This window comes from Lissotriton helveticus, chromosome 4_1 (assembly GCF_964261635.1).
Source record: "Lissotriton helveticus chromosome 4_1, aLisHel1.1, whole genome shotgun sequence".
NCBI classification, from domain to species: Eukaryota; Metazoa; Chordata; class Amphibia; order Caudata; family Salamandridae; genus Lissotriton; species Lissotriton helveticus.
Window position 1 is genome coordinate 86,158,852 of NC_136063.1, and position 144,179 is coordinate 86,303,030.

The 144,179-nt window shown below is 46.1% G+C and overlaps 1 protein-coding gene and 1 long non-coding RNA gene across 2 annotated transcripts; both read left to right on the plus strand.

The window, feature by feature from the left end:
• Nucleotides 1-1,752: 1,752 nt before the first annotated feature.
• Nucleotides 1,753-117,036, plus strand: LOC144827026 (E3 ubiquitin-protein ligase TRIM39-like). The gene is made up of 6 exons (XM_078685493.1): nucleotides 1,753-2,186; nucleotides 52,971-53,066; nucleotides 105,603-105,833; nucleotides 109,950-109,972; nucleotides 113,977-114,026; nucleotides 116,398-117,036. Exons 1-6 carry the CDS (start codon nucleotides 1,773-1,775, stop codon nucleotides 116,919-116,921), a joined length of 1,338 nt encoding a protein of 445 aa, XP_078541619.1. The 5' UTR covers nucleotides 1,753-1,772; the 3' UTR covers nucleotides 116,922-117,036.
• LOC144827027 (uncharacterized) lies at nucleotides 68,737-70,953 on the plus strand. Its single transcript, XR_013609983.1, has 4 exons — nucleotides 68,737-68,805; nucleotides 69,796-69,917; nucleotides 69,998-70,092; nucleotides 70,844-70,953. It is a non-coding gene; the product is annotated as an uncharacterized LOC144827027 (long non-coding RNA).
• Nucleotides 117,037-144,179: the final 27,143 nt, after the last annotated feature.

Here is a 144,179-nt window from a genome sequence, read left to right on the forward strand (position 1 = left end):
CTGTTACTGTCTGTGCTGTACCCACTGGTGTGAGTGAGGGAACCTTGTATGCCTGATGTGGAAGAGGTGTGGCGCAGCGGTCAGGGCGATTGAGTCCTGAACCCAGGGGCTCAAGGTTTGACCCCCGGTGCCGGTGGCAGATCAGTCCAGCACCATGTGACTCTGGGCAATACCTCGATTAATCTTCCCGACGGCCCCAGCGCCTTGACACCTTCAGGTAATTGTTTGCACTTTACAAATACTGGACATTTGCATCTGATGTCCATACCGCACCTGCACCTGCCAGGGGCCTGTGCCATGTGTGACACTTCAAAGCAGACACAAGGAGATGGGAGTAATGCCTGTAACTTGTCTAACCACTGACAATCGCTCTGGTCGCAGCCCCAACCCATCCTTCTTTTGCTTGCTGTGTCACTGGAGCCAAGCTTGATACGGCTGAAGAACCTACATCAGTGTGAAACCGGCGCTGGATTACTTGTGTTTCAGTCCATGGAGGACCTGGCCGGGCAGTTCGGGCTGGACTCTTCCTATCGGAGCAGGGTCAAGGCTGATTTGCATATGGACTCTTCCTATCGGAGCAGGGTCAAGGCTGATTTGCATATGGACTCTTCCTATTGGAGCAGGATCAAGGCTGATTTGCATATGGATTCTTCCTATTGGAGCAGGGACATGGCTAATTTGCATATGGGATCTTCCAATTGGAACAGGGTCATGGCTGATTTGCATATGGCTGGGCCACACTGAGGTGGGTGGAGAACAAAGGAACAGTGGATAAGGATTGGGTTAGACAGATGGAAGCATTCCTGCATCACCTTCTGTGTGTTTGACACATCCGAGCAGTCCTGGCCTTTTAGCTCACAGCTCTCGCTTGCCTTGAGTTTTGAGACAATACTTACAATGTAAAAAAGACAAACTACAAGTCCCAGAATGCACTAACCGTTAAAAAAAGACCAGATACAGGCGTGCCTGTTGTGTGCATTAAAGGAAGCTTTCATTGTAGCAGACCCTGCTGTATCTGTCTATGATCAGTTAATGAGGCTTTGTAAAACTTTAAATTATGAAAAACCAAAGCGTTTTCTATTCCCTCCTACTTTTCATTCCTCCACCTCTTGTTGCTGCCTTTTCTCTTCATACATTCTTTTCCTCCCCTCTCTACCTTCTTCTCCTTCTCTTCCCCTTTGATTCTCTCACACATTGTTTTACACCCCAGTATTCCTTCTTCCACCCGCTGCTTTCCCTTGTTTTCTCAGACAGAAAGTCTTGGGGTCACTTTTAATGTCCTGTATTTCACTCATCCCTCTGCCGCCCTCTTCTGCCCAGAAATAAAGCACCCGTGGCCCAGTCTGGGGTGATTTACCAGCCTCTTCGAGCCGGGCTGCTGCAGTCAGAGCTGAACTTGCACATTGGCGCTGCGATGTCTCGTATGAGCTATATCCATGCAATTACAATACAATTAAAGAGGCTTTATTCAGTGCACCCAGAGGAAAGCGACAGGTGTGTTTGAGGCTGTTGGCCCTTTCAGCAGCGGCCAGGACGCAATTTAGGACAAAAAACTCAGTGCAAAATGCAAGAGAATTCACAGACTCCCCCACTTCAGAAAGAACCGGTTCAAGCACACAAGGGAGCAGGAGACACACAGACACGCCCACTTTTACACAAACAGAGAACCAGGAAGTCCCAGCACACACAGGAGGAGACACACAGACACTCCCACTTCAAACAAATAGAGAAACGAAACTTAACTTTCTTTACCTTCCTGCATTTCTTGGATCATGGCTACCGCAGCTCAGGGCAGGAATCTCAAAGACGAGGCCTCTTGTTCCATCTGTTTGGAATATTTCACTGATCCTGTGTCCACAGACTGTGGACACAACTTCTGCCGCTCCTGCATCACTCAGAGCTGGGCGGGAAGAGATGGAAACTTCCCCTGTCCGCAGTGCAGAGAAATATCAACAGGGAAAAGCCTCCGATCCAACAGGCAACTCGGAAACATTGTGGAAATGTTAAAACAGCTTCACCTGCCCCCCGTGGAGCCCCCACGGGAGAATCTGTGCGAGAAACACGAGGAGAAACTGAGGCTGTTCTGTGACGAGGATCAGAGGGTGATATGTGTGGTCTGCCGGGAGTCCAAGGCCCATAAATCTCACTCAGTGAGTCCTATTGAGGAGGCTGCCGAGGAGTACAAGGTATGTGTGCGGGTCCGTTGGGATCACAACTCTTTGAGGATTATAGAGAAGGGTGCAGAGGAGTATAAAGTGTGTGTGAGCTGTTATGAGATCACAAGTGAAGTCAGTCCTTGAGTATTATAGGGAAGCAGGCCCGGCTCTATAGGTTGGGCCAGGCCCACCCGAGGCCACTCAGATCTGGAAATCCAGGGTTTGTTGTTTTATCCCTAATGCCACCGATTAGAAGACTGCATTGAGAAGGCTGCCCAGGAGTTGCAAGGTTTGTCACAGCCCCACACCGAGCCCCGTACAGGGGGCCGCAGATGTACAAGGGGTGTCTGTATCAATTCAGCCACAACTAACTGCTTACTAAGGGCTCCATGGAGAATTCTGCCCAGGAGCACAGAGCTGGTCTGGAGGAATTCAGAGATCACTCATTGCACTGCAAGGTCTCCGTAGACTATTCTGCACAAGCGCACACAGTGTGAACCCCACAGAAGGGTCTCAGCAAGATAAGGGATGGTTTGTCTGTCCCAGCCCTGTGGTCACATGTCCCACATATTTAGTTTCACAGAAGATTGCGCAGAAGTGTACAAAGTACGTCTGTGGGTGTTCAGACTCCACGAATCTCATGGAGAAGGCTGCAAAAGCTGACAAGTTTTTTGCTAGATGACTGGAAATACGAGGCACTCCTAAGATTCCATAGAGAGGGTGACAAAGATCACAAGGTTTGTGTGTGAGAGTTCAAGATTCATATATGAAGAGACACTTCGTGAGTTCATACAGGAGGCTGCAGAAGAGCATAAGGTGTGTCTGCAGGGGTTCAGGGATCACTCATTGCATTCTTAGGACTACAGAAAAAGGCAGCTCAAGAGCAGAAAGGCGCGCGTGTCGCAGCGTTGAGGGTCGCGAGGTTGGCACCCCGAGTCCCATAGAAGATGCGACAGAAGAACACAAGGTATGATTGTCATAGACCTGGAATCACACATCCCACACCTCAAGCCTCAGAGGCACGTCTGCAGGATGCCCAAGTGTACACAGAATGCCTGTGAGTGTCCCGGGATCCAGAGTGGATTGAGAAGAAGGCCCAAGGCTTGTGTCTCTGAGGGCTTTGGTGTCTCCAGCACTGCTCTGGGATGTATTAAGGAGGCGGCCCAAGCGTGTATGTATGGTTTGTGTGCGTGTGAAAGGATTTTGTTGCTTGAGTTCAAATTCTTAGTAAAAAAAGGAGAAAAGAAGCGTTTGGCAAAACAGAAACAATTCTGTTTATTTAAACAATTCAGCCCGGAGAACAGTTGCAGGCACGAGGTCCAAGTGCCTCAATGTACATTGTGTTGGTTTTAATTTTTTATAATTTTTTTACATCAAGCCATAACGCAACCAGAATCCCATATTCGGGTTGGTTGGTGCCTTAGAGTCCTAAATTAATAGTCAAAAGTTACTCCAGGTGGGTCTCGACCTTGCACGGACACAGTGTGGCCAGTGGTGAATGGGTCTAGATGGCCTGCCTGGGGAGCGCGTGATCACTACTTGTGCTAGATCCTGATTGGCTCTGTGTTGCTAACTCATGTGGCATCTGACTTTATTGTGTTTTTGAACCGCACGTACTCCCTTGGGACCTGTGTGCTTTATTGGTCAAATCTTCCCTGACAATTGTGATGTCGCTGCGCCTATCTCTGGGATCGATCAAGAGTTTCCTGCCCGCGTGTTTGCTTGCCAGCTACGCCTCCTGCCACCTGTGACCCATCATTCAGTGATCCCGGGCCTCGGTTGCAGGGCCTGTCTGACTACATACTTGCGTGTTGAGGTACATGTGGAGTTCGGGACGGGGGATTCTATTAATTAGGACAATAGTTGATTTTTGTCGACAAACGCATCTTCATTCAGAGGTTTAAAGCGGTTCTGTCTGCTCTATAGAGAAAGAGGCCTGAGAGAACACAACATGTCTACCTCAAGCGGTGCTCTGTGCTCCGCAGAGAAGGAGGGCCAAGAGTACACAGCGTGTCTGGGAGTGTTCAGGGATCTCAAGCACCGTGGGCTCTATAGCAAAAGACACCCAAGGGTACACATCATATGTTTCAGAATCTCAGGGAGATCTGTGTCTCTATACAGCGAGAGGGCCAGGAGTACATCTTATGTCTGTGTCTGTGCAGAAAGGCACAAGCCATGGCTGTTGCAGCCCAGGGATCACTAGTCACAAACTGAGAGTCCCTCTCCCACAGAAGAGGCTCCAGAAGAGCAGACGGTGTGTGTGTCACAGCCTTTGAATCACACTTTGGGCAAGTGAGCTCCAAAGAAAAGCCTGCAGAGGAGCGCATGGTTCATCTGCTACAGCCCTGGGATTACAGGTCGCACACTTGTGCCCCTAGGCTAGGGAGTAGAAGACCAGGGATTATTCCTGCCATTGTAGCAGAGCCGCAGAGACCCCTGCCAGGAGTAACTGAGTCTGGACCTCATCAGAGTTTGACAGATTCGGGGATCCACCAAAGAGACACAGATGTCATGTCTGTCAAACTCGTAGGTCATCTGCTCTATTTAGAGTCAAGAGAAGCGCCATATTTCCAACAGCCAGGCACAGGACAGCCACAAACACTAACAGAGTGTGCCGGCTCCAAGCAAGTTCGAACAGTAGAGCTCTCTGCGTCACCTGACGGTAAGATCCAAGCCCCGCAACTCGTCCCTGGGACACAATGTCTTTTCCAACTAATGAGACAATTGACACCCGTCTCCCTCTTTGCTCCGTAGATCCACAAACAAACAGTCTCCAATACCGGCGAGCCTGCCAATGCGTTTTCGCACACAAGTAAGTCCCCCGGCGATATGCTACTTTTGACACGCGGCTCTTTGCCACACTGATTCATTCCATCCCTCCCTTGAATTCTCCAATTTCAGATAAACCACGCTAGCATGGAGACTTAAAAACTCCGTTACCGGCACACCTGCCGAAGGACGGCTTGAATCCAAGGTAATTTTTTGAATTTTCGCAGCTCTCTGTCATTCAACTATTCTTTGTTACACACAATCCTGACACGGTGTGCTCTGTTGCAGCCCAAACCTAACGCGGCATAGACGATCCTTCATTCAAGTAGGAGCCTTCCATGGCACCAAAATACAAGGTAACCCGCACTCCCATGCGTGTCCTTTACTATTTTAAATGGCTAGAGGTCCAAATACTTTAATAAAATCGCCCTTTCCTCTTTTCACAAACAGTTCCCATGGACCACAATTACAGCGCCCTGATGAGAATCCTGTAAACAAGTTCCAGGATTCGAAACGCGTCGGCATTTTCCCTGTCACTAAGGGTTAATACGATTGTTGCACAAATTGGGCTTTCTTTCTTCAATAGCACATATTGATTGTGTCTGATGAGCTAAGAGTAGAATCTTCATAAAAAAACTGCTTACTCTCGCTCTCCTTGTAATTGTGATTTGTTTCTGTGAACTGTTCTTTTCTCTTAATTTTTGTTCATGACATTTCTTGTCCATGTTAAGAGTTTGAATGTTTTTTCCTTAATTGTGTTGGATTATTATCATTTTCTCTGCACTGTATATATGCACAAATCACTTGTTGAATTGCATATGGCCTGATATGAGGTTGACGGTGATCTCATGTCTGTTTGAAAACAATGAAAATAATTGTCGCTAACTAAGATATAACTCAAAGACATAAATCAATGTCGGGGGTAAACTAATAAACTATTGTTTATCCACAATCAAGTGTTGTCTAAATCATAGTTTGGAGGCATAGGTAATCACAATTTTTTGAATATTTCCAACAGCAGCATCCCCCTGGGCTCCACCAGCAACGCCTCCCCGGGCTCCATCAGCAGCACCTCCCCAGGCTCCCTAAGCAGCACCTCCCTGGGCTCCTTCAGCAGCGCCTCCCTGGGCTCCATCAGCAGCGCCTCCCTGGGCTCCACCAGCATTGCATCCCCGGGCTCCACCAGCAGCACCTCCCCCGGCTCCACCAGCAGCGCCTCCCCGGGCTCCACCAGCAGCGCCTCCCCCGGCTCCACCAGCAGCGCCTCCCCGGGCTCCACCAGCAGCGCCTCCCCCGGCTCCACCAGCAGCGCCTCCCCCGGCTCCACCAGCAGCGCCTCCCCGGGCTCCATCAGCAGCGCCTCCCTGGGCTCCATCAGCAGCACCTCCCCAGGCTCCCTAAGCAGCACCTCCCTGGGCTCCTTCAGCAGCGCCTCCCTGGGCTCCATCAGCAGCGCCTCCCTGGGCTCCACCAGCATTGCATCCCCGGGCTCCACCAGCAGCGCCTCCCCGGGCTCCACCAGCAGCGCCTCCCCCGGCTCCACCAGCAGCGCCTCCCCCGGCTCCACCAGCAGCGCCTCCCCGGGCTCCATCAGCAGCGCCTCCCTGAGCTCCATCAGCAGCACCTCCCCAGGCTCCCTCAGCAGCGCCTCCCCGGGCTCCATCAGCAGCGCCTCAATGGGCTCCATCAGCAGCACCTCCCGGGGCTCCATCAGCAGCGCCTCCCCGGGCTCCACCAGCAGCGCCTCCCTGGGCTCCACCAGCAACGCCTCCCCGGGCTCCATCAGCAGCACCTCCCCAGGCTCCCTCAGCAGCACCTCCCTGGGCTCCATCAGCAGCATCCCCCTGGGCTGCAACAGCAGCACCTCCCTGGGCTCCATCAGCAGCACCTCCCTGAGCTCCATCAGCAGCGCCTCCCCAGGCTCCACCAGCAGCACCTCCCTGGGCTCCACCAGCAACGCCTCCCCGGGCTCCATCAGCAGCACCTCCCCAGGCTCCCTAAGCAGCACCTCCCTGGGCTCCTTCAGCAGCGCCTCCCTGGGCTCCATCAGCAGCGCCTCCCTGGGCTCCACCAGCATTGCATCCCCGGGCTCCACCAGCAGCACCTCCCCCGGCTCCACCAGCAGCGCCTCCCCGGGCTCCACCAGCAGCGCCTCCCCCGGCTCCACCAGCAGCGCCTCCCCGGGCTCCACCAGCAGCGCCTCCCCCGGCTCCACCAGCAGCGCCTCCCCCGGCTCCACCAGCAGCGCCTCCCCGGGCTCCATCAGCAGCGCCTCCCTGGGCTCCATCAGCAGCACCTCCCCAGGCTCCCTAAGCAGCACCTCCCTGGGCTCCTTCAGCAGCGCCTCCCTGGGCTCCATCAGCAGCGCCTCCCTGGGCTCCACCAGCATTGCATCCCCGGGCTCCACCAGCAGCGCCTCCCCCGGCTCCACCAGCAGCGCCTCCCCGGGCTCCACCAGCAGCGCCTCCCCCGGCTCCACCAGCAGCGCCTCCCCCGGCTCCACCAGCAGCGCCTCCCCGGGCTCCATCAGCAGCGCCTCCCTGAGCTCCATCAGCAGCACCTCCCCAGGCTCCCTCAGCAGCGCCTCCCCGGGCTCCATCAGCAGCGCCTCCCTGGGCTCCATCAGCAGCACCTCCCGGGGCTCCATCAGCAGCGCCTCCCCGGGCTCCACCAGCAGCGCCTCCCTGGGCTCCACCAGCAACGCCTCCCCGGGCTCCATCAGCAGCACCTCCCCAGGCTCCCTCAGCAGCACCTCCCTGGGCTCCATCAGCAGCATCCCCCTGGGCTGCAACAGCAGCACCTCCCTGGGCTCCATCAGCAGCACCTCCCTGAGCTCCATCAGCAGCGCCTCCCCGGGCTCCACCAGCAGCACCTCCCTGGGCTCCACCAGCAACGCCTCCCCGGGCTCCATCAGCAGCACCTCCCCAGGCTCCCTAAGCAGCACCTCCCTGGGCTCCTTCAGCAGCGCCTCCCTGGGCTCCATCAGCAGCGCCTCCCTGGGCTCCACCAGCATTGCATCCCCGGGCTCCACCAGCAGCGCCTCCCCCGGCTCCCTCAGCAGCGCCTCCCTGAGCTCCATCAGCAGCACCTCCCCAGGCTCCCTCAGCAGCGCCTCCCTGGGCTCCATCAGCAGCACCTCCCGGGGCTCCATCAGCAGCACCACCCAGGGTGGTGTGGAGTGCAAAAAAAGGATGGATTTGGGCCCAGATCTTTGGACTGGGGTGAGTGTGTGACATTGATCCACATTCGGTCCATCACCTGTTGTTTTTGCATATTCCGCCCTAAGTGCGCTGGGGATGCTCAGACGTGGGTCCCAGGCACTCCACACCACTGGAGTCAAGCTAGCCGGGCTGATGAGAGGTGTTACCTCGAAACCGGTCCGGTCCTCGGATGCTTGATTCCGTTCTGGGAAGGACATGGCTTTTGTAGTTCGGACTGGACTGTTCCCATGGGGCATAGGGTCAGAGCTGATTTGCATATCGCCATTGTCTAACCCAGGGTGGTGTGGAGTGAAAAAAAAAAAAAAAAAAAACGATGGATTTGGGCCCAGATCTTTGGACTGGGGTGAGTGTGTGACATTGATCCACATTCGGTCCATCACCTGTTGTTTTTGCATATTCCGCCCTAAGTGCGCTGGGGATGCCCAGACGTGGGTCCCAGGCACTCCACACCACTGGAGTCAAGCTAGCCGGGCTGATGAGAGGTGTTACCTCGAAACCGGTCCGGTCCTCGGATGCTTGATTCCGTTCTGGGAAGGACATGGCTTTTGTAGTTCGGACTGGACTGTTCCCATGGGGCACAGGGTCAGAGCTGATTTGCATATCGCCATTGTCTAACCCAGGGTGATGTGGAGTGCAAAAAAACAATGGATTTGGGCCCAGATCTTTGGACTGGGGTGAGTGTGTGACATTGATCCACATTCGGTCCATCACCTGTTGTTTTTGCATATTTCCAACAGCAGCATCCCCCTGGGCTCCAACAGCAACGCCTCCCTGGGCTCCATCAGCAGCACCTCCCTGGGCTCCACCAGCAGCGCCTCCCTGGGCTCCCTCAGCAGAAACCCTTTTTAAAGGCCCATCTGCTGCTGGTCCTCGGTCATTGTACCAAAGGTGGAAGTTGTTCGAGGGTCCAGTTCTCCTGACTGGGCTCCCTGGAGCGCCTGGTGGTCTCACACAGGAAAGCAAAGCCATTAACCCCCTCGACCTGGGAGAATATAGTCAGTTACTTTTCTTTTTTTGTATTTCCGTTACAAAATGCTGCTCAGCCAAGTTGCCATGTCTTGAGCAGCGCTGCAGCGGCTCATTGGTAACCACAGAGATCTGCCTGGTGGAGCTTGTGCAGTCGGTGTTCGGTCCAGTCAGCGGTGGATCTCTTGCCTTTGACCTGGCTGCGCTGAGCCCTGACTCCACACACAGCTGCCCAACTACTGCACATGATGACTGCTCTGCTGCTGTCTCTACAGCACTGAAATAAGCAAACAGGATGTCTAGGGTTTCTTTTTTTATTAGAGTTGTGATAAACCTTAGACCATTAATTCCAAAGTTTCCAAGCTTTATTTCACTTATTTTTGATATTTTAACAAAGACATTCATAAATCAATAGAGCATGTCTTTTCGTAAATACGACAATTCAAAAACGTTTGAAATAGAACTATATACAACATTGACATAGTGCAAAAAAATTGTGAGAAAAAATAATATATGAAACGTTTTTGCAAACATATAATAACAACAAATCAATAATCACAAGAAAAACATCAATAACTCATGTGTGCCAGCCTGTAATTATACCAGTCCCACATTCAAATTAACACCAGACGGACAGTTACTCATTTTCGAAACACATGTTTCCTGTCCTGCCTGTGAGAGGATGGGGATACCTAGCCTACTGGTGGGTGTTGTCAGAAGCTGCTGAGGGAAATATTATTTAACATTCCTCATGACACACCCCATCAACAGTCCTCCCCCCCATACTCAAAGTCAACACATTTCGAATCCAAAACAAATCCGGGATTCTCTTCACTACTTGGACTGGGTATTTTGGCTCTTAATTGTGGTGTGGACTGAAGTCCAGAAACGTTGCTTCAAATCTTATATTGTGATTGAAGCTGCAAATGAATGTGACGCGTGGGACAACTCAGTGGTGTCAGGCCATTATCTTAAAATAGAAAAAAGCCATAATAGATGTGGACGCTTTTAAACAGCAGCTGCTCCCAAATCGTATCTGTTTCCTGTAATTCTTTTTCTATACTGCGGGAAATAGAAATCCAACATGCCACTCTGCTTCCAAACTGGCAGTAGTCTCTACAGCATGGCATGCGCTCTCTGTCATCAATAGACGTAGGTGAATCAAAGTAAGATGCTGAATTAGAGCTTGGCAGAGTACTTTACTCCGGCCATAGCAAAAGACCTGCGGCTGACACATTTAGAGTTATCCACCAGCCTTACGGGCAACTCTAAACATGGACAGGAACCGCTGTTACGCCGCTTCCTGGCAATGTTGTAAAGATTGACAGACGGTTCCATCAAACAAGAGAACCATCTGGCAAACTTTTACAACATTTTACTATCTCCAAAAACAAATTCCCAAAGCGAGTTTTCAGTTTTTGGAAAAAGTTAAACGAATGGCCCTACTACCCCACGCAAGTTGCCTTCCATGATGTGGGAGGGGGACATTATTTTTCCCTGTCCCTCTAGCGGTGATGAATAGCAAAAAAAAAACCATCAACTCTGAGTGAGGCAGAGGGTGCTATATGGGAACCTCCGACGGCCCGTACTTTATGACGTCAGCGACGGAACGGGGGTCGGCTCTGCAACTGAAATGCTTGAGGTCCGTCTGACTATAAATCCGGCGGGGGACCTTCAGTTGGCAGAGCGGGTACTCTGTTGCCATTGTGATGGCGTACCCACTCTGCTGAACTCTAAATGGGCCCCTAAATGGTCAGTGTGGTTTAAGGAGGGGTCAGCTAAGATAAAACAGGAAATAGAATGTGATGAAAACATCTGGAGATGCCCTGTTTGGGATCCCCCCCTGCCCCTAAACAGGAAGTAAAAAGCCTGGGAGTATGGATAGAAACAGACCTCTCATTCACCACGCAGGCCAAAAAAGTGGCGGGCACCTGCTTCGGGCTGCTCAAATCGATGAGAAAGATCCTGCCCCTTCTTCCACCCACATCGCAAAGATTTCTCATCCAAGGTCTCATACTGTCCAGGCTTGACTATAGCAACGCTATATACCTGGGCGCACCCGAAGCAACCCTAAACAAACTACAGAAAATCCAAAATGCTGCCGCCCGGATCCTCACGCACACCCCTGCCAGAGCTTCAGCCAAACCTGCTCTGAAGCTCCTTCACTGGCTCCCAGTGAGGGAACGAGTAACATTCAAAATCTTAAGCCTGGCCCATAGATTAATGCAGAATCAGGGCCCCCCCATTCTGAGGAAATTTATACAACCGTATAAAGCCCCTAGATCCCTTCGATCGGACAAGGAGTCCCTTATCATCTTGCCTAGATACAAGAAAGCTCGCATGGGTGGAAGACGTTTCTCGATCCACACAGCTCGCCTATGGAACGCTCTCCCCCGAGAACTGAGGAAAGAACCGAACTACCTGCGATTTAGGAAACGACTCAAAACTCACTTGTTCCCTTGATTTTAACCACTTCCGTTTAAAAGAAAATTTCTGTCCCCCCCTTCTTCTCACCCCCGACCCCACAGGTGTAGGGATCTTTAGCGATGGGATACCTCAGGGTGACTACGCGCTCTATAAAATTTTTTAATAATAATAATAATAACTCAAGACTCCAATAAAGAATCGGAGTACAAAATTGTCCTCTTCAAACTCGAATCCCCCCTTAGAGACACTTGGCATCATGATTCTTACTGCTAACAGCAAACAAGATAATGTTTCAATTATCAATGCAATAACTTCTGTTTCTGTTTGGTATATTTTTGTCTCCTAATTAATTTGTGCAGTTGGCTTTTATTTTTAAAAAAAGCAGCACAGTCAGAGAAAAGGTCGCTTGGAATTTTGTCTTATATCCTCTTCTGCCCTCACAGCAGCGCCTGCTGCTTTATGGACTGGCTTTAATTTGATACGCATTGATATTTCGTGTTATTGGACCTCTACGGCAGGTAATCCATTCGACCTGCTTCCATTGAGGTTCCTCCCACTCATGAAAAATATTTAGATGAATCCTCCTACAGACATCTTGAACTCTGTCTGCAGTCAGCATCACAGCTCTTTCTAAGGCTGGTGCAGACCTCCATCTCCAGCAGAAACCTCCAGTGGATCCCGTCCATACTCTCAAGTACCGCCCCACCCCCTCGCCCTCCCCCTCCTGAAGAAGAGACCTGTGGAGTACAGGCCCACCCCCTCGCCCTCCCCCTCCTGAGGAAGAGACCTGTGGAGTACAGGCCCACCTCCCTCATCCTCCCTCTTCTATGGATCCCTCCAATGCTCTACAATAAGTCCCTCGACCTCCCACTACAGAAGAAACCAAAGTCTGCTCCACCTCCTTCAGTCTCGCCCTTCTGAGCATCCCTCCAATGCTCTCAAGTACCACCCGCCCTATTCTACCTCCCACTCCTGGTGATCCCTCTAATACTCCTAAGGACAGCCCCACCTCCCTAATCCTCCTCTCGAAGAAACCGCATGTGGATCCCGCCAATACTCTCAAGTACGGCCCCACCTCCAACGGCATCCTACTCATGTGGATTCGTCCAATACTCCCAAGTACGGCTCCACCTCCCTCGACCTCACTCTCCTGTGGATTCGTCCAATACTCTCAAGTATGGCCCTACCTCCCTCGACCTCCCTCTCCTGTGGATTCGTCCAATACTCCCAAGTACGGCTCCACCTCCCTCGACCTCCCTCTCCTGTGGATCCCTCCAAAACTCTCAAGTACGGCCCTGCTCCCTCGACCTCCCTCTCCTGTGGATTCGTCCAATACTCTCAAGTACGGCTCCACCTCCCTCTCCTGTGGATTCGTCCAATACTCTCAAGTATGGCCCTACCTCCCTCGACCTCCCTCTCCTGTGGATTCCTCCAATACTCTACAATACGTCCCTCGACCTCCCACTACAGAAGAAACCAAAGTCTGCTCCACCTCCTTCAGTCTCGCCCTTCTGAGCATCCCTCCAATGCTCTCAAGTACCACCCGCCCTATTCTACCTCCCACTCCTGGTGATCCCTCTAATACTCCTAAGGACTGCCCCACCTCCCTAATCCTCCTCTCGAAGAAACCGCATGTGGATCTCGCCAATACTCCCAAGTACGGCCCCACCTCCAACGACCTCCTACTCATGTGGATTCGTCCAATACTCCCAAGTACGGCTCCACCTCCCTCGACCTCCCTCTCCTGTGGATTCGTCCAATACTCTCAAGTACGTCCCTACCTCCCTCGACCTCCCTCTCCAGTGGATCCCTCCAATACTCTCAAGTACGGCTCCACCTCCCTCGACCTCCCTCTCCTGTGGATTCGTCCAATACTCTCAAGTACGGCCCTACCTCCCTCGACCTCCCTCTCCAGTGGATCCCTCCAATACTCTCAAGTATGGCCCTACCTCCCTCGACCTCCCTCTCCTGTGGATTCCTCGTATATTCTTAAGGACGGCCCCACTTTCCTCGACCTCGCTCTCTTGAAGAAACCTCCTGTGGATCCCTCCAATAATCGCAAATACTGCCTCGTCTCCCTCTTTCCATTTGCAGATAAGTGTGAGCGAACGCCCTTTTTACAGGATCACCCCCACTCGTTGCTGGAGTCAGTGCTGGTTTAATGACTCTGAAGGGGTCTGAGCCCTGCTGACCAGACCCCAGTGACTGTGATCTGACCCCTAAAGCATATGCGTAATTAGCTTCCACTTGATTGGTATAGTTAACTTATCTATAAGTCCCTAGTATATGGACTCTGTGTATTCCGGACCTGCAAGTTAAACGACACTATTGGACAGCAGCACTGATTGTGCAACCATTAAAGTGACAAAATGAAAACGTGACTCTAGGCCTGCCACAGCAGACTTGTCTGGCAGCTTTAAACTGCTAAGTCGGGTTGGCAAAGTAACCCTTCTGCCAAGCCTAAACCTTCCTTTCTAATATTTACACGTCATCCCTAAAGTAGGCCTTAACCTCCCATAATCGAGGGTGCATGATATTAAAATGAATGACATGTTGATTTTATGTTTTACATGTCCTGCCAATGCACAGTCACAATTGTTCACTGTAACAAGTCAGGCTTTTCCATTGGAAAGCACTGGGTTAGATTATTCCACCTTTTAATGCCGAACTGAAGTTTGAGAATAGCTAGAACAATGGTTCGAATTCGCAAATTAATAGGAATGTTAAATCCAACCCTATGGTGAAGTCTGATTTTAATGACTGTTTTGAAAATGTCCCTTTTAGATTGTTGGGATTTTCTTATCCAAAGTTTCTAGTAGCTGTTTCTGATTAAACCCAGCTACTGTCACCTTAGACAGCCTGTTGCACAGCTACCAGGAGGTGTTAATTCCTCCCACAAGGAGAACAAAGGGCCTGTTGGTGGTAGGAGGTGCCACCTCCTCCTGACAGGATGACCAGGGGAGATTATGCCTGCAGATGTCAAGCTTCAAACAGATGCACGCGCCTGTCACAAGCAAATGCGACTCGCAAGTTAGCCTCTCCTTGTTGAGAAAGTGTAATTATGCACTGCTTTTGCCACAATGCTACTGGGTAAATTGTGTGCTGGTTCGCCAGGCAGTGTGCTCCCTCCCCTCTTTTTGTGATTGACTCCTTGCTGAATTTGTCTGATGAGATCTGAGATGCACCTGTGTTCTGGAAGTGGTAATCGACCCTGAGACAATTGTGGCCAGCATTCCCATTACCCCCCAATTTTAACTTGGTACTCTCGACTGAAGAAGGACAAACATCCCGAAACATGTCGCTAGAGAATCACTATTTACAACAAGGGGTGGTGAGGGACAGAGTCTCTGAATAAAGCAGAAAGCTCTCACCCAGTCAAGAGATCAGGGCTAGATCCAACACCGTTTTTTAGCTCACTGCACCATCCCAGTTTCAGAACCTGGCTGTATGCAAATTAGTCTGTTCCTGTCCCAGTGCATGATGGGAACAGGACAAACCAAACTACAAAAGCCAATTCTTACACTGGGAAGGAAACAAGCTCCCGGGGACCGGTTTCTGGCATTACAGCCGTCTTCGGCCCGGTTTGCTTGAATCCTGATGGTGCAATGAGCAAGGGTCTCACATCTGAGAATACCCTTCCACGCTTAGGGTGGACAAAAATATTTACAACAAGGGGTGGTGAGGGACAGAGTCTCTGAATAAAGCAGAAAGCTCTCACCCAGTCAAGAGATCAGGGCTAGATCCAACACCGTTTTTTAGCTCACTGCAGCATCCCAGTTTCAGAACCTGGCTGTATGCAAATTAGTCTGTTCCTGTCCCAGTGCATGATGGGAACAGGATAAACCAAACTACAAAAGCCAATTCTTACACTGGGAAGGGAACAAGCTCCCGGGGACCGGTTTCTGGCATTACAGCCGTCTTCGGCCGGTTTGCTTGAATCCTGATGGTGCAATGAGCAAGGGTCTCACATCTGAGAATACCCTTCCACGCTTAGGGTGGACAAAAATATTTACAACAAGGGGTGGTGAGGGACAGAGTCTCTGAATAAAGCAGAAAGCTCTCACCCAGTCAAGAGATCAGGGCTAGATCCAACACCGTTTTTTAGCTCACTGCACCATCCCAGTTTCAGAACCTGGCTGTATGCAAATTAGTCTGTTCCTGTCCCAGTGCATGATGGGAACAGGACAAACCAAACTACAAAAGCCAATTCTTACACTGGGAAGGAAACAAGCTCCCGGGGACCGGTTTCTGGCATTACAGCCGTCTTCGACCCGGTTTGCTTGAATCCTGATGGTGCAATGAGCAAGGGTCTCACATCTGAGAATACCCTTCCACGCTTAGGGTGGACAAAAATATTTACAACAAGGGGTGGTGAGGGACAGAGTCTCTGAATAAAGCAGAAAGCTCTCACCCAGTCAAGAGATCAGGGCTAGATCCAACACCGTTTTTTAGCTCACTGCACCATCCCAGTTTCAGAACCTGGCTGTATGCAAATTAGTCTGTTCCTGTCCCAGTGCATGATGGGAACAGGACAAACCAAACTACAAAAGCCAATTCTTACACTGGGAAGGAAACAAGCTCCCGGGGACCGGTTTCTGGCATTACAGCCGTCTTCGGCCCGGTTTGCTTGAATCCTGATGGTGCAATGAGCAAGGGTCTCACATCTGAGAATACCCTTCCACGCTTAGGGTGGACAAAAATATTTACAACAAGGGGTGGTGAGGGACAGAGTCTCTGAATAAAGCAGAACGCTCTCACCCAGTCAAGAGATCAGGGCTAGATCCAACACCGTTTTTTTAGCTCACTGCACCATCCCAGTTTCAGAACCTGGCTGTATGCAAATTAGTCTGTTCCTGTCCCAGTGCATGGTGAAGAATTGGCTTGGTAGTTTGGTCTGCCCTGTTCCCATGATGCACTGGGCCAGGGACAGACTAATTTGCATATAGCCAGGTTCTGAGCTGGGATGGGGCAGTGAGCTAAATAACGGTGATGGATCAAGCCCTGATCTTTGGACTGGGTAAGAGTGGTCTGCTTAATTCAAACACTCTGTTCATCACCACCCCCTTTTCTGAATCGTTTTTGGCCACTATAGGTGTGGCAGGGTATACTCAGACATGAGTCCCTCGCTCACTGCTCCATCAGGATTCAAGCAAGCCGGGCCGACGACGGCTGAAATGCCAGAAACCGGTCCCCGAAAGCTTGTCTCCTTTCTGGTGAAGAATTGGCTTGGTAGTTTGGTCTGCCCTGTTCCCATGATGCACTGGGCCAGGGACAGACTAATTTGCATATAGCCAGGTTCTGAGCTGGGATGGGGCAGTGAGCTAAATAACGGTGATGGATCAAGCCCTGATCTTTGGACTGGGTAAGAGTGGTCTGCTTAATTCAGACACTCTGTTCATCACCACCCCCTTTTCTGAATCGTTTTTGGCCACTATAGGTGTGGCAGGGTATACTCAGACATGAGTCCCTTGCTCACTGCTCCATCAGGATTCAAGCAAGCCGGGCCGACGACGGCTGAAATGCCAGAAACCGGTCCCCGGAAGCTTGTCTCCTTTCTGGTGAAGAATTGGCTTGGTAGTTTGGTCTGCCCTGTTCCCATGATGCACTGGGCCAGGGACAGACTAATTTTCATATAGCCAGGTTCTGAGCTGGGATGGGGCAGTGAGCTAAATAATGGTGATGGATCAAGCCCTGATCTTTGGACTGGGTAAGAGTGGTCTGCTTAATTCAGAAACTCTGTTCATCACCACCCCCTTTTCTGAATCGTCTAGAGAATCACAGCATTGGCTGCACCAACACTGGTGAACACTAAAGAATGTCTGTTAAAGTGAGGGCTGTTATGCACTGCGTTGACCACCATGCAACTGGATGTGTGAATGTGATAGTATAAGAGGCAGTGTGCTCCCTCGCCCTTTATGTGATTGGGTCCTCTCGGTACACATCTACTCATAACCATACTCTTCTTCCTCTGCTCACTTCTCATGGCCTCATCAGTAGATGCCTAGTTATCACCCTACTTTGTTCCCTCTACTCACATCTCATGGCCCCCTCAGTAGATGCCTAGTTATCACCCTACTCTGCTCCCTCTAGTCACCTCTCATTGCCCCCTCAAGAGGTGCCTACTGCAAGAAATTGGTTTGTTAGTTGACTGAGGTGTGAATCCTGGTCAAGCAGCAACCACAGTGCTTGGCAAGCCAACCCTATATTAAACTGTGTTCAACTTGTCATACGGTTGTCACTCATCAGTAAGATTGTGCTTTTGGGCAACATAACGTTTACAGCTTTATAACATTTACAGCTTTATGGTACTATCTCCACATATACCATTAGAATATATAAATATATATATATATATATATATATATATATATATATATATATATATATATATATATATATACTGTCAGCTCTCCTATGTCGGCAGTACTAAACTCCCTGTGTTCAATCGCATTTCGCAGCACTTGCGAGCAATCGTTAATTCGGATCCTTCCTACCCGGTTGCCCGACATTTTAAATTAGTGCATCAAAATAATCTTCAGGATTTGAAATACTATGTTATTGACTCCGTTCCCAAATCCATAAGGAGAGGGAATCGGGAAAAGAAATTGCGTCACGGCCCGTGATGAAGGAGTGACTACAACTCCGAAACGCGTAGGACATTGTGCCTGAATAAACAGCACTACAATACTTGTGGCCGCGGCTCCTTTGTTGTCAACTCGTCGTGAATGGGAGGAGTTTTAACATTGGTGACAGTGTGCAGAATATACAGGGGGTGGCTACCCCTGCCGTGAGCCTGCCGGATTTGTGGCTTGGGACAGCTAAATATTTGTGGTAATATATATATATATATATATTTTTTTTTACCTACTGGCAGTCACCAGTAGGTATTTATAGTTAGGACCGATTTTCCAAAGGAAATTCGCAACATTCTATTTGGAATAACTTTGGCGCCGGTTGACGAATCTTTGCAAAATTTACAAAACTAGTGGGGGGCTCCGGTCCGCTCCTATCTTTAAAGTCTTGGGGTGATTCGTGAAGCGGGGGCTGAGAAAAAAGGGGGGTCCCAAATCGTGTTTTCCCCATGCAATTTTCCATAGGAACTGTTCATCGCGGCTACAGCCCGAACTGCTGAACGGAATTACACAAATTTGGCAAAGATGTAGTCCTTAGTTCAGACTTGTGTCTTTTGCTTAAATGGTGTAAATCCGTTCAGTAGTTCCTGAGAAAATCACAATTAAAAGTACATATATATCTATGGCCTCAGTGTATCCGCGCATCCTGAGTGCACCCTAAGCGCACGCTACCAATCATGTGCTGAATGCTAATTGGCTGTCAAGTGGTTGTCAACATTCGAAACCAGGAAGTGTCGGGAGGCATTTTGTGCCTCGGTTGAAGCGAGGATTTAGAAATTAGTGGAACAAGTGTTCAAAACATATAAAGGAGGCAGGTTCGAAATATCTTGACCCTCTAGACCTGCTTAGGGGGTCCCACAAGGACCCCTAGGGCAAAAAACATAATTTTTTTGTTGTTGAAAAAACTGAGAAATGTGCGCTGGGTACATGGATCCGCCGTAAAAAATAAAAACAAAGCGCAGGATTGATTAAAACTGTGATACCTGGGAGGGCCAAATCATGGGGTCTAAAATATTACATTTGATGGGGGTCCAGAGGGGCCCTGTAGCCCGGGGACCGCCATCCTTCGGTGCTAGAAAGTAAACGGGTGGGGGGGGGCTCAAAGGCTACTGTCCCATTAGGTACTTGGGTCGCGGGGGCTTTATGGTTTCCTACAGCCCTGGGGAGTGCTACTCTCCGGGGCTTTAAAAAAAATGGGTGGGGGGCTCAAAGTTCCGTGTAAGCCCCGGGGATTACCACTCTCCGGGTCTTTTCATATTTTGGGATGGGGGCTGCGTGGCCCCCATTCTAGAGCATTCGGGTGCCCGGGGGAACACTATCCCCCCAGGATCGGCTCCTGTTGTGCCTCGGGGTGCCTACCCCCTGGATATTGCTGTTAGCTATGACAGGGCGGGAGTCGAGGTTCCCGTTCTGTCATAGCAAACTTGAGGGCATATTGAAAACGGCCATTTCGCGGCAGTTAAAAAAAAAAGCGGTAAAAATTATATCGACCTGTTTACTAGGCAACGCTAAGATGTATTAACGCATGTTAGCAGCCTGTTTGTTATCGGCTGGCCTTGCATCTCCAATGAGTTGCAATGTAGGCATTCCCAGAGGCAGGGTAGGTGTTCCTATGCCAATATAACATGGAAGAGGGAGGTAGGACAACAGCATTGTATTTACAAGGCGGCAATCATATTTGAGGACCAATAGCAAAATTCTCGCTAATTGCGGTTTATGCCGGATCCTAACATCTGTTCTGAAGTAGACTTAAGCATGTTTATTATGCGAGGTGAATTGATATGGTAAGTCCAGTCTTATATTTACAAGGTTTTCACTTGCAAACATGAATTTTTGCTGTATTTTTCGTGATATTTGGAGCATATTTACAAGGACAGCGTTAAAATTATCGTTGCTTTAGCGTTAGGAAAGTACAGTTAAAGCGGACATAATAGGCTTTTGAGAATTCCTGAGAATTGTAATAGAAGCCCAGGTTTACACCAGAACATTTTAACGCTGTCCTTGTAAATATGGCCATTACAGACTCCTAATTTTACTGTTAAAAAAAATTATCACATACTACTAATTTTTAGTCTTCCTCGGGATGCCATCCCATGGGCGTATATAGAACGTTGGGGACCGTGGGTGGAGCCGCAATGTCCCTACAGTCCCAGACAGCTCCCTGCATCCTTCGGAAGCCGCCATTAGTTTTGCACACAGGGACCTGCTAATATGCTGTGGGGAAAAGCAATCTGATTTGCATTTTAAAAGAGAGAGCAGGTTTTCGTGTTTTCTCTTTCAAAATGCAAAGCATGTTTGCTATGACATGGCGTGAGCCTCGGCTCCCACCCTGCCATAACAAACAGCAGTGTAGAAAAAATCTTCTGGTAAGACAACAAAGGATTTTGAAGTCTATTATCGCTGTTTTAGCAGCAGTTTGCTGCTGCTAAAGCAGCGATAATTTTAACGCCATCCTTGTAAATATGCCCCTAAGTTTTGGAATGTCGACAATTCCGTCTTCCATTTAAATAGCCACAAAGTATTTAGTGACGTGCACACTGTGAATCGTGAAGCAGCAGTGTCTGATTGGGATCGATAAAGAATTGCCCATTGTTGAGTACAGAGTAGGCAAATTGGACATGAAGTTTTGTAACTTCAGTGGTTATGGCTCGAGCCCTCTCTTGGGGTTAATTCGAAGAGTTGTGTACTTCTTTGGTCCTAATGAACAGAGTGTTCTGTCGTCTCAGTTTGCTTTTCTTTCTGTCATGTAGAGGATCTTGGGTAAATATAAAACTTCCCTACAGCCAGCATTTTTGAACCCTACTTCCAAACTGCTTACTGCATGTTACCATACTAACAGTTCATGGAACACTTAATTGAGTACACAGGTCACAAGTTCAGCACACAATGTTGCTAATCCAAACAGCAAGTGTGCTGGACTTTAAAAAGATTTCCATAGGAACTGTTAATCACAGCAGCAGTCTCTGGTAAAGAGCTGGTAAAGGCTTAGCCTCAGTACCACACTGAATAATAGTCAAATGTTGTCAGAAAAAGAAGAGGTATACACTGAGTTTTAAAAAAAAATGTAATTAACTTTTATTAAAACAGAAAGAAATAAAAACATAACTTTAATAACATTAGAATAAACAAAACGTGAGATGGACTGCTGTGGTAGTAGCGTAGGTAACCTGCAAAACAAAAACAAGCATTGGAAATGCAATAGGTCTCGCATTAGGAAAGTTTGAGCTATTGGTATTGTAAATGACACTTTTTTATTTATGTGTTGGTTTTGAAAGTAGCAAAATTAATAGCTTTGTCAGTTACAATGTCAATAGTTTTAACTTTTGCAAATGTGACACCTATAGCATTTGTAATGCAATGTGTGTTGTATTTACGTGACTTAGATGTATTGATATTACAAATAACAATGGCTTTTAATTTTGTAAATAATTAATACTTAAATAAAAGTTATTGTAATTTATAATGGCAATAGCTTAAATGTTTGTAAATAACTTTTGTGAACATTATGTTCAGTGTATTTTATTGTGACGAAAATCCAAGAACATTGCATTTGCACCTACACACACAAAGAGCCACACACATATAGATGTGGTGGTGGTGGATCTGGGGGATATGGTGGTGGTGGATGTGGTGGTGATGGTGGATGTGGTGGTGATGGTGGTGGATGTGGGGGTGGATGTGGTGGTGGTGGAGGTGGTGGATGTGGTGGTGGTGGATGTGGTGGATGTGGTGGTGGTGGATGTGGTGGTTGTGGATGTGGTGAAAGTGGTGGTGGATGTGGTGGTGGATGAGGTGGTGGATGAGGTGGTGGATGAGGTGGTGGATGAGGTGGTGGATGAGGTGGTGGATGTGGTGGTGGAAGTGGTGGTGGATGTAGTGGTGGATGTGGTGGTGGATGTGGTGGTGGATGTGGTAGTGGATGCGGTGGTGGTGGTGGATGTGGTGGTGGTGGATGCGGTGGTGGATGCGGTGGTGGATGAGGTGGTGGATGAGGTGGTGGATGAGGTGGTGGATGAGGTGGTGGATGAGGTGGTGGAAGTGGTGGTGGATGTGGTAGTGGATGCGGTGGAAGTGGTGGATGCGGTGGATGTGGTGGTGGATGTGGTGATGGATGCGGTGGATGTGGTGGTGGTGGATGCGGTGGTGGTGGTAGTGGTGGATGTGGTGGTGGTGGGTGCGGTGGTGGTGGATGTCATGGTGGATGTGGAGGTGATGGTGGATGTGGTGGTGGTAGTGGTGGTGGAGGTGATGGTGGATGTGGTGGTGGTGGTGGTGGTGGATGTGATGGTGGATGTGGTGGTGATGGTGGATGTGGTGGTGGATGCGGTGGTGGTGGATGTGGTGGTGGATGCGGTGGTGGTGGTGGATGCGGTGGTGGTGGTGGATGGGGTGGTGGATGTGGTGGTGGATGTGGTGGTGGATGTAGTGGTGGTGGTGGTGGTGGATGCGGTGGTGGTGGTGGATGCGGTGGTGGTGGTGGATGTGGCCAGTAGTGGATGTGATGGTGGTGAATGTAGTGGATGTGGTGGTGGATGTGGCGGTGGATGTGGAGGTGATGGTGGATGTGGTGGTGGTGGTGGATGGGGTGGTGGTTGTGGTGGATGTGGTGGTGGATGTCATGGTGGATGTGGAGGTGATGGTGGATGTGGTGGGGGATGTGGTGGTGGTGGTGGATGTGATGGTGGATGTGATGGTGGATGTGGTGGTGATGGTGGATGTGGTGGTGGATGCGGTGGTGGATGCCGTGGTGGATGAGGTGGTGGATGAGGTGGTGGATGAGGTGGTGGATGTGGTGGTGGAAGTGGTGGTGGATGTAGTGGTGGATGTGGTGGTGGATGTGGTAGTGGATGCGGTGGTGGTGGTGGATGTGGTGGTGGTGGATGCAGTGGATGTGCTGGTAGTGGATGCGGTGGAAGTGGTGGATGCGGTGGATGTGGTGGTGGATGTGGTGATGGATGCGGTGGATGTGGTGGATGTGGTGGTGGTGGATGCAGTGGTGGTGGAAGTGGTGGTGGATGTGGTGGTGGTGGATGCGTGTGTGGTGGAAGTGGTGGTGGATGTGGTGGTGGTGGATGTGGCGGTGGTGGATGTGGTGGTGGTGGTGGTGGATGTGGTGGTGGATGTCATGGTGGATGTGGAGGTGATGGTGGATGTGGTGGGGGATGTGGTGGTGGTGGTGGATGTGATGGTGGATGTGATGGTGGATGTGGTGGTGATGGTGGATGTGGTGGTGGATGCGGTGGTGGGTGCGGTGGATGTGGTGGTGGTGGTGGTGGAGGTGGTGGTGGATGCGGTGGTGGTGGTGGTAGTGGTGGATGTGGTGGTGGTGGGTGCGGTGGTGGTGGATGTCATGGTGGATGTGGAGGTGATGGTGGATGTGGTGGTGGTAGTGGTGGTGGAGGTGATGGTGGATGTGGTGGTGGTGGTGGTGGATGTGATGGTGATGGTGGATGTGGTGGTGGATGCGGTGGTGGTGGATGCGGTGGATGTGGTGGTGGATGCGGTGGTGGTGGTGGATGCGGTGGTGGTGGTGGATGGGGTGGTGGATGTGGTGGTGGATGTGGTGGTGGATGTAGTGGTGGTGGTGGTGGTGGATGCGGTGGTGGTGGTGGATGTGGCCAGTAGTGGATGTGATGGTGGTGAATGTGGTGGATGTGGTGGTGGATGTGGCGGTGGATGTGGAGGTGATGGTGGATGTGGTGGTGGTGGTGGATGGGGTGGTGGTTGTGGTGGATGTGGTGGTGGATATAGTGGTGGTGGGTGTGGTGGTGGTGGTGGATGTGGTGGTGGTGGTGGATGTGGTGGTGGTGGATGCGGTGGTGGTGGATGCGGTGGTGGTGGATGCAGTGGTGGTGGTGGATGCGGTGGTGGATGGGGTGGTGGTTGTGGTGGATGTGGTGGTGGATGGAGTGGTGGTGGTGGTGGATGTGGTGGTGGTGGTGGAAGTGGTGGTGGATGTGGTGGTGGAAGTGGTGGTGGATGTGGCAGTGGTAAACGTGATGCTGGTGGATGGCGGTGGATGTCATGGTGGATGTGGAGGTGATGGTGAATGTGGTGGTGGATGTGGTGGTGGTGGTGGATGTGATGGTGGATGTGGTGGTGATGGTGGATGTGGCGGTGGATGCGGTGGATGTTGTGGTGGATGCGGTGGATGTGGTGGATGCGGTGGATGTGGTGGATGCGGTGGTGGTGGTAGTGGTGGATGGGGTGGTGGTTGTAGTGGATGTGGTGGTGGATGTAGTGGTGGTGGGGGTGGTGGTGGTGGTGGTGGTGGATGTGGTGGATGCGGTGGTAGTGGATGTGGTGGATGTGGTGGTGGTGGATGTCATGGTGGATGTGGAGGTGATGGTGGATGTGGTGGTGGTGGATGTGATGGTGGATGCTGTGGTGGTGGATGCGGTGGATGTGGTGATGGTGGATGCAGTGGTGGATGTGGTGGTGGTGGATGGGGTGGTGGTTGTGGTAGTGGTGGTGGATGGGGTGGTGGTGGATGTGGTGGTGGATGTAGTGGTGGTGGGTGTGGTGGTGGTGGTGGATGCGGTGGTGGTGAATGCGGTGGTGGTGGATGTGGTGGATGTGGTGGTGGTGGATGTCATGGTGGATGTGGAGGTGATGGTGGATGTGGTGGTGGTGGTGGTGGAGGTGATGGTGGATGTGGTGGTAGTGGTGGATGTGATGGTGGATGCGGTGGTGGTGGATGCGGTGGATGTGGTGGTGGATGCGGTGGTGGTGGTGGATGCGGTGGTGGTGGATGGGGTGGTGGTGGATGGGGTGGTGGTTGTGGTGGATGTGGTGGTGGATGTAGTGGTGGTGGAAGTGGTGGTGGTGGATGCGGTGGTGGTGGTGGATGCGGTGGTGGTGGTGGTGGAAGTGGTGGTGGATGTGGTGGTGGTGGTGGATGTGGCGGTGGTGGATGTGATGGTGGTGGATGTGGAGGTGATGGTGGATGTGGTGGTGGATGTGGTGGTGGATGGGGTGGTGGTTGTGGTGGATGTGGTGGTGGATGTAGTGGTGGTGGGTGTGGTGGTGGTGGTGGATGCGGTGGTGGTGGTGGATGCGGTGGTGTTGGATGTGGTGGTGGTGGATGTGGCGGTGGATGTCATGGTGGATGTGGATGTGATGGTGGATGTGGTGGTGGATGTGGTGGTGATGGTGGATGTGGTGGTGGATGCAGTGGTGGTGGATGCGGTGGATGTGGTGATGGTGGATACGGTGGTGGTGGTGGATGCGGTGGTGGTGGTGGTGGATGGGGTGGTGGTTGTGGTGGATGTGGTGGTGGATGTAGTCATGGTGGTGGTGGATGTGGTGGTGGTGGATGCGGTGGTGGTGGAAGTGGTGGTGGATGTGGTGGTGGTGGATGCGGTGGAAGTGGTGGTGGATGTGGTGGTGGTGGTGGTGGTGGATGTGGCGGTGGTGGATGTGGTGGTGGATGTGGCAGTGGATGTCATGGTGGATGTGGAGGTGATGGTGGATGTGGTGGTGGATGTGGTGGTGGTGGTGGATGTGATGGTGGATGTGGTGGTGGATGCAGTGGATGTGGTGGATGCGGTGGTGGATGCGGTGGTGGTGGTAGTGGTGGATGGGGTGGTGGTTGTAGTGGATGTGGTGGTGGATGTAGTGGTGGTGGGTGTGGTGGTGGTGGTGGATGCGGTGGTGGTGGATGCGGTGGATGTCATGTTTTTGTAGGCTCACAGCCAATTGATGAATATATCTGCTCGGCAATAACTGCTTTAAATGGGTCTGGCACTCTTTTCTCATTAAAGAGAAAAATGATTCTTCCCATCACACCGCATTAAATAAAAATTAGCAACTGGAAAAATGTGGTATTCTTCAGGATATGAGACACGACCAGAAAGCTTAAAAAAAATACTGGACTCAGGTAAAAAAAAATTAAAATAAACTTCAAAGCAGCAGATGTACTTTATCGAAAGATAATACTAAAAGTTAGTATCTGCTCGGTTCCTGGAACTTATACCCAACTACGGCCTGGAAACGTAAATATAAATAAATATTTCCTAACGGCATAAAAAAAAACACTTGCAGAAATAATGCGAATTCATTTTCAGTGGCTGTGCATACAGTAAAACACTGAATTTAAAAGACCGACAATGAAACGTGTATGCCTAATTTAATGCAAGTAGCCAACCGCTACTACACTAACAATTATTACTAACCTGTAGCTGCGATAATGGTTAGACTTTGATAAAGATGCTGGGACTAAGTGCACAAATGTTTGTAAAATAGTACACTTCCTCTAGAGCTGCCAACAGCCCACACTGGCACAACTCTTTTATATGGTAATAACATCTGCATTTGTAGTACACAGCACAGAAACTGCAACGCTAGAGCACAGCTCTTGGGTATAAATATTGCATAATGTTGATGTCAACGCTCTATAAACAAGAAAAGTAAAAAAAAGGAGAAACACGAGAGATGGCCTGTAGCCGTCAAAGTGAAAGTACGAGGAGAAATGTGACACGGCGGGCAGGGGAGGGGACGGAGCGGGGAGAGCGGCATGAGGGTGTGAAGCAGCAGGGGCCTGAGACGCGGCCGCCTTTGATGTGGTAATGCGAGGCAAGCGGCTGGTACCATTGTGCACGCGCTTTCACATTCACTGCAAGAAATCGCCTGGGAATTGCCTGATCTCGGTAAGCTCTGTTTAAGTCTCTATATATCGAGCTCCCGCTCAATGCATATGTGCATTGAGATAGGTCGCTCGACCTAATGAAGCATAAATCCTTAAAATTAGATAAATGGGATTTAATGAGGTGAGAGATTACATCGTTACGAAAGGCAACATCTTTTTTTTTCACATGTATACTCAGGGTAGTGCACCACACCCCTTCCGTAGAATCACCCTCAACAGGAGTCTGTAGGGCAGTACTGCTTGTAGGCTTAGGCCTATCTTATGGTACATACAGTATTAAAATAAGACAGAGATGTGACTGAATGAGGTCAAAGATCACAAATTAACATAACACTTGGCAATTCTGCTTAGTCGCACGTGTGCAGTGTGCTTGATACATCCCACCCCTCTCGTAGGTCCTCGCTGAAGAGGTGTCTGTAGGGAAGTGCCTGCTGGCTCCGATCTACAGTATGGTCTAGCAGGTCTTTAAAATGATTCAGAGATGAGACAGAATGAGGCGAGAGATCACGTCATTATGCAGGACAATATTGTTTGTTTGCAGTGCGTTTAATTGAACGCATTGTGTATCTAAGCCGCTCTGCTTCCCTTTTGCAAAGACTGCATTTAGCAGAGCTCACAACTTGAATTCTGCTTTGGTTCTATACTGCAGACTGTATTAAATTCAGCCTTGATTTATTTATCTGCAGTGTGGACAGCAGTGTTCAAAACTTGAAAAGAGAAAGAGAAAACAGTGTGTGTGAGAGAGAGAGAGAGAGAGAGAAAGACATTGAAAGTGTGAGAGAGAGAAAGTAATAGATGGAGCAGGAGAGGTAGTGTTGATACTGGAGCAAATTTTCGTAGCTCACCTTTTTGCTTCCGGTGTGTGTCCAAACACGAGTCGGTTCATAGTGCACCCTCAAGTTTAGTGATCTGAAAGATAGTATAAAATGAGTATTTGCAGAGTACATACAACTGCACATGTATATTTCTGCCTTTGCACACCCAAGCTTCTGTATTACACCAACTCCCACTGCAAGGAAGTATCTGTGCGCTCTTTTCCTTCCAGGGTGCTATACCACATGCAGTCCCACTGCTTTGCAGTGCGTTCTCATTACTGCATACCTAGACTTCTGCTCCCCATTGACTCCCAGTGTCCGGAGGTGAGTGCCCTTTCCTGCGCACTCAGACTGTTGTAACCTATCCACTCCCAGTGCCCGGAGATGATTGTATATTTCTACGCACTGAAGTTGCTGCACACTATCCACTCTTTCTGCTCACAGGTGACTTCTGAAACAATCTTCTCTGCGCACCTTGTGCCATTGACGTGATTCAAAGAGGGTCCACCATGTGTCGAAGCATATATATGTATGTGATCATTTGGTATACTGTCGAACTTGGTGCTGGAAATCAGTGTGATCGAGCCTTGGTGTCGCGTCCACATCCTGTTATTGTAGAGAAATGACGTTATCTAGGCGTGCCTGAAAATGTACTGTAAATATGGTGTTCATGTAAATTGCTGATATAATTTTTGGTCGCCTTCGCGCTATATTGGAGCAATAGCACACACTTAGAAATTTACTATACACTTTGCTTGCAGTATTGTAATGATCCAGTTTGTACGCCTGTATTTGTAGACTGAGCGAGAGAAAGTCATATAATCAAAGTTTTTGTTACTGGCAGAGGTAAGATGGTTGCATATGCTGTTCACAGCACAATATATTGTGGTATGGCTCAGGAGTAGCATTTTACAAACATGATAAATACACAGACACAGATTGATGGTAGAAGTAGGTATGAGAACATGCGCTCGACTCCATTTTATTACGTTACTGTTGGTAACAAGTAGAATAGTAATCATGATATCATACACAGATATTCCATCATAAATGGTTTATGAATTCTGCTGTACAAAAGTAGGAGCACTACATGTGAAATAATATACAGAAGATTCTTTTGTAAAGGGTTCATGAGTTGTGGTGCACTGAGGTAGGAGCGGTTTGTGTTGAGCCTGCGATGATGCGTGGTCCAGGCAGACCGCACTGGTAATACTGTCTTTTGACTACTGAATTTTGCCTTAAGAAGGCCATGTGGCGATTATTTATGGTGCACTGAGTTAGTGGTACGTCTGGTGCTCAGCGTGTGCGCACCCTGCGATGATGCGTGGTCCGAGTGCTCTGCACTGGAAGCATTGTCTGTTGCCTACTGGACTGCATCATTTGTAATCACGTTTGAAATAAAAGATGAATTATGTATGGAATACATTGTCAAAATATGTATGTTTCAGGGACATTATAGTTCAAATTGTGACCTATGCTGTCCGCAGTGTAGACTGCCATTGAGTGTGCCTTTGCACTTGCAGCGTGAATTTTATTATTTAACTAAATCTATAACTGATATAAAAGAAGTTGTTGAAGGAAGCATACTATAGGGATATTGTATAGGGTTTGATAGATGTTAAACTTATTTTGGTATTGTACTCTCCAAATGATGAATCAACAGTCTATTTATTTGTGAGCTCTGATGACAGCAGTGTAGGCAGGAGGCAGCGGTTAGCAAGAGCCCACGGCCACGTGGCATTGAGTAGAGCTGCACAGTATTGGTAATTAAGCGTGTGTACAGCCAGCGATGATAAGGGTGCACTGAGTTAGTGGCACATGAAGCAACAAGGTTCTGTGGAGCCTGCGATGATGCGTAGTCTGAGCAGGACGCACTGGCAGCAAAGTCTTTAAAATCAAGTTTCTTATAAATACTGATTGCCCTTTTATGGGAGTAAGTTGCAGTAGATCTCCAAAAACTATGATAGGTTTTCTTCCAAATAAAACATCTGACTCAATACGGTCACGTGGCGATGACTGACTTCTGGTGCACTGAGTTAGTAGTACCTTTGGCACTGAGCATGTACGTAACCTGCGATGATGCGTGGTCCGGGGGGAGCCGCATTGGTAGCAATGTTTTTTGCCTAGTGAATGTTGCCTTAATAAGGCCACGTGTAGATGACTTGTGGTGCAGTGAGTTAGTGGTACCTCAAGAATTCAGCGTCTGTGCATCCTGCGATGATTCGTGGTTTGGGTGGGTCGCAGTGGTGCAGTGTCTCTTGCTTACTGGAATGTGTCATGTGCAATCGTTATTCCACCTGAATAGTGAGCTGTCACAATGTAGATCGAAGGTAGTAGTCAGTACAGATATTGAGGAATTTTTTTTGTCGCATCCTTTAACAAAATCTGAAGACATACAGTACAATTGTCTCTGCCTTAAATAAATCAAGGCTAAATTCAATGCTGTCCGTAATGTAGATCCAAAGCTGAATTCAAGTTGTGAACTCTGCTGCCCTCACTGTTGATCGAAGGCAGTAGTCAGCACAGACATCAAGAAATTCTTTTTGTCGTATCCTTTAACAAAATCTGAGGACATAAAGTACAATTATCTTTGCCTTAAATAAATCAAGGCTGAATTTCATGCTGTCCGTAGTGTAGATCCAAAGCTGAATTCAAGTTGTGAACCCTGCTGTCCGCACTGTAGATCGAAGGCAGTAGTCAGCACAGATATCGACAAATAATTTGTGTTACTTATTTTAACAAAATCTGAACACATAAAGTACAATTGTCTCTGTATTAAATAAATTAAGGGTGAATTCCCTACTGTCCGTAGTGTAGATGCAAAGCTGAATTCAAGTTGTGAACCCTGTTGTCCGCAGTGTAGATCGAAGGCAGTAGTGGACACAAACATCGAGGAATGCTTTTTGCCACATCCTTTAAGAAAATCTGAACACATACAGTACAACTGTCTCTGCCTTACATAAATCAAGGCTAAATTCAATGCTGTCCGTAGTGTAGATTCAAAGCTGAATTCAAGTTGTGAACCCTCCTGTCCGCAGTGTAGATCGAAGGCAGTAGTCAGGACAGACATCGAGGAATCTTTTTTGTCACATCCTTTAAGAAAATCTGAGGACATAGAGTACAATTGTCTCTGCCTTAAATAAATTGAGACTCAATTCAATGCTGTCTGTAGTGTAGATGCAAAACTGGTATCAAGTTGTAAACCTGTTGTCTGCAGTGTAGATCGAAGGCAGTAGTCGATACAGACATTGAGGAATGTTTTTTGTCGCATCCTTTAACAAAATCAGAGGACTTAGAGTACAATTGTCTCTGCCTTAAATAAATCTAAAAACAATGGTCCTAGACCATAAATTTGTGATGTGATAACTCCCTACTGAGTGATGTCATTCCATAGTTGTGAGCTTTTTAAAGAACAATAAGGTAGCTCAGGGTATTCAATGCATTACTTATTCTAAACAAAGGAAATGTGCAACAAAGCATAATCTCAATCACTATGTATTTATTTCATGACAATTAGTACAAATATACAGTTTATGTTGGCTCGTTTTTAGGCAGTTTAAATAAGGGAGGTTGCCCCAGAGGGAAAGTGCATATAGCAAGGATCGCCATGACCAGAAATTACTTTGTTTTCCAAGGCCAATACTATGTACAAACCAAGGGCGTGGCCATGGGGGCAAGTTTCACCGCAAATCTAGCCATTGTTTATATGAATGAATACGAACATCAGTTTGTCCTGAATGAGCACAACCCGAACATGTCCTGCATAACAATGTGGCGACGTTATATCAATGACGTTTTTTTAATCTGGAAAGGTAGTGAGACACAGCTCACAGACTTTCACCGCTGGCTTAATACATGTTCACCTGACATTCAATTCACCATTGACTTTGACAGAGAATCTATTAACTTCCTGGACATCACTATAAAAGCAGATTCTGGTAAATTACACACCACCCTGTACAGGAAGAGTAGTGAGCCCTTCTGAGATACACCAGCCACCATCCCCATAACCTCAGGGATAACTTGCCCTTTGGCCAATTCCTGAGGTTACGAAGAAACTGCTCTAGAAAGGAAGACTATTCTGAAGAGTCAGCGGGCCTCCTAGCCAGACTTATTGAACGTGGCTATCCCATCAGACTTCTGAAAAAAGCAGGAAAGCGAGCGTGGCACAACCACAAAGAGTTCTTACTAGTCCCGAAACCCAGAACCATCCCCAAGGAGGAGCGACTAGTATGCGTGACCACCTTAACACTAAGAGCAACGCCATTAAAAAGACAATTAACCAGCAATGGCATCTTGTGGCTGACGAGCTTGGCAACATGCTGACTCCTCTCCATGCCTTCAAAAAAGGTAAAAATGTGAGAGATCACCTAGTTAAGTCCTTGTTACCCACACCACAGACTACCGGTCAGACCAACCTATGGGGTATCCCACCCATCAAGGGGCACCAAAAATGTGTCTCATGTAAAGCCTGCCCACTAACAGAAGACATTACTGAATTTTCACATAATGACCAGTACACACTAACGGAGCACAGCAACTGTAACACCACTGAGGTTATCTATGCCATCACCTGCCCATGTGGCTTTATGTACGTGGGACAGACGATCTAGAAGGTTAAGTGTCGCATACTACAACATTGCGCCGAATACGCTGCAAAGTGCAGGGTGCACCGTTGGTAGAGCACTTTACAACATTTGAACCCACTGCAGAGAGCCTAAGGTAGTGGGTGATTGAGAAGGTCAAGCCCAACCCAAGAGGGGGTGATTTTTCCAATATCCTAAACAAGCGGGAATGTAGATGGATACATACATTGGATACAATTGCACAGAGCTTGAATAAATTTGAGGAGATTAGCAGACAGGTCTCTGTAATGAATAATGGATGAACCGCTTGGTGAAGTTACCCAGTTTGTAACATGAGTTGGTCCGCACTAGGGCTCTAGTGTACTCCACCGACACAGAGTATCAGGCCTGTTCCATGATGTCATGTACCTCACATGTAGTGTGACCTGTAACTTGTTATATGTACTAATTACATGCCTCAATGTAAATTATGCACACAAAAAGGAGGTAGGCCCTTGGTGGGGCTGAGGGAGGGCTGGGCCCTATATAATTATAACACACAAGAGATTGCCCCCTCTCAAGTTATTTTTAAATTAAGGACCAAATAAACTATTGTATTAAATCCGGTCCGGTATATTTATTTATACCTTTTAATTATATTCTTTCATAAAAAATCATTTCAAATGGCAGAAAGAGAATACACAAAACAAAACAGTTATTAACAAACCTATTAAATGGACAATTGACAAAAAGCATATTACGAAAATATCAAACAGTAAACATCAATATTACATCCAACAGTCAGTATAAATTGCAGTGCAACAGTTTTGCAATATATTGGATCAATTTAATGATCAAAGTTCTTAACATAAAAAAGAAGTTACTACATTACAAGAGTAGATAGAAACATGTATCGCTATTTTCCTGAAACACACTAGTAGTTGCAATTCGCTCTTGCTGGGGTAGCCAACGCATTTCAGTTTCGGACCATGAATGTCCAAACCATCATCAGGGCTGTGTATTATTCTGTTAGGATGCAGAAAAACGTAGTTTTAATACAACCAATTGGCCTCTGTTGTTGAAATTCAAACGTTTGGATAAGGAACAAATGTACCTGTGTGATACTATGCAGTTTAACTTCTATCACTGGACGCAATTCTTTTCTTCTACTGTCAAGCTGGGCAACTTATTCCACAAGAAACAGTCTGTGAAACAAACAACATATTGTCTATTTTTGCTCAACACAATATCAGGGGTTTTCGGACCACCTAATACTGTTTTTTTTGGGGGGGGTTTTCATACCTTGGTCTGCGCGATCTTGCGGTGCACCGGGGGGCGGAGGAATGTCGTTTTCTTGTTCTTGTGAGCCTAATTGAATGACACATAGCCTGCTTTTAGATACCCCTTGTATATGAGTATATGTATATGATTAAGAATATATGGGTACATGTAATTACCAAACCCATCCCGTACCTTCAGATCACGTGATGGTACCGCTCAAGGGTCTTCGTTTTTTCTTTCTCTCTTATTCTTTAAATCTTGCCACGTCTACCTATTTATATAACACACTTGTAAGTGCCCAATAATTACAAAAATTCTCAGATTTTTATAGACCGCCTCGCTGTGAAAGCAGGTTTTCATACCTGTGTCTTTGGTAGAATGAGGCGTCGCCTCTCGCCTCCCGTCTACCGCCCCGTCTGGGGCTGTAGGTATATCGGCCTCGCCTTCTATTTAATGTTCGGCGGGTTCAGATTAGGACAACAAATCTCCCATTCTGCAAAGGGAAAAGTGCATTATTATTTATTAAACGCTTCACATGCAGCGGGGTTTTTTTAACAAAAGATGTAAAAGGAGGCTATGCGCTACCGCGTGTGTTATTAAACGCTTCACGTGCAGCGCGTTTTTTAAAAAAAAGATACATATTTAATAGATGCATATTTAATACACCACATCACGAATATTATTGAATAATATGACTGAATTGTCAAGAATCTGAGACTTTGCATCACACTGCTCGGTTAGTTTGAACCACTTCATCTGCAAATTTTGCAGTAACATTTCTTGATTCGTGATGTGGTGTATTAAATATGCATCTATTAAATATGTATCTTTTGAATACTAATTACAAAACCCTGCGATTTCCATCTTTTAAACATTATGGGTGTTTAAATAAACCCCACTTGCCACCCACGCATTCATGATTCATGCGTTCCAACTTTGAATACACTACAATTCCCATAATGCATCAAGTTCCCTAGTGTGCCTTTTTATAGTTTGACAACATGGCCGCCGGCTTCGTAATCGAGCTAGGAGCGATTGAGAAGCAGAACACAAAACGAGTGGACTGCACATGCAGGTAATGAAACACAAGCGGCAGTGCACAGCCTCCTTTTACATCTTTTTAAAAAAAAGCCCCGCTGCATGTGAAGCGTTTAATAATGCGCTTTTCCCTTTGCAGAACGGGAGATTTGTTGTCCTAATCTGAACCCGCCGAACATTAAATAGAAGGCAAGGCCGATATACCTACAGCCCCGGACGGGGCAGTAGATGGGAGGCGAGAGGCGACGCCTCATTCTACCAAAGACACAGGTATGAAAACCTGCTTTCACAGCGAGGCGGTCTATAAAAATCTGAGAATTTTTGTAATTATTGGGCACTTACAAGTGTGTTATATAAATAGGTAGACGTGGCAAGATTTAAAGAATAAGAGAGAAAGAAAAAACGAAGACCCTTGAGCGGTACCATCACGTGATCTGAAGGTACGGGATGGGTTTGGTAATTACATGTACCCATATATTCTTAATCATATACATATACTCATATACAAGGGATATCTAAAAGCAGGCTATGTGTCATTCAATTAGGCTCACAAGAACAAGAAAACGACATTCCTCCGCCCCCCGGTGCACCGCAAGATAGCGCAGACCAAGGTATGAAAAAAAAACCCAAAAAACAGTATTAGGTGGTTCGAAAACCCCTGATATTGTGTTGAGCAAAAATAGACAATATGTTGTTTGTTTCACAGACTGTTTCTTGTGGAATAAGTTGCCTAGCTTGACAGTTGAAGAAAAGAATTGCGTCCAGTGATAGAAGTTAAACTGCATAGTATCACACAGGTACATTTGTTCCTTATCCAAACGTTTGAATTTCAACAACAGAGGCCAATTGGTTGTATTAAAACTACGTTTTTCTGCATCCTAACAGAATAATACACAGCCCTGATGATGGTTTGGACATTCATGGTCCGAACCTGAAACGCGTCGGCTACCCCAGCAAGAGCGAATTGCAACAACTAGTGTGTTTCAGGAAAATAGCGATACATGTTTCTATCTACTCTTGTAATGTAGTAACTTCTTTTTTATGTTAAGAACTTTGATCATTGAATTGATCCAATATATTGCAAAACTGTTGCACTGCAATTTATACTGGTTGTTGGATGTAATATTGATGTTTACTGTTTGATATTTTCGTAATATGCTTTTTGTCAATTGTCCATTTAATAGGTTTGTTAATAACTGTTTTGTTTTGTGTATTCTCTTTCTGCCATTTGAAATGATTTTTTATGAAAGAATATGATTAAAAGGTATAAATAAATATACCGGACCGGATTTAATACAATAGTTTATTTGGTCCTTAATTTAAAAATAACTTGAGAGGGGGCAATCTCTTGTGTGTTATAGTAATGTAAATTATGTCACATTTTAATTTCTGCACTGTAATTTATGTCACTTCTTGATTACTGCATTTGAATAATTTTAAACCACTGTATCCTGTCTCATTTTATATGCATTATATTATTCAATTGTTTGGTTGAGAGTCCTTATTAACAGCACTATTCTCCAGCCCATCACTCCGACCCCTATGCTATGCCATATAGATTTCTAATTGTCATCCGAGCAAGTGCACTGAATATGTCTTCACCCGTAGATATGTTCCCCGCATAGTCTTTCAACACTGTTTCCAACACGCGTACTGGACCCGTCCCGCTGACGTGGTACTTTGAATATAACGTCCTTGCGGTAGGCGCCTGTCAGCCGCCAGCCTCCTGAGGCGTAACACGAACGCTTTACATGGAGCGAGCCAAGATAATCATCCTTAACGTCGGAGGCCTTGCATCCTTCAGACCTTAGACATGTTAGGTTGATACCTATTCCCCTTATCAATATACAGTACGGGATTCACAACTCGAGCTGACTGGGGCATTAACTCTTCCGTCAGCTACCTTGACCCGCATGGATGCCGAATTCTCCTGAATTAAGGTAAGCAGACAACATAGCGGTACAAGCACTATTGGCCCGTACGATTACAGAAGGCATGTATTACATTGACCCCTTGCCCCTTACCTCATCCCGTAGGTTTTAGCCGCTCCTAAACTAATTCACAGTGGATTAGCCCGCATGGCCACAGGAACAATGTACTTTAGCCGCCCATCTTAGATCCAAGATCTACATCCCGCGATAAAGAGAGGGTAAGCTAATTTGTATGCCCTTCATGAGCTACAGGTTCTTTTCAGTGCAGCATCCTTAGCACCACTTTTTACTTGTTATAGGCACATGAACAGACCCAGATACCCCACAGGTTGCCCCATTCTGTCCTGATAAAGATCTGCACGGCCAAGGATTAAAATACCCTCAAGGCCCTAAGACGGATCAAAACGTTGACGCCCCCCCTATTTCAGCTTGGACCACGAAATCTTTTTCCCCTCACGTGCCATACTAGAATGAATGTCTAGATGATTTTGGAAACTGTATGACTTAGATTGTATATTGAAAAGCGTGGCCAGGTCTTCTAGGACAGTGATTGATAACCAGTCCATGCATTTAAATATGTCTAGCCTCTCTATGTCACTATCTAGAATATCCCCCCTCACCATTCAGCCTTGAGCACCCTTGCTATATGCACGTTCCCTCCTGAGCAACCTCCCTTATTTAAACTGCCTAAAAAACGAGCCAAATAATTGTCATTAAATAAATACCTGGTGATTGAGATTATGGTTTGCTGCACATTTCCTTGGTTTAGAATAAGTAATATATTGAATACCCTGAGCTACCTAATTGTTCTTTAAAAGCGCACAACTATGGAATGACATCACTCAGTAGGGAGTTATCCCATCACAAATTTATGGTCTAGGACCATTGTTTTTTGTATTGCATTGCACCCAGGTCCTTGACTATTTTTTGGTTACCCCATTGTTTGCAATAGCTACCTAAATAAATCAAGGCTGAATTTTATGCTCTCCGTAGTGTAGATCCAAAGCTGAATTCAAGTTGTGAACCCTGCTGCCCGCAGTGTAGATCGAAGGCAGTAGTCGATACAGATATAAGTCTGCGGTGCTGTGGCGCTGAGTTCGCAATGGGCCTGTATTGAAGAGACACGTGGTCATGGCGAGAGCCACGTGGCAGGGTGAGGACCTTCGCTGTGGCAGAGTCTTTTCTCTTTGCACAAGTGAACAATCCCAAGGCGTAGCCTAATGATTTATACTCTTACGCTGGAGTTGCGTACGTTGGATCATCCCACTCCACTTCTGCTTCAAAGGGGGGGAGACAACAATTACATGACCGAGATATTCCCCAGTGTCTGAGATACTATGGTTGCGTCCACTGTGCAGTACACTACACATATCAATAGTATATCTACACACGGAAAAGCTTTTGGTTTCTAAAGTGAGTTGTGTATAGTATATCACAGGTAGTCTTGGCATTGTGTAAATTATTGTTGATGTGCGTGTTCCATCCCTTATACATAGTTGGTTGCCACATCTCTGAATATTCAGCTAGTGTGCTGTTGAGGGGATATATTATTTTGGTAAAGTCTGTTGTCCTGTTTTGCGCTGGCTTTCAGGTAGTAGAGTGGGAGGGGTCAGGAGGGGTGGTTGTATTTGTGGTGGGACTGGGTGTTGTGATTTTGCTAGGTGTCGGAAGTGCATAATTACTACCTGCATTACATATTCGTCTTTAAATATGGGTGTGAGTTGAATGTAATTCACACAATACATAGTCGACGTCATTACACTAGTTAAATGTTCATTTGTTAGTGGTAAATAGAACTAGCACCTGTTTTTTTAGGTAGCATTACAGATTTGCCTTGTTAGTGAAAGTATGGGGAAGTCGTGTTTTTTTGTTTTTTTTTCTACGGGAACGCCTAGTTTGTATATTATTAACGTTAGTTGTGGTTATGGTTTGTAGCGATTTTGTTGGAGGAAGGAATCAATTGAAAAGTGGTAATATTTGCAGTTTTTACTAGGTTGAGAATGGGATGATAATTAAAAAAGATAGAAAAAAACAGATATGGTTAATGAACATTATAATTAGGATTTAGCATTTAAAAAACCTTAGAAATTCACTGAAAAAAACATAAGTTTCAGGGGTGTTACAGTTAGCTGGACATTTCACTCATAGAAAACCATTGAAATTCCTCTGTTATAGTTAGTTGTACTAACTGTAACGCTTGCCCCTGCAATCCACTACTGATGATGTCACATATTACATCATTCATGACGTAGTCAGTGACATCACTGATGACATCTCAAATGACATCACTGATGACATCATCCACGTTGTAATCAGATCCACCTCATCATACACTAGTATAACCTTTCATCAATCACTGACAAATACAGAGTACCATATTTGAATCCATTGTCACACCAATACAAGTTTCTAAAAATACACTCAGTGATTCCTAGATCTACACACACATCTAATCAATTACCTATAGATTCACTCATACATGCTGTGATGATCAATAGAACACTATTAAATATACTTATACACCTATATCGACATTACACACCAGCACACATCCTATTCACTTTTGCAGTCATCCTACTCACTTATGCAAGCAATGGATCATACTTACATTTAGTCAGCTGCACACTTATACAAACACTGCTTCATTTATTTATATAGATAGTAACTCATACTTAGTGTGTTATAAAATCACTATTACAAGTATACAGTTATCCATACAGTCACTCATGCAATCACTGAGCCGTATGCATACTTATTTATATACAACAAATGTCACATACACTGCCTTTTATTGTTCTAGTTTGTTGGACATGTACCATTCAGAGATATATTTGTTCATCATCACACCCATAAACATATTCACTCACTCAAACAACTATTATTACATGTAGTCTTAACGCCATATACCTACTGAATCAACTATTGACACATCTTTGGGCAGTCACACCCCACCACCGAACCACACACACATTCACTCTCCCATACAAATAATCAATTAACTAATCAGTAACTAATATAGACTTTCACATAGCTAGTAACCAAATGGTGCAGCAGTTTACAGAACAACTGAGAAAGTAATACAGATATTCACACAGTTTAGTCACTATCCAATATATTTAGTGAGACACTATAAATTAGTCAAGTAAACAGTCAATCGCACTGCTACTAAATCCTCCATCAAGTTATTTGTATATCCACTCATTCTTCAATGCAGTTTGCTATATATATATAATACATATTTAAATAACAAACCAAACCACATTCACTGGATGATGTCATCAGTGATGTCATCAGTGATGTTATCAGTGATGTCATTTGATATGTCATCACTGATGTCATAAGTGATGTCACTGATCATGTCATGAATGATGTAATACGTGACATCATCAGCAGTGGATTGCGAGAGTTACAGTTAGTACAACTAACTATAACGGAGGAATTTCAATGTTTTGTATGAGTGAAATGTCCAGCTAACTATAACACCCATGAAACCTATGGTTTTTTCAGTGAATTTCTAAGGTTTTTTAAATGCTAATTCCTAACTATAACCTGCCTGAAACCTATGTTTTTTTCAGTGAATATATATATAAACCTGACTAGCTCACAGTGCACTGGGCAGACCATTCACTTTACAATGTATTGGATGGTGTCTGCGACCTTAGAGCACGGCAACCCTAATTTCCCAAGGAAATGGAGGAAACAAATCTTACCCTTTTGCTTGTAACTCAAGGGAGCCCAGAGAGAAACACAAGAAAGACACAGATTGGCACTTCAATACCTTTATTGAGGCAATTGTATTCTTGCGTAACGTGCACTGCAATGATTAATAAAATGAGACAGAATAAAGTCATCAGCATAATTCTGACGGTGAACAGAATGAAGAGTTCAACCATTGTACATTTAGCATATGTGTTGGACTTGGCCCTTCTGGCAGGTTCACCCCTAAACTTTTTGCTTTTGATATATGACTTGGTGTTAGTGATTTTTGGCTTCTGCGCACTTTACCACTGTGTCCTAGGGTAAAGTGCGTGCGTGTAGTGAGGTTGGCCTGACCTCCCATAGGAATGCATGGGGAATGTATGTGTCCCTGGTAGTTCCTGATGCGTGGGGAATGCAAGCTCGAGTTTGGTATGTGCAGACTTGTGTGATTAAATGCTGCGCGATGATGTGTGCGGCAAGATTGTGTCTAGTGTGAAAGTGCAACTTCTAGAAGTTGGCTTGTCTGTGTATACAAGGTAAATTGGCTGTCTGGCTTGTGATTGGCTGGAGCTGGCTGGTGTGCAAGGCTCCAGGAGTCAGGATGGGTCTGCCCCAGTGGTGAATGGGAGATCTGCATGTTGATTGCCTGGGAGGAGTGCACCTGGGACCTGAATAGGGCTGGGCTTTCCCCGCACAATGCTGGCTCCGCCCCCTGTGGTGCGACGGATAACCCTACCCATCCTGTGAATAGGCAGAGGGGCTGAGCAAAACAAAGTGCTCAGGAACCTGTTGTGTCTGGTTCGCCCCTTGCCTGCACCCATGTAGACGAAGGATTTCTTGGTATAAAAAGGGGCTGTGACCCCATACAAACTGTTCTCTTGTTCCTGACCTGAAGAGGGGGGCTGCTGCTGCTGGACACCAGGAGGATACCGCCACTAGGGACTGCCTCCCTACCTGGAGGGCCCTGCGAGCTGGATCCTGGGCCCAGCCATGCACCCCTGCCCACCTTCCTACAGGAATTCCTGGACCTTTTGATTCCTGCCTGCCAGCCCTGGGGAGCACTGGCCTCCCCCTGCTGAAAATAGCGCATTCGCGCCGCTGGAGCGGTGAGCCCTGCCCTAAGGGATCCCCCAGCATGTGGGGGGATTCCCCCTCTTGTGCTAATTTACGCATTGCCTGCCGCTATTGTGCCCATCTCTTCATTGATTCAAGAACAGGTGCCCACCCTGTTTTATTTATTTAATTTACGGGAGCCCACCCCGTATTAAGGAGAGAATTCACCGCCGTGGTCCGGGATCCACAAGAAAAGCCGCCGCAGCCCGAGACCGGAATTCAGGCAGCCCTCCTCGAGACACAGGTGGGGCCTGACCAGAAGCAGGAAGTTGAGAGCGGCCGGAGCTTCCCAGGAGGCGGGAAGCCAAGGAACAGAGTGTCGGTGTCCCTGTGTCCGCTGACGCCGGAGAGAGCAGCACAGAAGCGGGACCTGTCTGGGCACGTTGTCCCCCCGGAGGAGTCCTGCGAAGTAAGAGTCCCACGCCAGGAGTCCCGGTGAGTGGGGCTCCGTGTTTGCGTTTCTGGGGACAGTTTGTATTTAGAGCCTGTCAAGGGCTCCGGGGGCCATGGTCTTTTGAGACACCAGGGAGGGACTCCAACGATAGTGCCGGCATCTTTCAAGAGCCCACGAGGCTCCCCAGGGGCACTGCTTCCATAGAGCCGAAAGGCTCCACTGACACGGAGGCAATTTCTTTAGAGCCCACGAGGCTCAGGGTGCATTGTTTATTCAGAGAGCCTGTTGGGCTCCCCTGAGTGAGGGGGCAGATTGTGTTCAGAGCCCACGAGGCTCCAACATTGTTTTGGCCCCCACTGGTATTTTGTTGAGCCCCACCAGAGAGCCAGGGGGCATGCTGGTGCCAGGCTCGAGTTCCTAGCTGCCCAGCATTTAGTGGGCAGCTGCTTCGTTTAGGCTTTGCGCACCTCCTTGGCTGCCCGCGCAGCCTGCCCTGACATTTGGGACATAGGGCGTTTCAGCCCCTTACAGGCCAGTTGGCCTAGGGGACAGTTCTGGTGTTGTGCCCTTGCTTGGGGTACATGTGTTTATGCCCTATATGATCTTTTGCGCAATTGTGAGTACCTTCCTAATGTCGTTTCTGCATCATGTGTAATGTCTTTTGTGCTATATACCTCTGAATGTATGTGATGCTTAGGAGGTTGTCTTTCCTAGTATAGTTATACTAGTGAGTTCATGGTTCCCTGCGTGATATTTTCCTAAGGTGGTTAGGGTTGCGTAGGTGGTACTTACCTTTTACCAGTGATTACTGGTTGTGTGCTACATTTTGCTATTTGGTGCTACAATTGTTCTATGTGCTAAGCGATATTCCTACAAAGTGCTAATTCTACCAAGTGCTAGTTCTAAAAGTGCTTATTCCTGACAGTGGCCCACGTGGCCCTGTCCCATGTACATAATCCCTAGTAAATTCTGCCCGCGCCTATGGCACATTGTAAAGTGTGTGTTTATTATATAATGTGTTTGGAATAATAGAAAGGCTATTTTTATATATAACCTTGTGTGGAGTTTCCTTTGTGGTGGGCCTTGAGTGTTGTTGCTGGGTGCGCGCGCAAACACTTAACCTACATTGCCTCCGAGATTAGCCTTGCTGCTCGCGTCATGTTGCCTAGAGGGTGAGCAGGGGTTATCTTTGGCGCGTAACTCCCTTGCCCTGACTAGAGTGGTGGTTTCTGCCTGACTTTGGCGCAAGCCTTAGCCAACCGGAAATCCCATTTCTAACAATATGATTATATGAATAGATGTATGCGGAAACCATGTTGCATGTAAGTTGCCTTTGCCCAGCCCTTAACACAGAACGCAGGTCCGGATTAAAATTAGAATGGAATAGGCTGGGGGTTCGGTCCTGCTGGCAAGCCATCATGGCAGCTCTCAACCCGGAAAACACAGTGCTAAACATAAAATTTATAAAATTTATCCAGCGAGCATATCACATCTTTAACTTAAGGAGACCATGCTAAAGTGCTCAATCTTTCTTTTCCCTCCGAAAACAGTATTAACTGGCATTATCCTCAGCAACGTTAGACATAATTTGGTTATATCCAATGCAATCTGGCCCTTTGTTTCAATTTTTGTGATTTTAATATACACTATGAGATAAAATCCCTGTTTTTATAATGTTTGTTAATGGATCGTGCCTTTATATCTACACTCGTGTTGTTATTCCTAGAAGTTTTTATTCTAATATTCGGTCAGGCTGTGAATCTGTAAATTCTTTTAAAGATATGTTTTATATCTAAATAAAGATTATTATTATTATTAATAGATGTATGAATAGATGTAATTGTACTCCTCCTAATTGTACTCCTGCCTACCTACCTCAGCCTATCCTAATCAAGCATAGGTGTGTGCATCTGCCAAGATGCCATGAGTGGTCTGTCCCAAGTTACATGCATGTGTGTGTTTCATCCAGCAGCCGGGGCTGATGTAGAGCGGGCAGCCTTCCTTCTCCGGATAGGGATGGAATTCAGCTGGGCTAGAATTCAGCCGTAGAGAGATTGCGACAATCCTCTTGAAATGCTCCTGTGTATACACAAAGGCCCTCGTATGTCCTGATACCTGAGCTCTTTGTCTGGCGTGTTTGTTCATTCTACCCTCCTGAGGTTTTGCCAAACAGACACAATAAATAGCAATAATTAACGCAGTGCACCGAGCCCCTGAGCAGAATCTCCTCGGAAATTATAAGGTGTCTACGAGAAGTGGATATGTAAGCAAACACATTCCCTGTACCTTATCAGGTGCTGTTGCATAGGCAAGTGTATGTGAAAGGTCTGTGTAAAAGATGTAATTTCTAAACGCGAGCCTGTAACATCGACGTGTATGTGCCCAGAGCCTAACAACCACAGGACAAACCTTGGGTAGCTTTACATCAAGCAGTCCGGCTTAACATTGAGGAAAAGTGTAAAGTGTTTATACAACACTTCAACCAATAATAAAGTGAAAACATCTACCCAGAATTGATCCAACACAAAATTAGATAAATATAACTTTTTTTAACGAATAGCACAATACCAAAATGGCAACGAATTAAACAGTAGAACTAGAGATATTAAAGTTTAAAGATTTTAGTGACAATAGCGCCAAAAAGCACAAAGCGCCAGCCGTGGAAGTTCAGGCAGAACGTGACGGAGCATGGGCCAGCAACAGGGACGCAGTTACTACAGCTGAACAGAGTACCTTAAATACTTGTTTGCGGAGCGTTGCAAGGATCTGCGTCAAAGATGCATCATGCAACCAAAGCGATGCATCGGTTCCTAGATGTGGCGAGGCTGTGATCAGAGGGCCTGTGTCGTCGGCGAGGATCACATCAGTGGGGCTTGCAATGCGAAGTCTGACGTCCAGTATGCGGATGCAGAGCTGGGGTGAGGAATCAGTTCCGAAGAGTTACAAGGGTGCAATGCAGAATCCGGCATTGAGGCTGCTGTCAACAGGAAATGTGAGGGTCTGCGCTTAGGATGTGTTGCACAGTGGCGTCTCTAATGGGGTTGTGGTGGTGATGATGTTCTTTACAATAGATCCAATCCACACAGCAGCTGCGATGGGTCGTTTCTGCTTAGGTTTGCGTTTTGCATCAGAAGAGATGGCTCAGTTCTGCATGGTCCATAGAGGTTGGCATAGCACCTTAAGTCCACTTCTAAGGGTATAGGACTGAGGTGGCACCTCTTAGCAGGGTAGACTCTCTGATGGTAGAGTCCAGGTGCAGGGTCAAGGTTGTTGGAAGCCTGTTGTGTCCTTGAGAGTTCAGACCAGGAGGCCAGGCAACTAGCCCTTGAAGTCAATCTGGGGATCCGGGTTTAAGAGATGCAGGTCCAGTCCTTCTCACCCAGGCAAGAGGGCAGCAGGCAGCCAGTCAATATAGCAGGGCTGCAGTCCTTCAGAGCATCTCTGTCCAGCAGAATGGCAGTCCTTTCAATAGGAAAGAGAGGTCCGCTGAACTCCAAAATGTACTTTCAATCAGTGGGTAACAAGTAAAAATATTCAAACAAAGGGTTAGGGTGCTCAGGGTGATCACCTCCAGTCCAAAGGGCGCGTGGAATGTAATACTGGAAGAACCTTACAAGTGTAAGGTGGAGCTCTTGAGCACTCCTATAAGCAAAACAATTTTGCAAGCAATTAAGCAAAGTAGTCCATTTGAAGAAACGCAAAGTTTTATTCACTTAGTAATCTGTGTCTTTGGAAACGTAGGTTATGATTTTTTTAACATAACATAGTACAATCCAATGGGTTTCTGGATATTCCAAAGGGTTAAATTTACACAACGTGTATGTATCCTATAGACATAGTTTTGTGTTAGCCCCGATGCATTTTGAGCCCAAGGCTCTTCTTCAGGGGGTCCATTATTCTACAGAGAAATATAAACGAAAAATGTTGTTTTAATGCGATACCGAGCCAGAGGTTATGGCTGAAATTAAGAGTGAGCTAAAAACTATGGTGTTGGTGCGTGAAATATCATCAGTGGCTGAAGTGAAGGTGCCCAATGGTGAGCAATATGCGGGTGAAGTATAAAGAAAAAAGTGCTATGGAAAAGGAGTAGTGAGAAAAATATGTTAAGTGAGTAAAAAAACATGCGGAACAAAGTAGTGGCATGCTGGCATTTAAACTGAACATGTTTATCTGGTGCCCCGGCGAAACGCAGCAGGTCTTTGGGATAATCTAAGAAAAACACCTACTGAGGTGAATTAGTGATATACCAGAAGTTGGGAATTAAAGTTATTGGAGCTAGGCTTACCGCTGTGAGTTAATAAAGAATCAATGTGTTCAGTGCTTAGAACGCTGGAATCAGAATCGCCGTGCAGCAACGCGGAAATAAATGTTGTGCAATCTCTTGCATGCGTATGGAGTATGAACACGGGCATGATAGAAACAGGACTGATACAATGTTCAGAAAATGGAGTGAAATGTAAACAATAACCTCTCAGAATGGATAATACACACCCTGAAAAAGATTGTAGACAAAAGTGTCATAGAGAAATTAGATAGGAATCTAGAAAACATTTAAAAGATATGAAAAATGACAAGACATATAGGCACGAATGCAAATGATTAAAGAACTAAGGTAAAAGGAAAAAACAATAATATCCCGGGTATGGATATAGGAATAGAGAGAAATATTAAAGAAAACAATTAAAGAAAAGAAAAAAATGAAGACGTAATAGAATGCTGAACAGAACAAACGGCATACATGTATTGAAAGGTGTAGAACACGCGATGACATATGTAACTCTAAATGTGAGCACAGAAAAATGGGGGTTCAATGGGAAGAAAAAAGGCAAAAAGCAGACAGGAACAGGAAGGAAACACGAACACTAGGGAAATGTGATTGATAGAGTAGAAAAAAGAAGATGCGTTGAATGTATAGAGGCAAAAAAAGAAGATAAATAATCCCAATGGTCGGGTGTGTAAAAGAGATTGAATTTGGGGGTGAAAAATGTGGAATGTGAAAAATTAAGAAAAGTGGAAACATTGGAAAAAAATTGTAAAGTAAAAGAGGGTGAAGTACAACGAGTGGTATGTAGAAGAGGGTGAAATAAATCGAAATGGAGTATTATGAAAGATGCAATGGGGGAATACAGTGAAAAGAAACAAAGTACTTAAAGAGGAATAGTGCCAAGAGAGAAAAAATGGTAATAAAGAAGAGCGACATTATAAGAAACTACTATATTCCAGTAACTCGTTGAGGCCTTTCGGATGAGTCGAACAAAGTTTGTGAATCCAGTATAGTTCTCTTTGTAGTAAATATTTTTTGGGTCAATGCCTGTGGGTATTTTTACTACCTCCAAGATTTGGAAGCAAATTTGGCTTGCATTATGGTTCAGTTGGGTGAAATGAGCTGCCACGCAGGATTTAAGGTTCTTGTTTCTGATGTTACTACGATGTTCTGTGAGTCTGATTTTTATCTTCCGTTCTGTTTTACCCACATAGGGTAAGCCACAGGGGCACTTTAGAAGGTATACCACGTTGGTGGTGTCACAAGTTGTGTTCACCTGAAGGCGAATGGGGGTACCCTGAGTGGGGTGCATCACATTGTTTCCTGGAATGATGTTATGAGTGACAGTTCATGCAATTATGGCACGGAATTGTGTGTTGTACTGGGCGTCCTCGGGATCGGTTTGAAGTTTATGTTCCACCTCTCAATCTATCCAATGACTGGAATTGCCATTACGGCACAGCACATTGAACTGATTAAGCGAGGGATGTTGTGGGGGGATGTTAGGAACCAGGAAGGAAAGGAAGGGGACAGCAGGGAGGGAGATCTGGAAAAGACAAAAAGAGAACAAAAACTCATGAATAACTTTCCTTTTCTGACATGTCTACATACAGTAATACCAAGTACCATCTACCCTTTACTATATACCTGTAAAGAAAAAGAATCCTTCAGGGGAGAGGTAACTGATGGCAGATAATGGGATAGAGGTGTAGCTGTAATAATACAAAAGCAACAGTGACTTGTAACGTCCTGTTATGCACGCATACACAATAATAAACACCACTTGTCTATGGAGGTCATAACATACCCCTAGCTCACTCCTTGAACACTTCACAGGGATCGAGAGTTTAGCATACCACTCCTAATCAATCCCTGTTAATAAAGGAGTAAAAGAAATAGGGATTAAACACCATACATATCATACCCCATCCATCTACAGTGCAAAGAAACAATTTGATGTTGTCCCTGTGTTAACCTCACACAAGGACGTTCTCTGTTACGTTAATGCCCCCTGTTCAGGTATCCAGTATAGGGGCCAACAACTCTCTGTTCCCCTCAATGTTGTAGGAAGAACAAAAACAGAAAAAGTACTTTCAAGGGTTCCGTGGATTAATCCGCATCCACAACCTCCGTCGGCCGACAATACCGACCGGGACAAATCCGCTTGACATTGAAGGGGCTAATACCCCGAAAACAACCAGACACAAGCGGAACCAGCGAAGCCACCAACAATGAACCAAGAACGTTTCCAGAAAGGCGACTGTGAAAATGTCCAGGTGCAAGCACCCTTACCGCACCCAACGATGAACCGCTACTTCAAGGACAGCTCGGACCGGAGGAATTCCTGATGCTGAGCATTGCAAACCTTCCTCCTTATGCTTCCGCGATCAAGTCTCGCGAGAACAGCAAAGGAGCATGGGAGTGGTAGTTTCCCCACCGCATCATCCCGGGAACTGTAGTTCTTAGCGCAGCGCGATCGTGACATTGTGCCCTTGTATATGATGGATTCTGTGGAACGAGGTTTCAGCATGGATTGTAAATTTTTTTGAACGCTGGTAAGCGAAAATGGGAAAATGTTAAAAAATTTGATTAACATCCGGTTCCAGTTGCAGAACTTGCCAGTGTTTGATGATGCTTTGTTTGATAAATTGGCTCTTGATTGAAAATTTGGAAACAAATACGTTCCGTGGTTCTACTGAACTTGAAATGGCTTTGGGTGTCAGTAGTGTAATACGTTCAATTTCTGCTACTCTGTCACTGGCTGCTTTGACAATTTGGTTGGGGTGGCCTCTGTTCAAAAATGTATTCATGATGATGGTACTGTCGTGTTTGTAGGCGTTTTCAGTAGATGCTATTCTTTTGGCCCGAAGCAGTTGTGAATAGGGTAGATGTCTTTTGAGGCTGGGCTAGTGAAAACTTGAATAATGTAAAAAGTTATTCCGGTCAGTTTGTTTGATGTAGATTGATGTGTCTAAGTTGGTATTGTTTATTTTTATGTCCACATCTAAAAAAGATATCCTGGAAGCACTGATGCTGTAAGTGAATTGTTTCCTGTCATTGATGGTATTGAGTTGGCTTATTGCTGAGACTAATTGTTCTTCAGTACCTGTCCATATGAGGAAGATGTCATTGATGTATCAATGGTATGATTTGAGATGATCTTGCCAGTGTGGAACAGTAAGTATATGTTCAGTCTCGTACTCATGCATGAACAGATTGGCATATGATGGAGCCGCACAATTACCCATGGCGATGCCTGACAGTTGAATATAGAATTTTTCCCGATATTTGAAGTAGCTGTGCAATAATGTAAATTGAATAAGTTCCATTAGAAATAGTTGCAAGTCTGGGGGTTTCCGAGTTTTGAGTAGTGCTGCTTCAATGGTTTGGAGGCCAAGTTGTGGGGGATGGATGTATATAAAGAATTTACATCGATCGTACATAATAAAACAGGTGCTGTTGGATCAATGGTGATGTATTTTATTTTGGTCAAGAAGTCTGTAGTATCTTGTAAGTAACTGGGCATTTGTTTGACTGAAAGTTGGAGATGCTTGTCAATGTAAGTACCAATAGGCGTGTGGATTGAGTTGCATGTACTGACAATAGGTCTGAATGGAGGTTTCAACTGGTGTTTATGAATTTTAGGAACCATGTATAGGTACGGAATTTGGGGATGTGATTTGACCAAGTATCTCCTGTCTTTGTCCGTGATGGTCCCATGAATAACTGCTTTGTCAATGAGAGACAGGAGAGTAGAGGAGTATTCAATTGTGGGATCGATGTTTATTTCCATATAAGTGTTAGTGTCTTGTAGGTGAGTATTTACACTGTCCTGGTAAAATTGGGTATCCATTATCACTAGGGCGCCGTCTGCTTTACAGATGGTGATATCACTGTTGGTGGCCAATTGGGTTAAGGCTTGTTTCTCATTCTTAGTAAGATTTGGTTTGGTGTGTACAATTTTCTTGTTGATGGCTTGAAGATCTTTGTGCACAAGTGCCTCTAATAGGTCGAGGGTCTTGTGGATAACTGGAGCCAAAAAGGAACTTGTAGGTTGTAAATCCATGAGGGTGTGTTCATCCTCCGTGAGTGATGGTGCACAGACGTTTGTGAAGAAGTGTTTCAATCTGAGTGTCCGCATGAATTTATAGAAGCTCACTTGTGTTTCAAGTTCATTGGTGGTACACACAGGAACAAAAGACATGCCTTTTTGTAGCACCTTCATCTGTGATATCGATATGTTGGATTGAGAGATATTTATAACTAAGTTCTATGACTCTGTGTTGACTTTGCTACTGAGTGTTGAGAGTCTGTTGAACTGGGTCCGCCTGGATCTCCGGTTGCGTCGGTGCCTGATCCTAAAAAAGGCACCGGGCAAGTGCTGATGGCAGGGGGTTGGTTCGTTGAAGTGCTACTTTGTTGTGTGTTGTCTTGACGTGGCGGTTGACGCAAGTCTTGTCTAGGGAATCTAGTGCGTGAGGAATCATTGGAGCATGAGGTTTCGCCATCTGTGGATTTAATAAAATGGGATCTTTGTTGCCTTCTGGCCGCGTAGATTTCCGTCCAGTTGTACACCTCCCCAAGCTTGTTGTCCACAGTATCCCTTTTGAACTTACGTAGCTTACTTTCGTATTTTTTTTGGTATATTTTTCAAGTTGCACATTCAAGTACTTTCAATAGCACAGTAGCCCTGGCAGAGTATCCACAGACCAGAAGTGAAATGAAGTGGTGCTGTCTGAGGTCCAGTATACATTCCCAGTTGAGACTATGAATTGGGGAGAAGCTTCTAGAGGTAGGCCTTTGACTTGCACAGATGCCCTGCCTTAGCTTTATTCTAACTTCAGGTAGAATGAAGCCCTTTGTGTGGAGACAGGACACAGTCTATTCAAGTGTAAGTGGGACTGAATCCAGTTCCTCTCTCCCACCCGGTTTGTGGTGGTCCAACCAGACACACCTAATCTCCCTATTGTGTGTGGCTGTCTGGGAGGAATACACAACACCCAACTGTCAACCACACCCAGTCATGTGACCCAGAGATAGGCTGCAGTCACCGAATGGCTAAGGCAGGGAAATAGTAACTTTCCAAAAGCAACAGTTTCAAAATTGTAATTTTAAATCTGACTTTACCATAAGTTAGGATTTTTCATTACAATTCTAATGACACCAAACATGGCCTGATGACCTGTTCCCGTTTGGAAGTTACACTTATTAAATGTAATAAAGTAGCTCCAAAGTTGGGTAGGTAGGCCGTGTAGTAATGAAACCCAACTCTAGGGGTTTTTCACTACCAGTACATTTAAAACTTAGAAGTACATTTCCAACTTTTTAAATACACTACACCCTGCCCTTTTGGCTGTCCAGTGCCTACTCTAGAGGTGACTTATATGTATTAAAATAGAAGGGTTGAGCCTATCAAAAGATTTATTTTACCAGGTTAAAATGCCAGTTTAGGACTGTACACAGAGGCTTCAATGGCAGATCTTAGGCATGTTTAAAGTGCTACTTATGTGGATTAAACTTAGATCAGTGACTGGGGGTGTGCGGTTGAAATATAATATTTCAGCACTCCGTCTATCATCTTATTGTGTTTGCTATGTTCGCCCTAAGTGACGAATGGTATGCCCTGATGTGGGTCTCTTGCTCTCAGTGCCCCTGGATTCACGCTAGCCTGACTGATGAGTGGTGAAACCCCAAAAACTGGTCCAGGATGCTTGTTTCCGGTCCAGGGAGGACTTGGCCTGGCAGTTCGGGCTTGACTGTTCGAATGAGGAGCAAGGTCAAGACTGATTTGGATATGGCTGGGTCCAAATTGGAGTGGCATATTGAGCAAAAGAACAAAGGATTGAACCCAGATCTTTGACTGGGGGTGAGTTGTTGAAAGGTTTCAGCACTCTGTCCATCATTTTGTTGTCTTTGCTACTTTTGTGGGTGGCACAATAATTTCTGCGAGTAGTGCTCCTTTACTAGGGAATTGCAAGTAAATTAAGTGTGCCAATTGGGTATAAGCCAACTGTACCATGTTTTAAAAAGAGAGCACTAGCGTTTTAGCACCGCTTAGCAGAGATGAAGTGTGCAGGGTCCTAAAACCAGCAATACAAAATCAGCAAACAGGAGGGTTGAAGGCAAAATGTTAGGGGGAAACAATGCCAAGGATTCCAGGTCTAACACCTAATTTTCACTATACTCCAATCCCTCCATTCACCTCGAATTGGCCACTCTCAGCATATGCCTACTGAAGGCATTACTCCTCTCTTTCTACTAACCTCTCATCTGCCCCTCTTGGTACATTTTGCAAAAATATGGACTGATAAAGGCACCTCTCCAACCCACAGGCTGGGTCCTGTAAACCTTCTATTTAAAAAGCCAATGATGTTGCCCACCTCCCTGAATCAGCCCCTCCCCCCGAATCCAAACTGCTAAATTCATACACCAACTGAGAGGCAACAACCACAAAAATATAAAAGTCTATGACTCCAAATAACCAAAGATGTCCAGAATTCTATTGTAGATGAATTCTTTACTTTTTTCAAGTAAATAGCATAAGATTCAGCAAGAAAGCCAGCACGTTTAGCTGTTGTATCCCAAGCTTCATAAGGGCAGCAATTATCAAAACTGTTTTAAAAATATTATTAAAAGCATAGGATTCATAGTGTATACTCTAAAAACAAGTTGCAAACTTGTTGAGGCAAAATGTATCAAACAAACCACATCAAATATAGGAAAGGGACATACCTTACAGAATCTAAACAATACAGGGCAAATCTATTACATTTGGTCAACAGTTCTATTATAATACAAACAAACTTAACATCTGTACATGTGTGGTGTGGTACTTACATCTCGGGTATGTGTGGCTGATGCTTCTTACTCGGAAAACTGTGGTTAAAAATTACAAATCAAGATGTGTGATTGGTAATTAAAATGTGTATATATCCGGCTGGTAATTACAATCTGCATGTGTGTGGATCATTATGTATTGTTTATGATCAAATTATTGACTTCTCTTTATAGATCACTTTACAGTTGTCACTTGTGTGCTTTCCTCTCTGCAGGTGAAGCTCCAGGACTGGCTGTGTCCCCTGAGGAAAGAGATGGGAAACATTCTGGAGTCTAAACTCCAGGAAGAGAAACAGTATACCACCATGAGGGTGAGTGGCAGCCATGAGCCCTTTGTAGTTAAAGATCTATCCTTGTATATGTGCAGGTCTGTTCATTTGCCTGTCCAGGCTAGAGATTCAGGGAGGCCTATTGTTCGCCCTCTAGCCTGGTTCGTGCCTCCACCAGGTAAATTTACTGGTTGAAGAGACACGGTCCGGGGGTTGAAGCCCACATCTTTCCAAGGGTCTTCCTGAAAGAAGCATACACAAGAAATACTCTCCCAACCTTTAAGTAGTAATCACATGGTTATGTGGCCAGTGCCAGAGTAAGTATGCATGGTTTGTAGGCATCTGGTTGTAAGTGTGTCCATGCAGACATGTATCTATTTATCTGTGTGGATGTGTGTTGGTGTGTTTGTGTGTGCATGGTAACAGTCATTTGTGGGAGGTCATGCATCTGTGTGTGTATGAGTTGGTAGTCATCTCTTTGTGAGCGTGCACTTACCTGTGGCTGTTTGTACATGTCTGTTTATGGGTTTGTGTATGTTTTGGTGTGGAGGAATTTATGAGTATGTGCATCACTGGGTCAATTCATGCTTCTGTATGAGTGTTTGTGTCACTGAGTTTGTGTATAAATGTGTCTGGAATTATCTGTCACTAAGTTTGTGCCGCAACTCAGTATGAATGTGTGTTTGCATTTGTCTGTGTGTCTTTAAACTGTTGTTTTGCTTTCATAATCTGAATTCCAAAATGTCTACTAAAACATTTCTTGATTCCAGGCTCTGGACTACATTATTGACAAAGGGTACTTACTATCTGCTTGTCACGGGCCACAGTAACATGCCATTGGATAAGTGGTGTACTGAGCACGATGAGGGGAATGTGTTATTGTAGTCAGTTTTTTGTTGTTGGCCTTTTGTTGTTGAGATTTGTGCTTGTTGACCTTTGTGGGGTTGAGATTATGTCCTAAAGCGTTGTGAAGGTGCTGGGTCAGTTTTAGGATTTTCTAAGCAATGTCAATTTTATCTTATTGGGTAAGAAATGTACTTCTCAAAATATTTCTAATCAAGAATAGTTATTGATGGGTTTTTGAGAAATATTGGACCAGCTTAGGTCCTGTGTCAGTCATTAGATCATGTTCTTGATGGATTTTGAAGAACTGAGATGCAACATCAGTGATTGTTTCCTCTCCTTGATTGTTTTTTTGTAAAACAGCTGAGATCCACCGTCAGTGATTACTTCCTGCTCTTGATGCGTCTCAATTGATGCTTGGATCAGCTGAGATCCACCATCAGTGATTATTTCATGAGTTGGGCTGTAGTACAATATAGAATGCTCTTAAAACAGTAATTAGGGAGAAAGCCAAAACCTATCTAGCCCATAAAAATGTATTACAAGACAGATGTTAGGAATCGTAAAACAAACATACTCAAAATCCACTATGGAGACCTCACTGCTACGCAAATTAGAGATCTCCTAAGAATCTCTCCTACAAATGACATTAGCCCTAGCTAGATTAACATGGATAGCATCTCTATGGAGAGTATATGAGATGGGGACAAATGGTGTCAACTGATGTACTAGTTGACACCGAGGGACCATCTCTAGACTAGTCCCCTGTATCAAAGACTCTTCCAGAATGTTGAAGACAGACACCTTTGAGATAGCCAAAGTATTCACAGACTAATATCGCTCCTTGTATAACTCCAGGCCAATTCCCAAGATAAAGCATTTGCCTCCCCCGATTGGTGACCTTCCCCTTCAAGGTCAATACAATGACCTTTGGAGCCAACCGGTAAGACGCAAGTGAAAATGGATTCCCTATGGAGTTCTTTCTGCAGATTGCATTGAATACGTCATCTCACCTGCTGTATGTTGGATGAAGCCAGGTTAAGCATATCTCTGCCTGGAGATCTCCATTCAGCTACAATAACAGTTCTTCTTAAACCCTGCAAACCGTCCGGCGTTTGTCAATTTTATAGGCCAATCTCATTAATTAAGTTAAGGTCCTTACTAATGCATTGGCCCACAGGCTAATGGGGTAAATTAACTCCTTGATATAAAAAAACAAAATGTCTTCATGCCAAACAGGGGCACTAGTCATTACATCTGAAGAGTTCAGACTGCACTCACGGGAATGCAGGACTTCTCTGGCCCCTGTGCACTAAGACCCATTGATTTTGGAAAGGACTTTGGTTCTCTGGACTGGCCCCCATGCATCATGTTCTTACTCAATTGAACTTCAGGTTATAATTTCTTTCATATGTAAATGTATTATATGATCATCCCGTGGCCAGAGTTAAAATCAATGGCGTTTTGTCCTCCTCATTTGAAGGTGGTGACATCACTGATGACATCATCCACATGATAATCTGATGAACCTCCTCACACCCTAATATGACCTTTGAGACACCCACTCTAAAATAAAAACTACCATTTTTAAAACCATAGACAAACCAATAGCAGTTACTATATACCCACTGACTAATTCCTAGCTATACACACACATTCATTCATCCACCCATACAGTTATTCATACATGCAGTCACTCATCAATAGAGCACTATTATATGTACTCGTACATCTATACAAACACTCATACTCGTCACTCATCCATAGAGTTATTGACACACCTAGCTAGTCATGTAAAGAATCAATAACAATGCAATTTACTCACCTATACAGTTATACATTCACTATCTAAACTATTCATACAGATACTAACATATGCTTACTCTCTTATACAATCACTGACACAAGCAGACAGTCATTTATACAGCCACTGTCATAATTACTCACGATCCCATGTATATACTCCAACACTCACATATATTGCCTTTCACATATGTAGTTACTCACACATATACCACCACTGAGACATTCATTCACTCACCAACACACTGATACACACACTCACTCCCCTATACTGCTATTTCCACATGCACTATTGAACCCATAGACCCAGTAAATTGTCTTTTCACACATGTAGGCAGAAAGTCACACCCCCCCCACCCACCCACACACGCAAACAAACACAGAGGCACCCATACAGATACTCATACAACCAATAAGTAACCCATATAGACAGTCATGTACCTACTCATCAACCCATGGAGCAGCTTACACAACAACAGAGAGACTGATACAGACATTCATAGTTTAGTCACTAACCCATGCATTCAGTAAGACGCAATGAATCACTCACTTATACAATCAGTCACACACCTATTAACTCCTCTACCCATACACTTATACACCAACTCATTCTTCCATACACCTTTGCATTAACATATATAAAATATATTTAAACTACAACAACACACATTCACTGGATGATGTCATCAGTGATGTCATTAGAGATGTCATCAGTGACGTCATCAGCAGTGCATTGCAGGGGCGCGAGTTATAGTTAGCTCTACTAACTATAACATTCTAATTTCTCTGGTTTTGTACGAGTAAAATGTCCAACTAACTATAATGTCCCTGAAACCTATGTTTTTTTCAGTGAATTTCTATGGTTTTTTAAATGCTAATTTCTAAATATAACATCCCTGAAACCTATGTTTTTTCCAGTGAATATATATATATATATATATATATGTTTAACCAAACGCCTTCGCACTTTGATACGGGCACTCTACCGCGCCCCTCCCATCCAGGCTGTTTCCTCGCGCTGCTACTCATGAAAGATTCCCATTGTTTTAGAAGTAAGCCGACGCGTTTCGAGGCTATAGCACCTCCTCTTCCTGGGCTCTTCTGGAATGGCAAAAGTATACACCACCTGAGCTGTATTTCCACTTCCTTTTATTACGCAGTTGCCATATCCGGGGTACCATTCATTGTGCTGCATTGAGATCTCATGGAAGGTCCCTTCCTGTACGTGATTGTTGGAACATTGGGCAATCTCGGAGCCAATACAGTGTCAGTTTGTAAAATGGGCCAACCTTTCATAACAATGGACCTTATTTTCCTTTCCTGGCGATTGTAAGTAGTTATAAATCTAGGAGCGAAAGAAAGATCGATAGCCTCTGTTTCAGTGTGGATAGAATTTTCATGCTCAAACAATGACTCTTGTGATCGAGCCTGCATTTTATTTACTGCTTGTTTTAAAATCCCTTCTTTATATCCTCTCTGCCTGAATCTTTTTAATGCTTGAGAGGTAAAAAAGGCCAGATCTTCCTCCGTACTACAAATGCGTTTGAGCCTTAACAATTCCCCGAAGGGAATATTGTTGATGACATGCTTGGGGTGAGCACTGCTGGCATGCAGAGTACTGTTTCCAGCAGTGCTCTTTCTATGTAATTTCGTTGCCAAATGCCCCCTATGAATACAACATTTTAAATCTAAAAAGTCCACCTATTGCTTACTTATCATAGACGTAAATTTGAAGTTTTTCTGATTGTTATTAATTGTTTCAACAAAAGCATTGGCATTATTTACATCCCCCTTTCATGAAACAAAAACATCATCAATAAAATGCATCCACTTTAAAACATGGCTATTAAAAACTGCACTGTGTGTGGGCATGAGGACCTGCTCCTCCCACCAGCCTACGTGTAAACACGCATAGCTCGGGGAGAAACAGGCCCCCATCGCCACACCCCCTTTTTGCAGATAAATGTCATTGCCAAACATAAAATAGTTATTATTGAGACACCATGATGTTAATTCCAAGACCATTTTGTTGTGATTGTAACATTGTATTGGTCTTTTTCCTAAGAAATGTTCCAAAGCCCTTAAACCTGTATCGTGTTCAATGCTAGTATAAAGCGATTCGATATCCAACGCTATGAATATCAAATCCTCGGTCCATGGAACATCTCTGATTTTCTTTAGGAAATCGCCAGTGTCCTTAATATATGTTGGCAGACTTTTAACTAGGTCCTGTAAAAAATAGTCAATATATTCTGTGATGTGTTCTGCAACCCCTTGAATTGCTGAAATGATGGGGCGCCCTGGAACCGGAAATACTTGCTTATGGACCTTTGGTAAAAGATATAATTTCGGTAGAACATGATTTTCCACATATAGAAACTCATGTTCCTGTGTAGATATCAACCCATCTGTTTTCCATTTGAAAAGGATTTTTCTGAGCTGTTCTCTTGCCAAATTATATTGTTTTATTGTCGTCTTAGCATAGCACAAAGGATCACCAAGTTGTTACAATGCTTCTGCAATGTACTCCTTTTGCGGCCAAATTACAACATTTCCGCTTTTATCTGCAGTAGTGACAATAATCTGATGGTCATTGCTCAGTTTTTTGATTAGGGACGCATATTCTTTCTCCTGCTCACTCTTATATCTCCTTCTATGTTTGACCTTGTAGTGCAGCTTTTTTAGGTCCTCCACAATTACGTCATGGAACGTGTCAATAGCGTCCCTTGACATGTTTGGCATGAAATTTGATTTGGGCTTAAAAGGACTTATATTGGCCCCAATCTGTATCACTGATGCATCCCTGAGTTCCTGTTGCGTTGACATTTGCTCTGTTTCCGCCACAGTGTTATTATGCTCAAGTTGATGCATTGTGAGATACGTTTTTGTATCTGCCGCAGAGAGCTCCAAGCTGGTTTGATTGTTAGCGTTTTTCTCAGCTTCCTTGAGGCCATCTTTAATACAGAAAAATTTGAGCAGCTTTAGTTAGCATATATAACAAAAGACATCCACTCGTGTTCTGGTGTAATTGAAATCAGAGATTGGGCAGTAGGATAAACCAAGACTCAAAAGATGTTTTTCCGCCTCGGTCAAAGCTGTTGTGGATAAGTTTATGATTGTATTTTTATTTACTGCTTTTTGCGCCAATATTGCCTTCTGGGTTTTTTGTAAGGATTTTCGCTTTTTGCAGCACTCTCTCCTTCTTTTGTTATTTCTTGACCTTTTTTCTGTTGATTGCGTGGCCTCAATGTTTGTAGTCGGTCTTTGTGCATCTCTTCAGAGGCCAGCACAGGGAAAGTTCCATGACCATCACAGCACACCGGAGGCTAATTAATTCAGCAATGCTGTGGGAGTAGAGCGGCGAAAGAACTTTCCCTGTGCTGGCCTCTGAAGAGATGAACAAAGGCATCGAAACGCTTCAGGCCGAAGGATACAGCAACTGGAGGGCATACATTGTGCTTGCAAATAAAGGTTTGTGACCAAACTTTCAGCGGTGTGCGGCTTCAAAGCCCTGAGCTTTGTTTTGGACATATTTACACGTTGCTCGGACCGTGGAAGCGACGCACCTCTGAGAACCGAAGAAAGGACCAGCAGGGGGGTAACGTCCCGTCTGTATTGGCGCTGGAAGTAGCAGGACTTAAGCACACTGTACACCGTCTGGGGCCCATTGGAGGGCTAATCAAACAATCCTAAATTGAGGCACAGGGACGGGACCCATTGGAGGGTTAACACTGCCTACAAAGACTCCACTTCCCAGCATGCAGTTGTGGTAAAAACGTGACCATCACAGCACACCGGAGGCTAATTAATTCAGCAATGCTGTGGGAGTAGAGCGGCGAAAGAACTTTCCCTGTGCTGGCCTCTGAAGAGATGCACAAAGGCATCGAAACGCGTCAGGCCGAAGGATACAGCAACTGGAGGGCATACAATGTGCTTGCAAATAAAGGTTTGTGACCAAACTTTCAGCGGTGTGCGGCTTCAAAGCCCTGAGCTTTGTTTTGGACATATTTACACGGTTGCTCGGACCGTGGAAGCGACGCACTTCTGAGAACCGAAGAAAGGACCAGCAGGGGGGTAACGTCCCGTCTGTATTGGCGCTGGAAGTAGCAGGACTTAAGCACACTGTACACCGTCTGGGGCCCATTGGAGGGCTAATCAAACAATCCTAAATTGAGGCACAGGGACGGGACCCATTGGAGGGTTAACACTGCCTACAAAGACTCCACTTCCCAGCATGCAGTTGTGGTAAAAACGTGACCATCACAGCACACCGGAGGCTAATTAATTCAGCAATGCTGTGGGAGTAGAGCGGCGAAAGAACTTTCCCTGTGCTGGCCTCTGAAGAGATGCACAAAGGCATCGAAACGCGTCAGGCCGAAGGATACAGCAACTGGAGGGCATACAATGTGCTTGCAAATAAAGGTTTGTGACCAAACTTTCAGCGGTGTGCGGCTTCAAAGCCCTGAGCTTTGTTTTGGACATATTTACACGGTTGCTCGGACCGTGGAAGCGACGCACTTCTGAGAACCGAAGAAAGGACCAGCAGGGGGGTAACGTCCCGTCTGTATTGGCGCTGGAAGTAGCAGGACTTAAGCACACTGTACACCGTCTGGGGCCCATTGGAGGGCTAATCAAACAATCCTAAATTGAGGCACAGGGACGGGACCCATTGGAGGGTTAACACTGCCTACAAAGACTCCACTTCCCAGCATGCAGTTGTGGTAAAAACGTGACCATCACAGCACACCGGAGGCTAATTAATTCAGCAATGCTGTGGGAGTAGAGCGGCGAAAGAACTTTCCCTGTGCTGGCCTCTGAAGAGATGCACAAAGGCATCGAAACGCGTCAGGCCGAAGGATACAGCAACTGGAGGGCATACAATGTGCTTGCAAATAAAGGTTTGTGACCAAACTTTCAGCGGTGTGCGGCTTCAAAGCCCTGAGCTTTGTTTTGGACATATTTACACGGTTGCTCGGACCGTGGAAGCGACGCACCTCTGAGAACCGAAGAAAGGACCAGCAGGGGGGTAACGTCCCGTCTGTATTGGCGCTGGAAGTAGCAGGACTTAAGCACACTGTACACCGTCTGGGGCCCATTGGAGGGCTAATCAAACAATCCTAAATTGAGGCACAGGGACGGGACCCATTGGAGGGTTAACACTGCCTACAAAGACTCCACTTCCCAGCATGCAGTTGTGGTAAAAACGTGACCATCATAGCACACCGGAGGCTAATTAATTCAGCAATGCTGTGGGAGTAGAGCGGCGAAAGAACTTTCCCTGTGCTGGCCTCTGAAGAGATGCACAAAGGCATCGAAACGCGTCAGGCCGAAGGATACAGCAACTGGAGGGCATACAATGTGCTTGCAAATAAAGGTTTGTGACCAAACTTTCAGCGGTGTGCGGCTTCAAAGCCCTGAGCTTTGTTTTGGACATATTTACACGGTTGCTCGGACCGTGGAAGCGACGCACCTCTGAGAACCGAAGAAAGGACCAGCAGGGGGGTAACGTCCCGTCTGTATTGGCGCTGGAAGTAGCAGGACTTAAGCACACTGTACACCGTCTGGGGCCCATTGGAGGGCTAATCAAACAATCCTAAATTGAGGCACAGGGACGGGACCCATTGGAGGGTTAACACTGCCTACAAAGACTCCACTTCCCAGCATGCAGTTGTGGTAAAAACGTGACCATCACAGCACACCGGAGGCTAATTAATTCAGCAATGCTGTGGGAGTAGAGCGGCGAAAGAACTTTCCCTGTGCTGGCCTCTGAAGAGATGCACAAAGGCATCGAAACGCGTCAGGCCGAAGGATACAGCAACTGGAGGGCATACAATGTGCTTGCAAATAAAGGTTTGTGACCAAACTTTCAGCGGTGTGCGGCTTCAAAGCCCTGAGCTTTGTTTTGGACATATTTACACGGTTGCTCGGACCGTGGAAGCGACGCACCTCTGAGAACCGAAGAAAGGACCAGCAGGGGGGTAACGTCCCGTCTGTATTGGCGCTGGAAGTAGCAGGACTTAAGCACACTGTACACCGTCTGGGGCCCATTGGAGGGCTAATCAAACAATCCTAAATTGAGGCACAGGGACGGGACCCATTGGAGGGTTAACACTGCCTACAAAGACTCCACTTCCCAGCATGCAGTTGTGGTAAAAACGTGACCATCACAGCACACCGGAGGCTAATTAATTCAGCAATGCTGTGGGAGTAGAGCGGCGAAAGAACTTTCCCTGTGCTGGCCTCTGAAGAGATGCACAAAGGCATCGAAACGCGTCAGGCCGAAGGATACAGCAACTGGAGGGCATACAATGTGCTTGCAAATAAAGGTTTGTGACCAAACTTTCAGCGGTGTGCGGCTTCAAAGCCCTGAGCTTTGTTTTGGATATATATATATATATATATATATATATATATATATATATATATATATATATATATATATATATATATATATATATATATATATATATATATATATATATATATATATATATATATATATATATATCTGTTTAAATAAAAGGCTTCAGAGTGAAATTTCCCCGTGTGGCCTCTCTCTTTCGGTAATGGAGGGGCTTGTCTGCATATTTTCACGGTAGCCAGATGCGTGTCAAGAGGCCCGCTCTGCAAGTTGGCTGTTGAACTGCTTGCTCCTGCGTTTGGAACGCTCTTTCTTCATCCGAGGTATCGGAATTTCTCCAGCCCGCCTCAGCAAGTAGGAGATGCAAGGGCTGCTGCCAAGTGCAGCTTGTGACTCCACAAGGGGGTTTCTTAATTGCAATGTAAACCCGCAGCCCTGTGGACACTATCTTCAAGAGGCTTGAGTGTAAGGGGACTTAAGGAAGCACTTTGTCATTTTAAACGGTACCCAGGACACCTTCAATCAGTCACCTGTATTTCCCCTGCAGAGCACCAGCAGAGAAGGGAGGATTGATGTTCGATCCGGCTCCGCGCAACCTCCACCCAGGCAATAGGAACTCTGGGAGATGTAGTATGTAATGCATTACACTGTGAGGGGCGAGCACATGACCAGGAGCACTGTGCGCTTCCACCAATCGGAGGGATGCAGGACTATTTAAAACACAGGTGGGGCAGCATCCTGGCATTACAGCGGCACCTGAGGAAGGCTAACCAGCCGAAATGCATTGTGCTAGAGGAGCTGTTTATATAAAAGGCTTCCGAGTGTGGTCTCTCTCTTTCGGTAATGGAGGGGTTTGTCTGTAGTCTGTATATATATATATATATATATATATATATATATATATATATATATATATATATATATATATATATATATATATATATATATATATATATATATATATATATATATATATATCACAATTTAAAAAACAACATAAATAACATACTTAGCACGAAAAAGTATTTGTACACAGTTCTATTACAAAATGTAATGATTATTTGGCTACTATATTAAATCGTAAAATTTTAAAATCCCAAAACAGCAAACGCATTTAACTAAAACTGATATAAACTTTAAAAAAAATAATAAAAATATAAGCAATATTAAAATTAAACACATGAATAATAATATCAATCCAGTTTCACCAACATAGGGAAAGTGTTGGACTTCATAGGGGTTAGATTTACTTTTCCCACTCCAATCTACAGAATGGTAGGGAAAGAGATTGACTTTGAATGAATTACATTTAAAGAATAAAAATCTTAATCCTTTACTAAATATATTTGTATACATATAAACAAATTATCAAATGATATTATAAGATATTATAAAAAAAAGTCACTTATTAAAATTACAAAAACTCAAATAAATAAATAAATAAAATTACTTCTAACATTCACTAACCAAACTACAAAAAACACATTATTGAAATAAGTACCACATTATTAATTTAACTTGATACTTAAAATAATTTACAAATCATTCACAAGCAAACTTTCAAAAACACTAATCATTAATTTAATTAAGACTTAAAAAAACCAAATAATTCCCTTAAGTACAAAGCAAAAGAGATGCATATTTAATTATCAACTGAACAATTACATATAAATCGTAATGAATATAAAAATATTAGAAATGTAATATCTTACCACCATATATATAACACAGTATTAAAACATGAATGCATAATAAACAAACAAAAATTAAAATGCACATAAAAAGCAATAAAATACTACAAAAATTAGAACGAAAATGTTAGGGGTCAATTCACAAAGGCAAATTTACACTTAAAGTCATAAGTACTTTTTGTATTTACAAAGATTACTTAATACTACTATCTTTAGTACAAATAAAGCTACTAGTGGTGAAGCTACTGTTAATAATAAAGTTACTGTTAGTAACTTTCCTTTGTGAATACTAAAAAGTAGTAATCGTAGACTTAAGTCTAAGTTTTCTACTTAAGTTTATTACTTTTTAGTATTCACAAAGGCAAGTTACTACTAGTAACTTTACTACTAGTAAACATACTTACTAGTAAAGTTACAACCAATGAAATGCCAAAAATAGTAAACTTTGACTTAAGTCTACGTTTACCTATTTGAATGGGCCCCTATCTCATTTGCTCTACTAATATTCACATAATATCAATTAACGTAAAGAAATAAGTTAACCCCTTGGCTGCTAGGCCTTTCCCCCTTGGGGTAAGCCTTTTTTTTGGCTATTTGGGGTAGTTCATGCTGAGGCCCCCGTAACTTTTTGTCCACATTAGGTATTCACGCCAAATTTGCGTCCTTTTCTTCCAACATCTTGAGGATTCTAAAGGTACCCATAATTTGTGGATTGCCCTGGAGGGAACCAAGAAATTGGCCAAAATACAGCATATGTTTTTTTTTTTAGGAAAAATGGGAAAAAGTGCTGCAGAAGAAAGCTTCTGTTTTTTCCCATGCAAAAGGTACCAGCAAAGGGTGTGTGGTGCCAAGATCACCATCTTCCAAGCTTTCAGGAACAGGCAGACTTTTGTCAGAAAACCAACATTTCCTACAGTTTTGGCATTTTACTGGGACATTTTTGTGCATTCAACCTCCTTTCAGTTAGTGGTAGAAATGGGTGGGAAATCAATAATGAATCCTATAGACGTATACATTTCTGAAAAGTAGACCCAATTCTGAATTAACCAAGGGGTCATTTGTGTAGATCCTTCAAGGTTTTTCTATAAAAACTATCAATTAAAATAAAGAAAATGTGAACTTGGGTTGGGAGAAAAAGCCATTTGTGTCAACATTTTCACCTGTAATTTCTTCTAATTAGGGCAGATTCTTGAAAGCAATATACCGTTTCGATTTATACAAGGGACAGCAGCGGGCCATATGATGCCGCACCTAAAGTCCAGTTCCAAGATTAGTCCTATATCTTATATATATTATTAGTTTGTGCTGCCAACCCCAACGCCAGCTGCTGTTTGGCGTTGCTGTGCTCTCCAGATCAGTTGAATGGTTTCTTTGAAGTTTTGTGGGGGCGCACCAAAATAGAAGTCCAAACAAAGTGTTGTATTTGAGTAGTAGAAAAGTTCTTTATTAGTTTAAAGTACAGGTCACCATGTAGAGTACAAAAAACAGATCAGCCAACGCGTTTCACTCCCTACCAGGGAGTTTCTTCAGGGCTGAAAGTACAAAAAGACTAACATCAGTTTTCTGTGTTTAGAAAGTTTTTTTACAGATTTCCTGTTTCACAGTTTGTTCTAAAAAACATATTTCCTCCTAAAAAGAAGAAATTGGGCAGGCTACAAAAATTGTTTTCTATTGTTTTATCCATATATTTTGTAATTTTTCCTTACACAAGATTCTAAACGGAATCTTTTCACAAAATTCCATATAGGATCCCGAACTACATCATTTTATAAAAGGTTTTCTACAAATTTCATACATAGTCCTAGGGAAAGACTAGCACAGAATTATTAAAACACATTCAACATTAGCTCATATTGTACAATCCTATAAAGACATTTTGTTTGGTTGTCCCAGAGCCATCTCTCTAACATGGGCCCCATGGAAGGGGGGCGGAAAAACCTTTATATGGAGCGCCATTAGGAGAAATGGAGAATCAGCAGTTTTTTCAACAGTTTTCTATCAGTGTTAAAAAAGTTCTCATACCAGAAAGGAAAGGGTAAGGGAAGAAAGGGGAGAAAGAGGCGGGGGAAAAAGGCGGGGGAAAAAGAAGGAGAAGAAATTGGGGAGGGAGGATAGGATAGGGGAGGGCCCTAGGGCAGTTTAGGAGTGTTATCTTTGAAAAGGATGAGCTAGACCTAAATGAAATTATTAATATGGCGTCTCGACCCTCATACTCTGATGTCTTGAAACCTCTACACATCTTAGTGTTTCTATCTTGTTGTTCAAATATCATCGTTTTTATTATGATCTCCAGATATAAGTTCTTACCACTATGGTCTTTTTCTGGAAGCGAGGGGTGTGTAGTAATTCCCTTTTCATATAAATTCTTATCGTTTCTGTACTTTAACTTTTCGTATATCAGTCTATTCAAAAGGAAAAGGTATTTTAGACTCCTACATGTACTGAGATGTTTTGATGTTTAGATATTAATCTTGGTGCCTACCTTTTTCGTTGTATTCTGTGTGATCACACTTCCAGTAGTTGGCGATTGTTGCCTTGAAACGATTTCAAAAAAGTCCAGTTATTTCTTTCCCTGCCCGTTATATGCGTGGAGTTGTCGCGGTGCTAGAGGGCGTGAAACATAAAAATATCCATTAGCATGTGTTCACTAAGCAGATTGCCTCAAAAAGTAAAGCTTACACGAAGGGGGTGGATAACCCTTCTTGTTAGTACTATCTTTAGGCTAGCTCCATAAGCATATGGCCTCACGCATGATGGTTTGTTTGATTGCACTGCATCCTTTATGCAGCAGTATTTTATTTTATTGTTATTATTCCGTTTATCTGTTAGGCCATTAGAGTCCATTTTCAAGTTATCTTATTATAACATTATTCCATATAGCCCCAAAAAAATTTTTAGTTAGGTATTTTTCATAATTTTCCAAAGATAGCACTGCTTACAGTTTTCTTCCCAAGGGTCAGATCAAGTGTTAGGCTATTGTACAGTTTTAATTCTACACAGTACTTGTTTTCAAAAGTTCGACGTTCGACGAGGCCCTCGCAAAGGGTGTTGTTATCACAACACATAAACATCCAAACAAATATCACGTCTGTTTCCCTCCCGCATTTGTTGTTGCCTGATGGTATCCTTACAAGTGGCAGAAATCAGTGTTAGATCCTTACAGATAGGCATTCATATGTTGTTAAGCACAACCTTTTATTGACATTCGACAGTGACCCTACATAGAGTTTTGTCAAGAACGAAGCGTTTTTAAACGGTGTCTCATCCACATAGGTCCCCGTTTTACAAAACCCCAATCGGAAACCGTTTTTAAAGGTTGGAGGCTAAACTTCCTTTGTCCGATTTCAAGAAACATGCACAAACCCATTGTAACGCAGCAACAGCATAGTGCTCCAGACCCGGAAGGAACCCTTTATCAAAGCATACACCACCCCATTATAGCGCGGCAGCAGCCTAGTGCTCCAAACCCAGACAGAGCTCGTTATTAAAAGGCGGAAGGTATGTCTCCTATGTCAGGTTCGAGGAACATACACAACCCCATTGTAGCGCGACAGTAGCGTTGTACACCTCATTCGTGCACCATCTCCCTACATCCCAAAATCCTCACCTGTGTCTTCGGCGTTATAATCTTCTCCGTGGCGGCATGGCTGGTTCCAAGCTAGAGACGCCATATCGGGGACCGCCTTATATTCAAATGTGTTGGACGCCTATTGGATAGTAGTTCCCTTCCCGGAAATGTGTGTGTTTACATTCCTGTTTTTCTACGGGCGCCATATTTAAAAGGTCATTATTCACGTACAACTGTGCACCCTAACGAAGCTAATTAACAAGATGTTTGTTTGTATCCCGTGTGGTCCTAAACACGCCATATAGTGATCAAAAGGTCGTATTAGTCACAGTAATAGATTAGTTATTTGTAATGCTGAATTCTGGTCTCCCCCCATGTTTTTCCCAGAAATGTTTTGTGTGAGCGTATTTTGCGTCTTTATTCAAGATGGCTCTCCTATGTTCCTGAATTCTTATCCTCAAACAGCGGAAACGAGCGAAGGATAGGGCTTCTGTTACCTGCATACACCTTGAAGAGTTGTTTGAGTAAATGATACTTAGATGTGTTCATAAAGCTGGTTTATCCCTCTTCCTCTCTTCCTATCATTTTCTTTTTCACTTATCTATGTTCATCCTTCCCACGCTTACCTTGGATAGTCAAACATCTGGACTGTCCCTTGTTATGAATCCCTCTATTATTCTCAGGACAGGGATAACACACTAGTCATAGAACCTACCCAGAGATAACTGAACAAGTGATTCTTATGGAAGAGTAATTACAAACTCGAAATTAAACAATAAGAAATGGGGGCAGTTGTAGGAATAATATCTAAAATAGTAACGTTAATGCCCTTACCGATGATTAGACACTATTTTTAATGAATGTGTGAATAACTGGACAACTTAAATGCACTCTAACAAATTATAATACGTTACCATAGATATTAATTTTTTTTTTCTTGCTACCCATAGATGGCGCCCATGAACAGACACATACTAGACTGTAGTTTCGAAACCACGAAATACAGAGCTAGGATCACGGACACAATCAACATGTTTTTAACAGTAGATGGGATTAGATAAAAGGGCAGGTTAAAATATCTCCCGTCATACAATTCCCGGATTACATGAATTAGACTACTGTAAATCATTTTTTAAACTAACCAAAACGGCGCTTATGTAACCAATGCCCATGTGACACAACGCCCATCTTTAGTTGCAGCATTACAAATAACTAATCTATTACTATGACTAATACGACCTTTTGATCACTATATGGCGTGTTTAGGACCACACGGGATACAAACAAACATCTTGTTAATTAGCTTCGTTAGGGTGCACAGTTGTACGTGAATAATGACCTTTTAAATATGGCGCCCGTAGAAAAACAGGAATGTAAACACACACATTTCCGGGAAGGGAACTACTATCCAATAGGCGTCCAACACATTTGAATATAAGGCGGTCCCCGATATGGCGTCTCTAGCTTGGAACCAGCCATGCCGCCACGGAGAAGATTATAACGCCGAAGACACAGGTGAGGATTTTGGGATGTAGGGAGATGGTGCACAACGCTACTGTCGCGCTACAATGGGGTTGTGTATGTTCCTCGAACCTGACATAGGAGACATACCTTCCGCCTTTTAATAACGAGCTCTGTCTGGGTTTGGAGCACTAGGCTGCTGCCGCGCTATAATGGGGTGGTGTATGCTTTGATAAAGGGTTCCTTCCGGGTCTGGAGCACTATGCTGTTGCTGCGTTACAATGGGTTTGTGCATGTTTCTTGAAATCGGACAAAGGAAGTTTAGCCTCCAACCTTTAAAAACGGTTTCCGATTGGGGTTTTGTAAAACGGGGACCTATGTGGATGAGACACCGTTTAAAAACGCTTCGTTCTTGACAAAACTCTATGTAGGGTCACTGTCGAATGTCAATAAAAGGTTGTGCTTAACAACATATGAATGCCTATCTGTAAGGATCTAACACTGATCTCTGCCTCTTGTAAGGATACCATCAGGCAACAACAAATGCGGGAGGGAAACAGACGTGATATTTGTTTGGATGTTTATGTGTTGTGATAACAACACCCTTTGCGAGGGCCTCGTCAAACGTAGAACTTTTGAAAACAAGTACTGTGTAGAATTAAAACTGTACAATAGCCTAACACTTGATCTGACCCTTGGGAAGAAAACTGTAAGCAGTGCTATCTTTGGAAAATTATGAAAAATACCTAACTAAATTTTTTTTGGGGGCTATATGGAATAATGTTATAATAAGATAACTTGAAAATGGACTCTAATGGCCTAACAGATAAACGGAATAATAACAATAAAATAAAATACTGCTGCATAAAGGATGCAGAGCAATCAAACAAACCATCATGCGTGAGGCCATATGCTTATGGAGCTAGCCTAAAGATAGTACTAACAAGAAGGGTTATCCACCCCCTTCGTGTAAGCTTTACTTTGTGAGGCAATCTGCTTAGTGAACACAGGCTAATGGATATTTTTATGTTTCACGCCCTCTAGCACCGTGACAACTCCACGCATATAACGGGCAGGGAAAGAAATAACTGGACTTTTTTGAAATCGTTTCAAGGCAACAATCGCCAACTTCTGGAAGTGTGATCACACAGAATACAACGAAAAAGGTAGGCACCAAGATAAATATCTAAACATCAAAACATCTCAGTACATGTAGGAGTCTAAAATACCTTTTCCTTTTGAATAGACTGATATACGAAAAGTTAAAGTACAGAAACGATAAGAATTTATCTGAAAAGGGAATTACTACACACCCCTCGCTTCCAGAAAAAGACCATAGTGGTAAGAACTTATATCTGGAGATCATAATAAAAACGATGATATTTGAACAACAAGATAGAAACACTAAGATGTGTAGAGGTTTCAAGACATCAGAGTATGAGGGTCGAGACGCCATATTAATAATTTCATTTAGGTCTAGCTCATCCTTTTCAAAGATAACACTCATAAACTGCCCTAGGGCCCTCCCCTATCCTATCCTCCCTCCCCAATTTCTTCTCCTTCTTTTTCCCCCGCCTCTTTCTCCCCTTTCTTCCCTTACCCTTTCCTTTCTGGTATGAGAACTTTTTTAACACTGATAGAAAACTGCTGATTCTCCATTTCTCCTAATGGCGCTCCATATAAAGGTTTTTCCGCCCCCCTTCCATGGGGCCCATGTTAGAGAGATGGCTCTGGGACAACCAAACAAAATGTCCTTATAGGATTGTACAATATGAGCTAATGTTGAATGTTTTTTAATAATTCTGTGCTAGTCTTTCCCTAGGACTATGTATGAAATTTTGTAGAAAACCTTTTATAAAATGATGTAGTTCGGGATCCTATATGGAATTTTGTGAAAAGATTCCGTTTAGAATCTTGTGTAAGGAAAAATTACAAAATATATGGATAAAACAATAGAAAACAATTTTTGTAGCCTGCCCAATTTCTTCTTTTTAGGAGGAAATATGTTTTTTAGAACAAACTGTGAAACAGGAAATGTGTAAAAAAACTTTCTAAACACAGAAAACTGATGTTAGTCTTTTTGTACTTTCAGCCCTGAAGAAACTCCCTGGTAGGGAGTGAAACGCGTTGGCTGATCTGTTTTTTGTACTCTACATGGTGACCTGTACTTTAAACTAATAAAGAACTTTTCTACTACTCAAATACAACACTTTGTTTGGACTTCTATTTTGGTGCGCCCCCACAAAACTTCAAAGAAACCAATATACCGTTTTGTCTGCTGGACCCTTCTGCTTGCGAGGATATATAGAACTTGTAGGTTCACCAAAACCCCGAGGTACCCAGAGCCAATGACTGAGCTGCGTCTTGCAATGGTCTTTCAATGTGTACCGGGTATATAGCAAATCATTTGGTAAAATATAATGAGTGAAAAATAGGTACCAAGGAGACATATATAGTTCCGAAATGGGAACAAAATATAGAATTTAGAAATAGTGATTATTTGCACATCTCCAAAATTGTGGGTACCCATACAGGCATGTGAATTAGAGGACATTTTTCAAAATTCTTTTTTTCACAGTGTCTTACATTTGGAAGGCAGAAATGCAAATAAAGTCAATTGATAATAATGCTTGTTCTACTAATCTGTGTTCCTCTAAGTCTTCCGATAAAAATGGTACCTCACTTGTGAGGGTAGGTCCAGTACCCTCGACAGGAAACGGCCCGAAACACAACGTGGACACATCACATTTTTCCAGTGAAAACTGACCCTTTTGCACAATGTGCCTAGTTTTGGACCCTAGCTCTGCCGGCACCTAAGGAAACCTAGCAAACCTATACCTTTTTTTAAAAATAGACACCCAAGGGGAATCCAGTGTGGCTCTCACTAGGGTCTGTTACCCCGAATCCATTGCAATCATCAAAGTTTGTCCCCAAAAAACAAATTTTCCCCACATTTCTGTGATGGTGAGTTCTGGAATCTGTGGGGAGCCAAAAACTTCTGCCCACCCAGCATTCTTCCAAGTCTCCTAAGAAAAATGGTACCTCACTTTTGCGGGTAGGCCTAGAACCCGTGACAGGAAACTGCCCAAAACGTACTGTCGAGACTTCAAAATTATCTATTACAAAAACACCTTGTTTTGCGAGGGAGTCACCTTCGTTTTTGATCCCGGCCTCGGCATCACGCCAAAAACTCATCCCACACTCACACTTGCCTAATATGTCACCATGCCCTAACTACTCCTCTCCCACACCTACTACAATACCTCATCTAAACTACTCACCCCTCCCTCCCACAACCACACCCCATGAAACCAACCTCCATAACTCACAACTAAAAAATAATGCCCCCTGGCATAATTTCCATCCTGCAACTGAGCGTGAAGTTTTTAACATCATTGCTAAACTAAAACCGTCCTCCCATACTAAAGACCCCCTCCCTTCTAACCTTCTCCCAGAATTAAAGCACATCATTACCCCATCTTGGTCCACAATCATCATCACCACCCTTGCCACGGGATGTGTCCCTATCTCCCTCCAACTTGGGCAAATCACTCCCATTATTAAAAACCCCAATGCCAACCCCAATGACCTTAACAAACTACGCCCCATCTCTAACCTCCCCCTTCTTTCCAAAGCCCTCGAAAAATGTGTCCTACTCCAATTAGATAAATGCTTTGAATTTCAACCTACTGGACCCCCTACAATCAGGCTTCAGGAAAGGTTGCAGCACCGAAACTGCCATGCTTAACATTGTTGATGACATCCACCACTCCCTTGATAATGGTGAGACCTGTCTACTTATCCTCCTTAATCTCTCCGCAGCGTTTGATACAGTTAACCAGTCTGCCCTGCCGATGATACCCAACTCTACTATAAGATCAAAACCTACGCCAACATCGTACACCTTAACAACACCCTCATTAAAATTCAATCCTGGTTCCAATTAAATCATCACAAAGTCAACCCTAAAAAAACTGAAATCTTTCTCTTCTCACCTAAAAAGAGCCTCCTCCTCTTTGAAACCTGGATCTCCGACCTTAATGCCCTCAACTGTTCACTCTCCTTGTCCAACTCAGTTAAACCTCTTGGTATCTCCATCGACAATAGCCTAACGCTCAATGTACACATCAAAAATTCGGACAAAGAAACCTTCTTCACTCTCCGTCATCTCTAGAAAATTAAGCCCTTTATTCCAACTGATGACTTTAAAGTACTAGTCCAATCACTGGTCCTTTCGCGAATAGATTATGGCAACGCCATCCTCACCGAAATCCCCAAGGTTCATCTAGCTCCACTCAAATCTGTGCTCAACCTTGCAGCCAGACTGATCACCGACTGCAAATGCTTTGACCACATCTCCCCAGCCCTCAAAGCCCTTAAATGGGGGGGCATTCCAACAGACAGCCTTTCCTGCAGTCACGCCGAGAGCTGCTCCTGGGTGGGGGAACGCTGTAAGTCTCGCCGCCGCTGTTCCATCCTCGCGGCTGGAGACTACAGCTCCCAGTGAGCTTTGCGGGCACTTCCTGCCTCTCGCCCTCTTCGCGCCCGGAGGCGCTACAAAGAACGGACGCTCCCTCGGTGGAGCGGGGGGACATTCCAGCAGACCGCCTTACCTGCAGTCACGCCGAGAGCTGCTCCTGGGTGGGGAACGCTGTAAGTCTCGCCGCCGCTGTTCCATCCTCGCGGCTGGAGACTACAGCTCCCAGTGAGCTTTGCGGGCACTTCCTGCCTCTCGCTCTCTTCGCGCCCGGAGGCCCTACAAAGAACGGACGCTCCCTCCGTGTTGCGGGATGCGCGCGGGCGACAAAGGCCGGGCTGGGCCACCTCCCTTGGCTCGACAAATGGGTAAGCGAAAAATCCTGGGCCCTGAGGGACAGGGGGCTAAAGACGCTAAAGTTCCCCGTAAGGCGGATACAATAATCTCTTACCTTACATCAGCGGTAGGAGCTATCAATCAAAAAATTGCAAATGCTGAGAGAACTGGAACTGGGTAAAGCTTCTAGCTCCGCTGACACTGATCTCTTTCAACCCCCACACCCTATAGCGGTGATTCCATCGGCTGAGGAGTTGCCAGCCAATAACCCCGACATCACAAATTTATTAGAGCAACATACTGAGAATGGGGAGTTTGGTCAGACTACGTCTCCCAGTAGCCCCAGAAAGAAAGCCAAGAAAACTGGAAAGAAAGGTGCTCCAATTCCCAATCACCAGGACCTTGTTAAAGACATTTGTTTAATAATGGGGGACAAATTGGAAGACTTGGTTACTGCTCGCCTCCAGCCAATATTGGAAGAGATTGGTAAAGATATTGTGGACTGCCTGAATAGTTGTCTGGCAGGACTGCTAAAGAGGTGCGAGAGAATCGATACATTTATAAATGATTTTCGAGCTAAAGAGCAGTTGTCTAATGATATTATTAAGTCTAATGCTACCCACACTGTGGAGTTAATGGAATGCACTACAGTTAAAACTATTCCACCCAATGTACAATCACAACAAATACTGGTTCCACCAATTCAATTGCCAACCCCACTTAGTGCGCCCAACTGTGGCGCTACTACTCAGCCCACCATACATGGAAACACCGTGGTAGGTCATAATAGCTTGCCTAACCATAGCCTAACTAGTACTGCTAGACTGCATTTACCTTCCCAAGCAGCTCCGTATGTAGCAGTAATATGTGGAGTTCCACCTCTATCCCATAATGAGAGAGAGTCTACCAGAGATCTCTTAGACAAATCTAAAGGATGGTGCAAGCAATATTCGAGTGGTGAACTAGACATTACTCCCTACATTATTATGGCCAGAAGGGTGGGGTGGGTCGGACATGGAAATAAGAACATCATGGGAGATTGTGTGGTCGTTAACTTCTCAGATAAAGGAGTGGCAGATAAATTATTCTGGGATGGATCACCGATAATTAATAATGAAATCAGACCACTACCTCTGGGTTACTTTTACTCACCGAGGCGGGCCCAAAAAGCTAATCTACCCACACAAAAGCTAGCTGGTAAAAAAAATAGCCCAACCGTAGGACCATGTGTTTTTGTACTGCAAGCCACGGTTAGGCCCTCAGTATGCCTCACGATTCACAACAATGCCATCGCAATTGAATGACAAACATACAGAAGGTATCCCTTTGTCTAACCGTTACTCTCCACTTTTGCCCACAGAAAATCTGGTTTGACTAGAGAAGACAAACGTCACCAATCAGACCCCTTATGTGTTAAATGGGAAGACCTGTAGGATCCTTAGTTGTAATATTGCAGGACTAAGATCTAAGGCTGAAGAGGAAAATTGGTTGAGTTTTATATCATCTTTTGATATCATCACACTACAGGAAACATGGGACACTGATAATAATTTTGAATTAGATGGATTTGTTCATTTTAACATTTTGGCTACGCCAAGTGTGTCGGGTAGAGCAAAAGGTGGCTTATCCACTTTAATTTCACTTAATTTGAAAGGGAAAGCCAAACAGCTACAAACTTACTCCCCACACTTCTTGGTTGTAGAATTGTCAATGTCAAATTTGCTTACCGTTTTGTTCAACTTTTACAACTCTCCTGAATTTGTCAGCAATAACCAAGTTTTGATGTTACTTGAGGAATTTTTGGAAAATTACAAATTAAGTAAATGTGGTTATGAGATTATCTTGTTGGGAGATTTTAATATTCACCCTTGTAGTATGAATTATATGGTTAATGATAAGGATGGCCCACCCCATGCGCTTCCAACGCATTTTGAACACACAAAAGGCGGGGAGGGTTTGGAGAATTTTTTTGGCCACCCACAATCTCTACGGATCTAGTTGCTGTCCGTTAGGACCAAGACCATCTACATACAAAGGGAAAGACACAGGTTCAGTCATAGATTTTATTTTTATTTCGCCATTTATTTTGACTTTTATCTTAAGCTATAGAGTCGTGGACTCTATTTTTAGCGACCATAAGCCTGTGGTACTAGAGGTATCACAAGATGGATTGATTGATTTTAAAGATTCTAAAGAATCAGGTGTACAAACAGTGAAAAACTTAATATCTAAAGAGAAGGGGAGAAGGTTAAAATCGTCTAATGTTACACCAATTAGCTTTTTACAAGAAGTTTTAACAAAAGTAGAAAAGGAAGTTGGTATTTGCCTGGATCCCCTTTCGGCCAATACTACCATTGCACAGGCCTTTAATAGACTATGTCAACAAGTTAATAATGATTTAACCCTGAAAACAAAAAGTGGGGGACAGAATGTTAGACGGTGGTTTGACTCTAACTGCTCAAGGGCTCATTCTGCCCTGTTAAAGGCACTAAAAGAGTCACCAAGAAATAAATCCGCTGTAACACAACTAAGGAAGGAGTACAAACAGGCCATCTATAAAAGGAAGAAGGATATCAAGGAACAAGCATGGTTGGATCTTCAATCACCAGAGGTCCTCCGGGATAGCTCCAAATTCTGGAAAATCATTAATCACTCATACTTTTCGGGAGCAGATAGTCACCAAGTAGAGTGTGTTATACCCGATGACCTGTGGTTATCCCACTTTGGTAATATCTATAGACATACTCCAACTGATCAATCACAGGATAAGTTGGCTCATCCCAATGTTGAATTAATTGAGGTTTTTCAACCAGAGGAAATTGAAGAAGCAATAAATGAGACATCTAAAAACAAGGCCCCGGGACCTGATGGGGTCCCGGCGGATCTGTACAAGGCGGCACCTGAATTTTGGGCTAGGATTCTGACGAACGTGTTTAACGCCGCCAGAACAGGTACGATCCCACAGTCTTGGGCTACATCTATCATCGTACCAATTTTTAAAAAAGGCTTAAAGAGTGACCCTGCCTGCTACAGACCTATCTCCCTAATTGACTCTGCTGTTAAAATCTTGGGCAGAGTCATTTTGGGGAGGTTAACATCTTGGCTGGAGGGCAGGGGAATTCTATCTAATGCCCAATACGGTTTCAGGGCCAAAAGAAGTACATTGGATCAGTGCCTCAATTTATACTTGATCATTAGCAAATACACTGTAGTTAAAAAAGGGGCATTATATATGGCATTTATGGATCTCTCCTCAGCCTTTGACCTGGTCAACAGGTCAAGGCTGTGGGGGGTCCTTTTGGAAATAGGCATTGAAAAATCATTAGTAGGCTTCTTGGCTGATTTGCATCAGGGATTGGAGGCATCTGTCAGAGTTACCAGGGATGGCAGATGCACCAAACCTTTTAGCTCTTGAGAGGGGAGTGAGGCAAGGATGTATCCTTGCCCCTCTCCTCTTTACACTGTATATAAACACACTTGAGCTGGTGCTTTCTGCCCTGGGGGCCGATGTTCCGCGTGCAGGAGAGACTAATATCCCGGTCCTCCTGTACGCGGACGATGCGGTCCTCCTGGCAAGAACAGGTGTCGCCCTTAACAAATTATTGGCCTCTTTTGGGGATTTCATGACTTCCCTGGATTTAAAAATAAATACGCAAAAATCGAACGTCATGATCATGGGACTCCATGGTAAAAGGAGGAAACCCATAACCCTTGTTTGTACGGGAAAGGAGGTACAGAGGGTTCCTTCTTTCACCTATTTGGGTGTTCTATTTGATGATAAAGGCACTTGGGGTGCTCAACATAAGGCCAAATCAAACGCAGTGAGTAGATCGGCAGGAGCCATCTTGAATTTTGCAAGGAAATTGAGGTCAAGACCTACGAACGCAATCCTCAAAGTATATAATGCTAAGAGTATTGCGATCGCCACCTACGGGGCTTCGATCTGGGGATATACAAGCCCTGTCCTCATTCAAAGGGCAGAGAACAGATTTCTAAGATCATTACTTACTGTTCCCCAGTCCACCCTCACTTTTACTATTCATTCAGAATTGGGGGTTGGGTATGTCTCAGACGTTATAAAAGCTGCCCCTGTCATTTCCTGGTTAAAAACCTGGTTAAACGGCGATTTCTTTAAGTCATAAAATCTTGGAAGATTGCCTAAGTATGGAGGGAGCCCTAAAGATCCCATGGATGACGTATGTAAAAACTATGCTAGCTCAGGCAGGACGTATTGACCTTTTTAATTCCCCCGAGGGTATATGAAAGGAGGATGTGAAAACAATTAAGGAATCACTGAAAAACCTTTTTATAGCAGAGCGAGAGGAAAGTGAACTAAAGAAAACAACAGTGAGAAGGAACTTTGCACTCAAAACTGTCCCAGGCCCAGAACCATACCTGGTATTTGTCAACAAACTATTCCACCGCTTTCTTTTAATTAGATTCCGTTTGAATTTAATCCATTTTCTGTTGGGCACATACTATAGATGGGATACTCCTGATAACAAACCTTGCGATTGTGATCACTTTTCACCTCGGGACACATTACATTTTATTATGTTCTGCGATCACTATGACAAAATCAGAAGAAAATATCTTGATCCCATCCTTAGAGAGGCTCGCTTCTTACAAGTCAGGCCTGCGCTCTTATTCCTGCAACTTTTGCACAATGCACACGTCACTTTGCATGTTGCTAATTTCTTAGTAGCAGGAGTACGTATTAATAAGAAACGCAGCAAAGGTAATAATGGATTAATCATAAACGAAATTTCCTAAGTGAATTTATAATAGACAATAGATATACTGATGTTTTAAAATGTTTTAACTGTCTCTTTTTAAACTTTTTGATTGTATATATTGATTGTTTATGCACATGCCACTTTACAAATCATCGTCTTGATGATATGATTTATGATTTATTATGTATATATATTATGTACATATTCTCTGTGATTGTTTTCTTTTTTATATTGTGTGTGTAATCTTTGAATTGTATGTTGTGTCTTTTTATGATTTTCAAAAATCAAATAAAAGTGATTGACTGACTGGCTCCCCATCGAGGGAAGAACGACCTACAAAACTGCTTGCATTATACATTAAGTCCTCCATCAAAACTTAGTCAACGCTCTACTCCTAGTCCCACCACTCCTAAAAAAGAAATCCACACAATCCCGCTCATTATCCGGGAATGCCCCAAACATCTGGAATGCCCTCCCCAAAGACATGCAATGCAACCCTTCCTACATCTGTTTAAAAAAAGACCTCAAAATACACCTCCTCAATTAATACTGGTGGCCTTAATCAGCGCCCTAAATTTAGCCTCCCCCTTACACTTTTCTGGTCCAGGCATAACCCTCTACCTTCCTATTGTCTCCCTCCTCCCCTTCCCTCCCCCTATATCACACTGGCTCTGCATTCTCCCTTCCTCTCTGCTCTCATCTGCTCCCTCGGAGTCCTTTCCATCACCCTCCTCCCATCTGCCTCCCACCCCCTTCTACATGTCTAAATTCCTTCTACCCTCATGCCCATCACCATCCTATACCATTATACAAAACCTAATCTCCCATCTCCATGCTATACGTTTATAGCTCTTGCTCTTATCTATCTGTTTATTCGATTTATGTACATTGATACTGTTTCTCTTCTGTTAACTTGTTTGTTTTCCAAGCTGTCGAATTATTGTTTTACACCGTTACCATCTTCATACTCATGTAAAGCGCTCTGATACCTCTGGGTCTAGTCAGCGCTATATAGAACCATAAGTAAATAAATAAATAAATACCATCACTTTATATATAATCCAACCAAGTGGTTTACGGTTCCCTTTATATTATCAGTGCGGGTATCTTACCAGTAATGCACCACCCTGCCTATATGTCTAACGTACCAGTTATAGCCCCAGATAGGTTTGCCACTGCCCCAGGTCTTCCCCCTATGTCATCGGACAACCTCTGTTATGATAAATAGTTTGTTCTGCTAACCAACACCGGTCTAGATCCGTCTGCCAGTCCTCAACCTTAGGTAAGGCTCGGGCTCCCTACACCTGGTTAGGTTGTGCTTGGCCAGCCCCACAGCCAACGCCAGCCCGATCCAGTTTATCTTGGCCATGCCACTTCCCCAGGGATCATCAACAGGAACCACTTCGGTTTTAGGGGAACCTTCACCCCGTCACTTGTGTCATAATTCTTCCAATTTTACCCCAGTATGTCTGTGGGCATTCCCATATAAGGTGGCACTGTGATTTCTCCGACCTGCCCTTACAATATAACAGTATATGCGGTGGAAGACCTTTCGTTGACAAAGGTGGAAACGGGAGCTAATTGCTATCTATCTCGGTCCCTGTAGGGCCTCCATCCAATCTTCATTCTCTATCGGACCTACACCTTCCACCTATGCGGCTCTTAATGATCCCAGGGGGTCTGGTGCATTGTTGACCAGTTATTTGTACACTAATGATAATGCCTTCCCCTCCTAGGTGTCTGTTAAAGTCCATTCCCTTAGGGAAGGGCTCAGCCAGTTCTTCACCATCGCCGATGTGTTCTTTAATGCCATGGTCCAGCTGTGGGTAGCTTAACCACTCCCCCGGTCCTAGTTCGTACTCTTGTTGGAGAGTCTCAAACTTCATGAACGCGTTATTCCTCCAAGCATCGCCTAGTTTTTCAAGCCCCAGCAATTCCTATTTCCCAAAGCCCTTCAGCCTGCCCACTTTCTCTAGTTGTGTGCTTGCCCACATGGGGGTAATCTCTGTTAGTTTACCCACCCAACCTAAGTGTTTTGACGTTTGTGTATGTATTGATAGCTCCTTATTTGCTTTTCTGCCATAAAGTAATTGTACACTTTAAGTCTACCAAAACTCTCTAAACAGTTGTGGACTCAGGCTAAGCCACCACCATCCACTCCTAGACCTCTGTATAAAATCACCCCGGATGCTCTGAAACACTTGTTAGATCTACACCCTCCTATGCTCACTGGTGGTATAAAGCAGGATGCAGAGGCTCTAGTTGAGTGGATTGCACAGGGCACTCTGACCCTTGCTCCTCCACATCACGCCTCAGAAGAGCAATTAGACTGTCAGCCCCCTGGTACAATGACACCCTACGTCAATGTAGGAAGGACTGCAAATGTCAGGAAAGAGCTTGGAGGAAGCATTTCAAGGCGGAAAATAAAAAGAACTACAAAGAGGCCTTAAAATACTACCATAAAAAGATACAGACAGCTAAGAAGAGCTTTTTTGCCTCAAACGTTGAATCAGCAGGAAATAAAAGCAAATACATTTTCAACATAGTTAAAAGCTTCTCTCTACCGAAGGCGGAGACTAGGTTGACCCCACTCTCTGCTGAGTGGATTGGTAATCTAGCAAATTTTTTCTATTCAAAAATTGTTACCATACAATCCAATTTTGATGATCCAGCTGTGATAGAGGTGCCATCCTCTCTACAGATCGCCTCAAAGGGGCATGAAAATAGGGTGTTCCTCTCTATCTTCCCGCCTTACCGCTAACGTCATCACTGGCAATAATGAGATCCTGAAATCTGGCTCAACGGTAGACCCTTGCCCGGCCAAGTTTCTGGCATCCATGGCCAAGGTCTTGAATCCTACCGTAAATTGCGTGCTGAATACCTCCCTCTCCAAGGACAGGTCCCAGCAGGCTGGAAGAGTGCGAAGATAATTCCTTTATTTAAAAAAACCGCGGCTGTTCCCATGGTCTTAACTAATTATAGACCTATTCCTCTTCTGCCGTTTTTTGCTAAAACAGTCGAAATATATTCATACTGTGATCAGCAATTTCGCAGAGGCAAACAATCTGTTTCACTCTAGCCAGTCAGGCTTTAAGCAGAATCTCAGCACAGAGACAGCATTGCTGGAGGTATCAGTCGTCCTCAAAGAGACTTTGGATGCAGGTGGCAAAGCGGTCCTGGTCTGGTTAGACCTCTCAGCAGCCTTCAACACCGTGCCCCACGGCCTCCATGTGCAGAGGCTGACGGAATGCAGCTTTGTGGGCACGGTGTTGAAGTGGCTTACCTCTTTCCTAGACGGCAGGAATCAGGAGGTCTGGTCACCTCTTTTCTCAACCAGTATACCATCCTTAAGAGTAAGGGTGCCACAGGGCTCTACTTTGAGCCCTGTACTCTTCAACCTGTACATGTCCCCCCTGGCTACCCTGGCCGAAGAGAATGAGGTTACAATATTTTTCATATGCCGATGACACTCAACTGCTGTTCACCTGTAGGAAAGGAGAGTAATTTAATGGGGAGAAGATTGACAAATGCCTGAAAGAAACTTTTGCTTGTTTCAAACATAACCATTTGAAATGCAGCTCAGATTAGTCTGAAATTATTTTTTTCGGCTCCCCGCCTCTGGATGTCTGGTAACAATGGTGGCCTCAAGATATGTCGCCACCCCTGGGCCGCAGTCAGGACTGTAAAGAACCTGGGAGTAAAAATAGAAGATGCTCTTTCCTTTGCACCCCAGGTTCAGGTGGTAGCAGAGATCTGTTTTGACCTCCTAAAAATGTTGCGGAGGTTTTTGTTTTTACTTCAGACCTCCCACAAAAAACTGTTATTCAGGCCCTCATTATGTCCAGATTGGACTACGCTAATGTCCTGTACTTGAGCTTTACAGAGTTCCTATTAAACGGAATGCAGGTGGTGCAGAACGCGGCAGCCAGGGCTATTCTGAGTCTTGGGCCCAGAGACCGGACTTCCCACCATCTCAGGAACTTGCATTGACTGCCTGTTCGCAGCAGAATTCGCTTCAAGGCGCTGGTCCTGGCTTTCAAGTCTCTTCTTGGCCTTGGAGCAAAGTACATCTGCAGAAGAGTCTCTGGTTATGTACCGGCCAGATCTCTTAGAAATGCCCAACAACATCTTATGGTCATTCCGAAGTATTGCAGGGTCCATAAAGGCGGCCACTCTTTTCAAGTGCAAGTGGCCGGACTCTGGAATAAGCTGCCTCTTTTACTTAGGCAAACCACTAATCTGTTGACTTTCAGGAAACCACTGAAGACCTGGTTGTTTCAACAAACACCCTAACTGGTTCTTTAATTTCTCTTTTTCCCTGTTTCTTAGCTTTTGGTTTGCTGTCTCAGCGACGGGATACTCTGAGTAGCTATGCGCTCTATAAATTTATTTTAACATAACATAACATGCACAACCCCTTGTACCCATATACGCTTTGTCCACTCTACAGGCTGGTTCAGTCCTTTCTCCGAACAGCCAGTCATTCACCGTAATTAGCCGGGCGGCCCAGTAATAGTACCTTACGTCTGGGACTGCCTATCCTCCGCCATAGACTCTCCTTTCTAATTTATGTAAGGCTATCCTTGTCGCACCTCCTGTCCATAGAAGGGAGCGCAGTTCCGCCTCCACCGCTCTGAAGAACGATGACGGGATCAGATATGGACAGTTTTCCATGACTTAGAGAAAACAGGGAAGCATCATCATTTCAAATTGGGCAGCTCGGCCCTTCAGCGTTAAGGGTCGTGTCTTCCATCTCCTGGCTTACTTTTAAATCTGTCCAGTTGGGGCAGCAGGTTTCTCTCTTAGAACTTTTTGGGTCCCTCGTAACATTGATCCCTAAATATCTAAACCAATTGAATTCCAAAGCAACCTCACACCTCGATGGCTGGTTAGGAATCCCCCGCCCTCTGCTAATGGAAACAGTAATGATTTATCCCAATTGATGCGATACCCTGAGTAGTCCCCGGATATAAATATACAAAATATTTGCAGGATTCTGTCAATGGATTGCCTTGGACGCTGGACATATAGCAGAATGTCATCGGCATTCAGGGAGATCCGTTTATTCCTCGCAGCTCCAATTGGGATTCCCCATATCAATGGGTCTTGACGAACCCACGCTGCCAATGGCTCCAGTACCAGGGAGAACAGTATCTGGGAGAGCAGGCAACCCTGTCTTGTTCCCTTCTGCATGATGAGCACGCAGGATACCTTGGCATTGGCTCTCACTCTTGCCAATGGCTACTCATACAGCAGCTTTAGCCAACCAATAAGTGTCTGTCCAATCCCCATACCCACCAAGACTGGCCAAAGCTGGTTCCAGTGTGCGCTATCAAATGACATCCTGGCAACTAACGACAGGAGTGCCGAAGGTGGTGATGGATCCTGCCCAGTGACATGCAGAACTCCAAACAACCTACGCAGATTGAGCCTGGTATTTCTGTGTGGGATGAAGCCCGATTGATCCGGGGGCACCAGTGAACTAATTACCGTCCGTTGGCACGTGGAGAGTATCTTTGTCAGAACCTTGACCTCAAAGTTCAAGAGGTATATTGGCCTATACGATCCCCATTTCGACAGGGGTTTGCCCTTCTTAGGTGTCACTGTTATCAGCACCAGTCGCTGATCTTTGGGCAAATCCCTGGTCTGACGCGCTTCTCGAAACATACAGAGATGTGGGGCCACTTTGTTCAGTAAACATTTGAATACGTCCTGTGGGAGACCGTTAAGTCCCACCGCCTTCCCGTACTGCATGGCCCGGGCCGCCATGCCAATCTCCTCTACTGTAAAGTCTCCTTCTAGCTCATCTCTTTCCTCAGTCATCAAACCTGGCAGGTTGATAACTTTGAGGAATTCCATGCAGTCTAGTTTCGTATACCCGGATGTAGTTGTGTAGAGTTTTTCGTTGTGGGAAGCGAATGCCTACGCAAGCTTTTGTCCCGTCACATGTATGGATCCTGAGCTCATCTAATATCTCTGGGACCCATCTCCTTAAGGTCTCCCACATATCCAGCCATGCCAAAAGTCTGCTGTCTTTGTACCCAATTTCATATATTCTGTGTCTAATTGCACTTGCTACCGTTTTAGCCCCGTCCTCTTAAAGATCTTTGAGCTCACATGTCATAGTCAAAGTCGATTACGTGTCTCTCTTGATATCCCACTTTTACTCTCTATCGGGCTTCCAGACCTAGAATCTATTTCTCCAGTGCTGTGCATTTCAATGATTTCACTTTTTTAGTGGCCCCTACCAAGGCCTTGCCCCTGAGTACCGTCTTGTAAGCCACCAGAGTATCTACCCTGAGTCCACTGCCTCTATATTTTCTGTGATCCGTGCAAACTCGGATGCTGGACATGAATTTCGGGTCTTTAAGGTACCATGGATCTACCGTCTTGGGGTAAAACATGTTCCTGTGGGGGCCCCTCCGAGCTAGCCTCCACTGCCGAGTGACCGAACGCTCCACGGACCATGTGTCTGACCTCCCTAAACTTTCCCACAAACTGAGAATGCGTAATCAAATAATCTAAGCGTGCGCAGCCTCCATGTGCCACGGACAATTGAGTATATTGCATGGTTTGTGGATCTGCCAAATATCGCCTATGTCCATGGAGGAGAGAAAATCACCTAGGCCGCCGGCTATCCTTCCTAATGCTCCTCCCCCTAGGACGTCCCACTTCACTGAGAGTACATCATTCATGTCGCCCCTCTATTATTTGCCGTCCTTGCGGTAGTTCCATTAACAGTGGGCCTAGTTCGTCCATCATGGGTGTCTGCAGTCTAGGCGTGGCATAAACCAAACAGAGGTTGACAGCCATTCCTTCCCATTGCCCACTTAGGGCCACATGTCTACCCAATGGGTCTGACCATGATTTCCCGGGAATAAACAGGAAATGCATTCTGCCTAACACCCCAGCTCCTCTGTAGCCTGTAATATATATACCTTGCACACGCAAGCAGGGCATATCCATACCTATCTAAGGCCTTACAGTGGTGCCCTAGGAGGTGGGTTTCTTGTAGTAGGACAATGTCCGGTGCGTGCTTTTTAATGAATTGCATGGCTATTGCCGGTTTCATCTTTCCATTAAGGCCATTTACATTCCATGGCCACACTTTCATTGATTGTGTTTGGTGACTAGATTTGGTGCTGTGTAAGTATGCCTCCCATATGCGGATCCAAGGGTCTGTGTTGAGATGCTCCCTCGCTCTCTCGTTCCTTCCTAGTATTCTGATGAGCCTCCCCCACCCACTACGGTGTTTTCCTGATGTCTGGATCTACCGGATAGCAAACTTCCACCCATATTCCCAACTAGGCCCCCAACTTCTCCCTCACTGCTTACATACAGGAATGATTTAATGACTGAATCAAATGTTGCATATAATGATGAAAAGAATGTGTTTGCACACTTCGAGTTTTATAGTTTAAGCCGTATAACATAACATGTGTATTTGTAAAGCGCATGTTCACCCAAAGGTCTCTTGGCAATGAATACCAGATGTTCATTGCCACCCAACGCAATGGTACTCATGTAAATAATGCTGTTAGCCTTTTACCTTAAAATAACCATACTGTTTTTAACACTTTGAGAGTAGAGTAGACAGGATAAAGATAGACATTAATGCCAATTTGGAAAAACATGAGAAGGAGATTTAGAATAAATATTGGGGAATTTAACTTATTGGCTCCTAAAATCAGGAGTTTCACAGATTAATCTGGAGAGTTGGAGAGGATCTACTGAGGATCCAGAAGAGTGGTGGAGAACAAGGGGTGATGGTGAAACAAGGGGTGGTGGAGATTTAGGAGGGTAGGAACAAGGGGGATGGGAACAAGGAGGGGTGGAGAACAAGGGTTGATGGAGAGCAAGGGGTGGTGGGAACAAGGGGTGGTGGGAACAAGGGCTGGTGGAGAACAAGGGTTGGTTGAGAGCAAGGGGGGGGGCAAGTGGTGGTGGGTGGCCCATGCAGAATGTGTGCTGAGGATCCAGAAGAGTGGTGGGAGCGATGGGTTGCAGATGCCCCCAAAGCTCTTAAATGTGTGCCGTGGAAACAGATGCAGAGTGTTCCCATGGCAGGGAGATACCCCAGAGCTCTAAAATATCTCAGGTCCGTGTTCAAGTATCTTAACATAGAAAGCTTTTCTTTGCAGTCTACGACTGATGTTCCTGTTCATTGCATTACTCATCGATACTTCCAGATCTAGAATTCAAAGAAAATATTTTCAGTCCAATAGCAGGAAAAAAAATTATCGGGAGGAAGACAAACAAGAGGGTGAGGAAGAGCAGGATGGTCATGACCTGGTGGACCAGGATGAGGGCAGCCAGCAGAAAGACAAACAGGATGATTACCAGGAATAGGAGCAAGGACCATAAGAAGACGGGCCTGGACCAGCACCAGCACCAGTAGGCCCAACACCAGGAGTACCAGAAGAGCATGGTCAGGAGATTCTGATCATGGGCTGCGACGCTCACCTGGACAGCCAGGAGGTCCAACTGGGAGACTCTGAGGTCTGACAGAGGGCAGAGGTTTAGCTGGTGGATGCTGAGATGTGGCATCAGCTCTCCAACCGAACACATATCAGAATACATTGATCAGTTTCTCCAACCTTTTGTGAATAATTTACCATCATTCATTTTAGACACTAAAGACCTGCTTAACCAATTACAAAATTTCACCTGGACTGATGACTGCAGTGTTGTTACCCTTGACATTAGTTCCTTATACACATCTATTTCAACACAAGACGGCCTAGAGGCGGCGAAACACTATCTCTCAAAAAGGGACCCCACACTTTGTGGACATCCTGATACGCTGCTGGAAATGGTCACTTTAGTTCTAGAAAACAATGTGTTCGTACACAATGGATCTTGGTTCAAACAGCACCAAGGAGTGGCCATGGGGGTCAAAATTTTCCCCAGCTTATGCCAACCTTTTTGTTGGGTGGCTTAAGAAATTTTATATATGGACCCATTGTCCTGAACATCTTATCAACCATGCCATATACTGGGGACGTTATATAGATGATGTCCTGTTAATTTGGACAGGAGATGTGATACAGTTGGAACAGTTTTGCTCCTTTTTGAATTCAAATACACATAACATCCGTTTTACGCATGTATATGACAAATGTGAAGCACATTTTCTACAGCACTGTACAGAAAAGAGGCAGCATGCAATGCAGTTTTGCATGCTGGGACAGCACATCCCAGATCACAGGATAATTCCATCCCCTTTGGGGAGTTCACTAGGGTGAGACGGAACTGCTGTGAGGACAGCATTTTTAATCAGGAAATGACCAATACCATAAAAAGATTGGCGTCTAGAGGGTATGAAAGTACAATCCTCAAGAAAGCAGGAAGAAAGGCACAACTTTCAGATCGCAAATAACTGCTTGCACATAGAAAAAATGAAAAAAAGAACAAAAAAGGTGCCCACAGGAGTGAAGTAGTGTTGGTAACAACATATAACACATACAGCCACTTTAGAAGTACTGCCAGCATTGTGAACTAATCCTCTCCGGGTTTTCGGGAGAGCCTGCTGTTCGCATTGTGCTGTGCGGTCGGAGCTGCTGCTGTGGAGAGGAGCTTGCCGCCCTGCCCCGCCATTCTGCCAGATCGCTGCTTTTCCTGTCTGCTTCTGCTGCCGCTTCTGTCGACCCGGTCGCCAGACTGGGGTCAGCGCATTGCTGCTGAATCGCCCAGGCTTGTGCTATTGAGCCACCCGTATTTTTGCTTGTGCTATTGAGCCAACACGGGTGGCTCAATAGCACAAGCAACAACGGCACTAACTTTGCTTAGCAACAACAACTGTAAAAATAGCCCACCCAACTTAGCAACCCAACGACCATGGGACATGCAAACGGACGATCTGGCCAAGGGAGAGAATGGAGAGACTCAGGCAATTGGGCCGATTAGGACCAAGGGGATCAAAACAACTAATGCTCAAGCACTAAGTGCAAACGCTGAATCATTCGTAGCTACAGCAACCTACTCTCCAAATCAAAGTAGCCCCGTACATGACATTGTAAGCCCTAGCCCTAGCCTGCTAAGACGGGGGTGGAAAAGGTAATGGAGCCGCAGTCGTCTACATTGGATCATCAATTTGTGGTAATTAATGATGTCCTGTCTTCAATGGTAAATGCTGCAATAATGCACGCAGACAAACTGGATGTTCAGATAAGTATTTTACAAACAGTCGCTGGTCTGATTTCAAGAATAGACTCCAAATTAGAAGACCTGAATTCTTTGATCCAACGAGCTCAGGTAAATACAACAGCCACACTTAAACAGCAGGATTGTGGTTGCAGCCCTGTACTACTTTACTTGGGAAAGCTCCCAGGGATAATGAACACACTGTTTGAGGATCTGAAGCCAGAACCAGCAGGCATCGGAACACTGTACTCCCCCCAGCAGAATAACAACAAGGATTACGTTCTCATTGAAAACTTGCAGTATTCTCAAACCAACATCAAAGAGCCCCAGCAAGACACCACAAGGATAGCGGAAGAGCATCCAGCCAGGGACACAGAAACTGCAACAGACGCAAGCTGCGCCAAAGTTAAAGAACAAGAAATTTCAAACATCTCGCACTTGACAAGTTTAGACACCGCCCATCTTTCCCGGAAAAATAAGAAAAAACTAAAAAAGTTGAATAAACAAAGACAAAACGACTCCACCTCCAATGGCTCAATCAGGCAGTGGTTGCTGCTGGAAAATAAAGAGACTGCGATCCACAGCGACAACTACTTTGAGACCAACACTCCTCCAATGCCTCATATTTTAAATGAAAATATTATTAGTTCAATTAACTTGGGTAAAACTAACATTGAATTAATCCTTGGATGAGCGCACAGACCAATGGCCCAAAACTAAGGATACAAGCGATGTAAAAGCCGGCGGGTGCTCTAACCGCCAACACGGACAGATACCTTGGGACGGCAGGCATGTCTTGCAAAGAACCCAGGTATCCAACGTTGGGAGCTCCTTGCTGACCAATGCGGTGGATAAAGGTTTGTGCGGCACGACCAGAAACACACTAAAAGCAATCATCTAATCACCAGGCCGAAGGGGACCCCAAGGCCCCATCAGGACCGTAGCATACAGTCTGAGGGAAGCTTCAAGTACCTCAGCTAAGCCAGACAGGAAAGACCAACTGACGGCTGTCACCATAAATCAAGCAGAGGGCAAGGCCGACGTCTTGGCGCACAAACTCTTAAACGATTTAACTTGTCAAGAATCGCAGGAAGCCACGACACAACAGAATCTGACTTCCTTCACACACGATGATTTGAAAATATGTCTCCATCCGGAATATGTCTCACAGGGCAAGTGGGACATCCTTAATCGCAGAAATCTTTTAAAACTTTGTGCCAATATCCCAGGTCTAGAAACCATAAAAACAACAGATATTGAAAGTGTCTCTTTCTCACTCCAGGACCAGGTGAGAGCAATGACATCACAGAATTGCTTTTTTCCAATCTGGATATGGCTCGGGCATTAAAAAGAAATAAGAAACAACTGGAAGACTGGGGCATAATGATCACGAGTAGGCCTGCGGTAAAATACCCAATGCCCCTGAAACATTGTTACTCGAAGCAACAAAACGCCTCTCTGGAACCGGAAATTCAAAGAAAGACTCCATTGCTGGAGTTACCCCATCCATTGCCAACAGCACTGTCCATTCTTCACGGGACCAACAGCGGCACAAACATAAAACTAACAAGTGATGGTTTAATTAAAGTAATCACAAATCTGGGCAAAGGCACTCTGTTTTGCTCAATAGAGAATAATACCAGTGAAGATTGGTCTTGGGTGCCAAGGGCCTTAAATCACAATTCCTAACTCCAGTTTCCCCGTAAGCAAGAAACTCCTACAGTACCCGCAAATGGAGCCTCCAGCCATGAATAAAAATGCGACAATTAGTACTCAGAGTGCAATTATTATGTCCTGGAGCGTAGTAGGGATCGTAAAGCTATTAACAAAATCCGGCGATACTGCCGTTCCTTGAAGGAGTGGACATAATTTGCATTCAAGAAACGTGGGCCATTAAACCATTATCAATAAGAGGATTCACTGAATACTATAAACCAGCCTTCAAGGAGAGTATATTTGGTAGACCATCTGGAGGCATTTCCATATACATCAGGCACACTCGGAAAATACATTTCAGAGAAATAAAAACATTGTCAAACATGTTCATGGCAGGCATTCGGAAACGCTTCTCATCAAGTAAGGGCCCACTTACAATACTCTTAATCAACGTTTACTATAATCCTCATGGTCCGGGAGCCAAGGACAAGCTGTCCCAGTTAATACGCCACATAGAAAATCTCCTCCTACAATTCGCTCATATGTAATCAATAATACCCAGGGATTTTAACACCCATAACATTGGGGTTAGGTCAGTCCAAAGTAACAATTCTTCCGCTACAGAGGCCTTTAATGCCCTAATGCTCTGTTATCAGCTCACTCTCTACTCTTAAGGGATACACCAGGAGCCCTTTGCCTGCCAACGTACAATAATCAAACTACTATTGATTATATTTTACTAAGCAGTCAGCTACAGAATCTAATGACAGGGTACAAAGTTGATCAACGTAAGGAAAGTGACCATGCCGCACTAACAATCTCGTTAAATTTTAAAGCAGACAATCACTATACGTTACTACACGTTGGATCAACAAATGGAGCTGAACAGTTTACATTGGTGAGAAGGAATAAATGAGGCACTGTGCCAATTAACAAGTTCGAGGATTGGAAAAAAGAACCGGCCGATGGACTACAAAGCGAAAACAACAGGTTTGCAATAGAAGAATGGGATCAGTACGCTCGCAACCTAATAATACAACTTCAAGGAGGAACAACAACAAAAACTCATCCACACCACTTGCACAACTTTGGTCATACCCCCGCATTAAAGAGAGTGCGAAACATTTAAGAACTAAACGAAGGGCTTACAAGAAAACGGGCTCAGCACTGGCTAAATGGCAACTTCAAGAAACAGCAAAACTCCACTAGAATAAAGTTTGGGCCGTAAAATGGGGCTGTATTGAGGCGAAATGGCTAAAGATCTTTGACCTACTGAGACCAGCTAAGTCCCAAGAGTTTTGGCAATATCTAAACATCTTAAATCAAGGAGGTAACCAGAGGGAGAACTAACTGGACGCCGACACCTGGGCAGCCCATGTGAAAACATTGTACAAAGAGGAAGGCAGCATAGAGCCACCTAATAAAGATCTGGACGAGGCGGGCCAATCAGCCAACTTTACCCATCCTATAAAAACTGTGGAGCTGCCGGCTCTCCCTGAAAAAAAGGCAGTTAATAAAATCTTAAAAAAGATTAGACACAATGGGGCACCAAGACTTAATGGTCTGCCTGGTTCCCCCTTCAGGGAAGACACAGATTTTTGGAGGGACAAACTAACCACGCCATACGCCGAATGTCGACTGATGGGGGACGTCCCTGATTCTTGGAGAGGGTTGCTACTGCACCCAATACACAAGAAAGGGCCGAAATCCAATCCTCAAAACTATCGCATGATCGCCCTGCTCGACATCGAGGGTAAGGCCTATGCAAGCACCCTCCTTGTGGAACTCTCAAACTGGGTTAGTACGGAGGGCCTTCTGCCCTTCTATCAAACAGGGTTCAGACCCGGGGGCCTCAACAGTGGACAACATTATAGCACTCTCATACTTAGCGCAGAAGACTGTGGCACGAAAATACTTGCCGATTTTTGCTTGCTTCATCGATTACACGGCTGCATTCAATGGCGTTGACCGCTCCATCCTCTGGCAGAAATTGGAAAGCTGGAACATTGACCCCCCTTTATTTCAAGCTATTCGATCATTATATTCAAGAACTTTGGTCAGAATCAAACTTTCAAGCACCGCTGCCCCAGAGAAAATTGACACTAACCGCGGCCTGAAGCAAGGATGTGTCTTAGCTCCGATGTTGTTTAACCTATATACCGCAGACATGGGCCAAGCCCTGACTGGAGCCTCATTAGCAAAACCGAGGATTAGACACGCTAAGATACAACTACTGTAATATGCCGACGACTTGGTGCTCCTTGACCATACTAAAATTGGCCTACAAAAAGCATTTACGGCCCTGGCAAATTACAACGCCAAGAACAAACTGATTGTCAACCCATCCAAATCAAAAATAATAATTTTTGGGCACTGTCCGGAAAAAAAAAACCTGGCAAAATGGAGGATAGGAAAGCTGTTTTTGGATTGCACACAACATTACAATTACTTGGGAGTTTGGCTTAGTGAGACAGGGCACCCAGGAGTACACCTCGATAAAACACGTGTAAATGGAAAAGCATTACCTACGCCCTTGGAAAGCTGCATGCTACCTTACACAGCCCCACAACAACAGCAATTCAAAGAGACATGAGGGCGAAGCTAATACCTTCACTTAACTATGCACAACAGGCCTTCCCAGGAAAATTACCAAGAGTGCTAGAAAAAATCCACTGCTCGGCATACAAAAAGTTATTCCATCTACCTGCCTGCACTAGAAACAACCTAGTGCGGTTAGAATTCGATTTGAATCAACAAAAATTGGAAGAGATGGCTTTCATGAGCAAATACTTTTTTCTCACCATGGCGGCATCAGAAAACACTTTGACGTTCACCATAAAAAGCATTTTTCTGGAACCAGATAACCCCTGGTCAAACAGCCTCTCTGCTGCCAAAGAAGCTTTGAAGGACGCAGTGGAGAACTGGGACCCCGAGTTAACTAAGTACACCGCCATTAAAAGTGCGATAAAAAAACAGGTTCGCCTCTGCTGGCGCACCTCTGACCTGGAATCATTGGAAATAAGAGGCTTTCATGAGTCCCAAAGCCTCCCACATACAGAACACAATTCCAAACTCCATCTTACCCAGGAGGTGGGGAGACAAGCCCTAAATAGGATTGTAGCGTTCAGATTACATCCTCTCCCCCTTAAAGAACTATACCCCTCGAGGTTGATCCGGAAGGGGTATTCGGAGTGTCGGCTATGCAAATATAAACAGGAGAGTTTTGCCCACATTTTATTTTGTTGCCCGGTCTTGTGTTCTGAGCGTAATCTTTACCTTAAGCCAATCTTACTACAAAATGGGATCAGATCCACAAAGGAGGCTGTTTATCACCTGTTCACACTGGAAACAGTGAAAGATATGGCTATGTTCGGCAACTTTATACAACAGTCACGCCGGATATTAATGGAATCCCCCAGTTAGGTAACTGGACCAGTAACTGCACTGATCTCTCACACCACCGAGACTTAATAGCCCATCCCATTGAGACCAGGCAAGATTGATGGGTGAACACAAATGAACTAATGAACTTTAGATTTTAACAATGCTTATGTTTTTAGCTATTTAAGTTTTGAAAGTAACAATTTTCTTCTCTATTTTGTTGTACTATTTTAATGGTTTTGAGTAACCACAAATAAATGTATTCACATACAGCCACAAATTATACAATATAATTTAAAGACACTGGTATGTATTGAGAGTAGATACAACCATCCAGAAGGTAATAGGCGCAAAACCCACGATTGTTTACAGACTGGGTTTAACTTTAGGTAATAGAAAGAGTCCCAGTTTCTTTAATCCCCAAAAAATCAGAAAAGCAGAAAGAAGCCTTACCTGGTTAGGAGGGCCAATAAATGGCTTTTACAAATGCGGCGATTGTTGTGTGTGTCCACACTCTATGGATAAAATTAAGATCTTCCAGTACAACACACTGACTGAACACAAAATCAAATCTTTCATGAACTGTAACAGAACATTTCTGGTATACTGTATAATATGTGTCTGTCGAAAAATCTACGTAGGAAGCACGATTAGGCCAGTCAAGGAACACATACAAGAGCATATAAGGGCCATTAGGAATGGTATTGCCAGTTACCCCCTGGCTGTCCATTTCAATGAGACATGGAGCAGCGGACTTGTTACTTCTTAAGTTTCATGGTATATAATCTTTGACAGAAATCCCAGAGGGGGTGATAAAGTCTTGAGTCTGCGCAAACTAGAAGCCCTATGGATATGTAAATTACGAGCGGTTGAGTATGGGCTCAATTTTGACAAAGAGATGTTTGTATTGCTTGAAGACTAAACAAATTAGCATCAGTGTAAAATGCAATTTTGGAAATTAGGGATTTAATTTCTGGGATCAAATGCAAAAGTTATTTCGTATTGCACGACATGTCTAACATTAAATGGGGTTTTCTTGGAGAAAGAACATGCCTAAAAGAATTAATCGTAGTCTGTCATCTTATGGAATGTAGATGATTGAAACATAATGGTGCCCTTTTTTTCAACAAACCTTTTATCTTCCTCTGTGGTTAAATTTCCTTTTCTTTACTGCACATATTGGTAACTGTTTGAAGTCCATTGAATGTGCAGTTCTATTATGATGATCTTCGTGCAAATTAGGATCAATTTTGGACTTATATTTGTGTTATTGTTTTAAACTTTATTGTTAAAACTAATGTTTGGACACAATTTGTGATATATGCAGGTCAACGTGTATGTGTGTTTTGACACCTTGTATGTTTAACAAACAAATGGAAACAGGAAACTAAATGTCTATATTGTATAGTGAATTGCAATGTATGATGCCAAGCATTTAGTGGACACATTTGTAGCCTGTCCTGAGGGTTATATTTACATTCAGCACCGTGATGTCACAAACTGGGTGTTATACAATGAAGTCTTCCCTTCTCACTTTTTCTTATTCACGTTTGATTGGTTCTCTCGTAAATTGTCTATTCTGAGGATTCGCCATTATTATAGGTTGTTTTTTAGAACCTGGTACATACGAGTGGTCAACTTTCTTATCTCGTTATTAAAACCGAAATACGAGAATAGGGTAAATGGAATACTATATTATTTCACTGTACAAACTACTAAAATGGCCCTGCCAAGTGCGTAATACTATACGCTGGGTCTGAGACATTCAACTTATCTCGGTATACTCACGAGGTAACTACGCAAATAATTCCACGTGGCCTCAAATATTCAGATATTACAGAGTCTTTAAGTGAATGTGGTACTTTTAATATCCATTGCGGGCATTCCTCAATATCTGAACGTAAATGAGAGATATTTCTAAAAGAACTACAATACTACTTTAATTAAAACTACCAAAATGGCCGCGATAATGCGGAAGTGAAGGACGTGACTGTTGAGATAGACACGACCGCGTAAACACAGCGTCGGTGTCGTCTGAGGCTTTAAAACTATTGTAGAGAGAAAATGCGGGAGAAAACACAGATACGCTTACTACTGGCGGGGACCGGACCTTACTTTTTTGAGGTAAGCGTGATTGACGAGAGTAGTAATTTGCCCGTTATCCGGTTGACACATGATTATTTATACATAACTAGCAGGGCACGAGTCGGGGTACCACGCGGGTGGACGGCATCCCCCCACTTATTTTTGAGGGTTTTCCAGGGTGGACGCCGTCCACCCTGCTCAATGAAAACACCGTCCACCCTTTTCCATCAAGACTGCTTCCGCCCTTTCAAAATAGGAGTACGCACAAAGCAAACAATGCATTTCCGGGTGACTGCCAGCTCAATCCGGAGGTTTCTTGGACTGACGCAGGGCACCACGCTGGTCACCACGCCCCCGCAACCACCAGGTTCACCGTTGCCAGGGTACCCAATAGACGCCGAGATCTTCAACCAATGGATGGGTGGGTCTGCAACTCGGCAGTCCCACCCTCCTGCAGCAGGCGAGACTCCTCTCCCGGTCTCGCCTGCTGCCTGCTCGTAGGGAAACGGTTTACGGCAAGAACGTGTTGAAAACTTCTGTCTCCCTTCGTCTCTTCTCTGTCTCCCTCCGTCTCTTGTCTGTCTGAGTTCTGAGTATTGTATACATGCACATACACTACAATGAAAGAGAGGGATATGGTGCTATATGCCTTAAAATTTAAACAGATATTCGAACTGGCATGCACAATTTAACACAGTGCAAAATCAAATTTGAAGAAAAAGTCATTTAAAGTAGTGTTAACATTTATACAAGTCAAGGGTGCACTTGTCTAGTAGGTGTTTACAGTATGCCAGTGCTAAAACGGCCACCTGAGTTCCATCAGCAGGCCAGAGCTGACAACAGGTAAGTTTCAGTCCACTTTCAAGGCAATGGGGTGGTATGCAATGATAAAAGCAGGAAGAGCCCTGCTGGTTCACTCATAGGCTGCTTATACAGGTGAGTTGACTGACGCACCTAGAACAATACGCAAAGAGTCACAAAGGGACGATCTCTTTAAACATAAACCTCCCAATCTCCGTCTCATCATCAATCCAGCAGAACTGCTCAAAGGCTTTAAGAGTGTTCAGCTGGCCCTTTACACACTCCACACCTGCTGGCATTGCCTTTTCACTCAGGCTTCTCCCACCTGCACGGAACATGTCTCAATGTAGCGCAAAATCAGCCATTTAGGATGGATGAGTTAATGCTATGAACCGTGCGAGGATTTTCCGATAAACTTTCTACTGTATATAAAGCCCTGGATTTACCATCTGCGAACAAATGTCAAAATACCCATCTAGTGAAAGGAATGCAAAGTGGCAGTGGTTAGGTTGAACACAAGGGGTTGTGTTTGAGGAGTGGGGTGGGGAGGAGGAAGTTGGGTTTTTGAACATAGTTAGCACTGCTGCTCAGTGCAACCTGCTGACACCTAGCAGGACCAATGCCAATATCTGTATGTATTATACGAGAGCACAGATCGATTCAACTACAGATAGAGTACATAGTTAAGAGGTAATGTGAGAATGGCCGTCCTTAAATGACATCTATATCTATTTAGCTGCAGCATGCAAGCCAAGTAAGAGCCGGCAACTTAGTCGACTTTTAGCTGTTACTGCCAACATGAATATTGGCCAACTAGATGGACCTGGCAGTCCTTGTATTCTACCAAGATGGCAACACTGTTTCCCCTTTGCCTGATCTTACGCAAGACTCCATAGGGATCAGGAGACTATGCTTGCTGGAGCATGCTCCTGTCTGGAAGCACCTCTTCTGCTATCCAAGAACTGGCTGCGTCTCATTACTGCTGAAACCAACTTTCAATACAAACCAACACAGCTGGAGAGGTGCCATATTTACCCCATCCATAACAAGCATAACAAGCATTGGCATAGCCAATAGGCCTCGCTTTTGGGTCTTTATAAGTGTTTAGTTATGCAGAACAATATCCTTACTGCAACAACATTAACTGTTGCATGGCTAAACACTTATAAGGTCCCAAAGGTGAGACCTATTGGCTAGGCACACTATATGTACACTATGTGTACTTTCAGGGAAAGCAATATTCATTTCTTTATTTCTAGGTTCAAGTGGTATCCGCAATCTTCAATTGATAAAGAAAAGACAAACAAAATAGCACCTGCGTCATTCCACTGGTATGCGCATTATAATGCATGTACAAACCAGCCGAGTGACACAACTGGTTGCACCATTTTGCCATTTTTCCATTTTTTATTTAAATGACAATGCATTTTATTTGTGTTAATTATCAAAACAGAGAAATAAAAGACATTGTCATTTACAATGCCAATAGCTTAAACTCTTGCAAATCTGAGACCTATTGCATTTCAAAGAAGTGGGCGAAATTGTCCCGGGCTGATTGAAAGTAAAAAGTTGGTGCACACTGCTTTCTCAATGATGTTTCAAATCTGCCTTACATGTGATGTCACTTCCTGTTGTGATGTCACTTCCTGTCGTGATAGTAAGAAGTGTAAGCATCGTGATGCAAATACATCCCCAATGGAGGCACAACGGTAAAGTTCAAACAATGATTCAAAAAAGAGTTGATGTCGGTTTGAAGAAGTTTATTCTTGATTCATGAAATTCAATCCATAGATATTGTGTTCATATCATGTCTTGATTTAGAAACGAATTGAACTAAGAGGGGAACGCCTCCGATGCATTTCGGGCTGGTGGCCCTTTATCAAGGAGCGCTGAAAGGGAGACAAAGGATGCCGTGAGGGCAGAGGTCTGACTTAAAGGTTGACCGTTAAATATTATCAGTGCCGATCAATAGTGTGGGCGGAATAAAATGAGGGATGGTGAGAGGAGTGAATGGGTCGGGTAGCGTCAGCGCGTGACGAGGGTAAAGGTAGGTGAAGGAGTAAGGTTACGATGCTACCGGCACAAGCGGTGCGGTAGAACACTTACTTCGTTACAACGGTGAAAAGCCTCGCATAGTTCGTGTAAGTCCGGGCGGGACGCCTAAACTGTATGAGAACGCGGGGAAGTTTAAAAAGGGGGCGGATGAAACTGAAAATAAAAGAAGGACTAACAGAAAAGGGTGCGGGAAGTCAGGATCTAACGTGGAGGCCATCTTGGAAGGATGTGAGACAGATAAAATACAGTACAGTACATGATGTAACGCGAAAATAATTAAAGATAACAACTGAATTCAATGCGGTCATTGAGACCGTGTGGCTTAAGTGTATGGAGACGATATATCCATTCCAATTCTCTTTGAAGGAGGAATTTGCGTGTATCAATGTCTTCTTTTTTCGAAACAGTTTCTAGAACAATGAATTGGAGTTGGGCAATTGAATGTCTAGCTTCAGCAAAGTGGGTAGCTACGTTGGACTTCTCATATTTCAAACGGATGTTTGACTTGTGCTCATTTAAGCGCGTTTGGATTTTTCGTTCGGTCTTACCGACGTATAGTTTGCCACATGGGCATTTCAGTGCGTAAATGAGATTAGAGGTGTCACATGTGGCATTGACTTGAAGATTGATGGGATAGCCTTTCATTGGATGTCTAATGATGTTTCCTTTTATGATGGAGTTACAATGATTGCAGTTCAAACATGGTTGTGTGCCCTTATGTGGAACAGGTTTAGGAGTGGGTTTGGAGAGAATTTCCTGGATGTTTTTACTCCTAGAGTATGCGAATAAGGGCAGTTGATGAAAAATGTCCCGAAAATCTGGGTCCATTTGAAGGATAGGCCAGTGTTTGAGAATTATTTTTTTGTACATGGTACTTGATGTCGAAAATTTGGAGACCAGGACCATCCGTTGGTCTCCTGGTTTGGGCTTTTTGGTTAGGGTTTCTTGTCTTGAAATTTTCGCCACTCTGGTTTGTGCCTCGATGAGGGTAGTTTCAGGATATCCACGGTTTAAGAAACGTGTATGAGTTTCTTTGATGCGTAGGTTGGCAATTTGTTGATCTGAGACTATGCGTTTGACGCGTAGCATCTGTGAATACGGTAGGTGTTTTTTAAGGGATCCCTGATGAAAGCTTGAAAAATGGAGAGTGTTGTTGCGATCAGTTGGTTTCCTGTATAGGTCTGTGCTGAAGCCATCGGGTGTGATGATCACATTAACAATTAATGGCATTCACCCTGTACCACAGCTACTTTCAGAATGACAACCATTGGTACTTACAGTTATCCGGAATGGCGATGGGAAACTGCGCAGCTCCCACATACGCTAATACCTACATGGAGAACTTTGAAAAACAACACATCTATGCTAACCCGAAATTTAAAGACAACATAACAATGTACGTTCGATACATCGATGACCTCTTTTTCGTTTGGAACAATACCCAACAATCACTGAACGATGCCCTAGCGGATCTCAACAAAAAAGATGAACACATTCAACTATCATGGCAAACTAGCGATACAGCAATATCATTCCTCGATGTTAATGTGATCATCACACCCGATGGCTTCAGCACAGACCTATACAGGAAACCAACTGATCCCAACAACACTCTCCATTTTTCAAGCTTTCATCAGGGATCCCTTAAAAAACACCTACCGTATTCACAGATGCTACGCGTCAAACGCATAGTCTCAGATCAACAAATTGCCAACCTACGCATCAAAGAAACTCATACACGTTTCTTAAACCGTGGATATCCTGAAACTACCCTCATCGGGGCACAAACCAGTCTGGCGAAAATTTCAAGACAAGAAACCCTAACCAAAAAGCCCAAACCAGGAGACCAACGGATGGTCCTGGTCTCCAAATTTTCGACATCAAGTACCATCTACAAAAAAATAATTCTCAAACACTGGCCTATCCTTCAAATGGACCCAGATTTTCGGGACATTTTTCATCAACTGCCCTTATTCGCATACTCTAGGAGTAAAAACATCCAAGAAATTCTCTCCAAACCCACTCCTAAACCTGTTCCACATAAGGGCACACAACCATCTTTGAACTGCAATCATTGTAACTCCATCATAAAAGGAAACATCATTAGACATCCAATGAAAGGCTATCCCATCAATCTTCAAGTCAATGCCACATGTGACACCTCGAATCTCATTTACTCACTGAAATGCCCATGTGGCAAACTATACGTCGGTAAGACCGAACGAAAAATCAAAACGCGCTTAAATGAGCACAAGTCAAACATCCGTTTGAAATATGAGAAGTCCAACGTAGCTACCCACTTTGCTGAAGCTAGACATTGAATTGCCCAACTCCAATTCATTGTTCTAGAAACTGTTTCGAAAAAAGAAGGCATTGATACACGCAAATTCCTCCTTCAAAGAGAATTGGAATGGATATATCGTCTCCATACACTTAAGCCACACGGTCTCAATGACCGCATTGAATTCAGTTGTTATCTTTAATTATTTTCGCGTTACATCATGTACTGTACTGTATTTTATCTGCAATGCATTGTTCTTGCCTGCTCTCTCACACCCTTCCAAGATGGCCTCCACGTTAGATCCTGACTTCCCGCACCCTTTTCTGTTAGTCCTTCTTTTATTTTCAGTTTCATCCGCCCCCTTTTTAACTTCCCCGCGTTCTCATACAGTTTAGGCGTCCCGCCCGGACTTACACGAACTATGCGAGGCTTTTCACCGTTGTAACGAAGTAAGTGTTCTACCGCACCGCTTGTGCCGGTAGCATCGTAACCTTACTCCTTCACCTACCTTTACCCTCGTCACGCGCTGACGCTACCCGACCCATTCACTCCTCTCACCATCCCTCATTTTATTCCGCCCACACTATTGATCGGCACTGATAATATTTAACGGTCAACCTTTAAGTCAGACCTCTGCCCTCACGGCATCCTTTGTCTCCCTTTCAGCGCTCCTTGATAAAGGGCCACCAGCCCGAAATGCATCGGAGGCGTTCCCCTCTTAGTTCAATTCGTTTCTAAATCAAGACATGATATGAACACAATATCTATGGATTGAATTTCATGAATCAAGAATAAACTTCTTCAAACCGACATCAACTCTTTTTTGAATCATTGTTTGAACTTTACCGTTGTGCCTCCATTGGGGATGTATTTGCATCACGATGCTTACACTTCTTACTATTAACCACGTGCTTTGACGGAAACACGACCCACGAGTGCACGCGAACTTATACTACCTTTATCTTCATCTTTTTGAAATCCTAGCACCCCAAACCGCTGTGCCCCTCCTAACCTATATCATTGAGACTTCCTGTTGTGATGTCACTTCCTGTTGTGATGTCACTTCCTGTCGTGATGTCACTTCCTGTGACCACGCCTACCTTGGAGAGTCCCCCCACTTCTTTTTTTAGGACTTGTGCCCTGATAACTAGAAACTTGGTATAGCAGTAAGCAGCAGCGTAACCTTCTAGCCGCTTCTTGTTTGCTTTTATTACAGTCAGGACATTGCTGACAAACTGGTTTTTGATGATATTGGTGCCCTGCGTTAGACTTCTTAATTAACTGGATGGATGCCGTTTACAACTAATTATGCTCGAGAGAGGTGAGCTCAATAATGTTTTTCCAAAATTGGATAAATGGCGGTATGGATTGAACCCAAAGCCTTGGAGGGTACGGGATAATAATCTCTGGTTTTGGCTCCCGTGACAGTATGTTTTTCGTTTCTTAACAGCGTCTTATTTGGCATTACACGTTTAGAGAATTGATTTTAGAGGCTATTCTGACAGAAAATGTCCATGAACAGACATCGATACAGCACTGAATTTTGAATACGAAGTAAGTGCATAAAAGAGAGTTCTGGTGATGATTCTAATGCTCACTGTTGATGACTAGTATCAATGATTACTTTGAATTTAGACAGTAAAAAGTTGGGTGCTGTGATTTTCAGCCTATGACCAGTTAGAGTATCAGGCGTGTTTCAGAATAGATTTTAATATGTTGATGGCTATTTGGATGATTTAAAAAAAACTTGTGCATATGGGTTAAAGTTGTTTTATCCTACCATTTAGAAGTGTTCATTATTACTTTTAAAATAAACTTTTTTACGTGTTCTGGCCAACATCAGCTTCTAGTTCTAATTCTTCGATTTTATTATCTTTTTATACTTTTAAAGTAAAACCGATGTGCAGACGTGATTTACATTACCAGGCTTTATTTGAAATACATTTTATTGTCCCGGATTACTTTATCCAGACCTCGTGTGCTTTGATCCATCAATTCTGATGCGATTTTTGAATCTTGACCATACATTCTATAGAAGGTATTTATATTTATTCTTAACCCTGTGTATACACAAATCGCCATCATGGGTGTTTTCTTTTGGGTATTTTGATTGCTTCCCTTCTTTTTCTATTTCACCTTTTTTTTTTTTGTTGTCGCACACTATCCATGATGACTTCATTTCTTATACTGAGAGGAGTCTTACAATAAATTTTAGGAGACTCCTAGTCTTGGTCTCTTCTTTTTTCCTTTTGTTGCATGAACACTAATGCAAAAGGGAGTGGGACATTTTTGATTAAGCACATTAGGGATATTCAAAATTGAGTATTTTAAGATAAATTCGTCATATCTCTCCAGATTGAAAAATAACAACAAAGTAATATTCTATATGATCTTGTTAACAGCCTTGAAAAAGTTGCGAATGGCGACGAAACACGTGTCGGCTGTAGCTGAATCAATGTTGTAACTACAGAACAACTATCTTGAAGATCGCTTGCTTAACAGAATTTGCTCCATGAATTTTGTATTAAAATAATTTTGCTGGTTGGGACCAATCGGCTGTCTACTAATATTGTGCTGTGCTCTGTCTATGTTTCTAAGATGCTGAGATGTGCCTGTTGGATAACAACCTTTACATCGCACTACCTTTACATTGCATGTCATTACAACGCAGCCATTACATTGCATGTCACTACAACGCATGTCATTACAATGCATGTCACTACAATGCACGCATTATGTCGCAAGTCATTAAAATGCATACCATTACAACACATAGTACCCTTACACTATCCTACACTTACCCTACTGTTGCACTCACTGGAGTTAGAATAGTAATTTTGACCCCTACACTATCCAACACTTACCCTACTGTAGCACTCACTGGAGTTAGAAGAGTAATTATTACCCCTATACTATCCAACACTTACCTTAAATGCAATGTAATGGTGTTCATTGTAATGGTATGTGTTGTAAATGTATAATGCGATGTAATGGAATGTGTTGTAAAAGAATGCGTTGTAAAGGATGTTGCGATGTAAAAACTGTTTTGTAAAGGTATGCATTGTAAATGTATGTGTTGTAACGTCATACATTTGTGTCTGGGGATTTGGCAGTAGGTACTCTAACTATGGTGTTCTAATGAATCTCCCAGTCATTGCTTGTGTGTTTTCTCAGCTTCTTGTCAAGAAAGCTCGTCACAGGAATTTTTCCAAATTGCAGAGGCATTGTGCATTCATTTAGCTTAGTTCTGAGACTAGTTCTGAGCAGTTTCACCATTTTCAGGCAGATTTTAACAAACCATTGTCTTTCTCCTGAGCCCATGTAATCAATCCAAATCTGTTAGAAAGTGTTTAGCCGCGGTGGAAGCGGATAGTATGGTTTTATGAGGAGAAGAATGAGGACTCAACGATGACCATAATAAATAGATATCCTCCTGTTTGTGGTGATGTAAGGATAAAAGCAGGTGGCACCTCATGCCGTGGTCCAGGAGGTACAGGCTTAGATATAAATGGTTTGCAATGCATTCATTTTCCTTGAGTGAAAAGTTCATCGAGCCAGAAAATACTGCACGACATCCTTATTTGCGTTTGGCCACCAGGAGGATCTCAGTACTAACAGGAGAGTGGCTGTAGGTCCTCTATGACAGGCGGTTCCAGTGTCGTTACCATTCCAAAACCTCTTCCTGAAGTTCCTTGGTACGAAGGATTAGAGGCTGTTGTTGAAAATACATATCTCCTTGGACAGTCAATGATTCGGTTAAGTCTTTAAGAACCTTAGGATCTAACTGAGCATGAGCGAGGCGCACTTGCACAAATATTTGTACAGCACCAGTTTTTTGATGGGGTTGAATGATTGCACGAGCAAAGGTGATTGGATATCTTAGTGACAGCGCAGGTTTTGTTGAGGATGTAAGGTAATAAAAGGACGAGGCCGTCCACCTGCCTAGAAATACTTAAGGCAGGAGGACCGCCAGAACTATCTCCAGCACCTCCCCCTCCCCAAAATGTGCGTTTCAACCAAGACTAGATGCTCCATCCATCAAACGTAAAACAGTCATTCATTTTATGTAGTTTCTTCGCTCAATCACAGATATGATCAATCAGTCCCAGTGTACTCGGTGAGAGGGAGGTTCGGGTGCTTTGTGGATGGACAGTGCGCACTGCGCAGCTCAGACCTGGTCTGTGTGGGTGAGCAGTGCACACCTCCGTGGGCAGATTGACTGAGGAACTGAGGGCTTGAGCGGTGCAAAGCTGGTGGGAGCTGTAGGGGTGACCATCACATAGCTCAGTGGGGGAGGTGTTGTAGGTGAATAGTACAGAGCTAAGCAGGGAGTTGTGTGTGGGCAATGAGCAACTCTATGCAGCGGGTGCCGTGTGGGCAATGCACACCCTAGAGAGGGTCTGTATGGGTGGGTCATGTACTGCACTTTGGGAATGTAGGTGTGCAGTGCACACATCAGGGGAAGGCTGCGCCCATGGGTAACATCCAGCTCAGTGGAGGGATAAGTGGGTCGGCAGTACACACCTTAGTGGGGGGTCTGTGTGCTTGGGTATTCTACAGCTCAGTAGGGGGCTGGTGGACCATTCACTGCTCAGTGGGGAAGGTGGGTGGGTAGTGCAGAGCCCAGTGAGGGGCTGTGTTGTTGGGAGCAGAGAACTAAGACAGTAGAAGGGAAGGAAGCAAGAGTGCGCAGCTGCAGAAAACACAGTTTTCTTGCTTAGCTTTAGCTCAGCACCGCCTGCGCCCCTAAATATAGCACCAGTCCTAGTTTTGTTGGTTTCTCTCAGAACGCCTTGTGACCCCCCCCCCCCCCCCCCACCCCCCCAGCCTGCACACTACATATGGCGGTGCTCATTGCAATCTTCCCAGAATCTAATCATCATTTCTTTGATGCTGACAGAACAAGGTGAGAGCCGAGAAGCAGAAAATTGCGTCTGAGATCGAGCAGCTGCACCAGCTCCTGAGAGAGAAAGAGCGGACGCTGAACCAGAGACTGGAGGAGATGGAGAAGAGGATTACCGGGGTAGAAAATGCAAATATCTCCAAACTGTCCAATCAAATCGCCTCTCTAAATGCTCTGATAACAGATCTAGAGAAGAAATGCAAGGAGCCAGCGTTGGATCTCCTGAAGGTGAGAAACCGCTTGATGAAAACAAGACAATACAGAAGAGCTGCATTCATATGGTGTGTGAGGCGTTGAATGTTAATGGAGCACATGTATGATCAACAGACAGGGTTAATTCACACTGACCTCCTGTGTTCTGACAACCCAACAAAATATACAGACAAGTTAAACTAACTGCAAATCCTTCTGCACTGACAGCCCAACGCAATGTACAGACTGATTCAGTACAGAGGGACCTACTTGTATACTGACGGCCCAACAAGGTATAAAGAACAGCTGCACTACGTCAAACGATCCCATTCAGAATATCACGCTGCGCTGTGTCGCGTGACCTCATTCAGAATGTGGTTATGGATTTTTGCTAAAAATCTCCTATGGAGGTCAACAATGAACATCCTTAAAATAGTGTAAAATATAATTAGATTTACATTTTATTCTTATTCTAAAATATCATGATAACACATTTGATAAATGACTAATAATGCTATTATCAATGGAATTTTTAAATAAATAGAGTGAGCACTGGTTACGTTCATTGACTGGTTGAGACTCTACATATAATTACTACAGTGTGTGCAGTTTCGGTCAGTCCCGCTAGCACCGTCGCACCTCCCCTTATTTACATTTAACCACAAACCTTGTGTGCGTAGATGAAGAAAGAAGGTTCTCGTAGAACGGTCACATTGTGAAATATGGCTGCATACTTTGGTTTCATGCTTTTTATTCAGGTTCTGCGCGTATATCCAAACTGTAATCAAGCTCCGGTGCTCGAGGTCTTAAATTGATTTATTTATAGAGCGCACTGTGACCAGACTTATATCCTGGACTGTAGCAGCAATTGTATACACGGGGAGAAAAAAAAACCAAGACAGTGCAGTGTTACAGACATCCATTATTTAGGAAGCAGCCAGGTCTTCAAGGCTTTCCTGAATTTCCACAAATCTGTTGAGGCCTCAATTCAGACGGTATCCTATTCCAACTCTAGACGGCCTTCACTGGGAAGGCACGACCCCCTTGTTGAACCTCCAGAACTCGTGTTCCTTTATACGATTAGCGGTTGCAGACCGTAGCGCCCTCCCCGGAGCATGTGTTTTCAGCCCACGCTGCAGCGGTGTAGGGCTCTTATTGTAAGGGCCTGAAACACAATACACATCGCCTCGAAGAAAACCCTCTGCTCCACAGGGAGCCAATAAAGTTCCCTTAGAGCCTTGGAAGCAGCGGATCCCTGTGTCGATTAATACAAGGTTTGCTGCCGCCACCTGAACTCTGTAGTCTCTTGATCGAGTAGTCAGGGGGCTCCTGATAGGAGAGCATTACAGCCGTCTAATCTACTGAATATGACACCACACAATTATTGCTTTAGCCTGATCAGGTAGGACGGGGAACAGTTTTTATAGTCCTTGAAGCAGATCAAAACAAACTCCAGCCACTTTGTTCACATACTTTTCCAAGGAAAGACGATCATTAAAAGTGTCTCCAGGATTGTGTACTGCTTCTCAGAAGCATAACTCAGTCTCTGTAGGGAGTGGCCAGATAATCATGGGTAGTGGCATCGAAATCTTGTTCACCGGGCAGCATAACAATTCTGTTTTATTCCCGTTTAGTTTGAGGGAGTTTGCATTCATCCCATGTACAACATCCACTAGACAGGCCTGGAAAGATTTTACAGCATCTGTCTGATATTATTATTAAAAGACTGAATCAGCTGCGTATCGTCTGCATAATTAACCACAAAACTGTTGGGCGTCTTTATCAGAGAACTTAGAAGCTGCATATAAACGTTAAACAGCACCAGGCTCAGTGCTAAGCCTTGGGGCCCCCCCCTGTTTAATATGTCTAAAAAGTGATTGATAAGGGGGGAGCGCCACTACCTGACAGCGATCTTGCAAATAGGATTTTATCCACTTCCATAGTGTCCCACCAACACCCAAGTCCGCCAGCCTTGTCAACAGGGTGTGGTGGTTGACCGTATCGAAAGCGGCGACAAATCCATCAGGACAAGAACTGTACACTGACCACTATTTGCTCCCATATGGATCTCATACAGTACAGTCTCTGTATCATGGCCCGGTCTAAAGCCGAATTGTTCCTCCTCAGGCAAAAAGTAAGACTCAAAGAAGGAAGATAAGACCTTACTAACATGACGCTACAGAATTTTAACCAGGAAAGGAAGGACAGAAATTGGCCTATAATTACTCAAAACAGCTGGGTTTGGTGATGACTTCTGTGGCAGAGGCAGAACCACAGCCTTCTTCCAGCTGGGAGGTACTAGTCTTTTAGTGATTGATTACAGATTGGAATGTTGGGAGCTCCATTGTAGACAATGGAGTGCTCCCTGCTTCTCCGGGCCGGTAAAGGGCCGCAGAGCAACATTCCAATGTCTTACAAAGGCTTCTCGAAGCTCTAGGGGATTTATATCCTCTCGAGCTTCGAGAACCCTTTGTTTAATTTGTTAGAACATTCTGCCCTCTAGTGGCAGAATGTTCTAATAGCCTAATAGCCCTTCGTAGCAGGGCTATACCGGCAATTAAAGTCCCGCTGTCTTGTTAAAGTCCTTCGGCTCGGGCCTTTAGTGATTCAGAGGGCCTTTAATAGCCAGTATAGCCCGCTACCGCGGGCTATAAGGCTATAGTAATGTTAGTGGAGGCACCAACTCATCCATCCATCCATTTTTAAAGCTTTTTAGTCGGAAGAGTCTAATGGGGATTTCAGACGCTGTGGACAAAACGATTGTTAACAAGATTTCCTCTGTAATTGGCTTAGAGAATTTAATCCTCCAGTGGGTGCTCTCACCACTCCCAAGCCACGACATTTCTAAACCATCTCCATTAGACAAAGAAGCAAGAGTCATGGTGGTGCTATCACTGGAAGGTGCAGCTTCCACCTCAGAAGAATTACCAATGTCCTCTGAGATCCTGCTGACCTTCTTTTCAAAGAAGACACAAGATCATCACACGGCTGCTGCGTAGGAATAATATTATGTTTTAAGCACTTCGGATTAGATGAGCCCCGGAAGATCTCAAAGGCCTTCTTTGTACTATTAGCGGCAGCTAAAATAGAATCGTGTAAAAGCCAGCTTTTGCTGTGCGTATCTCCTTTTTTTAATACTTATTCAATGTTGTTTGTCTACTTACATGTAAGACCAACGATAATTACTTTCTACTTGTCTGCATTCTAGTTTTGTTGCTTTCAATGACTCATTATACCATGGGGCAGATAGATGGCTACAGGGTTTTACCTTAATAAGGGGACTATTTTATCCAAGGTCGCTGAAATCTCTTCATTAAACTTTCTGCAATTAGTTTCAATTGAATCGTTGGGATCAAGACTGTTAGAAAAGTCAAAGACATGCCCACCAGAGTACTTTGCGAGATTATTTCAAGCCCTCCCCTAAAGTTTTCCTAACCTCAATTATGTCAGATCAAAGTCCAATTTCTTACACAGAAGGTAATTTAATAACTGAGGCTTTCAGTCCAAGTGTCACCAATTCTCAACAGAGTATTAAGACTCTCCTGTTTCCAACAAAAACACCCTGGCATAGCAGACAGAAGTGCATTTACCTGAGTACGGGTTATACCCAGTACTAGTTTTGCAGCTTGAATGGATAGAGGTTTTCTAGAGATTTACGGGTCTTATCCTCTGCTTTATCCGAAATTCTTGTTTATTTACAGGTGTACTTTTAAATCCTTATAAGAGCGTTAGAAGTATTTTGGCGTGGTATACTTTGAGAATGGACACTAGTTGCTTCTCTGGTATATCAACAATTATTTCTAGTGATGCAGGAGTTTTAGCAGGTGTGTCGCCTGATCCCAGGAACGAGAGGCTATAATACATGACACATTCAGAATATATCAGTCTGTACTCCATCTGCCCTCACTCTGAATTTAAAAGTTCTGCTGTCTTGAGGGCCCATTTTGGATATCACAAGCTGTGCTGTGTCATGTGACCCTATTCAGAATATCACAAACTGTCTGTGTTGAGGTGTGAGGTCGGCACCCTTGTGTCTCCTTAGATGAGGTCCTTGCATTAACCTGAATTGCTCAACCAATACCTAAACGTCTGCGAGAATTTAATTTTGGTTGTGGAAACTGATGTCCTTCTTTTTGTTCTTCTGTTTTGCAGGATGTCAGAAGCACCCTGGACAGGTAAGGCTGGTGTATTCCTCCTCTCGGTGTGTAAGGAGTGGGTCTGGCTGCAGTGTGGAAATGTCAGTGCTGAGCTCACACAAACCCACTCTGCCGCCAGAGCGATACCACCTCAGACAATTATTATTTGTAGATCGCCTCATAACTACTCTCCTCCCTTACAGTGTTGAGGGCCCCTGGCTTGATCTCAAAGCATCCACAGACTTTAAAAAACTCATTTTCATTCTAAGAAACATTAATTGAGTTTTCAAAAAATACTTTAAGACTCCACAAACTCCTAGTCTTATGAAAATATTCCCTCATTCCAGAAAAACTGCTTTGTGTCCACAAATAGCCCCTTTGTCCACAGAAACTACCTCACGTTTTCCACAATCACTGAGAACTCAGAACCTCCGTCAGTACTTTCCTTTGCCACTGCCAATCCTCAAATGTCCCTCTAGTGCTTTGAAACATCATTGGAAATGTCTAAAACCCACATCCTCTCCTAACCCTGTCTCATGCTTTAGTAAGGAGCCTGGGTAGGGCCGTAGATGGCTCCATCCCTAGTTTTATGCCCTAGTTTAAGGAGCATATATAACGTATCCCTTGTGCCTATCTGACTGCAAATGCCCCAGTATCCATGGTTAAATTACCAATAGAAATGAGTGGGCACAATTGGCAAACTTTTACTGAGCAATTAGCAACTATATGAAAGCACTAATTCTGAGAAAATGACAGGTATAGTAGAGAGACGCGTACTACAGTTGTTCAAACTGAGGCAAAGTGTGTGGTTGCTGAGTTACAATTTTATAATACATTTGTTATTCAGGCTAAATATTCCACATTCAGAGTTTATACATAATGGTGCATTCCGCACAGATGCTTTATGTTAAGAAGGCTACGTCAAAACACTTTTCACCCACTTGTGATTAACACTAGGGCTTTCCCAAGGGAAAAGCTTTAGAGCAGTTATTACATTTTGAAGCAAACCTCTACTCTTATGGTGATATGTGCACCTAACGTGTAACGCACATCAATGCATCGGTTTCAGCCCCGTTGAGGGCTTCAAAAGAAAAACCTTTATGAAAACGAGAAGTGGTTGGAGTGCAGCAGTTTTTGAAAATAAAAGACACAACGTAAAATAGACATGGATTATGTCGATATCATTCAGTGTCTTAAAGATGCGCATGAGGGAATGGCACTCAAAGATGTTGCCCTGGGCGAGTGAAAGTCGCAGTTGAATTAAGACGTCCTGCGTGCACTAGAACACTGAGCACAGAAAGGGGCTTGGACCTGTGTCTGAGTCACAATGTCATGTATTGTCCAAAATCCAGGTATAAATAAATCCACTGGTCATTCTATAAAAAAGTACACTTTATGCTTTCTTTTCCGTTCCACTTGTTAGATTTACTTCCATTAATCTGGATATTAATTCATCGGAATACTTTTATTTTTACTGATTTTATAGTAATATCGCTCCAGTCTGCAAAGGGCTCCTCCAGTCCTCATTAGCTCAACCCTGTTCCTCAAATCTGCTTTAGGTGGAAAGAAACCTGTTTTGTCCCTCAGGGACTTCCCTTCAGTCTACAGCATCCTCGGGTCAGCATCAAGTCAATCCTCAAACCTTTAAAAGTGTCCAGAACCCTCACTTAAGACAACCAAGATGGGGAGAGAGAGATGGAGACTAAAATATTGAGAAATAGAGAGAAGGTGAAGAACAAAGAGAGGTGGAAGAAGAAACCAATGCGATTGACCAGGAAGGGAGGAGAAATGCAGAGGAGGTGGAAGAAGAGGAGAGTGAAAGAGACACGGGCAGGAATTGGAGAGAAGAGCCCCTGCTTGCTTGTGGCACCATTTCACTTTTGGAGCTGCCCTGGAGTGTATATATAGTGTACGTGGTTTGGGATAATCTGAAAGCAGTTTGGGTTGTAACAGAGGGGCTAATCCTCTGATCGTTTACAGGACGACACCTGGGAGCAGCTCACAACAACAAGCGATAGAAGAAAAGTCGAGGACCCATCTTAGGGAGGTGTTCGAAGCAGCTAGCAAGACGCAGACAAACCAAAGGGTGTAGACTGAAATGAGATGCCACAAACAGAATTAGCAGCGGGGCCCAAGGTGAAGGACATCAGAGACTCAAAGGTGCAGGACCTCAGAGACCTCAAGGCGCAGGACCTCAGACCTCAAGGCGCAGGACCTCAGACCTCAAGGCGCAGGACCTCAGAGACCTCAAGGCGCAGGACCTCGGAGACTCAAAGGTGCAGGACCTCAGAGACTCAAAGGTGCAGGACCTCAGAGACTCAAAGGTGCAGGACCTCAGAGACTCTAAGGTGCAGGACCTCAGAGACTCCAAGGTGCAGGACCTCAAGGACTCCAAGGTGCAGGACCTCAAGGACTCCAAGGTGCAGGACCTCAGAGACTCTAAGGTGCAGGACCTCAGAGACTCTAAGGTGCAGGACCTCAGAGACTCTAAGGTGCAGGACCTCAGAGACTCTAAGGTGCAGGACCTCAGAGACTCTAAGGTGCAGGACCTCAGAGACTCTAAGGTGCAGGACCTCAGAGACTCTAAGGTGCAGGACCTCAGATACTCCAAGGTACATGACCTCTAAGACTTCAGGGTGCAAGTCCTCAAGGTGCTGGACCTCAGACTCCAAGGTGCAGGACCACAAGGACCCCAAGCAACAAAACATCCGAGACTCCAAGGTGCAGGGCCTCGGAGACTCCAAGGTGCAGGAGCTTCGAGAATACAAGGTACAGGACCTCAGGGTGCAGGACCACAGAGACTGCGATTTGCGGGACCTAAGAGCCTCCCAAGGGGCAGGTATTTATAGACTCCATGGTCCAGAAGGTGCAGCACCTCATAGCCTCCAGGGTGCAGGGCAGATACATTCTGAGATGCAGAACCTCAGTGAGTCTAAGGTGCAGGGTCCCGGTGAGTCATTGATTCCAAGATGCAGGACATGTAGAAATTCCAGGTTGAAGGCTTTCACCAACAGAATGCAGGGTTTCACAGATAATTATAGTCCGCACTAGTGAGACTTTCACGTGCAGGACACCTAAGAGGGAGAGGGAGAAAGCAAGAAGAGACAGTGACACAGAAAGAGAGAGACCGACGGACATAGGAGACAGGCGATTGTGAGAGTGAGTTAAAGCTCAGAAGCCATACATAAAGAGTGAAAGAGGAAATGAAAGAGTGTGTGTGTGGGTGTGTGACTATTCACACCTGCCTTTGAGATCCCAAGAACTGTGGCAGAAAGAGACAAAGTGGGAGTGAGGAAGAAAGAGTGTGTGTATTTGTGTGTATTTGAGCATCTGTGTGTGGTGACAAGAGTTATTCAATTAAACAGTGAAGCAACGAGGGGCAGAGCGAGGGATACAGGTGTCGAGACCGAGCTAGAGGGAGTGAGTGTAGTAACAGCAATTGTTCACAATGATCTTTGTGCTGTTAGAGTCACAGAGAGAGACAAAGTAGGGGAAGGAGAGAGAGAGTGTGTCATATAGTGTGTGAGAGTGTTTGCATTTGCAGTAACAAAGAATGTTCACAGTTACCTTTGAGGTCCCTGGAGCTCTCTGAAAGAGAGGGAGTTAGGAAGAGACACTCATAGAGGCAGCGAGGAAGAGAAACATAAAGTGATGTAACAGAGGGAGAGAGAGTGACACAGATAATCAGATAGACAGAACAGAGATGGAGATAGAGTGGTCGTGTGTGTCGGTGGCGGAGTTTTTCACTGTTTTCTCCGAGATCCCGAAGCTTGTATTATCAGGTGCGAATCCCTGCAAGGTTCTGAGCAGAGGGGCGGTCAGAGTGGAAGACAGAGTGTGTGACGCTTTCGGATGCCCCCTAGAGGTGCGGGTGTTGTGTGAGTGTGTAGTAAGACTCACCAAGTGCTGTCCTGTAGGCACCTCTGTGATGTCAGTATTTTATTTCTAATACCGGGGTGTTTGTGCTGTTCCTATTCAGATAATATAGTCTTTGTGTGCTCTGTGACTATATATAATCACTGAGATGATTTGTGTCCCTTCAGGTGTGAGGAGGTGAAATTTCAGGGTCCAGAAAAGATCAAGAAATATAAAGGTAAGTGGACTTGAACTGACAGGTCCCATTCACCCCCCCCCCCCCGCCCCCACCCCCGACAGACCCCTTCTAATTCCAGAACCTCTGCCCGTGCCCAGAACAGGAGCCATGAAAATGACTAACAATCCAGAGGGGTCCCTTCAGGGGGGAGTTCGATCATTGACACATTGAAACTAAAGTGTGTCTGACCCGTGAGCGTGTATAAGCTGCAGTACAGTCCTCTCACGGGGAGAGGCTGCATTGTGTGAACTTCTAATCAAAAGCAGTTCTTCTCTACTCAGTGTGCTGTAGTTTGCAGTGTAATCTCTAGTGCAGTGTTTAGTGCAGTGTGATGTCTGATGTTCTTTCTAGTACAGTGGGTGTTTTACACTATGTCACGGTATGCAGTCTGGTGCAGTGTGCTATCTAGGACACTCTAGTACTGTGTTTGCCGTTTCGTGGAGTGTGCTGTTTAATGTATACTGATACTGTGTGGTTTGTAATGTTTATTGACCTAGGTGCAAGCTTCCCTGACTCTGAACATGTTTAGAACATGCTGAAGTGCAAGTGTCTGTCGTTCACAACTGGTCTAACACATTCAGAAAGATGTGCACATTTTCCACACTCAGATCAGGTATACATACATGGAAGTGCAAGCTTCCTTCTCTCAGAACAGGCCCTCCATTTGGAAAAGTGGTGCAAGCTTCTCTCACTTTGCACATGTCCATGAGATGCAGACGTACAATCTTCCGTTACTCATAATAGTTAACTCACACTGAAGTGCAAACTTCCCTTTGTCAGAACTTGTCTAGGACATGCAGGGGTAGGTGAATAGGTGGCATAGGCAGACATAGAAGCTTCCTACACTCAGAACAGTCCCTACATTTTCAAAAGTGGTGCAAGCTTCCCTCACTGTGCACTTGTCCACGAGACGCAGACGTACAAGCTTCTGTTACTCATAAGAGTTAACACACACAGAAGTGCAAGCTTCCCTTTGTCAGAACTTGTAAGTGAATAGGTGGCATACGCGGACATACAAGCTTCCTACACTCAGAACAGGTCTCACACACAGGCCAGATATACACATACAGAAGAGCAAGCTTCTCTCACTCAGAACACAGATGCACAGGTGCAAGCTATATATATATATATATATATATTATAAGCACACACATACACACCTACCTCTCCGATTTAAAAACATCCAAAATAATGGTAGGATGAAAATGGTACCTGAACTTGTGGCTGTATCTGGTTATTGGTATCTCAAGTAAACTATGGTATGTATAGCAATGTGAGCTGTCTTGTGCACTGCACTGTCTTGCACGGTGCGCTCTCTAGTGCGGTGTTCCATTCAGTGTACTCTTTTGCTAGTGCTCTCATGCTCACTGTACTGTCATGTACAGTGTGCCGTCTATGGCAGGTTCTTATTAATGCTGTCTTGTGCACTGCACTGTCTTGTACAGTGTTTCACACACACACAGTGCTCTTGCTAGTTGTTCTTTCTTGTACAGTGTGCCTGCTAGGGGCAGTGTGATGTCTAGTGCTGCGTTCCTTTCAACACTGTGACACCTTGTACAGTGCAGTGCATAGTGCAGATTTCTGTCTAATACAGTGTATCCACTAGTGCAGTGAGCTGTCTAATGCAGTGTGCTTTTTAATATAGTATACCGTCTATTACTGTGTGTCATCTGGTGCAGGGTGCTCCCTAGCACTTTGTACTGTCCAGTGCAATGTGAGGCCCGGTGCATGGATTGAAAAGTGCAATCAACTACTTCAGTCTCTGTCCCGGCCCCGCGGATTCAGTCTACCTCCTGGTGCAGTGCTCTGTCTAGTGCAGAGGATGCCTCACACAATGGTACTGGTAGCAGTGTGGCACCCAGTGCAGTGAGCTGCCTAGTGCACTCTGCCATTTATGATCGTGTACTGTCTGCTGAGTCCTCTGTAGTACAGTGAGCTGTGTAGTGCAGTCTCACCTACTGCAGTGTTTAGTACAGCGGGCTCTCAAGCGCACGGCACTCTCTGCAGTGTACAGACGGGTTCCTGTTTTGGCTTGGCTCCACGCACCTCGTGTTCCATACCCTCGTGAATGCGCTGCTCCTTTTACAACAGAACTGTGTATAACCCACATCTCTGCTCCTCCAGAGAGGTGCCGTCTAGTGCAGTGTTTAGTACAGTGCACACCTTCCCGTAGGTGTGGTGTAGTGCAGTGTATTGTACAGTACAGTATGCTCCTTCCAGGTTCGTGTGGTGTAGTGCAGTGTATTGTATAGTACAGTGTGCTCCTCCCGCATAGGTGCTGTCTAGTGCAGTGTAAAGTGCAGTGTGGCTCTTTGTGATTGGTCCTCTGTGCTGCAGCTTAAATTTCTAATTCTGATTCTCTTCTCTGCAGTGACGGTGACTCTGGATCCAGACACAGCGCATCCGCAAATCCACCTGTCCGAGGGGGGGAGACGAGTGAGATGGACACGCACAGCACAGACCCTGCCGGACACCCCCAAGAGATTCACCTCCATTCCCTGTGTGCTGGGGAGCGAGGGGTTCACCTCCGGCAGACATTACTGGGAGGTGGAGCTGCTGCAGGAGGATGGAGGGTGGATTGTGGGGGTCACAGCAGAGGCTGTGGAGAGGATAGAAGAGGGGGGAGTCTGGGCTGTGGAGAGGAGGTGGGGGAATGGTCAGTGCTGGGCTCTCACCTCCCCTGAGACCCCTCTGTCCCCTCGTGAGAGGCTCCTGAAGCTGGGGGTGTATCTGGACTACGAGGGGGGGCTGGTGTCCCTGTACAATGCGGACTCCATGGAGCTTCTCTACACTTACCCCCGGGCCCCCTTCACGCACAGGCTCTTCCCGATCTTCAGTCTCCAAGACAGGGAGCTTTACCGAATTTGGTTAGAAACAGAGCTGAGGCTGGTGTAGGAGCTGCCGCCCCACCCCCTTCCCCTGGACATTGCATTCATGCTCCCCTCCCCACCCCTAGAGGTCCCTGGGGGAGGGGCACCCCTTGCTGGACTCCTGTGAGGAGAGGGCCTGTGACTCCTGCGTGGGGGAGGGGTGACCCTGCTTGTGGTTCTTATGGGCGGCGCCCAGTCTGAGTCTCATGTGGGGGAGGGACTGTGCCTTGTGTGGGGGAGGGGTGCCAGCTCAGATGGGGGAGGGGCAGTGACATTCCATCTCCCAGCTCAGATTTAACCCGGTCTGCTCCTGATTTGTCAATTAATTAACATTCAGCACTGACTCCAAATGTAGGCACTGCAGCCACAGGCACTGCAACCACAGGCACTGCTGGGTACCGACACTGACGACTCCATTTCAAATAACACAGACTCCAAATATAGGCACTACCGGTTCCAGTCACAGGCACTTCTCGGTCTACTCACAGGCACTTCTGTCTCATTCACGATAATGATAGCTCCAGACACAGGCACTCCTGACTCCAGGGACAGGCACTGCTGATTTAAATTTTTTTTTACTGCTGATTCAAAGTAGGCACTGCTGATTTAATGCACAGGCACTGCGGACTCCATTACAGCTAACATAGACTTCAAGAACAGGCACTGCTGACTCTAAACACGTGGACTATTGATGTAGAACACTGTCACTGCTTACTCCACAAACAGGCACTCCTCACACATTATGCCTTCTCCAATCACAGGCACTCATGCCAGACACAGGCACTGCTGACGGCTGTCACAGGCACTACCTATTCAGTGACTAGGCACTACTGACTCCAAGCACATGCTCTCCTGATTAAACACTGTCGCAGCTTACTTCCCAAACAGACACTGTTCACTTAATTGCAGGTAACCCAAACACCAAGCAAATGGCACTGCTGACTCCAATCACAGTCACTCATTAGGCACAGGCACTGCTGACTCCAATCACAGTCACTCCACATGCACAGCTGACTACAGTACTGCTAATGCTGATTCCAACCAGGCACTGCTGATGCAAGAAACACGATTCAAAACAGGAACTATTGTCTCCAGTCTCAGGCACTGCTCATTCAAAATAGACACTGCTTATACAGACACTAGTGGCCTCAGCCACAGCACTGCTGATACAGGCACTACTGGCTTCAACCACAGGCACTGCTGATACAGGCACTACTGGCTTCAACCACAATCACTGCTGATGCAGGCACTACTGGCCTTAGCCACAGGCACTGCAGATGCAGGCACTACTGGCCTCAACCACTGGCACTGCTGATACAGGCACTGCTGGCCTCAACCACAGGCACTTCCCACTCAAATACAGATAATCTCTCTCCAGACTCAGGTACTGGTAACTCCAGTTGTACTCACTAGACCAGCACTTCATACACATAGCCTATGATTTTGCGATATCCCAGATTCCAACACTGCACAAGAGGGTGGATGCTTCCATCCCTTAGTTTGTTCATCTGCGTATGAGGTGCTGGTCTGGGAGTTAGTATGATAGTGAGAGTATGGAGTATGATTGTGAGAGTACACTGAATGGGTTATGAATGTAGGGGATGGTATGTATTCATTTCTGTACTTAATTATTTCTGTACAAACAAGTGGAAGGGTAGACAAGAATCAAAACTGTGACCAGTTTATAAAAAGTAAAGTCTTGTCTTTAATTTTTTGTGGATTGTGAAACTGTGCAAATGTGATTTTTTTGATATGTATATAAAACGGATGAATTCTGAAAAATATAATTACAAACAATCTTTTCTAAATAAAGAATGAAAAAAGAATTAAAGTAGTTGAAGTGGTGAGATAATTTGTGGCAAATGCCCCAGTTTGTTGAGCTGTAGACAGCCAAAGGTAAAGAAATAAAGGTCGTGGGAGTTTGCTTTTGCAATTGTACATTTGGATTTCTTTCCCCCTGCTCCCAGACCTAGCGAACAGGGGGTAGCCTCTTTTTCGATACTGGTAACTCCAGTCACAGGCGCTCCTGTCTCCCAGCATGAGCACTACAGGCATTCTGTAGTAATTGACTCCAGACTGGTTGAGGTATTTCATGAAGATTTATTGTAAGTTGTTAAGAAGCCTGGAACAAGCCCCACCAGGAGCAGCCAGCAAGCAGGTCAACCGCATCATAACAGTGGCTTATCTTCAACCAGCACCCAACATTCCGTAGTGCATCACAGTGCAGAGGCATTCCACTAGAAGGGCATGAAGTGGGTAAAGGCATACATAGGAATATACAATAGGCAGGATACAACACATTGTAAATGTAAATATGTAAATTGATACTTGTATAGCGCACTACTCACCCGCAAGGGTCTCAAGGCGCTTGTACGAATACCGCTGTAGAACCCATCCAGGCTTTCCCTGTGAGGTGTCCACTCCTGGGCACCCCCAAGGTGGAGGCCAAGCATCCTTAGCGTTGTGGGGGCCGTTGTGGAGATTAAGCAAGCTATTGCCCAGAGTTGCAGAGTGGGACCCATGATTGGAATAGGCACCGAGGCGAGAATTATCAGGTCCGTGGAATTTTTTAGCCCAAGACCCGCCGAGGCGGGGAATTGAACCTTGGTCCCGGGCTAGATCTCTGCATCAGGGTCTGCCGCTCTAACCATTGAGCCACACTTCTCCATTCCTGACTTCAAACACAGGCACTGCTGATTCAAAACACATGTACTGCTGACTCCATTATATCTAACATTGACTCCAAACACAGGCAATACGGGATCCAACAGGCACTGCGGATTCCAGGCACAGGCACTACTCACTAAATTATAAATAAACTATCTTTACTCCATATACATGCACTCTTGACTCCAGTGCACTTAATGCACTCAAGACACAGGCACTGCTCACTGAATTACAGGTAATACTGATTCAGATCACAGGTACTGCTGACTCCAAACACAACCACTCCAGACTCACTACAGATAATGTTGACTCCAAGCCCAGGGGCACGATCACTATTGACGAAAACACAGTCCCTGCTTAATCCATGAACAGGCACTGCTCAGTTACAGCTGACCTTTGCTCCAGGTACAGCCACTACAGACTCCTATCGCAGGCACTCCTGACTCTAAGCACAGACACGGCTGACTCCAAGCATGTTTAAGTCAAAGTACAGAAACTGCCGACTCATGACAGGCACTGCTGATTCCAGTCACAGGCACTGCTTATAAAAAACTGAAATACTGCTGATTCAATGCACATGCACTGTGGACTCCATTGCAGCTAACGCTGACTCCAAGCGCATGCTCCACTGAACACTAAGCATATCTTCATACCCCACGAACAAGCACTGCTCACTGAATCACAGATAATGCATACTCCAATCAGAAGCCGTCCTCAATCCAAGTGGAGGCCCTGCTGACTTCAAGCAGCCATCCCTCACTTCCCAGCCTCTGATTCCAGTGCACATAATCCTGATTGCCACAGATTCTGCAAAGTCCAAGCAACAGACACTGCCGATTGAAAACACCAATACTGCTGATTCAAAACACTTGAATAACTGCCTCCTGTAACAGCATCTCTGGCTTTCAGGCACGCTGATTTTGAGCAAAGCACTGCTTACGCCAAGCACAAGAATTGGTGCCTCAATCACATTCAATGCTCACTCAGTTATAAAAAATTATTTCTCAAAGCACAGGCACGGCTGACTCAGGAACACTTAACACTCACTCCAGGCACAGGCAACACCGACCAGTATGTGTGCACCCAATAAACAGTGTAATCAGGTGATATTCAGAACCAATGCAAGCAAACCCTTTACAAGCGCACACACACCACCCTATTCCAGGGGAATATAGGCAAACGCATATAGTTGCGAGGTTCACTGTATCTGTGATGGATTTAAAACCAATAAAGTACCCATGCTTGTATACATCCTCCACGACAGCTGTGTGACTACTTCCTTCTCATGTGTCATACTCAGTCTTAGGTGATAAGAAAGTGGAGTGTAGATTATGTCCAGTCCAGCTTTTACTTTCATCTCATCCCTTGCTCAGGCCTTACAGACAATGGTGTCAGTGGTCGCCAGGTGTTGGAATGATCGTAGGCCCACCTGAGGCTGAAGGGCTGGGCTTCATTATCTAATTTATCTGCTGTGTGTGGCGTGTAAGGTGTCTGATGGAACCGGTAGTGCGCACAGTCCGCCTGCGCACGTAAGTAGTGCAGCTCCAGGTCAGGGACTTTGAATCCACGCTGATGGAATGCCAGTGTCACCTGAGCCCAGGTTGTTTGCATGTCCGCTGCAATGTGACTATTAGTGACAGAAGTGTTAAAAAATGTGACAGTGATTGGGGCAGGAATGATAGGAAAAAAGGAGAGAAAATAACTGAGTAACCTGATCTACTTTTTTTAAAAAGTGACACTAACATTTTCGTGCATAAATGAGTTGATATCTCGATATCTGCGGATATTTGACTGAACCCTCACACCATTCCAGGAGGAACTCTAAGGCAAACTTACTGGTGCCAGTTGTGAGAGGGAATATCTGTGACTTACCCCAGTTTATGTTGATCCCCTAAATAGTTTGTAACTTTCTGAGCTTATGCATTATTGGGATGAGACTCCTATTGAAACTCATATCGTCGACATAAAGTGATATTTGAAGTCTACGGCTGGAGTAACTGAGCACATGGTCCGAATAATGCCTGAGTTGGTGGCTAGAGGTCACAGAGTTATTACCAAGATGGGCAACGTTGGATAACCTGACCTAGTTCCACAAGAAATTGCTTTTGGAGGGGTCATTATATTATTTATTCGAATACAAGCTACGAGGATCAGAGTCTAGCATCCTGACCCAGTTGATAAAGTCTGGGGCATCCGTACTCTGAAAAGTATGGAAAATACCTACTCCTGTTCACTCAACTCATTGTATCCAATTATCCACTGTTTTAATCATTACCAGGCATAATGTACTCACATATACCTCACAGTCTGATGTCTCACAATAAGTCATCAGCTGATGTATGCAATGCTACCCTGAGTGACCTTGTATCTGTACCCTGTCATTCACTAGTAAAAACAATCCCCCAACTACCATGCAGACTCACTCGCCCTGTCTTGTACTAGTATGCACCATGGAGGCCAGAATGAACTTACCTACAACTTACACCTTGGACACTCAGCCATTCCCAAGTGTGCACAGTGTCTAAACAATGTGTACATGGTCACACTCCTGCACAGTCTGTTCAACATAGGAGCACTGAACACAAAAAGTATTCATAGTAGCACAGCAACAAATATCTGCAGCACTTACCATAAGAAATCCTCCCCTTCGCATTTTACCCAGCCCTCTTTTAACTCTAGCCCTAACCCCACCCACTACACTACCTAACACCCTGTCCCATCTATCGCGCAAACTCCCCAGGGGAAGACTGGTCTGCCGACCTCACTTCCCCTGGGGGCAGCATCATGCAATATCACTCCACGCTGTAAGTTTAGCGTAAAAGGCCATTTATTAGGACAGGGTTGACAACCAAATAAGACTTAACACGAATAAACTGTTAACAATCCCCAACCTCATGTCTTCCAACCATCATCCACTCTCGTACTCCAATTACTCAACTCCCAATTCACACCACAACCTCTTCACTTATATCATTCACTTCCACACTTCTCTTTCAACCTCCTTCAGCATCTCCAGCCATCGCACTCCTGCCTGCCACACCCCCATCCTGCACCTGTATCCCCCTCCCCGGGAGGGTTATTATGCCCGTCATGGACTCCACCGCTAAGGCCAGCCGCAGTCCTATCTACCCAAAACACCCCCCCTTCATTTGCGCACATAGCAATCGCAGCAGCGAGACCTCCAGCGCCCAATCCTTCTGATAGCATCCCACGACCAACCCAACCTAGCAGCTGCCGTGGCTGCCCCTATACGAAACGAGTGTATCCCATACCGAGCTGGATCCCTGCCTATGTGCCACAGCATCATCCTCAACACCGCCAGCAACTGAAAGGAAGTCACACGTTCCTGAGAGGCATGACAAAATATCTCCCCCACCGTCCTCTGGACCCTGCCACAAAACACTCTCCACTCACGTACCAGGCACACCTCCGCACAACCACTCTCGCCCAGCCATATCCACTTGACCCGTCCGACCTGGTCCGTCTTGGAGCAACCAGCCAAATACCCAGCCGGGACCCATCCAAACGCACATCCTCAAACATTCTACCAGGCGCACCCCTTGTTCCTACCAACTCGGACACCCTAAAAGCCCCAAAAAACATCCAAATCATGCACAAATGGAACAAAGCCACTTTGTGGCCATCATAACAGCAGTGTGGCAACTCTGCCACCAGGCCCCGCAACAACTCAAACGTAATTGCCTCTCGCGGCGCCTCCCCCCCAACCTCCCCCCTCCCCCGTCCCCAACCTTTCAGCATTCTGCTCAACAAATCAGACCTAGCCGGATCAAAACCCAAATATAGCATGCTGTAAAAAGAAATCCCTACCAGTTTACCAGAAATTGTAGTTTGCGACAATCCCCTGTCCATACCACTCAAAACAAAACTAACAATACCCTGCTCACAAGCAGTCTTGGGAATACGCCATGCATCCCTGGTCCAACCTAAAAAGGCACCAAATTCAGACCATGCCAACCTGTAGGAGCGCTTCGTGGACTCAGCTATAGATCTTTCCACCAACCCCACTACTCTCACTCCCCCCAGGCCCAGATACCCTCCGGCACCTTGGTCTTGCAAGCTTCCGCTCACGGCGCCAGCCTCCTGAAACTCTGCCACTGCGAACGAGACAATGCATCCGCAATGTCATGGCTTGCACCCGGGACATGTTGCACGTGAAACAGTACATTAAAACGCAAACAAAGCAGCATAAAAATTCGCAGCAAGTGCAACACCTGCAGGTCCCTCGCCTTCTGGTTGTTCACCAAGTCCACCACTGTCCTGTTGTCAACATGAAATAGAACCGACCTGTTCTGAAACTCAAGTCCCCACACCTTCAATGCCACCAATGAGGGGAAGAATTTAAGAAAAGCAATGCTCCCGCCCTGCTGCAACCAATGAGCGGCCAATGTTCTGCGCACCATTGCCCGTCCCAGAAGATTCCAAAACCGGCCGCACCTGCAGCGTCCAAATAGAGTTGCACTTGCCAGACCATCTTATCGTGTGCAAAATCCAGGGACACACCATTGAAATCCTCCAAGAAACTTAGCCACACCCGCAAATCCGACCGGACCCCCAGCGTGACTCTGACTCTGTGGTGAGGGAGTTCTGCCCCTGACATGGCCATGTCGAGGCGCATGCAAAATGTCCTCCCGGCCCTCACCACCCGGCAAGCAAAGTTCAGCAACCCCAGGAGACGCTGCATGGACCTCAAATCAATCTTTCGGACCCCAATCACATGAAACAGAAAAACCTGCATCTCTGCCACCTTCTGCTCCGGCAAACGTGCCGGCCATGCTACTGAATCAAGCTCAATACCCAAAAAGGTCAAACAGCAGCTGGGCCCTGCCATCTTCTCTGGCGCCAAAGGAACTCCAAAATCATGAGCCAAACTCTGAAACTGCCCCAGAGCCGCCACACTCCCCCGTCTGTCCCTTCCCCACAAACAAAAAATCATCAAGATAGTGCGACACCAGCCGATGCCCACTCCTGTCCACAAAGGCCCACTGCAAAAAGGAACTAAAGGTCTCAAAGCGTGCAGGAAATCGCACAACCCATCGGCAAGACCCTGTCTACCAAAATGGCCCCCTCAAACTGCATCCCCAACAAGGAGAAATCAGCCGGGTGAATGGAAGGATGGTCCTGCGAGCCGCATACCTCGCCTTCTGCCTGCTGAGTTCTGGCCCCCGGAAAACTCAAACAATCCGCTACCTGTAGCCCGCGTTCGCAATTTGGGCGTCATGATAAATAACAAACTTAGCATTGAAACGCAGGTTACAAGAACAATCGCCACCTGCTCAGCCCTTATGCGCTCACTGCGCAAAATCCTGCCATTACTACCACCTCCAGCCCGAGCATTGATAGTCAGGTGCACTATTCTGAGTCGCCTTGACTATTGTAACGCCCTCCTGCTTGAATCTCCTTCGACACTGCTGTACAGACTCCAACGAGTTCAGTCGGCAGCAGCCAAACTGGCACTTGGATGGACCAGGAGATCCTCGGCCACCGCTGCCTTGGCCGAGTTGCACTGGCTTCCCTTGAAGCAACGTATTGCCTTCAAAGCCCTTTGCTTGGTCTTCAAGGCACTACACGGTTCAGGACCTAGACCTCTCCAACATCTGTTCTCTTGGTACATCCCTACCAGAACACTTAGATCCGCAACCGCCTGCCTTGTGAAAGTACCCAGATTCAAGAAGGCTAGGATTGGGGGAAGATCCTTCAGAGTAGCTGCTGCCAAGCTCTGGAACAGTCTGCCTGCCAATATTCGCCAAATTCCTCACCTCCTACCCTTCAGGAAACTAATAAAAACATGGCTCTTCCCCCAGCCTTCTACCCCCGCCCGCCCCTAATCAACTCCCCCGCCTATAACCCAGGAGTAAGCTACCAGCGCCAGGATACCTGCCAGGTGACAGCCGCGCTCTATAAATGTTTTAAATAAATAAATAAATAAATAAATAAAATAAACAAAAGGCCGACTTGATGTCACATTTTGGCAATTCCGCCCCCCTACCACAAACCCCCAGCAGACCAATGGCATTGTCGACCGAAGCATACAACACCCTGGAGTCCTCCTCGCAATGAAATCATTCACTGAACTCCCCTCCAGCCAGGACAGATGGTGAATCAGCCTGAACTCCCCTTACTCCTTCTTAGGGACCACACCCAAAGGTGAAATAATGAGGTCTGGCACCGGCCACGTGTCAAACGGGCCCACGATCCTGCCTTCCAAAACTTCCTTCTGCAATTTTTTTGCCACCACCCCTGGTAATTGCTTCGCAGATCGCAAGTTCTCCGCCCATCGCCTCTCCCGAGGACCCTGATAACCTACCCAAAACCCTTCCGTGAACCCCCAATGCAACTTCAACGCTGCCTCTCTATCAGGGTACCGCGAGAGCCATGGACTCATGGCCTCCACATCAACCGGTGTAGGGGCCCTTTGGCCCATCTTGTCCCTGTCCTTTAGTAATCCTCCACAGCTCAGAGGGTGTGGTCAGCGTAAAGCATTGTGTGACAGAGTGGCGTCCACCGCATTTGGAACACGTGTGCTTAAACTTGCAAGGGTGTCGCGTGCAGAAACCTTTATTAAAGTTCCAGCATGCCCCAGTGGTAGCTCCCCCAGGCTTGGGTTGCTGACCAGCAGTTCCTGTGTAAGTACCCGAACTCCCTGATCCGGCAGAAGATCCCTGCCCACCCGCTCCAGACTGGGTGGGACTCGACTGAAACGGCCGATAGGCGACTGGGAGGCCACTGGCCGTGTGCGTAGACTCCGCCGCCTGCGTAGAGGACATCCACTGCACCCAAAGTTCTTGATCAATATCCCCCCACGCCTTATCCGGGTTAACACTAATCCTGGCCCTAAACTCCTCATCATAACTGAGCCAGGCAAACCCCTCGAAATGCATCTGCGCCTTTCTGATCACATCCATATACTTAAACAGAGCTATTGCCCTGTCAAGATGCTTCTCACAATAAATACTGGCTGTTAGACCTGGCATCCTTGGCGTGGTTTCCCCTGACTTTCTAATCTCTACCTCCTATGTTTCTGATTCAATGCTGGATAATGTTTTGCTGGTTTAGATGCTGTGGGCACTCTGCCACTGCTGATCAGTGCCAAAGTGCAAGTGCTCCTAGTAGGGCTGTACAGATGCAAGGGACATGCTGCAGTAGTGGATTGCTGCCAAATTCGTTTTTCACTGTAGCAAGGCTACCTTGCCCATAGGACAGAATGGCAGAATGGAGGGGGGGGGGGGGGCAGGAGTACCTGCCTATCTTCTCCCAGGAACAAGATAGAAAATCCAAACTTGGTCTCTTAGGATTCAGAAATGAATAATACATTTTTTTAGTACCGAAAACTCCAGCAGTGGGATGATAGCTGGCTGCCCTGAAGGTTAGGGGGAGGAGTGGTGCTGGGCTGTACCCTGCCCCTTGAGATACCGGCTCCCCTGTCTGCTGGGTGACGGATGTCCCTTCCTCCCTGCTTCAAAGGAGAAGATTCCCCGGACCCAGGAGACTCCCACCGCCAGAGTCTGGACAAGGGCGACCCGTGCTTAAATCACAAAACCTCAAAGGCATCAAAGACAATTTTCTGTATAAAGGAAGGACCCGTGTACTTTAGACTCAGACTACTTCTGACTGAAGAGGAGAATCCCTGCTGAAGAGGACACCGTAAGAAGACCCCAGGAACAGTGCTGCCATTGCTGTGTGCCTGGAAGCTGACCTGTTGTCTTGTCTTGTCCTGCCTAGGAGGGACCGTCGGGACTGTGCTGTGTGCTTGGTCCCCCTCCTGCCAAGAAGGACTCTCCAAGGGCTAGAAGTCGAGCTAGCCTCCTGATCCCAGGAATCAGGGCCATCAAATTCCTGCCGTTTTGACCTGCACCGCTCTGCTGTCTTCAGAGCGGGAAGATCACCCTTTCTTGCAGCTACACCGGAGGAGAACCAGAGCGGCGTGTGCCGTGCCGGCCCGCTCTCCCCCTGGTGCCTGTTTGGCCAAAGATCACCGCTGCGGCCACGGGGCCTGTCTGGCCGTGCCTTCCCCCAAGCGCTGAGGACCCCTGACCTCCACCACTGGAGCCACGAGGTCCAGAGGGGCCCCCCCGCCGAGGAATTGCACGAAGAAGATCGCCGTGCGGGGAGAGGGGCTCGTCGTCCCCGCCACGCTGCGATTGGTCCGTGGGCCCTGACCTCACTGCTGGGATTCCCTGAAGCCGAGCTGCGGTTGGCTGGCGGCCCGCCGCGTCACCGGAAAGCCGCGCAGGGATTGGCTGGCAGCCCACCGCGTCACCGGAAAGCCGCGCAGGGATTGGTTGGCGGCTCCTGCCTCACCCCGAGAAGGAGCGTGGATTGCCCCAGCGAGCGAGGAGGAATACCGGCCCCCCCGAGACCCGGGAGCCGAGCAGCCTGCAGCTTTCCCCCCTCCCAGGTAACGCTCGAGTGTGGGACGAGTGCGAGCGCGTCCACCTGGAGGGAGAGGGAGGCCCGGTGTGTGTGCCTCGCCCGCGTCAGCCGGCGGGGGAATCTTCTACTGTCAAACTCCTCCCTGCACCCTCGTACTGACGGGGCAGTGCATTCTTCTGTGCCTCTAACCACCGGATCCCCCTGAAGAGAGGGGCAGTCCTCTGGCCAGCAACGACTGCTCGTGGGGGATACTGAGGTGCCCAAGTTTTTGGCAATAGACTCCTTTTACCGTGTAAGAGTGTGGTGTCCGTTTGTGGTGTTCCCTCTAATTACTGTAAGTGTTGGCGCAAATACTTTACACATTGCCCTGGAGATAAGCCTGTCTGCTCTGCCAAGCTACCAAGGGGGTGAGCAGGGATTATCTTTTGACGGACATCCACCTTGCCTTGACTAGAGGAGAGGGTCCCTAGTTGGTCAGAGTCCGTGGCCCTACCAAATATGGACCCCCAATTCTAACATTGGTGGTGTAGCAGTGGGATGAGGACGTGTGTTTGCGCCTGACCTACAGTGATTGGTGAGCACCACTAGTTTAGTGCAGACCTACATAACCACATACCGAATCATTGGCTCCTGGTCCTATTTTTAAATTTCCGTGAAGCACCATGTCACCGCCCAGTGAAAAGGCGCCAAGTGAGAAGGAAACCAGTACGAAGGGAGACGTTGATTTTGACATTGGGGATCTGTATTCCTATCACAAGGATGCTCTCAGGAAGTACTGCAGAGACTTTGGGTGCTCCATTAAAAGCGGCTCTAGAAAGGACGAGCTGCAGGAAGCCTTAAGGGTCTGGTGGGAGGCCAAGGAGGCCGCGGGGACAGGTGGGGAAGAGACGGAGAACCCACAAGGGAATGGCTTTGGATCAAGTGATCACCACTGAACAGATCAACCGCAAAGGCGGCCAGCAACCATTCCAGCAGGGGTCTCTTCCCGGAGGAAATTCAAGAGAACCAGAGAGCGCGGGAACATGAGCTAGAAGTCCTGAGGCTCAAGGCCCAGATGGAAGAAAGGAAGCTACTTCTGGCCCATGAGGTGAGCATGAGAGAACAGGAACTGAAAGCTAAGCAGTGGGAGTCCGGTTCAAATGGTGGCAGCGTACAGTCAGTGCAGGGGCCTAGGGTATACCTCCCCAAGGACATAGTCCAGAATTTTCAGAGGGGGGATGATATCTATGCATGGTTCACAGCCTATGAGATTGTTTTTAAGATGGGTAAGGTGCCTGTGGAGGATTGGGGGGCGGGCCTGTGGAAGCATTTTGAGGCTTCTGGGAGGGATGTCCTCTCACCCTTAGAATTGGCAGGCAAGATGACCTATCCCCATATGAAGGAGGCCCTATGCCTCAGGTATGGGCTTACCCCAGAGCAGTATAGACAGAAGTTTAGGAACTTTAAAAAGTTAGAGTCCAGTACATGGGTGGAGTATGTGAATCTGTATACGCGTGCATTGGAAGGTTGGATAAAGGGCAGCAAGGCAACTGATTATGAGGGGTTGTTCCATTTAATTAGTTGGGAGCACTTGAGCAGTCTATGTGTTCCAGAGCTGCGACAGCATCTTTTGGATAGTAAGTTAACTGATCCCAGGGAGCTTGCTAAGGAGGCGGACCGCTGGACCAGCACCAGGGTCCACAAGGGGATCGTGGTTACAACAGCCAAAGTTGGACAGGGTCCCCAGCAGAAGAGTGGGGGGGGACACAGGTAACAAGAAGGAGTTCCCTAAAGGGCCCCAAAACAGTTCAGCTGCAAAGGAGTCCCCAGCCCCCCAGTCCCGGGTACCCCCACCCCCTAAGGGTGGGCGTACCTTTCAAGGCCCCATTAGGTGTTACAACTGTAATGGGAATGGTCACATTGCCCCGAGGTGCCCCCAGAAAGCCCCCACACCCCCGGTCGCTCCCAAACCTAGTTTGGGGAGTGTAAACTTGGGGGAGGAGTTAATACCTAGTGGGAAGGAGGAGCTGGCAGTGATGACCCTGGTCTCTTTAGGAGACCGAGAGATGGACCAGGAAACCGACCTGCTGAACAACACTAAAAAGTACAAGCAGTGGGTGACCGTCAACGGTAGGGAGGTGGAGGCTCTCAGGGATACAGGAGCTAGTGTGACATCTGTCAGGTGTCAGTGGGTCCCTGAGGAGCAGGTTATTCCAGATGCACTCCACCCGGTGGTGGCCGCTGACAACTCGGTGCGCCTTTGCAAAATGGCGCAGGTTCCCTTTGAGTGGGGGGGGGTCTCAGGCCCCTTGCGAGTTGTGGTGAGGCCCGCCATGCCGGTGGACTGTCTGATAGGCAACGACCTGGAGAGTTCCCTCTGGAAGGAGGTGGAACGCAAGAGACATCTGGAGATGGTGGGGTGTCCTGAGTGGGCCTGTGTGACCACTCGGACCATGGCTGCCGGTGGGGGTGGTCAAGCGGACTTGGAGCCTGAAAGAGAGGCCCAGGTACCCGCCCAGAGGAGGAAGGGCAGGGGGCGTGGGAAACCCGCCCCAGCCGTTCCCACGGTCCAGGAGGAAGCAGACCCGGAGGGGGATGCCCTGGTACCTACAGGGGAACAGGTAGCCGAACTGGGAGACTTGCCTGAGCTGACCCATTGGCAGCAAGAAGGGGGTCCCTCCAGGGAGGAGTTCTGCAAGGCGCAGAAAGAGTGCCCTTCTCTTATTGGTATGCGGCAACAGGCCGCAGACCAGGCGGGTGGCGGAGAGTCGAAACACCATCTCATCTATTGGGAGGATGGGCTGTTGTATAGTGAGCCCAAGGTCATTGAGCCCGGTGCCGCCCGTGTGCTGGTGATGCCAGAGTGCTTCAGGACCTTCCTACTGGGTCTGGCCCATGACGTACCTCTCGCGGGACATCTGGGACAGGACAAGACCTTTCAGCGGCTTGTCACCCATTTCTACTGGCCCCAGATGAAGAAGGACATGGGAACATTTTGTAGGACTTGTCAGACTTGCCAAGCCAGTGGCAAAAGTGGAGGAAAGTGCAAGGCACCCCTCCAACCCTTCCCTGTGGTCAGCACCCCTTTTGAGCGGGTGGGCATCGACATTGTGGGGCCGCTGGAACCCAAGACCGCCCTAGGCAACAGGTTCATCCTGGTCTTGGTGGACCATGCAACCCGGTACCCGGAAGCTGTCCCTCTCCGGACAATCACAGCCCCTGTGGTGGGCCGTGCATTGATGGGGATCTTCTCCCGTGTGGGATTCCCCAGGGAGGTGGTATCCGACAGGGGAACCAACTTCATCTCTACATGAAGTCCTTGTGGGAGGAGTGTGGAGTAACCTATAAGTTCACCACTCCTTACCCTTACCACCCTCAAGGGAATGGTCTGGTTGAGAGATTCAACCGGACCCTCAAAGGCATGATAATGGGACTCACAGAGCCCATGAGGCGGAAGTGGGACGTCTTCCTACCCTGCCTGTTGTTTGCCTACAGAGAGGTGCCCGAGAAGTCTTTAGGGTTCAGCCCCTTTGAGCTTCTGTACGGTCACCCTGTGAGAGGACCTCTGAGTCTGGTGAAGGAGGGTTGGGAGAAATCCCATGGTAAGACCCCTCAGGATGTGTTCAGCTATGTGCTGGCCTTCCGCAACCAGACTCAACGCTTCAGAAAACTCGCTCAGGCGAACCTAGAAGCCAGCCAGGAAGAAATGAAAAGATGGTATGACCAGAATGCCACTCTGGTCGAATTTCAACCTGGGCAGAAGGTGTGGGTGATGGCGCCAGTGGAGCCTTGTGCGCTCCAGGGTAAGTGGACTGGGCCGTATGAGGTGGTAGAGCGCAAGAGCGATGTAACCTACCTGGTTAACTTTCAGTCTCCCAGGAACCCTTTAAGAGTCCTGCATGTGAACCGCCTCTAACCTCACTTTAAGAGGTCGGATGTCACCATGCTCCTGGCTACGGATGGGGGGATGGAGGAAGAGAGTGATTCTCGTCCTGACCTCCTGGCAGCCAAGGAGCAAGATGGGTCAGTGGATGGAGTGGTTCTCTCGCCCACCCTGACCCCCGAGAAGCAGAGAGAGTGTCGCCATGTGTTGGGACAGTTTGCATCCTTGTTTTCCCTGACCCCAGGAGTCACCAATTGGTGCGTCCATGATGTGGACACTGGAGATAGCCCCCCTGTGAAACAGAAATTTTACAGGGTCGCTGACAAGGTCAGGGCCAGCATCAAGGAAGAGGTTGCCAAGATGTTGGCGCTAGGGGGTGATTGAGCCATCCAGCAGCCCGTGGGCTAGTCCGGTGGTCTTAGTACCAAAGGCTGCTGCGTCCGGTGCCACCCCAGAACTCAGGTTTTGTGTGGACTACCGCGGGCCCAATGCGGTCACCAAGACTGACGCCTACCCCATCCCCCGAGCTGATGAGCTGGTGGACCGGCTGGGGGCTGCCAAGTATCTCAGTACATTTGATTTGACTTCTGAGTACTGGCAGATTGCCTTAACTGAGGGGGCAAAGGAGAGGTCAGCGTTTTCAACCCCAGAGGGACACTTCCAGTTCAGAGTCATGCCCTTTGGTTTGAAGAACGCCCCTGCCACCTTCCAGCGGTTGGTCAACCGGGTACTGGCCGGGCTGGAGCAATTCAGCGCCGCCTATCTGGATGACATTGCTGTGTTCAGCTCCCTTTGGGAGGAACACCTGCAACACCTATGGGAAGTGTTGAAAGCTCTGCAGAGTGCAGGCCTCACTATCAAGGCCAGTAAGTGCCAGATAGGGCAGGGATCTGTGGTGTACTTGGGACACCAGGTAGGGAGCGGCCAGGTGGCGCCCCTACAGGCAAAGATTGATACCATTCTGGATTGGGAGCCCCCCAAGACCCAGACCGAGGTGAGAGCCTTCTTGGGACTCACCGGGTATTTGTCAAAGGGTATGGCACCATTGTGGCCCCCTTGACAGGGCTGACTTCCAACAAACAGCCCAAAAAGGTGATCTGGACTGATGCCTGTCAGACCGCATTTGAAACCCTGAAAGCTGCCATGTGCACCGCACCCGTGCTCAGAGCCCCGGATTTCTCCAAGGAATTTGTGGTGCAGACAGACGCTTCAGAGCATGGGGTGGGAGCAGTGCTCTCTCAGCTGAATGAAGAGGGTTGGGACCAACCTGTGGTCTTCATCAGTAGGAGGCTACTCCCCCGGGAGCAGAAGTGGAGCGCAATTGAAAGGGAATCCTTTGCTGTGGTCTGGGCACTGAAGAAGCTAAGGCCCTATCTATTTGGGACTCACTTCCGAGTTCAGACAGATTACAGGCCCCTCAGATGGTTGATGCAGATGAGGGGGGAGAACCCGAAACTGTTGAGGTGGTCGATCTCCCTACAATGGATGGACTTTACGGTGGAACAGCGCCCTGGCACAGAACACGCCAATGCTGACGGAACTGCGGTGCGGCCATGATTTGCCTTGAGGGATGTCATGAGTGCAGCCATGATTTCTCATACTTGCAGATGCAGCCGTCATATACCAGACAAACACCATATGCCATAATACAGCATTTAATGTCCTGCCTTTGTCATCTTTTATTCATTTTTCACAAAGCGTTCAGCTGTGCATATATTTAGCTTTTTAACTTTAATTGTGTCATCATGTCATTAAACCAGCAATCATGTGACGCCTCCTACTGTGATGTCACCAGTCAGAGGTCATGTGATGTCACCTCCTGAGATCTCATTGAGGTATTAAAGGGATCGTGATATCACTTCTGTAATAATCTGGGACAACATCGCAATTTCATCTTCCAAGAGTCGTGTGATGCCTCTTTTTGTGATGTCACCAGAGTTAGAGTTCATGTGATGTCACTTCCTGAGAGGACATTGAGGTATCAAAGCGAGCGTGATGCCACTTCTGCAACTCCTGGCACATTAATAAATCAACGTCCATGCCTAGATATTTTTTTTAAAAAGCACCTAAGGGAAATCATACAGGAGTAAGATAAGAAAGGATTACCTGTTTTTAAAAATAAAAATGACAGATGTTTCTATTCACTGGAAAGAAAGCTAAACTGAAAAAGTGTTTTCTAGAGCATGAGTTCGATTATTTACATGACAAGAGATAAAACTTCAAATTAACTAAATTTAATGAAAGAATAATTGATGCACTTCAAGGCATTGACCGGATTTGTATTTGTATTTGTATGTGGATTTGTAAAGCGCGATTGCTGCCCGGGGGCGTCCAAGCGCTAAGAACCAACAGAAGAGAAGGTGGAGCCAGTGAGACTGGCGGCGCATTACTGAGGGGAGTTAAAGAGAAATGTTTTAAGCTGTTTCCGGAATGAGGAGAGGTTGGGGTTGGCTCTCAGATGAAGGGGCAGGGCATTCCATGTCTTAGAGGCATTGTGGGCGAAGGTCCTACCGCCAGTTCTGGCCTTCTTTATTCTGGAAGTTGTGGCCATGAAGGCCTGGTTTGATCGAAGATTCCTGGTAGGTTGGTAGTGGGAGATCAGGTTAAGGGTGATGAGGGGACCTGTTTTCCAAAAGGCCTGGTGCGCGATACACATGGCTTTGAAGTGGATTCTTTGGCGAACTGGTAGCCAGTGTAATTTGATCAGACCGGCTTTGACGGATTGTCGACGGGGGAGCTGGAGTAGTGTGTGGGCTGCACAATTCTGCATGGTTTGGAGTCTCCGCAGTGTATATTCTGGGGCGGCAAGGTAGAGGGCGTTATTGAAGTCCAGGCGGGACTGAATCAGGCCCTGGATGGCTACCCTGGGTAAAAGATGGAGGACTTTCCTTAGCATCCTAAGGAGGCCGAAACAGGTAGCTGAGAGTTTGGTGGCTTAGGTGCCGAAAGACAGGGATCTGTCCAGCCATACCCCCAGGCTCTTAATGTTGTCCTTGGGGGCCGGGGGGGTGCCCAAGCAGGGTGGCCAAAGAGCATTAAAAAAATCTGGGTCGGGGAGGAGCCTAGCCTGCGACCATGATGGCCGCCTGATCCCTCGGCTCCGCCGACCCTCTCGTTCCCCTCCCGAAGCGCCGCTGATCCTGCAAGCTATCCTGCCAACTTGTCGGCGTCCTGGAACCGGATGGAGCTCCTGAGTCCGACGGTGTGCTCCCCAGCGCGATCCCAGCGGCAGAAGCGGCGAGGTGTCCCGGTTTTTGTTTCAGTGTTGCATTGCGAAGGCCGGGTCTTTGTTCTCTGGAGGCAGCCGTCCCGGGTCGCAACAACAGCGGACATTGTAGCAGGACGGGGTTGGCTGAATGAGAGCGATTATTGCACTGCCTTCCCTGCTACAGCGAGCCGCCCTGTCCTGCACGCTTTCACGCTCGCATTTTATCATCGCCGCCGATGCTACATTGTACCCTCTTTCCGGCTTGTGGACGGCTTGGAGCGTCTTCTTGTTCTCCAGCGCTGAGACGGGTGCCATTTTGGACTGAGCGCTCGGCATCTGGGACTCTCTACCCCCGGAGAATATTTGGGGTTTATTGCGGTTGGCGCTGCACTGCAACCGGGTGGCAGGCGAAGGGGACCGTCCCGCTACTGTACCTCCCGGAGTGGTAGTGATTTGTGGGCCGACTACTGGTGGGCTGCTGATACGATGGCCATCGGCGAACAGTCTCGAGGGCTACGGTGTGACTACGTGCCCAGGGTGCGCGAGACAGCAGCGCCCTCTTATCCTGAGGCGTCCCTCAGGGTTGCTGATATTCTGTATGCCCTGAGTGATCTCCGTGTAGCTATACGTGACACGGCCCTGGACTTGAAATGCCGACTGGATATCACTGCGCTTGCAGAGCCCTCGGATGGCTGTGCTGCTCCTCACGTGCTGTACGCCTCGCCACACCCTGTGTTTGACTGTGACTACCAGCCTGCCCAGATGTACTTGGAGGTGCTGGAGACGAGAGATGTGGTTGCTGCCGCGCTACCCATTACTATTGTGGAGACGTGTGGGGATCCTAGACCTTGGCAACGGCTGGATGTTTGTGTCCGGACTCATCGCCTCACGACTGCTTCGGGGCCTCATGGCGGGTCTTTCTGCCCCATCCTGAAGTTGCAACTACCGTTTTGGCCGGCTGCCCTTCAAGAATTGCTGTCGTGCATTGCCCTTTCTTGGATGGACGTTTACCGTTTGGCTCTGAGGTGGACGGACTTTTGTGGATGGCGCCCTGCTTTGCAGTGGACCTCACATTTGCTTTCTCCGTCCAAGATGGCTGCTTTAGAACTGAACTCCGTCGACATGCTGGATCGAAAAGGACAAGGCTGAGGATGTTTTTTCCCTTTTGCTGCATCCCGATGTGTGCATTGCTGGGACTGTAATGGACAGTTATGGGAGGTAAATGTTGGTTAGGTACTGGGTCGGGGTCCGGGGATGGGTGGCCGAGGGTAAACGTGCTGGCTGTTTTGGTCATTTCTCTGGTCCTCCTCCAGTCTTATGTGATTCTCTTTTTCCTTCTTTCTTCTGCTTCTGAATTTCGGGTACTCTTTTGGGGCGACAGACACACTGCTAGGGGGGGGTAGGCCGTAGCCTCTGCATGCGTGTAGGGTGGGGGGTGGCGGGGGGGTTTTTCTTTGTTCGTTTCAGTTCCTATGGGCCTTATTTTTTCTTCTTCTTCTTCTTCTACTCTTTTCTTCTCCTATTTCCCTGGGTCATAGGGTGATTGATGCGATGTGGGTAGTGGCTGGGGTGTATCACACTGTTTGCTCGTCATCTCTCCTGTGCTACTTGCCTCCAGCCATTTGTTTAGTAGATAATGTTTGCTGATTTTTTCTGAAGACCGTTGCCCACCTCTGTCCTGGACGGATTGTTTGGACTCTGATCCTTCTTAGCTCCTACTATTTTGGACATACTTTAAAAACTTTAAAATTAAACCTTCACTTCTCCTACCTCTCTGTAGCGCAACTACTTACAGTGTAACTCAGATTGATCGTGCTTGCTTTGATATGCTGCTGAGTCGCCCAACTGCTTGCTATTGTGATTTAAATGCTGTCGAGGCCGGCCGGTAGGTTGTAGGCCCGTATTTGTTTGCTTATATTGTCCAATAAAGGTTTAAAAAAAAAAAAAAAAAACTGGGGTCGGCAGGGCCCAGAAGCATAAGCTCCGTTTTGTCCCCGTTCATTTTAAGTGATGAGGAGGACATCCAGCTCTTTACCTCCTCCAGACATTTTCTGAGCCCTCCTCTCTTTGGCATGTTAGCTTCCTGCGCCAATGAGACCACCAGCTGTGTGCCGTCAGCGTAGGAAATGATCTTAACTCCATACTGACGGACAACCTCAGCCAGTGGCCTCATAAATATTAAAGAGTGCCGGGCTCAATGAGGAGCCTTGTGGTACTCCGCATCTTAATGGTCTGCTAGTAGATATTGACTCGCCTTCGAATACCCGAAAGGATCTCTCCCCCAAGAAGGACTTGAGCCATAGCCATGCTTTTCCTTTTATGCCGATATTGGACATACGGTCCAGCAGGATGTCGTGGCTGACCGTGTCGAAGGCAGCGCTTAGGTCAAGGAGGATCACTGCCACTGATCCTCCTTGGTCCAGGATGGTTCTGGATTCCTCGGTGACCATGAGGAGCGTGGTTTCGGTTCCATGCTTTGGTCTGAAGCCTGTTTGGGGGAGTCCAACAGATGATGGTTTTCTAGGTAGGCGACCAATTGTCCGTTGATGTGTCTCTCTAAGATTGTACTCAGCCAGGGCAGTAGAGAGATTGGCCGATAATTGCTGAAGTCTGAAGGGTCCAGGCTAGGTTTTTTTAGCAGGGCTCGGACCATGGCTCGTTTCCATTCCGGCGGGACTATGCCGGCGGTGATGGAGGAGTTAAGGAGGTCCATTATGATGGGCAGGGTGACTTGGGAAGCTGACATAACGATGTCTGGCGTGGCTGGGTCGTCAGGGGAGCCTGATTTGACTTTCCGAGCCACTGATTCTAGGGTCGCAAGATTGAGGGGTGGGGGGGAAGTGGTCCATTGTGGGAGGAGGCTGAGGTAAAGTGGGTGACAGGGTAGAATTGATCTGAGTTGGTAGGGTGGTAGGCACGGAGGGGAAGGATTCATAAATGTTATTGATTTTTTGGAGGAAGAAGTCTGCCATCTTGTTGCAGTGTTCTATGGATTTGGTCTCAAGCAGGCTAGGTGGCAGTTTAGTAAGGTTTTTCACGATTTGGAAAATCTCTCTAGGTTTTGATTTGGCGGAAATAATTTTGTTAGAGAAGTGTGCTGCTTGGCTGGCTATGATTTCTTCTTTGTACTCTTTGATTAGCTTTCGGTATTGAGTTTTATTACCTGGCGAGGAGTCCAGACGCCATTTCCTTTCGGCTTGCCTGCACTGGTGTTTCTTTGCCCTAAGGGCTTCTGAATACCAGGGAGCGGACTTGTGGGGACGTTTAGTTGTGGTTTTTCTTTTGGGTAGGGAGTGATCAAGTGATTGGGTGATCCACTCCTCGTATGTCTGATTTGCGAGGCATGGGTCCTCATTACGAGGAGGTAGGTTGCTGGCCAATTTGGTGGTCCATTTTTCGGTTGAAAGGCGGGACCAGGGTCTGGCTATTCTTACTGTGGGTCTGACGGCTAAGGGCCTAGGTGTGGTCCATAACAAGGGGACCAATAGGTGGTCAGTCCATGGAAGGGGGATAGGTAGACCAGTTTCCAGGTTTACGCAGTTGCTGAATACTGGATCCAGCAAGTGACCCTTAATGTGGGTTGGGGAGCTGACAGATTGGTGTAATTGCAGCGCTGCTAGGTCATCTGTGATTGTGGTTGCCGTGTAATCTGCCACAGAGTCAAAGTGAAAGTTAAAATCACCTAGCATGGTGAAGTTAGAGGAGATACTGGCTAGTTCGGCCACAATCGCTGCCAGTTGGTTGTGGAATTGCTTGGGGGGACCAGGGGGGCGGTAGATGAGAGTACCTGTGAAGCAGTTGTTAGGGGAGAGTTCGAGGCTGAAGGTTAGGCTTTCGCAGTCCGGGATGGTTTCTGGGATGACTCGGCAGAGGAACTGCTCTTTGTAGATGATTGCTAAGCATCCTCCTCTACCTTCAAGCCGGTCCTGGCGAGAAATTTGAAAGCCAGGTGGAAGGGCTGTGACCAGGGCCGGGTCGGAGTCTGAGGTAAGCCAAGTTTCCATCAGGAAGACGATGTCAGGCATACGATCTTCCATCAGGAGTGCAAATTCCTCCCCATGTTTAGGTAGGGACCTGCAATTTAGCATGAACATGCGGTACTCTTGAGATTGGTCTAATGGCAGCTGGGGTTTGAGGGTCGATTTGCAGATATTGCAGATTTGTGGGAGTTTTTCTGCGTGAAGCGGATGTTTGCTGCACTTCTTTTGATAGAGCCTTAGTTCCTGGAGATTTGCGGCACTGTACTGCCTGGGTTTTTCGGTTTTGGGGGTAGCGGGGGTGTCCCTAGGCTCGGCGCGGACGAGCGCAGACGAGCTTGCCTTAAGCGCGCCTTCGGCACGCAATCGACGCGCCCGCTGCGCTCGTCCGCTGCGCTTCCTCCACATACTCATGATTTATTGAGGGAGGTGGGGTGAGGGGGTGTGTGGCCTCGAGGGGGGCGTGGCCTGTGTGCACGCCGGTGATGGCGGAAGCTGCGGGGCTTTGCCGGGGGGCCGCGGCTGCGATAGGATCCGCAGCTGCGATAGGATCCGCAGCGCGGTGAACCAGCGAACGACAGAGATGCCTGGTAAGTGGTTTTAAACCATATACGGATTAAACCTCACAAAATACAAAGCATTTCTTTCAGAATTAACCTTTCAAGTTTCCAAACAATTGTGCAAGAGGACGACAACTTTTTGAGTGCACTTATCTTTTTATTTGCAAGGTGGCACAAAATTCCCACAAGGGCAGATCACACGTTCAACAATGATGGTGTCAGAGATACCCCGGAGGACAGCCCAACTGTCAAGCTGTAGCATGAGCAAACATGCCTCTTGCACATGGCGCAGTCACTCTATCATCAAAGCAACACATCTTGAGGAAAGAGACCGTTTTCTACAAATAAGGCGCACACGCTGTCCTTCTAGAGGAAACATGAACACTGCATGAGCAAAACTACATGTCCTGCAAGTAGGCAGGACATGCAGGACTGAAGCCAAAATAGTATATCCTCCTCGCCTCAAGGAGGGGGAGCTGTGACATCACAAAGGTCTATAATTAAATAGATTCGCAGTGGCTCTTGCCTTTCAGCAGGGGAGGGGAGTTGTGACATCACACAAGACGTTAAAGAACAAGGATAAAGTGCGAAAGTCTGAACTCCAGTAAGGGGGGCTGTGACATCACAAAGGGCACTAAAGAACAAAGAAAGTGTGACATTCTTTCCTCCAGAGGGGAGGTGGAGCTGTGACATCAGCGAGGCCCTTAAGTTAAAGGAAAAGGGAGCTGTGACATATTCAAGGACTGAAAGTTAACATATGGACTTCTGGCGGGAGGGGAGCTTTGAGATCACAAATGTATTTAAGGAAAAGTGTGTCACCCACCTCATGTCCAACAGGGGTAGCTGTGAACGCATAAAGGACATTACGGAAAAAGATGAAGTGTCACAGGTTGCCATCGAGATGGGACGGGGGAGATGTGACATTACAAAGGTCTATAATTAAACAGATAGACTGCAGAAGCCTCCCTTCCAGCTGGAGGTGGGGGGAGCTGTGATGTCACAAAGGAGATAATTAAGGAAAAGATGAAGCGTGGCAGCCGGCCTTTCAGGAAGGTGGGAGGGGAACTGTGACATCACAAAGGGTTTAAGATGGAGGATGTACGATACCCCTTACAAAAGAATTCTGATCAATCAATTATGAAACATGCAAATCCTGTTATAAAAACTTACCCCACTCTTTGGGGAATCACAGAGTCCATGTGTTTTCATGGAACAATAAAACAATTTCTTGCTATCCATCTCAGTATTACTCTTTTACCAGATTTGGGAAGATGAAAGGCGGAGTGAACTCAGAGTGTTTGATACCTGTGACCACGAAGTCAAACACAGATCTCTGCAGTAGGTGCATTAGTCCCCTGAGCAAGCAATCAATCAATCAGAGTACTTGTAAAGAGCTCTACTTATCCGTGAGGGTCTCAAGGCGCTATGGGGAGGGAGGGTGCTGCTACTGCTCGAAGAGCCAAGTCTTGAGGAGTCTTCTGAAGGCGAGTAGGTCTTGGGTCTGCCGTATGTGGGTAGGGAGGGTGTTCCAGGTCTTGGCGGCGAGGTAGGAGAAGGATCTGCTGCCGGAGGTCGTTCGTTTGATGCGGGGGACAGCGGCGAGGGTGTGGCTGGCGGAGCGGAGCTGGCGGGTGGGGGTGTAAAAGCTGAGTCTGCTGTTCAGGTAGGCTGGTCCGGCGTTGTGGAGTGCTTTGTGTGCATGGGTGAGGAGCTTGAAGGTGATCCTATTGTCGACGGGGAGCCAGTGTAGGTCTCTCAGGCGGGGGTGGTGTGGCTGCGGCGGGGGACGTTAATGATCAGTCGGGCGGAGGCCTTTTGGATGCGTTGTAGTAGGTGTTTGGCTGGGATTCCTGCATAGAGTGCGTTGCCGTAGTCCAGTCTTGTGCTGACGAGGGCCCGTGTCACCGTTCTTCTTGTTTCGGTCGGGATCCACTTGTAGATCCTGCGGAGCATGCGTAAGGTGTTGTAGCAGGAGGAGGAGACGGCGTTGACCTGCTTAGACATGGAGAGGGAGGAGTCGAGGATGAATCCTAGGTTGCGTGCATGGTCAGTGGGTGTTGGTGCTGTTCCCAGTGTGGTCGGCCACAAGGAGACATCCCAGGCTGAGGGGGTGGGTCGAGGATGAGGACCTCCGTCTGGTCCGAGTTCAGCTTCAAACGGCTGCTCCTCATCCAGGCGGCGAAGGCCTTCATTCCCTCGTGGAGGTTGGTTTTGGCGGTGTGTGGGTCCTTGGTGAGAGAGAGGATGAGCTGTGTGTCGTCGGCGTAGGAGATGATGTTGAGGTTGTGATGGCGGGCCACTTGTGCGAGGAGGGCCATGTAGACGTTGAACAGCGTCGGGCTGAGAGATGAGCACTGGGGGACGCCGCAGATGATGTTGGTGGCTTCGGATCGGAAGGGTGGGAGGCGGACGCTCTTGGTTCTGCCGGAGAGGAAGGACGTTGTCCAGTCAAGGGCCTTCTCTTGGATTCCGGCTTCTAGGAGGCGTGTCTTTAGAGTGCAATGGCAGACCGTGTCGAAGGCGGCTGACAGGTCCAGGAGGATGGGGGCTATTGTTTCGCCGTTGTCTATTTGGCGCCTGATGTCGTCTGTGGTGGCGATGAGGGCTGTCTCGGTGCTCTGGTTTCGTCTGAATCCGGACTGGGATGGTACCAAGATGTTGTTGTCTTCCAGGTGGTGGGCCAATTGCATTTTGACGATTTTCTCGATGACCTTTGCCGGGAACAGGAGCAGGGAGATGGGTCGGAAGTTCTTGAGGTCCTTGGGGTCCATCTTGGGCTTCTCGAGGAGGGCGTTGATTTCGATGTGCTTCCAGCTTTCCGGGAATGTTGCTGTTTCGAAGGAGATGTTGATGACCTTCCGTAGTTGGGGTGCAATGGCTGCGTCTGCTTTGTTGAATACTTGGTGTGGGCACGGGTCTGACGGAGATCCTGAGTGGATGGAGTTCACGACCTTGCGTGTCTCATCGTCGTTGACGTTGGACCAGGATGTCAGGCAGTTGGCACTGGTAGTGTTCACTGGTAGGTGGAGTCTGGCGTAGTCGGGGTGGTCGTGGTGTTGAAACTATTGTGGATGTCAGCGATCTTGCTGTGGAAGATGGCTAGTGAGTCGCACAGTTCTTGTGAGGGCGGGATGTCGTTGGTGTTGGCGCTGGGGTTGGAGAGTTCCTTTACGATGCTGAAGAGCTCCTTGCGGTCGTGTGCGTTGTTATCCAAGCGGTCTTTGAAGGAGGATCTCTTGGCTAATTTGATGAGATGGTGATATCTGCGGGAGGCGTCCTTGTGGACTGCGTCCTTGTGGGCTGCGTGGTTGTACGGTGTGCGTTCATGGAGCCATATCTTCTCCAGTTTCCGGCATGCACGTTTGTAGGTCTGGAGCTCGTCGGTTAACCAGGTGGCTCTCTTGCTGGTGTGGATGTTGGAGGGTTTCTTGAGCAGGACAAGGGTGTTGGCGCAGTCGTCGATCCACTGTCTGAGGTTGCAGGCTGCGGCGTCTGGGTTGGTGGGGTCGGCGGCTGGGTTCTGGGTGAGGGTGGTGATCAGCTGGCCTTCAGTGACTTTGCGCCAGCAGCGGCGAGGCAGCAATCAAGCAATAGACTCTGCTTGATAGAAGCTGCGGCCAGCCTTAATGTTAGGGTGACATCTTGGCATAGAAGTTATTTCCTGGCAAATGGAATATATCAGAAAGGGGAATGAAACGCTTCTTGGGTGGCCTTGTGCACATCTGCATACTTTAATGGAATTACTATTCCATATGAAGCCAGCTGTACTCTTCATTTCTGCGTTCATCAGTTGTGTGTCCCCGGGCAGGCTGACAACCCCGTATGGAGGTTCACTCAACCCTTTGCATTCTGCGCCATCTCTGAGCCCTCTCTGGAACTAAGACGCCTCCCTGTTAAATAATGCCCGTAGGCACCTTATATACCTTTAGGTTGCATATCCTTTATTGACACTTCGAAAATTAACAATTGGCCCCACTTTGGCTTTTCGTCTACTTGTTTTCCAGTGGAACCTTGTTGATTGTTTAAAAAAACAATAACTTGAAAATTGAGAAATTAAGCCATATGAACTATAAACATATGGTAACATATTTGAGCAGCTGAATTACCATATTTGCAAAGAGATCAGTATCTAAACAACTTTATCAGCTACGCATCCATAATTGAAAGAATATGCAATCAATGAATATATAAAAGATAATGGGACATACCTAAATAATACAAAAATAAAGATCACATCAATGTAGCTGGTTGTGGTCGCAGGCATTCTATACACCATGACTTTAGTGCTATATATATTGACATAGTTTGATACTGCACCTCCTTTGCCATGTTCGGAGCTGGGATTGGCTGCCGAAGACACAATTCTTGTTGGCAGTCTAGCATTTGGCCCAGGCTTCCCTACTTAACGTGCCTAGAAACGTGGGTGCGCAGCGGACATATTCAGGGGGCGCGCCGCAGGCGTGACAAAGGCAAGTCTGCCTGCACCTGTCTGCGCCAAGACAGCGTCAGGCGCTAGGACCCAAGGTTAATTCTCACCCAAGGAGTACTCCAGAGAGCTGCTGTATCAGCTTAATAAGGGTAAGCATTTTTAATGCAGTACGTTTAACCCCTGTTACAA

Bases quoted from the DNA above. Each gene is read 5' to 3' on its own strand.
- LOC144827026 (XM_078685493.1), top strand. From the start codon at position 1,773: ATGGCTACCGCAGCTCAGGGCAGGAATCTCAAAGACGAGGCCTCTTGT. The intron at 53,067-105,602 runs GTGAGTGGCAGC...TGATGCTGACAG, and splicing joins AACAGTATACCACCATGAGG to AACAAGGTGAGAGCCGAGAA. The intron at 105,834-109,949 runs GTGAGAAACCGC...TCTGTTTTGCAG, and splicing joins CAGCGTTGGATCTCCTGAAG to GATGTCAGAAGCACCCTGGA.